At 35.9% G+C, this 138,334-nt stretch overlaps 3 protein-coding genes across 3 annotated transcripts; all 3 read right to left on the reverse strand.

Annotated features, from left to right (window-relative positions):
* Positions 1-29,684: 29,684 nt before the first annotated feature.
* On the reverse strand, positions 29,685-31,085 carry LOC128870114 (uncharacterized). The gene has a single exon (XM_054112719.1). The coding sequence runs from the start codon at positions 31,083-31,085 to the stop codon at positions 29,685-29,687; it is 1,401 nt and encodes a 466-aa protein (XP_053968694.1).
* An 898-nt stretch (positions 31,086-31,983) lies between these two features.
* LOC128870115 (mucin-2-like) lies at positions 31,984-62,924 on the reverse strand. Its single transcript, XM_054112720.1, has 15 exons — positions 62,757-62,924; positions 61,682-61,918; positions 57,220-57,594; positions 56,917-57,090; positions 52,455-52,829; positions 52,152-52,388; positions 47,704-48,078; positions 47,401-47,637; positions 42,949-43,323; positions 42,647-42,883; positions 38,190-38,564; positions 37,887-38,123; positions 36,814-37,050; positions 32,353-32,727; positions 31,984-32,286 (listed from the first exon to the last, which is right to left on the reverse strand). Exons 1-15 carry the CDS (start codon positions 62,922-62,924, stop codon positions 31,984-31,986), a joined length of 4,317 nt encoding a protein of 1,438 aa, XP_053968695.1.
* Positions 62,925-63,244: 320 nt separating this feature from the next.
* LOC128870117 (mucin-5AC-like) lies at positions 63,245-102,544 on the reverse strand. The gene is made up of 20 exons (XM_054112721.1): positions 102,218-102,544; positions 101,893-102,151; positions 100,483-100,937; positions 97,449-97,823; positions 97,146-97,382; positions 91,391-91,765; positions 91,088-91,324; positions 87,838-88,092; positions 87,536-87,772; positions 84,303-84,557; positions 84,001-84,237; positions 79,553-79,927; positions 79,285-79,486; positions 74,785-75,125; positions 74,482-74,718; positions 73,385-73,621; positions 68,922-69,296; positions 68,619-68,855; positions 67,522-67,758; positions 63,245-63,433 (listed from the first exon to the last, which is right to left on the reverse strand). Exons 1-20 carry the CDS (start codon positions 102,542-102,544, stop codon positions 63,245-63,247), a joined length of 5,679 nt encoding a protein of 1,892 aa, XP_053968696.1.
* Positions 102,545-138,334: the final 35,790 nt, after the last annotated feature.

Raw genomic sequence — 138,334 nt, forward strand, 5'->3', positions numbered from 1 at the left:
TATGTTATGTTATGTTATGTTATGTTATGTTATGTTATGTTATGTTATGTTATGTTATGTTATGTTATGTTATGTTATGTTATGTTATGTTATGTTATGTTATGTTATGTTATGTTATGTTATGTTATGTTATGTTATGTTATGTTATGTTATGTTATGTTATGTTATGTTATGTTATGTTATGTTATGTTATGTTATGTTATGTTATGTTATGTTATGTTATGTTATGTTATGTTATGTTATGTTATGTTATGTTATGTTATGTTATGTTATGTTATGTTATGTTATGTTATGTTATGTTATGTTATGTTATGTTATGTTATGTTATGTTATGTTATGTTATGTTATGTTATGTTATGTTATGTTATGTTATGTTATGTTATGTTATGTTATGTTATGTTATGTTATGTTATGTTATGTTATGTTATGTTATGTTATGTTATGTTATGTTATGTTATGTTATGTTATGTTATGTTATGTTATGTTATGTTATGTTATGTTATGTTATGTTATGTTATGTTATGTTATGTTATGTTATGTTATGTTATGTTGTGTTATGTTGTGTTATGTTTTTTTTTTTTGTTTTTTTTTTTTTTTTTATTGAGGTTAAAATCAAAATGTCAGAAACATCATCACAGGTGCCGTCGCACCAGTGGTATGTGGGGCATGCTCCCACTAACACTATAACAACCCTCCTTATCGGCTGAGTTCCACCCTGATACGGTGGTAACATTACGTCAAGGTGGAGCCGCGTGTATGTCTATTGACACAACAGGTACCTGCGTCCAGGTTCCTCTTTCATGGGCGTATGGAGGTTATACGCTATCGATAATATCCATTGCTTTCACATCACAAGTGGTGCTGCAGCAAATGGAACATCGGAAAAGGTGTCGTAAGTATTACCGACATGTCGTAGTCTGATACCGTCTTGAGCACTAAGCTCAGGCGTCTGTGATTTGTCGTCAGTTCGTAGGCAGTCTACCTCCGGTCAAAAGCTGCTGGTGAATTCTTCGCTGCATGTTGCGTTGCCACTCTGCGCGTTGAAGATATAGCCCTATCATTGTTGCAAAATTTGTCACTGCATTCCACCAAGCATTTGATGCGAGCATCTTGGTGATCAGATTTTCCGGGCACAGCTGTCCACCCAGAAATGCTTCAAGCGTTAGGCGCTCCTCTCTGAAACGATCGCAGTAGAAGAATACGTGTTCCGCATTTTCTATCGCGTTGTTGCAGTTTGGGCAGAATGGGGTGTCCTCCAGATTAAACCGATGGAGGTACTCCAAAAAACAACCGTGGCCACTCAGTGTTTGAGTGAGATAATAGTCAACGTCTCCGTGTTTCCTGGTCACCCATTGGCTAATATTTAAGATAAGCCTATGAGTCCAACGTCCGTTAGTTGACGAATCCCATCTGATTTGCCATTCTTCTATTGAATGAAGTCTCTCTTCAGCTTTTTCTTTTAATGACAGCTTAGCCCGTCGCCTGCCATAGAGACGGCTCAATTCCTTTGCCTGAATGTCAGCTGGTAGTTTGCTCGCGATTACGCCTATCGCGTCTCTCGAGACCGTTCTGTAGCCACAAGCTACCCTTATTGCACTTCGGCGAAGTACCTGTGCTGCATAATGTATGCTGGACGATTTAGCTCCTGCCCATATCGGGGCAGCGTAAAAGAGTACGGAGTCTACCACTGTCGATAAGACACGCCTTCTGCTGCCTTGCGGGCCACCAATATTAGGCAACATTCGTGTTAGCGCTCCATTGATGGCATCAGCTCTTGCGCTTACTGCAGATAGGTGCTGCTTGTAGCTAAGTCGCCTGTCTATTATCACGCCAAGATACTTTATCGACGCCTTAGAGGATATTTCATGGGTGCCGATACGTACTTTTATTTCCTCCTTTTTTCTCCGCCCACTGATGAGTACCGCCTCGGTTTTTTGGGCTGCCAATTCCAATCCAGATTTTGCCAACCATAGCCTTACCCTTGCTGCTGCGTCATTGCTTTTTGCTTCCAGGTGGTCTATATTTCTATCCGTAACTACAAGCGCAATATCATCTGCATAGCCTACGATAGTAGCACCGTCTGGTAGTTTTAGTTTGAGGACCCCGTCGTACATGACATTCCATAGTGTTGGACCAAGGACAGATCCTTGGGGGACCCCGCCAGTGATTTGATATGTTTTTTGGCCACCGTCTGTATCGTATTGCAGAATTCTGTTGGTGAAGTAGCTACGGATTATGCACAGTAGATAACCCGGTACTCTTAGTTCTTTGAGAGACATTAAAATATTGCTCCACTTTGCAGAGTTGAACGCGTTTTTGATGTCCAATGTGATGATAGCGCAGTACTTCATATGCAAGTGCCCACCGCTGATTGCTTCGTGCGCAATGTCTGTCACCGTCCTGGTTGCATCTACCGTTGACCTCGCTCTTCGAAAACCATACTGATTGTCCGATAGACCAGATGGGCATTCGAGATAGGCTTGTAGTCGGTCGCATATGATACGTTCGAATACTTTTCCTACCGTATCGAGCATGCACAGCGGTCTGTACGCTGATGGTTCATAAGGTTGCTTTCCTGGTTTGAGGAGCAGCACAAGTCGTTGAATCTTCCATCTATTTGGGAAAGTTCCCTCTCTAAGACAACTTTCGTACAAGCTCGCAAAAAGGTGTGGTTTCGTCTGTACAGCTGTCTTAAAGGCAGCATTAGGTATACCATCTGGTCCTGGGACCTTTCTGTCTTTAATGCGGTTCAGTGTACCTAGCACTTCATCTGTTGTTACTGAAGGTATATTCGGCTCTAACTCGTAGTTGTCCGCTGAGTTATCACTGTCTTTCTGCGGCGGAAAGAGCGTTACAACCACTTGTTGTAATAGCCGTGGGCACGTTGGTTGAGATGATTGCGGTCCCTTCACTTTCCGCATGACAGTTTTATACGCTAAGCCCCATGGATCTACATTTGCCGCGTCTACCATTTCTCTAAAACTTCTGATTTTGCTTTGCTGGATTGCTAACTTCAGATCGCGTTTACGAGCCTTATAGGATGCATAAAGATCTTCATACGATGATCGGCGCCGTGCTCTTTGTGCCTTTCTTCTTGCCATTAGGCATTTCCTCCGGATTGATGCAATTTCATCGGTCCACCAGTAGACTGCTTGTTTGTGCCTACCGACTCCGCACCTGGGCATGGTTGCGTCACAGGAAGCTTCCATTTGAGAGGCAATTTGTTCCGCCAGAATTTCTGCATTAACTCCGTCAATATGAACACTTTCCCAAGCATTTTTAAAAGTTTCAGTGTTGAAAGCTGATTTTTTCCATTTGCGGACACTCGTTTTGTATCTACGTACTATGCTGTACGTTTGTATCATAATAGCCAGATGGTCGCTATGCGAATGGATGGCCTTATCTACCGTCCAGATGGTTGTATTCGCAGTTAGCCGGTCCGCAAAGGCAAGATCAATGATGGAGTTTCCCTTTTTGCAGTCGTACGTATATACGCCAGGAGTGTTCAGAAGAACAAGGTCGAGCGCTGCGACGGTGTTCTCAACCAGCCGACCCCTCTGATTGGTATGTGTACTGCCCCAAGTTCTTGACCAAGCGTTGAAGTCTCCTGCAAGCAGGATCGGCCTCTTTCCCCTTAATTCAAGTTCCAGCTCTAGCATCATTTGCTCGAACTCCTGTATAGACCATCGTGGTGGTGCATAGCAACTGACATAGAACACATCGTCCGTTTTTATCCATGTAAATCCGTTGCGGACTGTCGACATTTTACACTGGGGAGTTTTATTGCCCACCAGCCAAACCGCCGCTCCCATGTTACTATCAGCAAGCCAATTGTGAGTGTCAATGTTTTCAAATGGTTCAGAAAGTAGAACTATGTCAATGCTTTGTTCTGCTACAGTCTGCCATAGCAGGTCCTGAGCTGCTTGGCAATGGTTTGCGTTAAGCTGAAGAACTTTCATGTTTTTCTAAGACGCACCGCCTCTTGGTAGCGCGGGCACTTTGCGCTGCCAGCTGCATGTGCTCCGGTACACAGCGCACATTTTTCATCGTTTTTGCAGCTTGCTGCTTGGTGGCCTTCTTTTCCACATCGTCTGCACAATTTGGTGCGATCGGGTTCTTTACACGCGGTTGCTACGTGATCGTATGCCCAGCATCTGTAGCACCGTCTCGGTGATGTAACTTCTGTTACTCGACATCTTACCCATCCTACTTTGAGATGTCCTAGCTCCAGCACCTTTTTGGCATCATCTGCACGCAACGATAAATACATTGACTGTGTACCTCCTGGAATGGTGCGTGTGCTTCGTATCGCCGACATCTTTAGATTTTTCACCTGCGCCTGCTGAGTAATCGCTTCAAGTAGCTCCTCCTCCGTGTTCAGGTCAGTGATAAGACCTTTACATTGGATTGTGACTGTATGCGTCTTCAGGTTCACCGACGCTACACCGTCCAGCGCTTTTTCAATAGCCATTTGGTAACTACTGGCCTCAACATCCTTGCTCCTTTTAAATTCTATAAGAAGGCCACCTTTTTTTGTAGGTCGCATCGTCTTAACTTTTTCGCTAAGGTCCTTCAGTTCTTCGCTGTGCTTTACTGCTCGCAGCATATCCGCATATGATGTACCGCCCGCCTTTTTCTCGATAATAATGGCGTCCGACATTGGCCTGATGGTGCCTTTTCTGTTTTTCAGCGATTTCTTTTTCTTCTCTACCTTTTTCCACTCTTCCCTCTGCATGGGTTGATTTACAGTTTGTGGCCGGGAAGAATCAGAGTCGCTTTTCCTCTTTTTAGCAACTGGAGACTTTGTTGCAATCTGGGTTGCAGCTCTTGGGCTTTCTTTGGCTCTAGTTCTCTCAGCCGTCTGAGGAGTGTTTTTCCCTGCTGTCGAAACAATTTGCACCTGTTTAGAGGTAGACAATTTTCTTATGCAACGTTCCATTGAATCCGTTTCAATGAGAACGTCTGTGTGAGCTCTTTTGATAATACTGCACACTCTTCTTATGTCACCGTGGACATTACGGCGTGATTCCACGTATTGAATAAGTGCATCAATTTATTTTCCAAGGATGTCGATCAATTCACATTGCCTGCTTTGTTTTGCATCAGTGCTGCAGGAAATAGGGTTTTGCTGCGGCTTGGGAGCGTCAGTGACTTTTTTGATGATATGGGTTGTCGGCGTCCCGGGCGTGCCTTCTCGACCTTTCATCTCCAGTGTTGATACATCTGTCCGCCGCTGGGTAGCCGTTGTTGGCAGGCTGCTCTCCGTTGTGTTGTCTCTTGTTGCTGCTGCTTGTGGAGGGGTCCTTGCAATAACGGAACTCCTCCTGAAAGCCTCCATAGCTTCTCCTGTTGCCATCTTGGCAGTGCTGTTTTCATCGTTGTTTTTGTTTTTATTTATGTTTTTGTTGTCCTTGCTGTATGGGCCCCAACTCACAGCCGCTATCTCAGCGCGTGTACGTAGTTACCGTAAGTCCCATGGTTATCTTTGTAAACAGGGAGGCCATGCGAGGGTTGACACTGGCCCTTATGGGGTCCAGTGTTCAGTGCCAGACTTCAAGCCGGAATTAATGGGGAGTAATCTCAACCCAACCTACGTGGTCATTTAAGACTACGCGCTTTGAGCGCTTTGTGAGACCTGCCAGGTTTTAACGAGGCGGAAGAGGTCATGAACCCTTCTGAAAGCCATTTTTGCAAGATTCCACTCCGCATACTCAGGTAACAGAGGCTCATAGCCCCAGCTATTTCGCATTACGCGATTAGTACAGCCGCTCCTTACATGGAGAACAGACGCTGACCAGGGAGCCGCTCAATCTGAGGCAGACGCTTCTGGGTTTTAGCTTTTGGGTAAGTAGGTTGCTAGCCCTCATACCCTAGCTTGGTGATAGTAGAACTATCCGCACCTCCAAGCCGGTAATTGTCTGTTTTGGTCCGCGAGTGGTATTTTATTTCCCACTTACCCTGCATGATGCCGAGCCTTCCTCGATCCGCCACCTGGGGACGCGTCCGATGGGAGACAGACAGACAACTCCACACGGATGTTGTGTTATGTTATGTTATGTTAAAGTATATTATGTTATGTTAATGTTAACTCATTCTCTATATCCATACAAAATATCTATCAAACAAATAAAATTAAAATTTTCTTTTGAAAAATGCAACCATTCAATCAGTATTTTCTTATGACGTTATCACGTTAAACTATCTCCAGTAAACCGACTTTACAGACAACCTCTTTTTTTTATGTCAAATTTAGTATTTGACATGGAATTTAAAGCATTTGTTAGAGTCCATACATTTTCCACATTTTGTACCTACATATATTGGTGGCGGTTTTTGTGCACGCTGCGTACCTGGATCTTTTTCTATTGGGTTGCTTTCTGGCTTATTGATATTTGGTTCTACATCCAAGAGATCGAACCTATTTGATGAAGCTGGATTGCCTAACCAATACTCTTGTAGAGTTGTTTGTGTAGAGCTTTGCATTTTATTCTTTTGTTTTTTGTTATTATTTTCGAGTTCGAGTTTGTTTGGCGATTGCTTATCGCGGTTTCTCTTTAAATGTGATTGCACAAAGTCTTTTTTTTTCGTTTTGTATTTGCATTTTGTATTGTGCGTTACTGGTGATGACGATGCGATCAGTGTAGATGGTGCGCTACATTCAGCACTACGTGTTGCGGTTTGAATGAGAGTTGAAGGTGTATGGATTGGTTCAGGAGAAGTGGATGAAGTTGTTGTTGAACTTAGAGCTGCTGCTGATGTGGTGACAATGGAGTAGTGAGTACCAGTTGCTGTCGTGCATGATGTTACTGCTGTTTCTTGCGGATAGTTGTAGGGCGCCAAAGCAGTCTTTATTGCCGGACTCTCCAATTGATGATGATTAGCTGTTGGTGTTTTGCATTGATCACTCCACGATAGCGGTATTGTTGTATCTCTTATTTTAACCATAGTTTCTCTTGTTTCTACATGTACATTATTATCAGAGTAAGTTGTGCACTGATTTGATTTTGTTGTTTACACGGTAGATAGCGGTATACTCCGTTCACGCGGTGGAGTGCCCTCCACTGGCATTCTAATTTTCTTTATATCGTTGTTTTTTATTTTTATATTGCATACATATTTCGCATGTTTCGTCCATAAAAGCATATTTCTATTTCAAATGCATGATTGCATATTTTTTGACTAATTTTAAGAAATTTAAATCATTCTTCTAACCAAAGCATAAAGAAAAACAATTCGCAGCTAAACTTTCGTTTAAAGAACAGATCTATAACATTTTATGCGTGAATCTGTTTCAAAATTTATTTATTTGCTTTCTCCAATGAGGCGACAAATTTGTTTATAAAAATGAGACTCAAAAATTTTCACGAAATGAGCTTGGCGCAATTATTGGTTACTATGATTTGTGAAGAGAGCACAACGACAAGTGCTATGTGTCACTTGTGTTAGTATGAAATGTATAGTAAACGCAGTAAGTTACATCATATTCTTCTGAGTTATTGCATGTATTTGAAGTAATCGGTTGATTGAAAATTGGGTTAAGATGCCAAAAGATAGAAAAGAAACGCCTGGTGAATTTATTGTGCATATGAAAAAACCAATTTTCCAATGTTTTTCAGTCGGACAAATCAGTCTTATTTTGTTCACATTGCAATTGTTTGGTTTCTGCAAAAAAAAAAATTCCAGCAAACAGCACATTGATTCAGTCAAACACAAGGATGTTCAAGGAAGAAAAAAACAAAATTCTGAAGGGGAAATGAGCCAATTGTTAATATCAAATTACACTGTGCTACAAAAAAAAAACGAAATACACCTGACAAATTACACACTGTAGGTTGTTTATATGGTCGAATAATGCATAAAAATATTTTTGTTATATTTTTTGTACCCTCCAATTTTTATTTATTTATAAAAAAAACCGTTTTTTCAGACTTTGCGCGGTAATCTACGGATATCTCAGTCATTTTTTCACAGATTTTCAATATTTTATTTGATTAAACCTGGAGAAAGTGCTTTTTTTTATCATTTTTTTAATTTTAACAATTTTTTATTGCATAATTTTACAACAAAATTAAAGATGTTTGTTAATATTCTTTGAGTGCATTTATTAACGAAGAAATTAATGTATTACTTTCAATAATCGGATTTGCGTAAACTACGCTAGTTTTTCGTTAATAGAAAATATGGGCCATCATGTGTATTGCAGTGTGTACAATGTATTGGTCGTACATTTTTTGTCAACTTTGAAAATTGGGATGAAGTTGTTCTGACTTGGAGTAAAAAGAACAATCATACTGTTTTTTATATAAATTTTTTTGTTGATTTTACATACCTAAATTTTTCTAAAAATGTTTACCCGACCTTCGAAGAATCGCTCGTCTCGCGTTTGAGCTACCAACAGTAATCCGCCAACATATGTATTTTGTTTTTTTCGAGGAAACGTTTTTCAATTGACGCAATTTCTTGATGAAACCTTTCCCCTTGTTCATCGCTGAATTTTCCAAGGTTCTCCGGAAAGAAGTCTAAATGTGAATGCAAAAAGTGAATTTTGATGGACATTCTACATCCCATGTCTCCGTAGGCCCGTAAAAATTCATCCACGACTGCAACGTAGTTGTCACTTCTTTTTTTTTCCAAAAAGTTTTCACAAAGAGAAATGAAACTCATCCATGCTCTTCTTTCCACCGGATTCAGTTTCTCAGTGAAATTTCCATCCTTCATGATTTTGCGAATTTGCGGTCCAACGAATATCCCTGCACAATAACGGAAAATTTTTTATATTGTACAATAATACAATAGGTTATATTTCCATGGAATATGCACATCAATTTTCTAATAATTAAAAAATTGTTTTTATTTCAGACGATTACTTGCTACTTTCATTTTATTTGAAATGTAATATCTTCTTTAATTTTGGCATCACTCAGCTTAGGGAAAGTCGTTTTTAAGTGTGAAAAAGCTTCACTGTCTTTATCTAGACGTTTCACAAACTGCTTCATGTAGCCGAGTTTCAAGTGCAATGGCGGTAATATGATTTTATCAGCTTTTACTAATTGAATGTTAACAACATTGTTTTTTCCGATTTTGAAAAACTTTCGCAATGGCCACTCTTTTCGATCATAGTGATTGCTTGCACGACTATCCCATTCACAAAAATAACAGGGATATTTGGTGTAACCTCCTTGCATTCCGAAAAGAAGAGAATAAGGATCTTTGCCAAAGTTTCGTATGTCTCTTTCATATCAGTAGCATATGCCAAAGGCACGGATGGCAACTCGTTGTCGTTGTGTAATAACACAGCTTTTAAACCTGACAAAAAGCATACATCAAATTCAGGACTTATGTTTACAGAGAAATCTTTCTTTTTTAAAGCGTAAAATCGATGAAATACTCACTTTTGCACGATCCATCGATGAATAATCGCCAATTTTTCGATTGATCTTCCGTGTTAAAGCATTGAAACAATTTTTCAACATCTTTTCAATAAGCAAGGTTTTGGTATTCGCCATCAATTTCAAAATTGTTATTGAAAATAGTCTGCTCAGAGTTTTTCCTTGTTAATGTTATTTTGAAATCATTTTCTACAAGATTCCATTGTTTTAATCGTGATGCCAAAACCTCAGCATGTCTGTATGAGAGTTCTAGATCACGTACTAAATCGTTCATATCTGAATTCGAAACAAAATGCCCCTCTTTTGATTCTAACGCAGCTGTGATAAAAGGTTCATCATTATGTGAACTATTAGATGAACTGTTATCACCGCTTCTTGAATCAGCAATTTTTTTTACTTCAGTTAGCTTGTTTTCATTTTCTCTTAAAGATGGTTTCGTAGCAGTTAGCACTTCGGGATACTTTATACTGTTACGTGTTTTGAAGCGCTGACCTTGGAGGTTGGTTTGGCAAAAGTAGCAGGCTTCCCTGTCTGTGAATGACTTGATGATGCCAAACCATTGGGCTCGAAAATGGCAAACGATCTTGAAAACACTGACTAGATTTCCACTTTTTTAGTGATATGGAGCACGTGGAACATATATATATTCTGGTTCATACCAGCGACTTTCACTATAATTGCGCTCAAAGTGAAGATTGTATGCTTCAACCACGATAGTATTTGTTTGAAAAATATGAAATAAGAAAAATAAAAAAATAAATTGCTGAATTGCACTTTAGCTCTTAAGTTTCATTATTGTAAAATTAATTAATAAGATCAGTTCCAATAAAATGTTCAAATGAAGAACAACATCTTCGGACTGAAGATATTTTATTTTTTTAAATAAAAATTAATCATTGGAATTAACTTGCATAAGAAACGCCTGGTATAAGGGTTTGATTTGTATTTGTGCCAAGGTTTTTCTGTTGATGATCATTATTGCTTTGTTCTTGTGCAGCGTGAATTTCTTTTTTGCGTAGTGTCGGATATCTTTGTATTTGGAGTTTTTTGTAGATTTCACAGCCTCTATAATTAGCTGTATGGTTTTTGCCACAATGAGCACATTTAATTTGGTATGTTTCCACTTTGTTCTTAATTTTACACATATTTGTCTTGTGTTTGCCAGCACATTTTACGCGGACTGGATCTACCATACAGTAATTTTTTGTATGTCCGTATCTCTGACAGTTTGCACATTGAGGAATTGTTCTTTTTTGACGCGGTGGCTCAAAACTAATTTTACAGTGGAGTAGATGAGTTCTACTGTATATGTCTTTATTGTTTTCGTTTAATTTTAGTTCAGTTGAAAATAGTGACAGAGGTTGTTTTATTCCTGAAGCGTTTTTAATTTGTATGTTGTGAATATTTGTTGTTTCATGACCTAGATCAAAAAGTTCATTTTTTATGTCTTCGATAGGAGTCGAGTGATGCATCTGTCGTAAAAATACTCTAAACCCTTGTTGCTCTTTTGGCCTAAATGTATAACATTTTTTTTGTTTTTTGTTTTAGTAGGTCTATTATTTTTGTATAATGTGTTGTTTCTTTCGGTTGTATTTTAATTACGTTTCGGCTAAGAACTTTTGACGTGATAACGTCTTATAATTCGATTTAACAGGCTGCACGCACGAAAAAATGTGTCGTTACCTTGCTCATTAGTGTTACCTTGCTCATTAGTGTTACCTTGCTCATTAGTGTTACCTTGCTCTTTAGTGTTACCTTGCTCTTTAGTGTTACCTTGCTCATTAGTGTTACCTTGCTCTTTAGTGTTACCTTGCTCTTTAGTGTTACCTTGCTCATTAGTGTTACCTTGCTCATTAGTGTTACCTTGCTCATATGTAGTTACCTTGCTCATTGCCGTTACCTTGCTCATTTGTCGTTACCTTGCTCATTGCATTGAATAAACTGCAAGCGAAAGCACGGAACGAACGACAAAGCAAGCAAAGCAAACGAACGGCAACGTTCGACATCTTGCTCTCTCCTACTTAAGTGAGCGTATATATGTATGTTGTATATATGTTGAAGCTGTTGGTGAATGCTTTAGTACAGAGTATTTTTCATGCCGCTCCGTGACTGGGGTCTCGAGATATAGGTCAAAACGCGGACCCGGGTAACCTTTGGTTGTGTATGTACAATATGGGTATCAAATGAAAGCTGTTGATAAGTGCTTTAATACGGGGTAAGTTGTTATGTTATGTTATGTTATGTTATGTTATGTTATGTTATGTAATGTTTTTTTTTTCCTTGGGTTCTACGCGCTTACTGCGTTTCGAGTAATTTATTATTTCAATTAGTTTGTTTTCTAGAGCAAATATTTTCATACATATGTGCAGTATAACATTCAGATAGATTACAAGTATTTTCAATTACATAAATATTTTATAGTTTAACAAAACTAACAGAAATAAAATGCCTGCGATTGGATACAAGCAGTTAGATGGTTATTCTACAATATTACTATTATGATTAAGACATTAGGTAGGAATGTTTGAAGCATTGAAGTTTTTTAAATTATCAATTATTTTTTTGACAAATTCATTAAATGATGTTATCAAACTAGGATATTTTGAAATTTGTTTTATGTTGAATGCTGGAATATCATATTGTGCACAGAATGTTTCGTGTCTTTGTCGTGCACTGTGAAAGCGTGGACAGTCGTGCAAAAGATGATGCATACTCTGCACAGTGAGTTGGTCACACGGGCACCAGTCTTCGTCAATGATTTTGAATCGCTTTAAGTATGCCTTGTTGAAACCATGGCCAGTAAAGAGCTGTGTCAATTCAAATGATATCCCAAAGAGTTGTCGGTATAGTTGCGCATCTTCAAGAATTGGAAAGAAAATCTTTGTAATGGAGCCAGTGGTATCGTCGGCATACTCCTGCTGCCATGACTCGAATATTTGAGAACGTATTTGCCGTATAGCATAGCTTAAGGGAAATGCAGTATATACTGGATCGACTCCTTGATTTGCTGCTTCTTTTGCCTGTTCATCTGCACGCTCGTTTCCTTCAATACCGATGTGCGATTTGACCCAGTAAAAGTCAATTCTGTGTCGCTGGCGAAGAAGGTTCAGGTGCTGATGAATTGATGCAATTAAAGGATTGGGGTTGCTCCGATTTTGGATAGCTTCCAAACAAGAGCGACTGTCGCTATATATGACTAGCTTTTCAGTTCAATTCATTCTGAGCCCATTTAAGTGCAGTGTCAATTGCTAGAGCTTCAGCCTGGAAGACAGTGCATGTGTCATGTAATTTAAATTTACGTGTCGTCCAGTCGTCATCTTGTTTATGAACGACAAAAGCTGATCCACAAGCGCCTGTTTCTAACTTGCTTCCATCGGTATAGATGTGGGTCGCATTTGCATCCATAGTATTGTCAGCTTCCTGTTGTGATGCTATACTTTCAAAACGTATAGACTGACGCTCGGAAGGATGTAGTTGATTTTTTGGTGTAGTGCGTTGTTCAAGCATGACGTTTAGTGTTTCATCATATACTCCGGATAATTTGACACTTTCGATTTGCATAGTTTCTTTTATCTTCAGATGCAGCGGTGTGAAACCTGCAAGCGCCAGAGCCGAATTAGCCGAAACTGTGTGAAAGCCTCTGATTGCTCGTATAGCGAAAGTTCTTTGGAACGAGCGAAGAAGACGGCGAATATAATTAAACTGTATAGCTTTGCCCCATATACTTGCAGCGTAAGTTATAGTTGGCTCCACAACATGCTTATAGATTGTGATAACGTTGTCTGCGTGTACACCCCATGTGGGTCTAACATATCGGCATAAGTTTTTATATACTCGCTGAGCTTTATTGACAACGTACTTAGCGTGGTTGGTGAATCTCAGTCGATCATCTATTACTACACCCAGGTACTTAATTTCTTTGACGAAGATTAGTCGATTGCCATTTAAAAATAGTTCAGCTTTTTTAGCATTACTTTTAAATGCCATAGCATATGTCTTGGTGTCGCTAAAAGTCAACTTCACATTCTTTCCCCAATTATATATTAGGCGCAAAGCATCATTAGCGTAAAGTTGCAGTTCTTTTACAGTTTTGGCGCTGACTATTAAGAGGATGTCATCTGCAAAGGCCTGAATTTCACACCCTTCAGGCAGCGGCATAGAAAGAAGCTCATCTATGATAATGTTCCAAAAAATGTTATGTTATGTTATGTAATGTTATGTTATGTTATGTTATGTTATGTTATGTTATGTTATGTTATGTTGTGTTATGTTATGTTATGTTATGTTATGTTATGTTATGTTATGTTATGTTATGTTATGTTGTGTTATGTTATGTTATGTTATGTTATGTTATGTTATGTTATGTTATGTTATGTTATGTTATGTTATGTTATGTTATGTTATGTTATGTTATGTTATGTTATGTTATGTTATGTTATGTTATGTTATGTTATGTTATGTTATGTTATGTTATGTTATGTTATGTTATGTTATGTTATGTTATGTTATGTTATGTTATGTTATGTTATGTTATGTTATGTTATGTTATGTTATGTTATGTTATGTTATGTTATGTTATGTTATGTTATGTTATGTTATGTTATGTTATGTTATGTTATGTTATGTTATGTTATGTTATGTTATGTTATGTTATGTTATGTTATGTTATGTTATGTTATGTTATGTTATGTTATGTTATGTTGTGTTATGTTATGTTATGTTATGTTATGTTATGTTATGTTATGTTATGTTATGTTATGTTATGTTATGTTGTGTTATGTTATGTTATGTTATGTTATGTTATGTTGTGTTATGTTATGTTATGTTATGTTATGTTATGTTATGTTATGTTATGTTATGTTATGTTATGTTATGTTATGTTATGTTATGTTATGTTATGTTATGTTATGTTATGTTATGTTATGTTATGTTATGTTATGTTATGTTATGTTATGTTATGTTATGTTATGTTATGTTATGTTATGTTATGTTATGTTATGTTATGTTATGTTATGTTATGTTATGTTATGTTATGTTATGTTATGTTATGTTATGTTATGTTATGTTATGTTATGTTATGTTATGTTATGTTATGTTATGTTATGTTATGTTATGTTATGTTATGTTATGTTATGTTGTGTTATGTTGTGTTATGTTTTTTTTTTTTGTTTTTTTTGTTTTTTTAGGGAGGTTAAAATCAAAATGTCAGAAACATCATCACAGGTGCCGTCGCACCAGTGGTATGTGGGGCATGCTCCCACTAACACTATAACAACCCTCCTTATCGGCTGAGTTCCACCCGGATACGGTGGTAACATTACGTCAAGGTGGAGCCGCGTGTATGTCTATTGACACAACAGGTACCTGCGTCCAGGTTCCTCTTTCATGGGCGTATGGAGGTTATACGCTATCGATAATATCCATTGCTTTCACATCACAAGTGGTGCTGCAGCAAATGGAACATCGGAAAAGGTGTCGTAAGTATTACCGACATGTCGTAGTCTGATACCGTCTTGAGCACTAAGCTCAGGCGTCTGTGATTTGTCGTCAGTTCGTAGGCAGTCTACCTCCGGTCAAAAGCTGCTGGTGAATTCTTCGCTGCATGTTGCGTTGCCACTCTGCGCGTTGAAGATATAGCCCTATCATTGTTGCAAAATTTGTCACTGCATTCCACCAAGCATTTGATGCGAGCATCTTGGTGATCAGATTTTCCGGGCACAGCTGTCCACCCAGAAATGCTTCAAGCGTTAGGCGCTCCTCTCTGAAACGATCGCAGTAGAAGAATACGTGTTCCGCATTTTCTATCGCGTTGTTGCAGTTTGGGCAGAATGGGGTGTCCTCCAGATTAAACCGATGGAGGTACTCCAAAAAACAACCGTGGCCACTCAGTGTTTGAGTGAGATAATAGTCAACGTCTCCGTGTTTCCTGGTCACCCATTGGCTAATATTTAAGATAAGCCTATGAGTCCAACGTCCGTTAGTTGACGAATCCCATCTGATTTGCCATTCTTCTATCGAATGAAGTCTCTCTTCAGCTTTTTCTTTTAATGACAGCTTAGCCCGTCGCCTGCCATAGAGACGGCTCAATTCCTTTGCCTGAATGTCAGCTGGTAGTTTGCTCGCTATTACGCCTATCGCGTCTCTCGAGACCGTTCTGTAGCCACAAGCTACCCTTATTGCACTTCGGCGAAGTACCTGTGCTGCATAATGTATGCTGGACGATTTAGCTCCTGCCCATATCGGGGCAGCGTAAAAGAGTACGGAGTCTACCACTGTCGATAAGACACGCCTTCTGCTGCCTTGCGGGCCACCAATATTAGGCAACATTCGTGTTAGCGCTCCATTGATGGCATCAGCTCTTGCGCTTACTGCAGATAGGTGCTGCTTGTAGCTAAGTCGCCTGTCTATTATCACGCCAAGATACTTTATCGACGCCTTAGAGGATATTTCATGGGTGCCGATACGTACTTTTATTTCCTCCTTTTTTCTCCGCCCACTGATGAGTACCGCCTCGGTTTTTTGGGCTGCCAATTCCAATCCAGATTTTGCCAACCATAGCCTTACCCTTGCTGCTGCGTCATTGCTTTTTGCTTCCAGGTGGTCTATATTTCTATCCGTAACTACAAGCGCAATATCATCTGCATAGCCTACGATAGTAGCACCGTCTGGTAGTTTTAGTTTGAGGACCCCGTCGTACATGACATTCCATAGTGTTGGACCAAGGACAGATCCTTGGGGGACCCCGCCAGTGATTTGATATGTTTTTTGGCCACCGTCTGTATCGTATTGCAGAATTCTGTTGGTGAAGTAGCTACGGATTATGCACAGTAGATAACCCGGTACTCTTAGTTCTTTGAGAGACATTAAAATATTGCTCCACTTTGAAGAGTTGAACGCGTTTTTGATGTCCAATGTGATGATAGCGCAGTACTTCATATGCAAGTGCCCACCGCTGATTGCTTCGTGCGCAATGTCTGTCACCGTCCTGGTTGCATCTACCGTTGACCTCGCTCTTCGAAAACCATACTGATTGTCCGATAGACCAGATGGGCATTCGAGATAGGCTTGTAGTCGGTCGCATATGATACGTTCGAATACTTTTCCTACCGTATCGAGCATGCACAGCGGTCTGTACGCTGATGGTTCATAAGGTTGCTTTCCTGGTTTGAGGAGCAGCACAAGTCGTTGAATCTTCCATCTATTTGGGAAAGTTCCCTCTCTAAGACAACTTTCGTACAAGCTCGCAAAAAGGTGTGGTTTCGTCTGTACAGCTGTCTTAAAGGCAGCATTAGGTATACCATCTGGTCCTGGGACCTTTCTGTCTTTAATGCGGTTCAGTGTACCTAGCACTTCATCTGTTGTTACTGAAGGTATATTCGGCTCTAACTCGTAGTTGTCCGCTGAGTTATCACTGTCTTTCTGCGGCGGAAAGAGCGTTACAACCACTTGTTGTAATAGCCGTGGGCACGTTGGTTGAGATGATTGCGGTCCCTTCACTTTCCGCATGACAGTTTTATACGCTAAGCCCCATGGATCTACATTTGCCGCGTCTACCATTTCTCTAAAACTTCTGATTTTGCTTTGCTGGATTGCTAACTTCAGATCGCGTTTACGAGCCTTATAGGATGCATAAAGATCTTCATACGATGATCGGCGCCGTGCTCTTTGTGCCTTTCTTCTTGCCATTAGGCATTTCCTCCGGATTGATGCAATTTCATCGGTCCACCAGTAGACTGCTTGTTTGTGCCTACCGACTCCGCACCTGGGCATGGTTGCGTCACAGGAAGCTTCCATTTGAGAGGCAATTTGTTCCGCCAGAATTTCTGCATTAACTCCGTCAATATGAACACTTTCCCAAGCATTTTTAAAAGTTTCAGTGTTGAAAGCTGATTTTTTCCATTTGCGGACACTCGTTTTGTATCTACGTACTATGCTGTACGTTTGTATCATAATAGCCAGATGGTCGCTATGCGAATGGATGGCCTTATCTACCGTCCAGATGGTTGTATTCGCAGTTAGCCGGTCCGCAAAGGCAAGATCAATGATGGAGTTTCCCTTTTTGCAGTCGCACGTATATACGCCAGGAGTGTTCAGAAGAACAAGGTCGAGCGCTGCGACGGTGTTCTCAACCAGCCGACCCCTCTGATTGGTATGTGTACTGCCCCAAGTTCTTGACCAAGCGTTGAAGTCTCCTGCAAGCAGGATCGGCCTCTTTCCCCTTAATTCAAGTTCCAGCTCTAGCATCATTTGCTCGAACTCCTGTATAGACCATCGTGGTGGTGCATAGCAACTGACATAGAACACATCGTCCGTTTTTATCCATGTAAATCCGTTGCGGACTGTCGACATTTTACACTGGGGAGTTTTATTGCCCACCAGCCAAACCGCCGCTCCCATGTTACTATCAGCAAGCCAATTGTGAGTGTCAATGTTTTCAAATGGTTCAGAAAGTAGAACTATGTCAATGCTTTGTTCTGCTACAGTCTGCCATAGCAGGTCCTGAGCTGCTTGGCAATGGTTTGCGTTAAGCTGAAGAACTTTCATGTTTTTCTAAGACGCACCGCCTCTTGGTAGCGCGGGCACTTTGCGCTGCCAGCTGCATGTGCTCCGGTACACAGCGCACATTTTTCATCGTTTTTGCAGCTTGCTGCTTGGTGGCCTTCTTTTCCACATCGTCTGCACAATTTGGTGCGATCGGGTTCTTTACACGCGGTTGCTACGTGATCGTATGCCCAGCATCTGTAGCACCGTCTCGGTGATGTAACTTCTGTTACTCGACATCTTACCCATCCTACTTTGAGATGTCCTAGCTCCAGCACCTTTTTGGCATCATCTGCACGCAACGATAAATACATTGACTGTGTACCTCCTGGAATGGTGCGTGTGCTTCGTATCGCCGACATCTTTAGATTTTTCACCTGCGCCTGCTGAGTAATCGCTTCAAGTAGCTCCTCCTCCGTGTTCAGGTCAGTGATAAGACCTTTACATTGGATTGTGACTGTATGCGTCTTCAGGTTCACCGACGCTACACCGTCCAGCGCTTTTTCAATAGCCATTTGGTAACTACTGGCCTCAACATCCTTGCTCCTTTTAAATTCTATAAGAAGGCCACCTTTTTTTGTAGGTCGCATCGTCTTAACTTTTTCGCTAAGGTCCTTCAGTTCTTCGCTGTGCTTTACTGCTCGCAGCATATCCGCATATGATGTACCGCCCGCCTTTTTCTCGATAATAATGGCGTCCGACATTGGCCTGATGGTGCCTTTTCTGTTTTTCAGCGATTTCTTTTTCTTCTCTACCTTTTTCCACTCTTCCCTCTGCATGGGTTGATTTACAGTTTGTGGCCGGGAAGAATCAGAGTCGCTTTTCCTCTTTTTAGCAACTGGAGACTTTGTTGCAATCTGGGTTGCAGCTCTTGGGCTTTCTTTGGCTCTAGTTCTCTCAGCCGTCTGAGGAGTGTTTTTCCCTGCTGTCGAAACAATTTGCACCTGTTTAGAGGTAGACAATTTTCTTATGCAACGTCCCATTGAATCCGTTTCAATGAGAACGTCTGTGTGAGCTCTTTTGATAATACTGCACACTCTTCTTATGTCACCGTGGACATTACGGCGTGATTCCACGTATTGAATAAGTGCATCAATTTATTTTCCAAGGATGTCGATCAATTCACATTGCCTGCTTTGTTTTGCATCAGTGCTGCAGGAAATAGGGTTTTGCTGCGGCTTGGGAGCGTCAGTGACTTTTTTGATGATATGGGTTGTCGGCGTCCCGGGCGTGCCTTCTCGACCTTTCATCTCCAGTGTTGATACATCTGTCCGCCGCTGGGTAGCCGTTGTTGGCAGGCTGCTCTCCGTTGTGTTGTCTCTTGTTGCTGCTGCTTGTGGAGGGGTCCTTGCAATAACGGAACTCCTCCTGAAAGCCTCCATAGCTTCTCCTGTTGCCATCTTGGCAGTGCTGTTTTCATCGTTGTTTTTGTTTTTATTTATGTTTTTGTTGTCCTTGCTGTATGGGCCCCAACTCACAGCCGCTATCTCAGCGCGTGTACGTAGTTACCGTAAGTCCCATGGTTATCTTTGTAAACAGGGAGGCCATGCGAGGGTTGACACTGGCCCTTATGGGGTCCAGTGTTCAGTGCCAGACTTCAAGCCGGAATTAATGGGGAGTAATCTCAACCCAACCTACGTGGTCATTTAAGACTACGCGCTTTGAGCGCTTTGTGAGACCTGCCAGGTTTTAACGAGGCGGAAGAGGTCATGAACCCTTCTGAAAGCCATTTTTGCAAGATTCCACTCCGCATACTCAGGTAACAGAGGCTCATAGCCCCAGCTATTTCGCATTACGCGATTAGTACAGCCGCTCCTTACATGGAGAACAGACGCTGACCAGGGAGCCGCTCAATCTGAGGCAGACGCTTCTGGGTTTTAGCTTTTGGGTAAGTAGGTTGCTAGCCCTCATACCCTAGCTTGGTGATAGTAGAACTATCCGCACCTCCAAGCCGGTAATTGTCTGTTTTGGTCCGCGAGTGGTATTTTATTTCCCACTTACCCTGCATGATGCCGAGCCTTCCTCGATCCGCCACCTGGGGACGCGTCCGATGGGAGACAGACAGACAACTCCACACGGATGTTGTGTTATGTTATGTTATGTTAAAGTATATTATGTTATGTTAATGTTAACTCATTCTCTATATCCATACAAAATATCTATCAAACAAATAAAATTAAAATTTTCTTTTGAAAAATGCAACCATTCAATCAGTATTTTCTTATGACGTTATCACGTTAAACTATCTCCAGTAAACCGACTTTACAGACAACCTCTTTTTTTTATGTCAAATTTAGTATTTGACATGGAATTTAAAGCATTTGTTAGAGTACATACATTTTCCACATTTTGTACCTACATATATTGGTGGCGGTTTTTGTGCACGCTGCGTACCTGGATCTTTTTCTATTGGGTTGCTTTCTGGCTTATTGATATTTGGTTCTACATCCAAGAGATCGAACCTATTTGATGAAGCTGGATTGCCTAACCAATACTCTTGTAGAGTTGTTTGTGTAGAGCTTTGCATTTTATTCTTTTGTTTTTTGTTATTATTTTCGAGTTCGAGTTTGTTTGGCGATTGCTTATCGCGGTTTCTCTTTAAATGTGATTGCACAAAGTCTTTTTTTTTCGTTTTGTATTTGCATTTTGTATTGTGCGTTACTGGTGATGACGATGCGATCAGTGTAGATGGTGCGCTACATTCAGCACTACGTGTTGCGGTTTGAATGAGAGTTGAAGGTGTATGGATTGGTTCAGGAGAAGTGGATGAAGTTGTTGTTGAACTTAGAGCTGCTGCTGATGTGGTGACAATGGAGTAGTGAGTACCAGTTGCTGTCGTGCATGATGTTACTGCTGTTTCTTGCGGATAGTTGTAGGGCGCCAAAGCAGTCTTTATTGCCGGACTCTCCAATTGATGATGATTAGCTGTTGGTGTTTTGCATTGATCACTCCACGATAGCGGTATTGTTGTATCTCTTATTTTAACCATAGTTTCTCTTGTTTCTACATGTACATTATTATCAGAGTAAGTTGTGCACTGATTTGATTTTGTTGTTTACACGGTAGATAGCGGTATACTCCGTTCACGCGGTGGAGTGCCCTCCACTGGCATTCTAATTTTCTTTATATCGTTGTTTTTTATTTTTATATTGCATACATATTTCGCATGTTTCGTCCATAAAAGCATATTTCTATTTCAAATGCATGATTGCATATTTTTTGACTAATTTTAAGAAATTTAAATCATTCTTCTAACCAAAGCATAAAGAAAAACAATTCGCAGCTAAACTTTCGTTTAAAGAACAGATCTATAACATTTTATGCGTGAATCTGTTTCAAAATTTATTTATTTGCTTTCTCCAATGAGGCGACAAATTTGTTTATAAAAATGAGACTCAAAAATTTTCACGAAATGAGCTTGGCGCAATTATTGGTTACTATGATTTGTGAAGAGAGCACAACGACAAGTGCTATGTGTCACTTGTGTTAGTATGAAATGTATAGTAAACGCAGTAAGTTACATCATATTCTTCTGAGTTATTGCATGTATTTGAAGTAATCGGTTGATTGAAAATTGGGTTAAGATGCCAAAAGATAGAAAAGAAACGCCTGGTGAATTTATTGTGCATATGAAAAAACCAATTTTCCAATGTTTTTCAGTCGGACAAATCAGTCTTATTTTGTTCACATTGCAATTGTTTGGTTTCTGCAAAAAAAAAAATTCCAGCAAACAGCACATTGATTCAGTCAAACACAAGGATGTTCAAGGAAGAAAAAAACAAAATTCTGAAGGGGAAATGAGCCAATTGTTAATATCAAATTACACTGTGCTACAAAAAAAAAACGAAATACACCTGACAAATTACACACTGTAGGTTGTTTATATGGTCGAATAATGCATAAAAATATTTTTGTTATATTTTTTGTACCCTCCAATTTTTATTTATTTATAAAAAAAACCGTTTTTTCAGACTTTGCGCGGTAATCTACGGATATCTCAGTCATTTTTTCACAGATTTTCAATATTTTATTTGATTAAACCTGGAGAAAGTGCTTTTTTTTATCATTTTTTTAATTTTAACAATTTTTTATTGCATAATTTTACAACAAAATTAAAGATGTTTGTTAATATTCTTTGAGTGCATTTATTAACGAAGAAATTAATGTATTACTTTCAATAATCGGATTTGCGTAAACTACGCTAGTTTTTCGTTAATAGAAAATATGGGCCATCATGTGTATTGCAGTGTGTACAATGTATTGGTCGTACATTTTTTGTCAACTTTGAAAATTGGGATGAAGTTGTTCTGACTTGGAGTAAAAAGAACAATCATACTGTTTTTTATATAAATTTTTTTGTTGATTTTACATACCTAAATTTTTCTAAAAATGTTTACCCGACCTTCGAAGAATCGCTCGTCTCGCGTTTGAGCTACCAACAGTAATCCGCCAACATATGTATTTTGTTTTTTTCGAGGAAACGTTTTTCAATTGACGCAATTTCTTGATGAAACCTTTCCCCTTGTTCATCGCTGAATTTTCCAAGGTTCTCCGGAAAGAAGTCTAAATGTGAATGCAAAAAGTGAATTTTGATGGACATTCTACATCCCATGTCTCCGTAGGCCCGTAAAAATTCATCCACGACTGCAACGTAGTTGTCACTTCTTTTTTTTTCCAAAAAGTTTTCACAAAGAGAAATGAAACTCATCCATGCTCTTCTTTCCACCGGATTCAGTTTCTCAGTGAAATTTCCATCCTTCATGATTTTGCGAATTTGCGGTCCAACGAATATCCCTGCACAATAACGGAAAATTTTTTATATTGTACAATAATACAATAGGTTATATTTCCATGGAATATGCACATCAATTTTCTAATAATTAAAAAATTGTTTTTATTTCAGACGATTACTTGCTACTTTCATTTTATTTGAAATGTAATATCTTCTTTAATTTTGGCATCACTCAGCTTAGGGAAAGTCGTTTTTAAGTGTGAAAAAGCTTCACTGTCTTTATCTAGACGTTTCACAAACTGCTTCATGTAGCCGAGTTTCAAGTGCAATGGCGGTAATATGATTTTATCAGCTTTTACTAATTGAATGTTAACAACATTGTTTTTTCCGATTTTGAAAAACTTTCGCAATGGCCACTCTTTTCGATCATAGTGATTGCTTGCACGACTATCCCATTCACAAAAATAACAGGGATATTTGGTGTAACCTCCTTGCATTCCGAAAAGAAGAGAATAAGGATCTTTGCCAAAGTTTCGTATGTCTCTTTCATATCAGTAGCATATGCCAAAGGCACGGATGGCAACTCGTTGTCGTTGTGTAATAACACAGCTTTTAAACCTGACAAAAAGCATACATCAAATTCAGGACTTATGTTTACAGAGAAATCTTTCTTTTTTAAAGCGTAAAATCGATGAAATACTCACTTTTGCACGATCCATCGATGAATAATCGCCAATTTTTCGATTGATCTTCCGTGTTAAAGCATTGAAACAATTTTTCAACATCTTTTCAATAAGCAAGGTTTTGGTATTCGCCATCAATTTCAAAATTGTTATTGAAAATAGTCTGCTCAGAGTTTTTCCTTGTTAATGTTATTTTGAAATCATTTTCTACAAGATTCCATTGTTTTAATCGTGATGCCAAAACCTCAGCATGTCTGTATGAGAGTTCTAGATCACGTACTAAATCGTTCATATCTGAATTCGAAACAAAATGCCCCTCTTTTGATTCTAACGCAGCTGTGATAAAAGGTTCATCATTATGTGAACTATTAGATGAACTGTTATCACCGCTTCTTGAATCAGCAATTTTTTTTACTTCAGTTAGCTTGTTTTCATTTTCTCTTAAAGATGGTTTCGTAGCAGTTAGCACTTCGGGATACTTTATACTGTTACGTGTTTTGAAGCGCTGACCTTGGAGGTTGGTTTGGCAAAAGTAGCAGGCTTCCCTGTCTGTGAATGACTTGATGATGCCAAACCATTGGGCTCGAAAATGGCAAACGATCTTGAAAACACTGACTAGATTTCCACTTTTTTAGTGATATGGAGCACGTGGAACATATATATTCTGGTTCATACCAGCGACTTTCACTATAATTGCGCTCAAAGTGAAGATTGTATGCTTCAACCACGATAGTATTTGTTTGAAAAATATGAAATAAGAAAAATAAAAAAATAAATTGCTGAATTGCACTTTAGCTCTTAAGTTTCATTATTGTAAAATTAATTAATAAGATCAGTTCCAATAAAATGTTCAAATGAAGAACAACACCTTCGGACTGAAGATATTTTATTTTTTTAAATAAAAATTAATCATTGGAATTAACTTGCATAAGAAACGCCTGGTATAAGGGTTTGATTTGTATTTGTGCCAAGGTTTTTCTGTTGATGATCATTATTGCTTTGTTCTTGTGCAGCGTGAATTTCTTTTTTGCGTAGTGTCGGATATCTTTGTATTTGGAGTTTTTTGTAGATTTCACAGCCTCTATAATTAGCTGTATGGTTTTTGCCACAATGAGCACATTTAATTTGGTATGTTTCCACTTTGTTCTTAATTTTACACATATTTGTCTTGTGTTTGCCAGCACATTTTACGCGGACTGGATCTACCATACAGTAATTTTTTGTATGTCCGTATCTCTGACAGTTTGCACATTGAGGAATTGTTCTTTTTTGACGCGGTGGCTCAAAACTAATTTTACAGTGGAGTAGATGAGTTCTACTGTATATGTCTTTATTGTTTTCGATTAATTTTAGTTCAGTTGAAAATAGTGACAGAGGTTGTTTTATTCCTGAAGCGTTTTTAATTTGTATGTTGTGAATATTTGTTGTTTCATGACCTAGATCAAAAAGTTCATTTTTTATGTCTTCGATAGGAGTCGAGTGATGCATCTGTCGTAAAAATACTCTAAACCCTTGTTGCTCTTTTGGCCTAAATGTATAACATTTTTTTTGTTTTTTGTTTTAGTAGGTCTATTATTTTTGTATAATGTGTTGTTTCTTTCGGTTGTATCGTGATAACGTCTTATAATTCGATTTAACAGGCTCCACGCACGAAAAAATGTGTCGTTACCTTGCTCATTAGTGTTACCTTGCTCATATGTAGTTACCTTGCTCATTAGTGTTACCTTGCTCTTTAGTGTTACCTTGCTCTTTAGTGTTACCTTGCTCTTTAGTGTTACCTTGCTCTTTAGTGTTACCTTGCTCATATGTAGTTACCTTGCTCATTGCCGTTACCTTGCTCATTGCCGTTACCTTGCTCATTTGTCGTTACCTTGCTCATTGCATTGAATAAACTGCAAGCGAAAGCACGGAACGAACGACAAAGCAAGCAAAGCAAACGAACGGCAACGTTCGACATCTTGCTCTCTCCTACTTAAGTGAGCGTATATATGTATGTTGTATATATGTTGAAGCTGTTGGTGAATGCTTTAGTACAGAGTATTTTTCATGCCGCTCCGTGACTGGGGTCTCGAGATATAGGTCAAAACGCGGACCCGGGTAACCTTTGGTTGTGTATGTACAATATGGGTATCAAATGAAAGCTGTTGATAAGTGCTTTAATACGGGGTAAGTTGTTATGTTATGTTATGTTATGTTATGTTATGTTATGTTATGTAATGTTATGTTATGTTATGTTATGTTATGTTATGTTATGTTATGTTATGTTATGTTATGTTATGTTATGTTATGTTATGTTATGTTATGTTATGTTATGTTATGTTATGTTATGTTATGTTATGTTATGTTATGTTATGTTATGTTATGTTATGTTATGTTATGTTATGTTATGTTATGTTATGTTATGTTATGTTATGTTATGTTATGTTATGTTATGTTATGTTATGTTATGTTATGTTATGTTATGTTATGTTATGTTATGTTATGTTATGTTATGTTATGTTATGTTATGTTATGTTATGTTATGTTATGTTATGTTATGTTATGTTATGTTATGTTATGTTATGTTATGTTATGTTATGTTATGTTATGTTATGTTATGTTATGTTATGTTATGTTATGTTATGTTATGTTATGTTATGTTATGTTATGTTATGTTATGTTATGTTATGTTATGTTATGTTATGTTATGTTATGTTATGTTATGTTATGTTATGTTATGTTATGTTATGTTATGTTATGTTATGTTATGTTATGTTATGTTATGTTATGTTATGTTATGTTATGTTATGTTATGTTATGTTATGTTATGTTATGTTATGTTATGTTATGTTATGTTATGTTATGTTATGTTATGTTATGTTATGTTATGTTATGTTATGTTATGTTATGTTATGTTATGTTATGTTATGTTATGTTATGTTATGTTATGTTATGTTATGTTATGTTGTGTTATGTTTTTTTTTTTTTGTTTTTTTTTTTTTTTAGGGAGGTTAAAATCAAAATGTCAGAAACATCATCACAGGTGCCGTCGCACCAGTGGTATGTGGGGCATGCTCCCACTAACACTATAACAACCCTCCTTATCGGCTGAGTTCCACCCGGATACGGTGGTAACATTACGTCAAGGTGGAGCCGCGTGTATGTCTATTGACACAACAGGTACCTGCGTCCAGGTTCCTCTTTCATGGGCGTATGGAGGTTATACGCTATCGATAATATCCATTGCTTTCACATCACAAGTGGTGCTGCAGCAAATGGAACATCGGAAAAGGTGTCGTAAGTATTACCGACATGTCGTAGTCTGATACCGTCTTGAGCACTAAGCTCAGGCGTCTGTGATTTGTCGTCAGTTCGTAGGCAGTCTACCTCCGGTCAAAAGCTGCTGGTGAATTCTTCGCTGCATGTTGCGTTGCCACTCTGCGCGTTGAAGATATAGCCCTATCATTGTTGCAAAATTTGTCACTGCATTCCACCAAGCATTTGATGCGAGCATCTTGGTGATCAGATTTTCCGGGCACAGCTGTCCACCCAGAAATGCTTCAAGCGTTAGGCGCTCCTCTCTGAAACGATCGCAGTAGAAGAATACGTGTTCCGCATTTTCTATCGCGTTGTTGCAGTTTGGGCAGAATGGGGTGTCCTCCAGATTAAACCGATGGAGGTACTCCAAAAAACAACCGTGACCACTCAGTGTTTGAGTGAGATAATAGTCAACGTCTCCGTGTTTCCTGGTCACCCATTGGCTAATATTTAAGATAAGCCTATGAGTCCAACGTCCGTTAGTTGACGAATCCCATCTGATTTGCCATTCTTCTATCGAATGAAGTCTCTCTTCAGCTTTTTCTTCTAATGACAGCTTAGCCCGTCGCCTGCCATAGAGACGGCTCAATTCCTTTGCCTGAATGTCAGCTGGTAGTTTGCTCGCGATTACGCCTATCGCGTCTCTCGAGACCGTTCTGTAGCCACAAGCTACCCTTATTGCACTTCGGCGAAGTACCTGTGCTGCATAATGTATGCTGGACGATTTAGCTCCTGCCCATATCGGGGCAGCGTAAAAGAGTACGGAGTCTACCACTGTCGATAAGACACGCCTTCTGCTGCCTTGCGGGCCACCAATATTAGGCAACATTCGTGTTAGCGCTCCATTGATGGCATCAGCTCTTGCGCTTACTGCAGATAGGTGCTGCTTGTAGCTAAGTCGCCTGTCTATTATCACGCCAAGATACTTTATCGACGCCTTAGAGGATATTTCATGGGTGCCGATACGTACTTTTATTTCCTCCTTTTTTCTCCGCCCACTGATGAGTACCGCCTCGGTTTTTTGGGCTGCCAATTCCAATCCGGATTTTGCCAACCATAGCCTTACCCTTGCTGCTGCGTCATTGCTTTTTGCTTCCAGGTGGTCTATATTTCTATCCGTAACTACAAGCGCAATATCATCTGCATAGCCTACGATAGTAGCACCGTCTGGTAGTTTTAGTTTGAGGACCCCGTCGTACATGACATTCCATAGTGTTGGACCAAGGACAGATCCTTGGGGGACCCCGCCAGTGATTTGATATGTTTTTTGGCCACCGTCTGTATCGTATTGCAGAATTCTGTTGGTGAAGTAGCTACGGATTATGCACAGTAGATAACCCGGTACTCTTAGTTCTTTGAGAGACATTAAAATATTGCTCCACTTTGCAGAGTTGAACGCGTTTTTGATGTCCAATGTGATGATAGCGCAGTACTTCATATGCAAGTGCCCACCGCTGATTGCTTCGTGCGCAATGTCTGTCACCGTCCTGGTTGCATCTACCGTTGACCTCGCTCTTCGAAAACCATACTGATTGTCCGATAGACCAGATGGGCATTCGAGATAGGCTTGTAGTCGGTCGCATATGATACGTTCGAATACTTTTCCTACCGTATCGAGCATGCACAGCGGTCTGTACGCTGATGGTTCATCAGGTTGCTTTCCTGGTTTGAGGAGCAGCACAAGTCGTTGAATCTTCCATCTATTTGGGAAAGTTCCCTCTCTAAGACAACTTTCGTACAAGCTCGCAAAAAGGTGTGGTTTCGTCTGTACAGCTGTCTTAAAGGCAGCATTAGGTATACCATCTGGTCCTGGGACCTTTCTGTCTTTAATGCGGTTCAGTGTACCTAGCACTTCATCTGTTGTTACTGAAGGTATATTCGGCTCTAACTCGTAGTTGTCCGCTGAGTTATCACTGTCTTTCTGCGGCGGAAAGAGCGTTACAACCACTTGTTGTAATAGCCGTGGGCACGTTGGTTGAGATGATTGCGGTCCCTTCACTTTCCGCATGACAGTTTTATACGCTAAGCCCCATGGATCTACATTTGCCGCGTCTACCATTTCTCTAAAACTTCTGATTTTGCTTTGCTGGATTGCTAACTTCAGATCGCGTTTACGAGCCTTATAGGATGCATAAAGATCTTCATACGATGATCGGCGCCGTGCTCTTTGTGCCTTTCTTCTTGCCATTAGGCATTTCCTCCGGATTGATGCAATTTCATCGGTCCACCAGTAGACTGCTTGTTTGTGCCTACCGACTCCGCACCTGGGCATGGTTGCGTCACAGGAAGCTTCCATTTGAGAGGCAATTTGTTCCGCCAGAATTTCTGCATTAACTCCGTCAATATGAACACTTTCCCAAGCATTTTTAAAAGTTTCAGTGTTGAAAGCTGATTTTTTCCATTTGCGGACACTCGTTTTGTATCTACGTACTATGCTGTACGTTTGTATCATAATAGCCAGATGGTCGCTATGCGAATGGATGGCCTTATCTACCGTCCAGATGGTTGTATTCGCAGTTAGCCGGTCCGCAAAGGCAAGATCAATGATGGAGTTTCCCTTTTTGCAGTCGCACGTATATACGCCAGGAGTGTTCAGAAGAACAAGGTCGAGCGCTGCGACGGTGTTCTCAACCAGCCGACCCCTCTGATTGGTATGTGTACTGCCCCAAGTTCTTGACCAAGCGTTGAAGTCTCCTGCAAGCAGGATCGGCCTCTTTCCCCTTAATTCAAGTTCCAGCTCTAGCATCATTTGCTCGAACTCCTGTATAGACCATCGTGGTGGTGCATAGCAACTGACATAGAACACATCGTCCGTTTTTATCCATGTAAATCCGTTGCGGACTGTCGACATTTTACACTGGGGAGTTTTATTGCCCACCAGCCAAACCGCCGCTCCCATGTTACTATCAGCAAGCCAATTGTGAGTGTCAATGTTTTCAAATGGTTCAGAAAGTAGAACTATGTCAATGCTTTGTTCTGCTACAGTCTGCCATAGCAGGTCCTGAGCTGCTTGGCAATGGTTTGCGTTAAGCTGAAGAACTTTCATGTTTTTCTAAGACGCACCGCCTCTTGGTAGCGCGGGCACTTTGCGCTGCCAGCTGCATGTGCTCCGGTACACAGCGCACATTTTTCATCGTTTTTGCAGCTTGCTGCTTGGTGGCCTTCTTTTCCACATCGTCTGCACAATTTGGTGCGATCGGGTTCTTTACACGCGGTTGCTACGTGATCGTATGCCCAGCATCTGTAGCACCGTCTCGGTGATGTAACTTCTGTTACTCGACATCTTACCCATCCTACTTTGAGATGTCCTAGCTCCAGCACCTTTTTGGCATCATCTGCACGCAACGATAAATACATTGACTGTGTACCTCCTGGAATGGTGCGTGTTCTTCGTATCGCCGACATCTTTAGATTTTTCACCTGCGCCTGCTGAGTAATCGCTTCAAGTAGCTCCTCCTCCGTGTTCAGGTCAGTGATAAGACCTTTACATTGGATTGTGACTGTATGCGTCTTCAGGTTCACCGACGCTACACCGTCCAGCGCTTTTTCAATAGCCATTTGGTAACTACTGGCCTCAACATCCTTGCTCCTTTTAAATTCTATAAGAAGGCCACCTTTTTTTGTAGGTCGCATCGTCTTAACTTTTTCGCTAAGGTCCTTCAGTTCTTCGCTGTGCTTTACTGCTCGCAGCATATCCGCATATGATGTACCGCCCGCCTTTTTCTCGATAATAATGGCGTCCGACATTGGCCTGATGGTGCCTTTTCTGTTTTTCAGCGATTTCTTTTTCTTCTCTACCTTTTTCCACTCTTCCCTCTGCATGGGTTGATTTACAGTTTGTGGCCGGGAAGAATCAGAGTCGCTTTTCCTCTTTTTAGCAACTGGAGACTTTGTTGCAATCTGGGTTGCAGCTCTTGGGCTTTCTTTGGCTCTAGTTCTCTCAGCCGTCTGAGGAGTGTTTTTCCCTGCTGTCGAAACAATTTGCACCTGTTTAGAGGTAGACAATTTTCTTATGCAACGTCCCATTGAATCCGTTTCAATGAGAACGTCTGTGTGAGCTCTTTTGATAATACTGCACACTCTTCTTATGTCACCGTGGACATTACGGCGTGATTCCACGTATTGAATAAGTGCATCAATTTCTTTTCCAAGGATGTCGATCAATTCACATTGCCTGCTTTGTTTTGCATCAGTGCTGCAGGAAGTAGGGTTTTGCTGCGGCTTGGGAGCGTCAGTGACTTTTTTGATGATATGGGTTGTCGGCGTCCCGGGCGTGCCTTCTCGACCTTTCATCTCCAGTGTTGATACATCTGTCCGCCGCTGGGTAGCCGTTGTTGGCAGGCTGCTCTCCGTTGTGTTGTCTCTTGTTGCTGCTGCTTGTGGAGGGGTCCTTGCAATAACGGAACTCCTCCTGAAAGCCTCCATAGCTTCTCCTGTTGCCATCTTGGCAGTGCTGTTTTCATCGTTGTTTTTGTTTTTATTTATGTTTTTGTTGTCCTTGCTGTATGGGCCCCAACTCACAGCCGCTATCTCAGCGCGTGTACGTAGTTACCGTAAGTCCCATGGTTATCTTTGTAAACAGGGAGGCCATGCGAGGGTTGACACTGGCCCTTATGGGGTCCAGTGTTCAGTGCCAGACTTCAAGCCGGAATTAATGGGGAGTAATCTCAACCCAACCTACGTGGTCATTTAAGACTACGCGCTTTGAGCGCTTTGTGAGACCTGCCAGGTTTTAACGAGGCGGAAGAGGTCATGAACCCTTCTGAAAGCCATTTTTGCAAGATTCCACTCCGCATACTCAGGTAACAGAGGCTCATAGCCCCAGCTATTTCGCATTACGCGATTAGTACAGCCGCTCCTTACATGGAGAACAGACGCTGACCAGGGAGCCGCTCAATCTGAGGCAGACGCTTCTGGGTTTTAGCTTTTGGGTAAGTAGGTTGCTAGCCCTCATACCCTAGCTTGGTGATAGTAGAACTATCCGCACCTCCAAGCCGGTAATTGTCTGTTTTGGTCCGCGAGTGGTATTTTATTTCCCACTTACCCTGCATGATGCCGAGCCTTCCTCGATCCGCCACCTGGGGACGCGTCCGATGGGAGACAGACAGACAACTCCACACGGATGTTGTGTTATGTTATGTTATGTTATGTTAAAGTATATTATGTTATGTTAATGTTAACTCATTCTCTATATCCATACAAAATATCTATCAAACAAATAAAATTAAAATTTTCTTTTGAAAAATGCAACCATTCAATCAGTATTTTCTTATGACGTTATCACGTTAAACTATCGTCAGTAAACCGACTTTACAGACAACCTCTTTTTTTTATGTCAAATTTAGTATTTGACATGGAATTTAAAGCATTTGTTAGAGTCCATACATTTTCCACATTTTGTACCTACATATATTGGTGGCGGTTTTTGTGCACGCTGCGTACCTGGATCTTTTTCTATTGGGTTGCTTTCTGGCTTATTGATATTTGGTTCTACATCCAAGAGATCGAACCTATTTGATGAAGCTGGATTGCCTAACCAATACTCTTGTAGAGTTGTTTGTGTAGAGCTTTGCATTTTATTCTTTTGTTTTTTGTTATTATTTTCGAGTTCGAGTTTGTTTGGCGATTGCTTATCGCGGTTTCTCTTTAAATGTGATTGCACAAAGTCTTTTTTTTTCGTTTTGTATTTGCATTTTGTATTGTGCGTTACTGGTGATGACGATGCGATCAGTGTAGACGGTGCGCTACATTCAGCACTACGTGTTGAGGTTTGAATGAGAGTTGAAGGTGTATGGATTGGTTCAGGAGAAGTGGATGAAGTTGTTGTTGAACTTAGAGCTGCTGCTGATGTGGCGACAATGGAGTAGTGAGTACCAGTTGCTGTCGTGCAAGATGTTACTGCTGTTTCTTGCGGATAGTTGTAGGGCGCCAAAGCAGTTTTTATTGCCGGACTCTCCAATTGATGATGATTAGCTGTTGGTGTTTTGCATTGATCACTCCACGATAGCGGTATTGTTGTATCTCTTATTTTAACCATAGTTTCTCTTGTTTCTACATGTACATTATTATCAGAGTAAGTTGTGCACTGATTTGATTTTGTTGTTTACACGGTAGATAGCGGTATACTCCGTTCACGCGGTGGAGTGCCCTCCACTGGCATTCTAATTTTCTTTATATCGTTGTTTTTTATTTTTATATTGCATGCATATTTCGCATGTTTCGTCCATAAAAGCATATTTCTATTTCAAATGCATGATTGCATATTTTTTGACTAATTTTAAGAAATTTAAATCATTCTTCTAACCAAAGCATAAAGAAAAACAATTCGCAGCTAAACTTTCGTTTAAAGAACAGATCTATAAAATTTTATGCGTGAATCTGTTTCAAAATTTATTTATTTGCTTTCTCCAATGAGGCGACAAATTTGTTTATAAAAATGAGACTCAAAAATTTTCACGAAATGAGCTTGGCGCAATTATTGGTTACTATGATTTGTGAAGAGAGCACAACGACAAGTGCTATGTGTCACTTGTGTTAGTATGAAATGTATAGTAAACGCAGTAAGTTACATCATATTCTTCTGAGTTATTGCATGTATTTGAAGTAATCGGTTGATTGAAAATTGGGTTAAGATGCCAAAAGATAGAAAAGAAACGCCTGGTGAATTTATTGTGCATATGAAAAAACCAATTTTCCAATGTTTTTCAGTCGGACAAATCAGTCTTATTTTGTTCACATTGCAATTGTTTGGTTTCTGCAAAAAAAAAAATTCAAGCAAACAGCACATTGATTCAGTCAAACACAAGGATGTTCAAGGAAGAAAAAAACCAAATTCTGAACGGGAAATGAGCCAATTGTTAATATCAAATTACACTGTGCTACAAAAAAAAACGAAATACACCTGACAAATTACACACTGTATGTTGTTTATATGGTCGAATAATGCATAAAAATATTTTTGTTATATTTTTTGTACCCTCCAATTTTTATTTATTTATAAAAAAACCGTTTTTTCAGACTTTGCGCGGTAATCTACGGATATCTCAGTCATTTTTTCACAGATTTTCAATATTTTATTTGATTAAACCTGGAGAAAGTGCTTTTTTATCATTTTTTTAATTTTAACAATTTTTTATTGCATAATTTTACAACAAAATTAAAGATGTTTGTTAATATTCTTTGAGTGCATTTATTAACGAAGAAATTAATGTATTACTTTCAATAATCGGATTTGCGTAAACTACGCTAGTTTTTCGTTAATAGAAAATATGGGCCATCATGTGTATTGCAGTGTGTACAATGTATTGGTCGTACATTTTTTGTCAACTTTGAAAATTGGGATGAAGTTGTTCTGACTTGGAGTAAAAAGAACAATCATACTGTTTTTTATATACATTTTTTTGTTGATTTTACATACCTAAATTTTTCTAAAAATGTTTACCCGACCTTCGAAGAATCGCTCGTCTCGCGTTTGAGCTACCAACAGTAATCCGCCAACATATGTATTTTGTTTTTTTCGAGGAAACGTTTTTCAATTGACGCAATTTCTTGATGAAACCTTTCCCCTTGTTCATCGCTGAATTTTCCAAGGTTCTCCGGAAAGAAGTCTAAATGTGAATGCAAAAAGTGAATTTTGATGGACATTCTACATCCCATGTCTCCGTAGGCCCGTAAAAATTCATCCACGACTGCAACGTAGTTGTCACTTCTTTTTTTTCCCAAAAAGTTTTCACAAAGAGAAATGAAACTAATCCATGCTCTTCTTTCCACCGGATTCAGTTTCTCAGTGAAATTTCCATCCTTCATGATTTTGCGAATTTGCGGTCCAACGAATATCCCTGCACAATAACGGAAAATTTTGTATATTGTACAATAATACAATAGGTTATATTTCCATGGAATATGCACATCAATTTTCTAATAATTAAAAAATTGTTTTTATTTCAGACGATTACTTGCTACTTTCATTTTATTTGAAATGTAATATCTTCTTTAATTTTGGCATCACTCAGCTTAGGGAAAGTCGTTTTTAAGTGTGAAAAAGCTTCACTGTCTTTATCTAGACGTTTCACAAACTGCTTCATGTAGCCGAGTTTCAAGTGCAATGGCGGTAATATGATTTTATCAGCTTTTACTAATTGAATGTTAACAACATTGTTTTTTCCGATTTTGAAAAACTTTCGCAATGGCCACTCTTTTCGATCATAGTGATTGCTTGCACGACTATCCCATTCACAAAAATAACAGGGATATTTGGTGTAACCTCCTTGCATTCCGAAAAGAAGAGAATAAGGATCTTTGCCAAAGTTTCGTATGTCTCTTTCATATCAGTAGCATATGCCAAAGGCACGGATGGCAATTCGTTGTCGTTGTGTAATAACACAGCTTTTAAACCTGACAAAAACCATACCTCAAATTCAGGACTTATGTTTACAGAGAAATCTTTCTTTTTTAAAGCGTAAAATCGATGAAATACTCACTTCTGCACGATCCATCGATGAATAATCGCCAATTTTTCGATTGATGTTCCGTGTTAAAGCATTGAAACAATTTTTCAACATCTTTACAATAAGCAAGGTTTTGGTATTCGCCATCAATTTCAAAATTGTTATTGAAAATAGTCCGCTCAGAGTTTTTCCTTGTTAATGTTATTTTGAAATCATTTTCTACAAGATTCCATTGTTTTAATCGTGATGCCAAAACCTCAGCATGTCTGTATGAGAGTTCTAGATCACGTACTAAATCGTTCATATCTGAATTCGAAACAAAATGCCCCTCTTTTGATTCTAGAGCAGCTGTGATAAAAGGTTCATCATTATGTGAACTATTAGATGAACTGTTATCACCGCTTCTTGAATCAGCTATTTTTTTTACTTCAGTTAGCTTGTTTTCATTTTCTCTTAAAGATGGTTTCGTAGCAGTTAGCACTTCGGGATACTTTATACTGTTACGTGTTTTGAAGCGCTGACCTTGGAGGTTGGTTTGGCAAAAGTAGCAGGCTTCCCTGTCTGTGAATGACTTGATGATGCCAAACCATTGGGCTCGAAAATGGCAAACGATCTTGAAAACACTGACTAGATTTCCACTTTTTTAGTGATATGGAGCACGTGGAACATATATATTCTGGTTCATACCAGCGACTTTCACTATAATTGCGCTCAAAGTGAAGATTGTATGCTTCAACCACGATAGTATTTGTTTGAAAAATATGAAATAAGAAAAATAAAAAAATAAATTGCTGAATTGCACTTTAGCTCTTAAGTTTCATTATTGTAAAATTAATTAATAAGATCAGTTCCAATAAAATGTTCAAATGAAGAACAACATCTTCGGACTGAAGATATTTTATTTTTTTAAATAAAAATTAATCATTGGAATTAACTTGCATAAGAAACGCCTGGTATAAGGGTTTGATTTGTATTTGTGCCAAGGTTTTTCTGTTGATGATCATTATTGCTTTGTTCTTGTGCAGCGTGAATTTCTTTTTTGCGTAGTGTCGGATATCTTTGTATTTGGAGTTTTTTGTAGATTTCACAGCCTCTATAATTAGCTGTATGGTTTTTGCCACAATGAGCACATTTAATTTGGTATGTTTCCACTTTGTTCTTAATTTTACACATATTTGTCTTGTGTTTGCCAGCACATTTTACGCGGACTGGATCTACCATACAGTAATTTTTTGTATGTCCGTATCTCTGACAGTTTGCACATTGAGGAATTGTTCTTTTTTGACGCGGTGGCTCAAAACTAATTTTACAGTGGAGTAGATGAGTTCTACTGTATATGTCTTTATTGTTTTCGTTTAATTTTAGTTCAGTTGAAAATAGTGACAGAGGTTGTTTTATTCCTGAAGCGTTTTTAATTTGTATGTTGTGAATATTTGTTGTTTCATGACCTAGATCAAAAAGTTCATTTTTTATGTCTTCGATAGGAGTCGAGTGATGCATCTGTCGTAAAAATACTCTAAACCCTTGTTGCTCTTTTGGTCTAAATGTATAAAATTTTTTTTTTTTTTTGTTTTAGTAGGTCTATTATTTTTGTATAATGTGTTGTTTCTTTCGGTTGTATTTTAATTACGTTTCGGCTAAGAACTTTTATGTCAAATTTAGTATTTGACATGGAATTTAAAGCATTTGTTAGAGTACATACATTTTCCACATTTTGTACCTACATATATTGGTGGCGGTTTTTGTGCACGCTGCGTACCTGGATCTTTTTCTATTGGGTTGCTTTCTGGCTTATTGATATTTGGTTCTACATCCAAGAGATCGAACCTATTTGATGAAGCTGGATTGTCTAACCAATACTCTTGTAGAGTTCTTTGTGTAGAGCTTTGCATTTTATTCTTTTGTTTTTTGTTATTATTTTCGAGTTCGAGTTTGTTTGGCGATTGCTTATCGCGGTTTCTCTTTAAATGTGATTGCACAAAGTCTTTTTTTTCGTTTTGTATTTGCATTTTGTATTGTGCGTTACTGGTGATGACGATGCGATCAGTGTAGATGGTGCGCTACATTCAGCACTACGTGTTGCGGTTTGAATGAGAGTTGAAGGTGAATGGATTGGTTCAGGAGAAGTGGATGAAGTTGTTGTTGAACTTAGAGCTGCTGCTGATGTGGTGACAATGGAGTATGGTTTTTGCCACAATGAGCACATTTAATTTGGTATGTTTCCACTTTGTTCTTAATTTTACACATATTTGTCTTGTGTTTGCCAGCACATTTTACGCGGACTGGATCTACCATACAGTAATTTTTTGTATGTCCGTATCTCTGACAGTTTGCACATTGAGGAATTGTTCTTTTTTGACGCGGTGGCTCAAAACTAATTTTACAGTGGAGTAGATGAGTTCTACTGTATATGTCTTTAGTGTTTTCGTTTAATTTTAGTTCAGTTGAAAATAGTGACAGAGGTTGTTTTATTCCTGAAGCGTTTTTAATTTGTATGTTGTGAATATTTGTTGTTTCATGACCTAGATCAAAAAGTTCATTTTTTATGTCTTCGATAGGAGTCGAGTGATGCATCTGTCGTAAAAATACTCTAAACCCTTGTTGCTCTTTTGGTCTAAATGTATAAAATTTTTTTTTTTTTTGTTTTAGTAGGTCTATTATTTTTGTATAATGTGTTGTTTCTTTCGGTTGTATTTTAATTACGTTTCGGCTAAGAACTTTTATGTCAAATTTAGTATTTGACATGGAATTTAAAGCATTTGTTAGAGTACATACATTTTCCACATTTTGTACCTACATATATTGGTGGCGGTTTTTGTGCACGCTGCGTACCTGGATCTTTTTCTATTGGGTTGCTTTCTGGCTTATTGATATTTGGTTCTACATCCAAGAGATCGAACCTATTTGATGAAGCTGGATTGCCTAACCAATACTCTTGTAGAGTTGTTTGTGTAGAGCTTTGCATTTTATTCTTTTGTTTTTTGTTATTATTTTCGAGTTCGAGTTTGTTTGGCGATTGCTTATCGCGGTTTCTCTTTAAATGTGATTGCACAAAGTCTTTTTTTTTCGTTTTGTATTTGCATTTTGTATTGTGCGTTACTGGTGATGACGATGCGATCAGTGTAGATGGTGCGCTACATTCAGCACTACGTGTTGCGGTTTGAATGAGAGTTGAAGGTGTATGGATTGGTTCAGGAGAAGTGGATGAAGTTGTTGTTGAACTTAGAGCTGCTGCTGATGTGGTGACAATGGAGTAGTGAGTACCAGTTGCTGTCGTGCATGATGTTACTGCTGTTTCTTGCGGATAGTTGTAGGGCGCCAAAGCAGTCTTTATTGCCGGACTCTCCAATTGATGATGATTAGCTGTTGGTGTTTTGCATTGATCACTCCACGATAGCGGTATTGTTGTATCTCTTATTTTAACCATAGTTTCTCTTGTTTCTACATGTACATTATTATCAGAGTAAGTTGAGCACTGATTTGATTTTGTTGTTTACACGGTAGATAGCGGTATACTCCGTTCACGCGGTGGAGTGCGCTCCACTGGCATTCTAATTTTCTTTATATCGTTGTTTTTTTATCTTTATATTGCATGCATATTTCGCATGTTTCGTCCATAAAAGCATATTTCTATTTTAAATGCATGATTGCATATTTTTTGACTAATTTTAAGAAATTTAAATCATTCTTCTAACCAAAGCATAAAGAAAAACAATTCGCAGCTAAACTTTCGTTTAAAGAACAGATCTATAACATTTTATGCGTGAATCTGTTTCAAAATTTATTTATTTGCTTTCTCCAATGAGGCGACAAATTTGTTTATAAAAATGAGACTCAAAAATTTTCACGAAATGAGCTTGGCGCAATTATTGGTTACTATGATTTGTGAAGAGAGCACAACGACAAGTGCTATGTGTCACTTGTGTTAGTATGAAATGTATAGTAAACGCAGTAAGTTACATCATATTCTTCTGAGTTATTGCATGTATTTGAAGTAATCGGTTGATTGAAAATTGGGTTAAGATGCCAAAAGATAGAAAAGAAACGCCGGGTGAATTTATTGTGCATATGAAAAAACCAATTTTCCAATGTTTTTCAGTCGGACAAATCAGTCTTATTTTGTTCACATTGCAATTGTTTGGTTTCTGCAAAAAAAAAAAATTCAAGCAAACAGCACATTGATTCAGTGAAACACAAGGATGTTCAAGGAAGAAAAAAACAAAATTCTGAAGGGGAAATGAGCCAATTGTTAATATCAAATTACACTGTGCTACAAAAAAAAAACGAAATACACCTGACAAATTACACACTGTAGGTTGTTTATATGGTCGAATAATGCATAAAAATATTTTTGTTATATTTTTTGTACCCTCCAATTTTTATTTATTTATAAAAAAACCGTTTTTTCAGACTTTGCGCGGTAATCTACGGATATCTCAGTCATTTTTTCACAGATTTTCAATATTTTATTTGATTAAACCTGGAGAAAGTGCTTTTTTTATCATTTAATTTTAACAATTTTTTATTGCATAATTTTACAACAAAATTAAAGATGTTTGTTAATATTCTTTGAGTGCATTTATTAACGAAGAAATTAATGTATTACTTTCAATAATCGGATTTGCGTAAACTACGCTAGTTTTTCGTTAATAGAAAATATGGGCCATCATGTGTATTGCAGTGTGTACAATGTATTGGTCGTACATTTTTTGTCAACTTTGAAAATTGGGATGAAGTTGTTCTGACTTGGAGTAAAAAGAACAATCATACTGTTTTTTATATACATTTTTTTGTTGATTTTACATACCTAAATTTTTCTAAAAATGTTTACCCGACCTTCGAAGAATCGCTCGTCTCGCGTTTGAGCTACCAACAGTAATCCGCCAACATATGTATTTTGTTTTTTTCGAGGAAACGTTTTTCAATTGACGCAATTTCTTGATGAAACCTTTCCCCTTGTTCATCGCTGAATTTTCCAAGGTTCTCCGGAAAGAAGTCTAAATGTGAATGCAAAAAGTGAATTTTGATGGACATTCTACATCCCATGTCTCCGTAGGCCCGTAAAAATTCATCCACGACTGCAACGTAGTTGTCACTTCTTTTTTTTTCCAAAAAGTTTTCACAAAGAGAAATGAAACTCATCCATGCTCTTCTTTCCACCGGATTCAGTTTCTCAGTGAAATTTCCATCCTTCATGATTTTGCGAATTTGCGGTCCAACGAATATCCCTGCACAATAACGGAAAATTTTTTATATTGTACAATAATACAATAGGTTATATTTAAATGGAATATGCACATCAATTTTCTAATAATTAAAAAATTGTTTTTATTTCAGACGATTACTTGCTACTTTCATTTTATTTGAAATGTAATATCTTCTTTAATTTTGGCATCACTCAGCTTAGGGAAAGTCGTTTTTAAGTGTGAAAAAGCTTCACTGTCTTTATCTAGACGTTTCACAAACTGCTTCATGAAGCCGAGTTTCAAGTGCAATGGCGGTAATATGATTTTATCAGCTTTTACTAATTGAATGTTAACAACATTGTTTTTTCCGATTTTGAAAAACTTTCGCAATGGCCACTCTTTTCGATCATAGTGATTGCTTGCACGACTATCCCATTCACAAAAATAACAGGGATATTTGGTGTAACCTCCTTGCATTCCGAAAAGAAGAGAATAAGGATCTTTGCCAAAGTTTCGTATGTCTCTTTCATATCAGTAGCATATGCCGAAGGCACGGATGGCAACTCGTTGTCGTTGTGTAATAACACAGCTTTTAAACCTGACAAAAAGCATACATCAAATTCAGGACTTATGTTTACAGAGAAATCTTTCTTTTTTAAAGCGTAAAATCGATGAAATACTCACTTTTGCACGATCAATCGATGAATAATCGCCAATTTTTCGATTGATGTTCCGTGTTAAAGCATTGAAACAATTTTTTAACATCTTTACAATAAGCAAGGTTTTGGTATTCGCCATCAATTTCAAAATTGTTATTGAAAATAGTCCGCTCAGAGTTTTTCCTTGTTAATGTTATTTTGAAATCATTTTCTACAAGATTCCATTGTTTTAATCGTGATGCCAAAACCTCAGCATGTCTGTATGAGAGTTCTAGATCACGTACTAAATCGTTCATATCTGAATTCGAAACAAAATGCCCCTCTTTTGATTCTAACGCAGCTGTGATAAAAGGTTCATCATTATGTGAACTATTAGATGAACTGTTATCACCGCTTCTTGAATCAGCTATTTTTTTTACTTCAGTTAGCTTGTTTTCATTTTCTCTTAAAGATGGTTTCGTAGCAGTTAGCACTTCGGGATACTTTATACTGTTACGTGTTTTGAAGCGCTGACCTTGGAGGTTGGTTTGGCAAAAGTAGCAGTCTTCTGGTCTGTGAATGACTTGATGATGCCAAACCATTGGGCTCGAAAATGGCAAACGATCTTGAAAACACGGACTAGATTTCCACTTTTTTAGTGATATGGAGCACGTGGAACATATATATTCTGGTTCATACCAGCGACTTTCACTATAATTGCGCTCAAAGTGAAGATTGTATGCTTCAACCACGATAGTATTTGTTTGAAAAATATGAAATAAGAAAAATAAAAAAATAAATTGCTGAATTGCACTTTAGCTCTTAAGTTTCATTATTGTAAAATTAATTAATAAGATCAGTTCCAATAAAATGTTCAAATGAAGAACAACATCTTCGGACTGAAGATATTTTATTTTTTTAAATAAAAATTAATCATTGGAATTAACTTGCATAAGAAACGCCTGGTATAAGGGTTTGATTTGTATTTGTGCCAAGGTTTTTCTGTTGATGATCATTCTTGCTTTGTTCTTGTGCAGCGTGAATTTCTTTTTTGCGTAGTGTCGGATATCTTTGTATTTGGAGTTTTTTGTGGATTTCACAGCCTCTATAATTAGCTGTATGGTTTTTGCCACAATGAGCACATTTAATTTGGTATGTTTCCACTTTGTTCTTAATTTTACACATATTTGTCTTGTGTTTGCCAGCACATTTTACGCGGACTGGATCTACCATACAGTAATTTTTTGTATGTCCGTATCTCTGACAGTCTGCACATTGAGGAATTGTTCTTTTTTGACGCGGTGGCTCAAAACTAATTTTACAGTGGAGTAGATGAGTTCTACTGTATATGTCTTTATTGTTTTCGTTTAATTTTAGTTCAGTTGAAAATAGTGACAGAGGTTGTTTTATTCCTGAAGCGTTTTTAATTTGTATGTTGTGAATATTTGTTGTTTCATGACCTAGATCAAAAAGTTCATTTTTTATGTCTTCGATAGGAGTCGAGTGATGCATCTGTCGTAAAAATACTCTAAACCCTTGTTGCTCTTTTGTAAATGTATAAACTTTTTTTTTTTTTTTGTTTTAGTAGGTCTATTATTTTTGTATAATGTGTTGTTTCTTTCGGTTGTATTTTAATTACGTTTCGGCTAAGAACTTTTATGTCAAATTTAGTATTTGACATGGAATTTAAAGCATTTGTTAGAGTACATACATTCTCCACATTTTGTACCTACATATATTGGTGGCGGTTTTTGTGCACGCTGCGTACCTGGATCTTTTTCTATTGGGTTGCTTTCTGGCTTATTGATATTTGGTTCTACATCCAAGAGATCGAACCCATTTGATGAAGCTGGATTGCCTAACCAATACTCTTGTAGAGTTGTTTGTGTAGAGCTTTGCATTTTATTCTTTTGTTTTTTGTTATTATTTTCGAGTTCGAGTTTGTTTGGCGATTGCTTATCGCGGTTTCTCTTTAAATGTGATTGCACAAAGTCTTTTTTTTCGTTTTGTATTTGCATTTTGTATTGTGCGTTACTGGTGATGACGATGCGATCAGTGTAGATGGTGCGCTACATTCAGCACTACGTGTTGCGGTTTGAATGAGAGTTGAAGGTGTATGGATTGGTTCAGGAGAAGTGGATGAAGTTGTTGTTGAACTTAGAGCTGCTGCTGATGTGGTGACAATGGAGTAGTGAGTACCAGTTGCTGTCGTGCATGATGTTACTGCTGTTTCTTGCGGATAGTTGTAGGGCGCCAAAGCAGTCTTTATTGCCGGACTCTCCAATTGATGATGATTAGCTGTTGGTGTTTTGCATTGATCACTCCACGATAGCGGTATTGTTGTATCTCTTATTTTAACCATAGTTTCTCTTGTTTCTACATGTACATTATTATCAGAGTAAGTTGAGCACTGATTTGATTTTGTTGTTTACACGGTAGATAGCGGTATACTCCGTTCACGCGGTGGAGTGCGCTCCACTGGCATTCTAATTTTCTTTATATCGTTGTTTTTTTATCTTTATATTGCATGCATATTTCGCATGTTTCGTCCATAAAAGCATATTTCTATTTTAAATGCATGATTGCATATTTTTTGACTAATTTTAAGAAATTTAAATCATTCTTCTAACCAAAGCATAAAGAAAAACAATTCGCAGCTAAACTTTCGTTTAAAGAACAGATCTATAACATTTTATGCGTGAATCTGTTTCAAAATTTATTTATTTGCTTTCTCCAATGAGGCGACAAATTTGTTTATAAAAATGAGACTCAAAAATTTTCACGAAATGAGCTTGGCGCAATTATTGGTTACTATGATTTGTGAAGAGAGCACAACGACAAGTGCTATGTGTCACTTGTGTTAGTATGAAATGTATAGTAAACGCAGTAAGTTACATCATATTCTTCTGAGTTATTGCATGTATGTATTTGAAGTAATCGGTTGATTGAAAATTGGGTTAAGATGCCAAAAGATAGAAAAGAAACGCCGGGTGAATTTATTGTGCATATGAAAAAACCAATTTTCCAATGTTTTTCAGTCGGACAAATCAGTCTTATTTTGTTCACATTGCAATTGTTTGGTTTCTGCAAAAAAAAAAATTCAAGCAAACAGCACATTGATTCAGTGAAACACAAGGATGTTCAAGGAAGAAAAAAACAAAATTCTGAACGGGAAATGAGCCAATTGTTAATATCAAATTACACTGTGCTACAAAAAAAAAACGAAATACACCTGACAAATTACACACTGTAGGTTGTTTATATGGTCGAATAATGCATAAAAATATTTTTGTTATATTTTTTGTACCCTCCAATTTTTATTTATTTATAAAAAAACCATTTTTTCAGACTTTGCGCGGTAATCTACGGATATCTCAGTCATTTTTTCACAGATTTTTAATATTTTATTTGATTAAACCTGGAGAAAGTGCTTTTTTTATCATTTAATTTTAACAATTTTTTATTGCATAATTTTACAACAAAATTAAAGATGTTTGTAAATATTCTTTGAGTGCATTTATTAACGAAGAAATTAATGTATTACTTTCAATAATCGGATTTGCGTAAACTACGCTAGTTTTTCGTTAATAGAAAATATGGGCCATCATGTGTATTGCAGTGTGTACAATGTATTGGTCGTACATTTTTTGTCAACTTTGAAAATTGGGATGAAGTTGTTCTGACTTGGAGTAAAAAGAACAATCATACTGTTTTTTATATACATTTTTTTGTTGATTTTACATACCTAAATTTTTCTAAAAATGTTTACCCGACCTTCGAAGAATCGCTCGTCTCGCGTTTGAGCTACCAACAGTAATCCGCCAACATATGTATTTTGTTTTTTTCGAGGAAACGTTTTTCAATTGACGCAATTTCTTGATGAAACCTTTCCCCTTGTTCATCGCTGAATTTTCCAAGGTTCTCCGGAAAGAAGTCTAAATGTGAATGCAAAAAGTGAATTTTGATGGACATTCTACATCCCATGTCTCCGTAGGCCCGTAAAAATTCATCCACGACTGCAACGTAGTTGTCACTTCTTTTTTTTCCCAAAAAGTTTTCACAAAGAGAAATGAAACTCATCCATGCTCTTCTTTCCACCGGATTCAGTTTCTCAGTGAAATTTCCATCCTTCATGATTTTGCGAATTTGCGGTCCAACGAATATCCCTGCACAATAACGGAAAATTTTTTATATTGTACAATAATACAATAGGTTATATTTCCATGGAATATGCACATCAATTTTCTAATAATTAAAAAATTGTTTTTATTTCAGACGATTACTTGCTACTTTCATTTTATTTGAAATGTAATATCTTCTTTAATTTTGGCATCACTCAGCTTAGGGAAAGTCGTTTTTAAGTGTGAAAAAGCTTCACTGTCTTTATCTAGACGTTTCACAAACTGCTTCATGTAGCCGAGTTTCAAGTGCAATGGCGGTAATATGATTTTATCAGCTTTTACTAATTGAATGTTAACAACATTGTTTTTTCCGATTTTGAAAAACTTTCGCAACTTTTCGATCATAGTGATTGCTTGCACGACTATCCCATTCACAAAAATAACAGGGATATTTGGTGTAACCTCCTTGCATTCCGAAAAGAAGAGAATAAGGATCTTTGCCAAAGTTTCGTATGTCTCTTTCATATCAGTAGCATATGCCGAAGGCACGGATGGCAACTCGTTGTCGTTGTGTAATAACACAGCTTTTAAACCTGACAAAAAGCATACATCAAATTCAGGACTTATGTTTACAGAGAAATCTTTCTTTTTTAAAGCGTAAAATCGATGAAATACTCACTTTTGCACGATCAATCGATGAATAATCGCCAATTTTTCGATTGATGTTCCGTGTTAAAGCATTGAAACAATTTTTCAACATCTTTACAATAAGCAAGGTTTTGGTATTCGCCATCAATTTCAAAATTGTTATTGAAAATAGTCCGCTCAGAGTTTTTCCTTGTTAATGTTATTTTGAAATCATTTTCTACAAGATTCCATTGTTTTAATCGTGATGCCAAAACCTCAGCATGTCTGTATGAGAGTTCTAGATCACGTACTAAATCGTTCATATCTGAATTCGAAACAAAATGCCCCTCTTTTGATTCTAACGCAGCTGTGATAAAAGGTTCATCACTATGTGAACTATTAGATGAACTGTTATCACCGCTTCTTGAATCAGCTATTTTTTGTACTTCAGTTAGCTTGTTTTCATTTTCTCTTAAAGATGGTTTCGTAGCAGTTAGCACTTCGGGATACTTTATACTGTTACGTGTTTTGAAGCGCTGACCTTGGAGGTTGGTTTGGCAAAAGTAGCAGTCTTCTGGTCTGTGAATGACTTGATGATGCCAAACCATTGGGCTCGAAAATGGCAAACGATCTTGAAAACACTGACTAGATTTCCACTTTTTTAGTGATATGGAGCACGTGGAACATATATATTCTGGTTCATACCAGCGACTTTCACTATAATTGCGCTCAAAGTGAAGATTGTATGCTTCAACCACGATAGTATTTGTTTGAAAAATATGAAATAAGAAAAATAAAAAAATAAATTGCTGAATTGCACTTTAGCTCTTAAGTTTCATTATTGTAAAATTAATTAATAAGATCAGTTCCAATAAAATGTTCAAATGAAGAACAACATCTTCGGACTGAAGATATTTTATTTTTTTAAATAAAAATTAATCATTGGAATTAACTTGCATAAGAAACGCCTGGTATAAGGGTTTGATTTGTATTTGTGCCAAGGTTTTTCTGTTGATGATCATTATTGCTTTGTTCTTGTGCAGCGTGAATTTCTTTTTTGCGTAGTGTCGGATATCTTTGTATTTGGAGTTTTTTGTAGATTTCACAGCCTCTATAATTAGCTGTATGGTTTTTGCCACAATGAGCACATTTAATTTATGTTTCCACTTTGTTCTTAATTTTACACATATTTGTCTTGTGTTTGCCAGCACATTTTACGCGGACTGGATCTACCATACAGTAATTTTTTGTATGTCCGTATCTCTGACAGTTTGCACATTGAGGAATTGTTCTTTTTTGACGCGGTGGCTCAAAACTAATTTTACAGTGGAGTAGATGAGTTCTACTGTATATGTCTTTATTGTTTTCGTTTAATTTTAGTTCAGTTGAAAATAGTGACAGAGGTTGTTTTATTCCTGAAGCGTTTTTAATTTGTATGTTGTGAATATTTGTTGTTTCATGACCTAGATCAAAAAGTTCATTTTTTATGTCTTCGATAGGAGTCGAGTGATGCATCTGTCGTAAAAATACTCTAAACCCTTGTTGCTCTTTTGGTCTAAATGTATAAAATTTTTTTTTTTTTTTGTTTTAGTAGGTCTATTATTTTTGTATAATGTGTTGTTTCTTTCGGTTGTATTTTAATTACGTTTCGGCTAAGAACTTTTATGTCAAATTTAGTATTTGACATGGAATTTAAAGCATTTGTTAGAGTACATAAATTTTCCACATTTTGTACCTACATATATTGGTGGCGGTTTTTGTGCACGCTGCGTACCTGGATCTTTTTCTATTGGGTTGCTTTCTGGCTTATTGATATTTGGTTCTACATCCAAGAGATCGAACCCATTTGATGAAGCTGGATTGCCTAACCAATACTCTTGTAGAGTTGTTTGTGTAGAGCTTTGCATTTTATTCTTTTGTTTTTTGTTATTATTTTCGAGTTCGAGTTTGTTTGGCGATTGCTTATCGCGGTTTCTCTTTAAATGTGATTGCACAAAGTCTTTTTTTTTCGTTTTGTATTTGCATTTTGTATTGTGCGTTACTGGTGATGACGATGCGATCAGTGTAGATGGTGCGCTACATTCAGCACTACGTGTTGCGGTTTGAATGAGAGTTGAAGGTGTATGGATTGGTTCAGGAGAAGTGGATGAAGTTGTTGTTGAACTTAGAGCTGCTGCTGATGTGGTGACAATGGAGTAGTGAGTACCAGTTGCTGTCGTGCATGATGTTACTGCTGTTTCTTGCGGATAGTTGTAGGGCGCCAAAGCAGTCTTTATTGCCGGACTCTCCAATTGATGATGATTAGCTGTTGGTGTTTTGCATTGATCACTCCACGATAGCGGTATTGTTGTATCTCTTATTTTAACCATAGTTTCTCTTGTTTCTACATGTACATTATTATCAGAGTAAGTTGAGCACTGATTTGATTTTGTTGTTTACACGGTAGATAGCGGTATACTCCGTTCACGCGGTGGAGTGCGCTCCACTGGCATTCTAATTTTCTTTATATCGTTGTTTTTTTATCTTTATATTGCATGCATATTTCGCATGTTTCGTCCATAAAAGCATATTTCTATTTTAAATGCATGATTGCATATTTTTTGACTAATTTTAAGAAATTTAAATCATTCTTCTAACCAAAGCATAAAGAAAAACAATTCGCAGCTAAACTTTCGTTTAAAGAACAGATCTATAACATTTTATGCGTGAATCTGTTTCAAAATTTATTTATTTGCTTTCTCCAATGAGGCGACAAATTTGTTTATAAAAATGAGACTCAAAAATTTTCACGAAATGAGCTTGGCGCAATTATTGGTTACTATGATTTGTGAAGAGAGCACAACGACAAGTGCTATGTGTCACTTGTGTTAGTATGAAATGTATAGTAAACGCAGTAAGTTACATCATATTCTTCTGAGTTATTGCATGTATGTATTTGAAGTAATCGGTTGATTGAAAATTGGGTTAAGATGCCAAAAGATAGAAAAGAAACGCCGGGTGAATTTATTGTGCATATGAAAAAACCAATTTTCCAATGTTTTTCAGTCGGACAAATCAGTCTTATTTTGTTCACATTGCAATTGTTTGGTTTCTGCAAAAAAAAAAATTCAAGCAAACAGCACATTGATTCAGTGAAACACAAGGATGTTCAAGGAAGAAAAAAACAAAATTCTGAACGGGAAATGAGCCAATTGTTAATATCAAATTACACTGTGCTACAAAAAAAAAACGAAATACACCTGACAAATTACACACTGTAGGTTGTTTATATGGTCGAATAATGCATAAAAATATTTTTGTTATATTTTTTGTACCCTCCAATTTTTATTTATTTATAAAAAAACCATTTTTTCAGACTTTGCGCGGTAATCTACGGATATCTCAGTCATTTTTTCACAGATTTTTAATATTTTATTTGATTAAACCTGGAGAAAGTGCTTTTTTTATCATTTAATTTTAACAATTTTTTATTGCATAATTTTACAACAAAATTAAAGATGTTTGTAAATATTCTTTGAGTGCATTTATTAACGAAGAAATTAATGTATTACTTTCAATAATCGGATTTGCGTAAACTACGCTAGTTTTTCGTTAATAGAAAATATGGGCCATCATGTGTATTGCAGTGTGTACAATGTATTGGTCGTACATTTTTTGTCAACTTTGAAAATTGGGATGAAGTTGTTCTGACTTGGAGTAAAAAGAACAATCATACTGTTTTTTATATACATTTTTTTGTTGATAAATTTTTTAAAAATGTTTACCCGACCTTCGAAGAATCGCTCGTCTCGCGTTTGAGCTACCAACAGTAATCCGCCAACATATGTATTTTGTTTTTTTCGAGGAAACGTTTTTCAATTGACGCAATTTCTTGATGAAACCTTTCCCCTTGTTCATCGCTGAATTTTCCAAGGTTCTCCGGAAAGAAGTCTAAATGTGAATGCAAAAAGTGAATTTTGATGGACATTCTACATCCCATGTCTCCGTAGGCCCGTAAAAATTCATCCACGACTGCAGCGTAGTTGTCACTTCTTTTTTTTCCCAAAAAGTTTTCACAAAGAGAAATGAAACTCATCCATGCTCTTCTTTCCACCGGATTCAGTTTCTCAGTGAAATTTCCATCCTTCATGATTTTGCGAATTTGCGGTCCAACGAATATCCCTGCACAATAACGGAAAATTTTTTATATTGTACAATAATACAATAGGTTATATTTCCATGGAATATGCACATCAATTTTCTAATAATTAAAAAATTGTTTTTATTTCAGACGATTACTTGCTACTTTCATTTTATTTGAAATGTAATATCTTCTTTAATTTTGGCATCACTCAGCTTAGGGAAAGTCGTTTTTAAGTGTGAAAAAGCTTCACTGTCTTTATCTAGACGTTTCACAAACTGCTTCATGTAGCCGAGTTTCAAGTGCAATGGCGGTAATATGATTTTATCAGCTTTTACTAATTGAATGTTAACAACATTGTTTTTTCCGATTTTGAAAAACTTTCGCAATGGCCACTCTTTTCGATCATAGTGATTGCTTGCACGACTATCCCATTCACAAAAATAACAGGGATATTTGGTGTAACCTCCTTGCATTCCGAAAAGAAGAGAATAAGGATCTTTGCCAAAGTTTCGTATGTCTCTTTCATATCAGTAGCATATGCCGAAGGCACGGATGGCAACTCGTTGTCGTTGTGTAATAACACAGCTTTTAAACCTGACAAAAAGCATACATCAAATTCAGGACTTATGTTTACAGAGAAATCTTTCTTTTTTAAAGCGTAAAATCGATGAAATACTCACTTTTGCACGATCAATCGATGAATAATCGCCAATTTTTCGATTGATGTTCCGTGTTAAAGCATTGAAACAATTTTTCAACATCTTTACAATAAGCAAGGTTTTGGTATTCGCCATCAATTTCAAAATTGTTATTGAAAATAGTCCGCTCAGAGTTTTTCCTTGTTAATGTTATTTTGAAATCATTTTCTACAAGATTCCATTGTTTTAATCGTGATGCCAAAACCTCAGCATGTCTGTATGAGAGTTCTAGATCACGTACTAAATCGTTCATATCTGAATTCGAAACAAAATGCCCCTCTTTTGATTCTAACGCAGCTGTGATAAAAGGTTCATCACTATGTGAACTATTAGATGAACTGTTATCACCGCTTCTTGAATCAGCTATTTTTTGTACTTCAGTTAGCTTGTTTTCATTTTCTCTTAAAGATGGTTTCGTAGCAGTTAGCACTTCGGGATACTTTATACTGTTACGTGTTTTGAAGCGCTGACCTTGGAGGTTGGTTTGGCAAAAGTAGCAGTCTTCTGGTCTGTGAATGACTTGATGATGCCAAACCATTGGGCTCGAAAATGGCAAACGATCTTGAAAACACTGACTAGATTTCCACTTTTTTAGTGATATGGAGCACGTGGAACATATATATTCTGGTTCATACCAGCGACTTTCACTATAATTGCGCTCAAAGTGAAGATTGTATGCTTCAACCACGATAGTATTTGTTTGAAAAATATGAAATAAGAAAAATAAAAAAATAAATTGCTGAATTGCACTTTAGCTCTTAAGTTTCATTATTGTAAAATTAATTAATAAGATCAGTTCCAATAAAATGTTCAAATGAAGAACAACATCTTCGGACTGAAGATATTTTATTTTTTTAAATAAAAATTAATCATTGGAATTAACTTGCATAAGAAACGCCTGGTATAAGGGTTTGATTTGTATTTGTGCCAAGGTTTTTCTGTTGATGATCATTATTGCTTTGTTCTTGTGCAGCGTGAATTTCTTTTTTGCGTAGTGTCGGATATCTTTGTATTTGGAGTTTTTTGTAGATTTCACAGCCTCTATAATTAGCTGTATGGTTTTTGCCACAATGAGCACATTTAATTTATGTTTCCACTTTGTTCTTAATTTTACACATATTTGTCTTGTGTTTGCCAGCACATTTTACGCGGACTGGATCTACCATACAGTAATTTTTTGTATGTCCGTATCTCTGACAGTTTGCACATTGAGGAATTGTTCTTTTTTGACGCGGTGGCTCAAAACTAATTTTACAGTGGAGTAGATGAGTTCTACTGTATATGTCTTTATTGTTTTCGTTTAATTTTAGTTCAGTTGAAAATAGTGACAGAGGTTGTTTTATTCCTGAAGCGTTTTTAATTTGTATGTTGTGAATATTTGTTGTTTCATGACCTAGATCAAAAAGTTCATTTTTTATGTCTTCGATAGGAGTCGAGTGATGCATCTGTCGTAAAAATACTCTAAACCCTTGTTGCTCTTTTGGTCTAAATGTATAAAATTTTTTTTTTTTTTTGTTTTAGTAGGTCTATTATTTTTGTATAATGTGTTGTTTCTTTCGGTTGTATTTTAATTACGTTTCGGCTAAGAACTTTTATGTCAAATTTAGTATTTGACATGGAATTTAAAGCATTTGTTAGAGTACATAAATTTTCCACATTTTGTACCTACATATATTGGTGGCGGTTTTTGTGCACGCTGCGTACCTGGATCTTTTTCTATTGGGTTGCTTTCTGGCTTATTGATATTTGGTTCTACATCCAAGAGATCGAACCTATTTGATGAAGCTGGATTGCCTAACCAATACTCTTGTAGAGTTGTTTGTGTAGAGCTTTGCATTTTATTCTTTTGTTTTTTGTTATTATTTTCGAGTTCGAGTTTGTTTGGCGATTGCTTATCGCGGTTTCTCTTTAAATGTGATTGCACAAAGTCTTTTTTTTTCGTTTTGTATTTGCATTTTGTATTGTGCGTTACTGGTGATGACGATGCGATCAGTGTAGATGGTGCGCTACATTCAGCACTACGTGTTGCGGTTTGAATGAGAGTTGAAGGTGTATGGATTGGTTCAGGAGAAGTGGATGAAGTTGTTGTTGAACTTAGAGCTGCTGCTGATGTGGTGACAATGGAGTAGTGAGTACCAGTTGCTGTCGTGCATGATGTTACTGCTGTTTCTTGCGGATAGTTGTAGGGCGCCAAAGCAGTCTTTATTGCCGGACTCTCCAATTGATGATGATTAGCTGTTGGTGTTTTGCATTGATCACTCCACGATAGCGGTATTGTTGTATCTCTTATTTTAACCATAGTTTCTCTTGTTTCTACATGTACATTATTATCAGAGTAAGTTGAGCACTGATTTGATTTTGTTGTTTACACGGTAGATAGCGGTATACTCCGTTCACGCGGTGGAGTGCGCTCCACTGGCATTCTAATTTTCTTTATATCGTTGTTTTTTTATCTTTATATTGCATGCATATTTCGCATGTTTCGTCCATAAAAGCATATTTCTATTTCAAATGCATGATTGCATATTTTTTGACTAATTTTAAGAAATTTAAATCATTCTTCTAACCAAAGCATAAAGAAAAACAATTCGCAGCTAAACTTTCGTTTAAAGAACAGATCTATAACATTTTACGCGTGAATCTGTTTCAAAATTTATTTATTTGCTTTCTCCAATGAGGCGACAAATTTGTTTATAAAAATGAGACTCAAAAATTTTCACGAAATGAGCTTGGCGCAATTATTGGTTACTATGATTTGTGAAGAGAGCACAACGACAAGTGCTATGTGTCACTTGTGTTAGTATGAAATGTATAGTAAACGCAGTAAGTTACATCATATTCTTCTGAGTTATTGCATGTATGTATTTGAAGTAATCGGTTGATTGAAAATTGGGTTAAGATGCCAAAAGATAGAAAAGAAACGCCTGGTGAATTTATTGTGCATATGAAAAAACCAATTTTCCAATGTTTTTCAGTCGGACAAATCAGTCTTATTTTGTTCACATTGCAATTGTTTGGTTTCTGCAAAAAAAAAAATTCAAGCAAACAGCACATTGATTCAGTGAAACACAAGGATGTTCAAGGAAGAAAAAAACAAAATTCTGAACGGGAAGTGAGCCAATTGTTAATATCAAATTACACTGTGCTACAAAAAAAAAACGAAATACACCTGACAAATTACACACTGTAGGTTGTTTATATGGTCGAATAATGCATAAAAATATTTTTGTTATATTTTTTGTACCCTCCAATTTTTATTTATTTATAAAAAAACCGTTTTTTCAGACTTTGCGCGGTAATCTACGGATATCTCAGTCATTTTTTCACAGATTTTCAATATTTTATTTGATTAAACCTGGAGAAAGTGCTTTTTTTATCATTTAATTTTAACAATTTTTTATTGCATAATTTTACAACAAAATTAAAGATGTTTGTTAATATTCTTTGAGTGCATTTATTAACGAAGAAATTAATGTATTACTTTCAATAATCGGATTTGCGTAAACTACGCTAGTTTTTCGTTAATAGAAAATATGGGCCATCATGTGTATTGCAGTGTGTACAATGTATTGGTCGTACATTTTTTGTCAACTTTGAAAATTGGGATGAAGTTGTTCTGACTTGGAGTAAAAAGAACAATCATACTGTTTTTTATATAAATTTTTTTGTTGATTTTACATACCTAAATTTTTCTAAAAATGTTTACCCGACCTTCGAAGAATCGCTCGTCTCGCGTTTGAGCTACCAACAGTAATCCGCCAACATATGTATTTTGTTTTTTTCGAGGAAACGTTTTTCAATTGACGCAATTTCTTGATGAAACCTTTCCCCTTGTTCATCGCTGAATTTTCCAAGGTTCTCCGGAAAGAAGTCTAAATGTGAATGCAAAAAGTGAATTTTGATGGACATTCTACATCCCATGTCTCCGTAGGCCCGTAAAAATTCATCCACGACTGCAACGTAGTTGTCACTTCTTTTTTTTCCAAAAAGTTTTCACAAAGAGAAATGAAACTCATCCATGCTCTTCTTTCCACCGGATTCAGTTTCTCAGTGAAATTTCCATCCTTCATGATTTTGCGAATTTGCGGTCCAACGAATATCCCTGCACAATAACGGAAAATTTTTTATATTGTACAATAATACAATAGGTTATATTTAAATGGAATATGCACATCAATTTTCTAATAATTAAAAAATTGTTTTTATTTCAGACGATTACTTGCTACTTTCATTTTATTTGAAATGTAATATCTTCTTTAATTTTGGCATCACTCAGCTTAGGGAAAGTCGTTTTTAAGTGTGAAAAAGCTTCACTGTCTTTATCTAGACGTTTCACAAACTGCTTCATGTAGCCGAGTTTCAAGTGCAATGGCGGTAATATGATTTTATCAGCTTTTACTAATTGAATGTTAACAACATTGTTTTTTCCGATTTTGAAAAACTTTCGCAATGGCCACTCTTTTCGATCATAGTGATTGCTTGCACGACTATCCCATTCACAAAAATAACAGGGATATTTGGTGTAACCTCCTTGCATTCCGAAAAGAAGAGAATAAGGATCTTTGCCAAAGTTTCGTATGTCTCTTTCATATCAGTAGCATATGCCAAAGGCACGGATGGCAACTCGTTGTCGATGTGTAATAACACAGCTTTTAAACCTGACAAAAAGCATACATCAAATTCAGGACTTATGTTTACAGAGAAATCTTTCTTTTTTAAAGCGTAAAATCGATGAAATACTCACTTTTGCACGATCAATCGATGAATAATCGCCAATTTTTCGATTGATGTTCCGTGTTAAAGCATTGAAACAATTTTTCAACATCTTTACAATAAGCAAGGTTTTGGTATTCGCCATCAATTTCAAAATTGTTATTGAAAATAGTCCGCTCAGAGTTTTTCCTTGTTAATGTTATTTTGAAATCATTTTCTACAAGATTCCATTGTTTTAATCGTGATGCCAAAACCTCAGCATGTCTGTATGAGAGTTCTAGATCACGTACTAAATCGTTCATATCTGAATTCGAAACAAAATGCCCCTCTTTTGATTCTAACGCAGCTGTGATAAAAGGTTCATCATTATGTGAACTATTAGATGAACTGTTATCACCGCTTCTTGAATCAGCTATTTTTTTTACTTCAGTTAGCTTGTTTTCATTTTCTCTTAAAGATGGTTTCGTAGCAGTTAGCACTTCGGGATACTTTATACTGTTACGTGTTTTGAAGCGCTGACCTTGGAGGTTGGTTTGGCAAAAGTAGCAGTCTTCTGGTCTGTGAATGACTTGATGATGCCAAACCATTGGGCTCGAAAATGGCAAACGATCTTGAAAACACTGACTAGATTTCCACTTTTTTAGTGATATGGAGCACGTGGAACATATATATTCTGGTTCATACCAGCGACTTTCACTATAATTGCGCTCAAAGTGAAGATTGTATGCTTCAACCACGATAGTATTTGTTTGAAAAATATGAAATAAGAAAAATAAAAAAATAAATTGCTGAATTGCACTTTAGCTCTTAAGTTTCATTATTGTAAAATTAATTAATAAGATCAGTTCCAATAAAATGTTCAAATGAAGAACAACATCTTCGGACTGAAGATATTTTATTTTTTTAAATAAAAATTAATCATTGGAATTAACTTGCATAAGAAACGCCTGGTATAAGGGTTTGATTTGTATTTGCGCCAAGGTTTTTCTGTTGATGATCATTATTGCTTTGTTCTTGTGCAGCGTGAATTTCTTTTTTGCGTAGTGTCGGATATCTTTGTATTTGGAGTTTTTTGTGGATTTCACAGCCTCTATAATTAGCTGTATGGTTTTTGCCACAATGAGCACATTTAATTTGGTATGTTTCCACTTTGTTCTTAATTTTACACATATTTGTCTTGTGTTTGCCAGCACATTTTACGCGGACTGGATCTACCATACAGTAATTTTTTGTATGTCCGTATCTCTGACAGTTTGCACATTGAGGAATTGTTCTTTTTTGACGCGGTGGCTCAAAACTAATTTTACAGTGGAGTAGATGAGTTCTACTGTATATGTCTTTATTGTTTTCGTTTAATTTTAGTTCAGTTGAAAATAGTGACAGAGGTTGTTTTATTCCTGAAGCGTTTTTAATTTGTATGTTGTGAATATTTGTTGTTTCATGACCTAGATCAAAAAGTTCATTTTTTATGTCTTCGATAGGAGTCGAGTGATGCATCTGTCGTAGAAATACTCTAAACCCTTGTTGCTCTTTTGGTCTAAATGTATAAAATTTTTTTTTTTTTTTGTTTTAGTAGGTCTATTATTTTTGTATAATGTGTTGTTTCTTTCGGTTGTATTTTAATTACGTTTCGGCTAAGAACTTTTATGTCAAATTTAGTATTTGACATGGAATTTAAAGCATTTGTTAGAGTACATACATTCTCCACATTTTGTACCTACATATATTGGTGGCGGTTTTTGTGCACGCTGCGTACCTGGATCTTTTTCTATTGGGTTGCTTTCTGGCTTATTGATATTTGGTTCTACATCCAAGAGATCGAACCCATTTGATGAAGCTGGATTGCCTAACCAATACTCTTGTAGAGTTGTTTGTGTAGAGCTTTGCATTTTATTCTTTTGTTATTTGTTATTATTTTCGAGTTCGAGTTTGTTTGGCGATTGCTTATCGCGGTTTCTCTTTAAATGTGATTGCACAAAGTCTTTTTTTTTCGTTTTGTATTTGCATTTTGTATTGTGCGTTACTGGTGATGACGATGCGATCAGTGTAGATGGTGCGCTACATTCAGCACTACGTGTTGCGGTTTGAATGAGAGTTGAAGGTGTATGGATTGGTTCAGGAGAAGTGGATGAAGTTGTTGTGGAACTTAGAGCTGCTGCTGATGTGGTGACAATGGAGTAGTGAGTACCAGTTGCTGTCGTGCATGATGTTACTGCTGTTTCTTGCGGATAGTTGTAGGGCGCCAAAGCAGTCTTTAATGCCGGACTCTCCAATTGATGATGATTAGCTGTTGGTGTTTTGCATTGATCACTCCACGATAGCGGTATTGTTGTATCTCTTATTTTAACCATAGTTTCTCTTGTTTCTACATGTACATTATTATCAGAGTAAGTTGAGCACTGATTTGATTTTGTTGTTTACACGGTAGATAGCGGTATACTCCGTTCACGCGGTGGAGTGCGCTCCACTGGCATTCTAATTTTCTTTATATCGTTGTTTTTTTATCTTTATATTGCATGCATATTTCGCATGTTTCGTCCATAAAAGCATATTTCTATTTCAAATGCATGATTGCATATTTTTTGACTAATTTTAAGAAATTTAAATCATTCTTCTAACCAAAGCATAAAGAAAAACAATTCGCAGCTAAACTTTCGTTTAAAGAACAGATCTATAACATTTTATGCGTGAATCTGTTTCAAAATTTATTTATTTGCTTTCTCCAATGAGGCGACAAATTTGTTTATAAAAATGAGACTCAAAAATTTTTACGAAATGAGCTTGGCGCAATTATTGGTTACTATGATTTGTGAAGAGAGCACAACGACAAGTGCTATGTGTCACTTGTGTTAGTATGAAATGTATAGTAAACGCAGTAAGTTACATCATATTCTTCTGAGTTATTGCATGTATTTGAAGTAATCGGTTGATTGAAAATTGGGTTAAGATGCCAAAAGATAGAAAAGAAACGCCGGGTGAATTTATTGTGCATATGAAAAAACCAATTTTCCAATGTTTTTCAGTCGGACAAATCAGTCTTATTTTGTTCACATTGCAATTGTTTGGTTTCTGCAAAAAAGAAAATTCAAGCAAACAGCACATTGATTCAGTGAAACACAAGGATGTTCAAGGAAGAAAAAAACAAAATTCTGAACGGGAAATGAGCCAATTGTTAATATCAAATTACACTGTGCTACAAAAAAAAACGAAATACACCTGACAAATTACACACTGTAGGTTGTTTATATGGTCGAATAATGCATAAAAATATTTTTGTTATATTTTTTGTACCCTCCAATTTTTATTTATTTATAAAAAAACCATTTTTTCAGACTTTGCGCGGTAATCTACGGATATCTCAGTCATTTTTTCACAGATTTTTAATATTTTATTTGATTAAACCTGGAGAAAGTGCTTTTTTTATCATTTTTTTAATTTTAACAATTTTTTATTGCATAATTTTACAACAAAATTAAAGATGTTTGTAAATATTCTTTGAGTGCATTTATTAACGAAGAAATTAATGTATTACTTTCAATAATCGGATTTGCGTAAACTACGCTAGTTTTTCGTTAATAGAAAATATGGGCCATCATGTGTATTGCAGTGTGTACAATGTATTGGTCGTACATTTTTTGTCAACTTTGAAAATTGGGATGAAGTTGTTCTGACTTGGAGTAAAAAGAACAATCATACTGTTTTTTATATACATTTTTTTGTTGATTTTACATACCTAAATTTTTCTAAAAATGTTTACCCGACCTTCGAAGAATCGCTCGTCTCGCGTTTGAGCTACCAACAGTAATCCGCCAACATATGTATTTTGTTTTTTTCGAGGAAACGTTTTTCAATTGACGCAATTTCTTGATGAAACCTTTCCTCTTGTTCATCGCTGAATTTTCCAAGGTTCTCCGGAAAGAAGTCTAAATGTGAATGCAAAAAGTGAATTTTGATGGACATTCTACATCCCATGTCTCCGTAGGCCCGTAAAAATTCATCCACGACTGCAACGTAGTTGTCACTTCTTTTTTTTCCCAAAAAGTTTTCACAAAGAGAAATGAAACTCATCCATGCTCTTCTTTCCACCGGATTCAGTTTCTCAGTGAAATTTCCATCCTTCATGATTTTGCGAATTTGCGGTCCAACGAATATCCCTGCACAATAACGGAAAATTTTTTATATTGTACAATAATACAATAGGTTATATTTCCATGGAATATGCACATCAATTTTCTAATAATTAAAAAATTGTTTTTATTTCAGACGATTACTTGCTACTTTCATTTTATTTGAAATGTAATATCTTCTTTAATTTTGGCATCACTCAGCTTAGGGAAAGTCGTTTTTAAGTGTGAAAAAGCTTCACTGTCTTTATCTAGACGTTTCACAAACTGCTTCATGAAGCCGAGTTTCAAGTGCAATGGCGGTAATATGATTTTATCAGCTTTTACTAATTGAATGTTAACAACATTGTTTTTTCCGATTTTGAAAAACTTTCGCAATGGCCACTCTTTTCGATCATAGTGATTGCTTGCACGACTATCCCATTCACAAAAATAACAGGGATATTTGGTGTAACCTCCTTGCATTCCGAAAAGAAGAGAATAAGGATCTTTGCCAAAGTTTCGTATGTCTCTTTCATATCAGTAGCATATGCCGAAGGCACGGATGGCAACTCGTTGTCGTTGTGTAATAACACAGCTTTTAAACCTGACAAAAAGCATACATCAAATTCAGGACTTATGTTTACAGAGAAATCTTTCTTTTTTAAAGCGTAAAATCGATGAAATAATCACTTTTGCACGATCAATCGATGAATAATCGCCAATTTTTCGATTGATGTTCCGTGTTAAAGCATTGAAACAATTTTTCAACATCTTTACAATAAGCAAGGTTTTGGTATTCGCCATCAATTTCAAAAATGTTATTGAAAATAGTCCGCTCAGAGTTTTTCCTTGTTAATGTTATTTTGAAATCATTTTCTACAAGATTCCATTGTTTTAATCGTGATGCCAAAACCTCAGCATGTCTGTATGAGAGTTCTAGATCACGTACTAAATCGTTCATATCTGAATTCGAAACAAAATGCCCCTCTTTTGATTCTAACGCAGCTGTGATAAAAGGTTCATCACTATGTGAACTATTAGATGAACTGTTATCACCGCTTCTTGAATCAGCTATTTTTTGTACTTCAGTTAGCTTGTTTTCATTTTCTCTTAAAGATGGTTTCGTAGCAGTTAGCACTTCGGGATACTTTATACTGTTACGTGTTTTGAAGCGCTGACCTTGGAGGTTGGTTTGGCAAAAGTAGCAGTCTTCTGGTCTGTGAATGACTTGATGATGCCAAACCATTGGGCTCGAAAATGGCAAACGATCTTGAAAACACTGACTAGATTTCCACTTTTTTAGTGATATGGAGCACGTGGAACATATATATTCTGGTTCATACCAGCGACTTTCACTATAATTGCGCTCAAAGTGAAGATTGTATGCTTCAACCACGATAGTATTTGTTTGAAAAATATGAAATAAGAAAAATAAAAAAATAAATTGCTGAATTGCACTTTAGCTCTTAAGTTTCATTATTGTAAAATTAATTAATAAGATCAGTTCCAATAAAATGTTCAAATGAAGAACAACATCTTCGGACTGAAGATATTTTATTTTTTTAAATAAAAATTAATCATTGGAATTAACTTGCATAAGAAACGCCTGGTATAAGGGTTTGATTTGTATTTGTGCCAAGGTTTTTCTGTTGATGATCATTATTGCTTTGTTCTTGTGCAGCGTGAATTTCTTTTTTGCGTAGTGTCGGATATCTTTGTATTTGGAGTTTTTTGTAGATTTCACAGCCTCTATAATTAGCTGTATGGTTTTTGCCACAATGAGCACATTTAATTTGGTATCTTTCCACTTTGTTCTTAATTTTACACATATTTGTCTTGTGTTTGCCAGCACATTTTACGCGGACTGGATCTACCATACAGTAATTTTTTGTATGTCCGTATCTCTGACAGTTTGCACATTGAGGAATTGTTCTTTTTTGACGCGGTGGCTCAAAACTAATTTTACAGTGGAGTAGATGAGTTCTACTGTATATGTCTTTATTGTTTTCGTTTAATTTTAGTTCAGTTGAAAATAGTGACAGAGGTTGTTTTATTCCTGAAGCGTTTTTAATTTGTATGTTGTGAATATTTGTTGTTTCATGACCTAGATCAAAAAGTTCATTTTTTATGTCTTCGATAGGAGTCGAGTGATGCATCTGTCGTAGAAATACTCTAAACCCTTGTTGCTCTTTTGGTCTAAATGTATAAAATTTTTTTTTTTTTTTGTTTTAGTAGGTCTATTATTTTTGTATAATGTGTTGTTTCTTTCGGTTGTATTTTAATTACGTTTCGGCTAAGAACTTTTATGTCAAATTTAGTATTTGACATGGAATTTAAAGCATTTGTTAGAGTACATACATTCTCCACATTTTGTACCTACATATATTGGTGGCGGTTTTTGTGCACGCTGCGTACCTGGATCTTTTTCTATTGGGTTGCTTTCTGGCTTATTGATATTTGGTTCTACATCCAAGAGATCGAACCCATTTGATGAAGCTGGATTGCCTAACCAATACTCTTGTAGAGTTGTTTGTGTAGAGCTTTGCATTTTATTCTTTTGTTTTTTGTTATTATTTTCGAGTTCGAGTTTGTTTGGCGATTGCTTATCGCGGTTTCTCTTTAAATGTGATTGCACAAAGTCTTTTTTTTTCGTTTTGTATTTGCATTTTGTATTGTGCGTTACTGGTGATGACGATGCGATCAGTGTAGATGGTGCGCTACATTCAGCACTACGTGTTGCGGTTTGAATGAGAGTTGAAGGTATATGGATTGGTTCAGGAGAAGTGGATGAAGTTGTTGTTGAACTTAGAGCTGCTGCTGATGTGGTGACAATGGAGTATGGTTTTTGCCACAATGAGCACATTTAATTTGGTATGTTTCCACTTTGTTCTTAATTTTACACATATTTGTCTTGTGTTTGCCAGCACATTTTACGCGGACTGGATCTACCATACAGTAATTTTTTGTATGTCCGTATCTCTGACAGTTTGCACATTGAGGAATTGTTCTTTTTTGACGCGGTGGCTCAAAACTAATTTTATAGTGGAGTAGATGAGTTCTACTGTATATGTCTTTATTGTTTTCGTTTAATTTTAGTTCAGTTGAAAATAGTGACAGAGGTTGTTTTATTCCTGAAGCGTTTTTAATTTGTATGTTGTGAATATTTGTTGTTTCATGACCTAGATCAAAAAGTTCATTTTTTATGTCTTCGATAGGAGTCGAGTGATGCATCTGTCGTAGAAATACTCTAAACCCTTGTTGCTCTTTTGGTCTAAATGTATAAAATTTTTTATTTTTTTTGTTTTAGTAGGTCTATTATTTTTGTATAATGTGTTGTTTCTTTCGGTTGTATTTTAATTACGTTTCGGCTAAGAACTTTTATGTCAAATTTAGTATTTGACATGGAATTTAAAGCATTTGTTAGAGTACATACATTCTCCACATTTTGTACCTACATATATTGGTGGCGGTTTTTGTGCACGCTGCGTACCTGGATCTTTTTCTATTGGGTTGCTTTCTGGCTTATTGATATTTGGTTCTACATCCAAGAGATCGAACCCATTTGATGAAGCTGGATTGCCTAACCAATACTCTTGTAGAGTTGTTTGTGTAGAGCTTTGCATTTTATTCTTTTGTTTTTTGTTATTATTTTCGAGTTCGAGTTTGTTTGGCGATTGCTTATCGCGGTTTCTCTTTAAATGTGATTGCACAAAGTCTTTTTTTTTCGTTTTGTATTTGCATTTTGTATTGTGCGTTACTGGTGATGACGATGCGATCAGTGTAGATGGTGCGCTACATTCAGCACTACGTGTTGCGGTTTGAATGAGAGTTGAAGGTGTATGGATTGGTTCAGGAGAAGTGGATGAAGTTGTTGTGGAACTTAGAGCTGCTGCTGATGTGGTGACAATGGAGTAGTGAGTACCAGTTGCTGTCGTGCATGATGTTACTGCTGTTTCTTGCGGATGTTGTAGGGCGCCAAAGCAGTCTTTAATGCCGGACTCTCCAATTGATGATGATTAGCTGTTGGTGTTTTGCATTGATCACTCCACGATAGCGGTATTGTTGTATCTCTTATTTTAACCATAGTTTCTCTTGTTTCTACATGTACATTATTATCAGAGTAAGTTGGGCACTGATTTGATTTTGTTGTTTACACGGTAGATAGCGGTATACTCCGTTCACGCGGTGGAGTGCGCTCCACTGGCATTCTAATTTTCTTTATATCGTTGTTTTTTTATCTTTATATTGCATGCATATTTCGCATGTTTCGTCCATAAAAGCATATTTCTATTTCAAATGCATGATTGCATATTTTTTGACTAATTTTAAGAAATTTAAATCATTCTTCTAAACAAAGCATAAAGAAAAACAATTCGCAGCTAAACTTTCGTTTAAAGAACAGATCTATAACATTTTATGCGTGAATCTGTTTCAAAATTTATTTATTTGCTTTCTCCAATGAGGCGACAAATTTGTTTATAAAAATGAGACTCAAAAATTTTCACGAAATGAGCTTGGCGCAATTATTGGTTACTATGATTTGTGAAGAGAGCACAACGACAAGTGCTATGCGTCACTTGTGTTAGTATGAAATGTATAGTAAACGCAGTAAGTTACATCATATTCTTCTGAGTTATTGCATGTATTTGAAGTAATCGGTTGATTGAAAATTGGGTTAAGATGCCAAAAGATAGAAAAGAAACGCCGGGTGAATTTATTGTGCATATGAAAAAACCAATTTTCCAATGTTTTTCAGTCGGACAAATCAGTCTTATTTTGTTCACATTGCAATTGTTTGGTTTCTGCAAAAAAAAAAATTCAAGCAAACAGCACATTGATTCAGTGAAACACAAGGATGTTCAAGGAAGAAAAAAACAAAATTCTGAACGGGAAATGAGCCAATTGTTAATATCAAATTACACTGTGCTACAAAAAAAAAACGAAATACACCTGACAAATTACACACTGTAGGTTGTTTATATGGTCGAATAATGCATAAAAATATTTTTGTTATATTTTTTGTACCCTCCAATTTTTATTTATTTATAAAAAAACCGTTTTTTCAGACTTTGCGCGGTAATCTACGGATATCTCAGTCATTTTTTCACAGATTTTTAATATTTTATTTGATTAAACCTGGAGAAAGTGCTTTTTTTATCAGTTTTTTAATTTTAACAATTTTTTATTGCATAATTTTACAACAAAATTAAAGATGTTTGTAAATATTCTTTGAGTGCATTTATTAACGAAGAAATTAATGTATTACTTTCAATAATCGGATTTGCGTAAACTACGCTAGTTTTTCGTTAATAGAAAATATGGGCCATCATGTGTATTGCAGTGTGTACAATGTATTGGTCGTACATTTTTTGTCAACTTTGAAAATTGGGATGAAGTTGTTCTGACTTGGAGTAAAAAGAACAATCATACTGTTTTTTATATAAATTTTTTTGTTGATTTTACATACCTAAATTTTTCTAAAAATGTTTACCCGACCTTCGAAGAATCGCTCGTCTCGCGTTTGAGCTACCAACAGTAATCCGCCAACATATGTATTTTGTTTTTTTCGAGGAAACGTTTTTCAATTGACGCAATTTCTTGATGAAACCTTTCCCCTTGTTCATCGCTGAATTTTCCAAGGTTCTCCGGAAAGAAGTCTAAATGTGAATGCAAAAAGTGAATTTTGATGGACATTCTACATCCCATGTCTCCGTAGGCCCGTAAAAATTCATCCACGACTGCAACGTAGTTGTCACTTCTTTTTTTTCCCAAAAAGTTTTCACAAAGAGAAATGAAACTCATCCATGCTCTTCTTTCCACCGGATTCAGTTTCTCAGTGAAATTTCCATCCTTCATGATTTTGCGAATTTGCGGTCCAACGAATATCCCTGCACAATAACGGAACATTTTTTATATTGTACAATAATACAATAGGTTATATTTCCATGGAATATGCACATCAATTTTCTAATAATTAAAAAATTGTTTTTATTTCAGACGATTACTTGCTACTTTCATTTTATTTGAAATGTAATATCTTCTTTAATTTTGGCATCACTCAGCTTAGGGAAAGTCGTTTTTAAATGTGAAAAAGCTTCACTGTCTTTATCTAGACGTTTCACAAACTGCTTCATGTAGCCGAGTTTCAAGGGCAATGGCGGTAATATGATTTTATCAGCTTTTACTAATTGAATGTTAACAACATTGTTTTTTCCGATTTTGAAAAACTTTCGCAATGGCCACTCTTTTCGATCATAGTGATTGCTTGCACGACTATCCCATTCACAAAAATAACAGGGATATTTGGTGTAACCTCCTTGCATTCCGAAAAGAAGAGAATAAGGATCTTTGCCAAAGTTTCGTATGTCTCTTTCATATCAGTAGCATATGCCGAAGGCACGGATGGCAACTCGTTGTCGTTGTGTAATAACACAGCTTTTAAACCTGACAAAAAGCATACATCAAATTCAGGACTTATGTTTACAGAGAAATCTTTCTTTTTTAAAGCGTAAAATCGATGAAATACTCACTTTTGCACGATCAATCGATGAATAATCGCCAATTTTTCGATTGATGTTCCGTGTTAAAGCATTGAAACAATTTTTCAACATCTTTACAATAAGCAAGGTTTTGGTATTCGCCATCAATTTCAAAATTGTTATTGAAAATAGTCCGCTCAGAGTTTTTCCTTGTTAATGTTATTTTGAAATCATTTTCTACAAGATTCCATTGTTTTAATCGTGATGCCAAAACCTCAGCATGTCTGTATGAGAGTTCTAGATCACGTACTAAATCGTTCATATCTGAATTCGAAACAAAATGCCCCTCTTTTGATTCTAACGCAGCTGTGATAAAAGGTTCATCACTATGTGAACTATTAGATGAACTGTTATCACCGCTTCTTGAATCAGCTATTTTTTGTACTTCAGTTAGCTTGTTTTCATTTTCTCTTAAAGATGGTTTCGTAGCAGTTAGCACTTCGGGATACTTTATACTGTTACGTGTTTTGAAGCGCTGACCTTGGAGGTTGGTTTGGCAAAAGTAGCAGTCTTCTGGTCTGTGAATGACTTGATGATGCCAAACCATTGGGCTCGAAAATGGCAAACGATCTTGAAAACACTGACTAGATTTCCACTTTTTTAGTGATATGGAGCACGTGGAACATATATATTCTGGTTCATACCAGCGACTTTCACTATAATTGCGCTCAAAGTGAAGATTGTATGCTTCAACCACGATAGTATTTGTTTGAAAAATATGAAATAAGAAAAATAAAAAAATAAATTGCTGAATTGCACTTTAGCTCTTAAGTTTCATTATTGTAAAATTAATTAATAAGATCAGTTCCAATAAAATGTTCAAATGAAGAACAACATCTTCGGACTGAAGATATTTTATTTTTTTAAATAAAAATTAATCATTGGAATTAACTTGCATAAGAAACGCCTGGTATAAGGGTTTGATTTGTATTTGTGCCAAGGTTTTTCTGTTGATGATCATTATTGCTTTGTTCTTGTGCAGCGTGAATTTCTTTTTTGCGTAGTGTCGGATATCTTTGTATTTGGAGTTTTTTGTAGATTTCACAGCCTCTATAATTAGCTGTATGGTTTTTGCCACAATGAGCACATTTAATTTGGTATGTTTCCACTTTGTTCTTAATTTTACACATATTTGTCTTGTGTTTGCCAGCACATTTTACGCGGACTGGATCTACCATACAGTAATTTTTTGTATGTCCGTATCTCTGACAGTTTGCACATTGAGGAATTGTTCTTTTTTGACGCGGTGGCTCAAAACTAATTTTACAGTGGAGTAGATGAGTTCTACTGTATATGTCTTTATTGTTTTCGTTTAATTTTAGTTCAGTTGAAAATAGTGACAGAGGTTGTTTTATTCCTGAAGCGTTTTTAATTTGTATGTTGTGAATATTTGTTGTTTCATGACCTAGATCAAAAAGTTCATTTTTTATGTCTTCGATAGGAGTCGAGTGATGCATCTGTCGTAGAAATACTCTAAACCCTTGTTGCTCTTTTGGTCTAAATGTATAAAATTTTTTTTTTTTTTTGTTTTAGTAGGTCTATTATTTTTGTATAATGTGTTGTTTCTTTCGGTTGTATTTTAATTACGTTTCGGCTAAGAACTTTTATGTCAAATTTAGTATTTGACATGGAATTTAAAGCATTTGTTAGAGTACATACATTCTCCACATTTTGTACCTACATATATTGGTGGCGGTTTTTGTGCACGCTGCGTACCTGGATCTTTTTCTATTGGGTTGCTTTCTGGCTTATTGATATTTGGTTCTACATCCAAGAGATCGAACCCATTTGATGAAGCTGGATTGCCTAACCAATACTCTTGTAGAGTTGTTTGTGTAGAGCTTTGCATTTTATTCTTTTGTTTTTTGTTATTATTTTCGAGTTCGAGTTTGTTTGGCGATTGCTTATCGCGGTTTCTCTTTAAATGTGATTGCACAAAGTCTTTTTTTTTCGTTTTGTATTTGCATTTTGTATTGTGCGTTACTGGTGATGACGATGCGATCAGTGTAGATGGTGCGCTACATTCAGCACTACGTGTTGCGGTTTGAATGAGAGTTGAAGGTATATGGATTGGTTCAGGAGAAGTGGATGAAGTTGTTGTTGAACTTAGAGCTGCTGCTGATGTGGTGACAATGGAGTAGTGATGTGGTGACAATGGAGTATGGTTTTTGCCACAATGAGCACATTTAATTTGGTATGTTTCCACTTTGTTCTTAATTTTACACATATTTGTCTTGTGTTTGCCAGCACATTTTACGCGGACTGGATCTACCATACAGTAATTTTTTGTATGTCCGTATCTCTGACAGTTTGCACATTGAGGAATTGTTCTTTTTTGACGCGGTGGCTCAAAACTAATTTTATAGTGGAGTAGATGAGTTCTACTGTATATGTCTTTATTGTTTTCGTTTAATTTTAGTTCAGTTGAAAATAGTGACAGAGGTTGTTTTATTCCTGAAGCGTTTTTAATTTGTATGTTGTGAATATTTGTTGTTTCATGACCTAGATAAAAAAGTTCATTTTTTATGTCTTCGATAGGAGTCGAGTGATGCATCTGTCGTAGAAATACTCTAAACCCTTGTTGCTCTTTTGGTCTAAATGTATAAAATTTTTTATTTTTTTTGTTTTAGTAGGTCTATTATTTTTGTATAATGTGTTGTTTCTTTCGGTTGTATTTTAATTACGTTTCGGCTAAGAACTTTTATGTCAAATTTAGTATTTGACATGGAATTTAAAGCATTTGTTAGAGTACATACATTCTCCACATTTTGTACCTACATATATTGGTGGCGGTTTTTGTGCACGCTGCGTACCTGGATCTTTTTCTATTGGGTTGCTTTCTGGCTTATTGATATTTGGTTCTACATCCAAGAGATCGAACCCATTTGATGAAGCTGGATTGCCTAACCAATACTCTTGTAGAGTTGTTTGTGTAGAGCTTTGCATTTTATTCTTTTGTTTTTTGTTATTATTTTCGAGTTCGAGTTTGTTTGGCGATTGCTTATCGCGGTTTCTCTTTAAATGTGATTGCACAAAGTCTTTTTTTTTCGTTTTGTATTTGCATTTTGTATTGTGCGTTACTGGTGATGACGATGCGATCAGTGTAGATGGTGCGCTACATTCAGCACTACGTGTTGCGGTTTGAATGAGAGTTGAAGGTGTATGGATTGGTTCAGGAGAAGTGGATGAAGTTGTTGTGGAACTTAGAGCTGCTGCTGATGTGGTGACAATGGAGTAGTGAGTACCAGTTGCTGTCGTGCATGATGTTACTGCTGTTTCTTGCGGATAGTTGTAGGGCGCCAAAGCAGTCTTTAATGCCGGACTCTCCAATTGATGATGATTAGCTGTTGGTGTTTTGCATTGATCACTCCACGATAGCGGTATTGTTGTATCTCTTATTTTAACCATAGTTTCTCTTGTTTCTACATGTACATTATTATCAGAGTAAGTTGAGCACTGATTTGATTTTGTTGTTTACACGGTAGATAGCGGTATACTCCGTTCACGCGGTGGAGTGCGCTCCACTGGCATTCTAATTTTCTTTATATCGTTGTTTTTTTATCTTTATATTGCATGCATATTTCGCATGTTTCGTCCATAAAAGCATATTTCTATTTCAAATGCATGATTGCATATTTTTTGACTAATTTTAAGAAATTTAAATCATTCTTCTAACCAAAGCATAAAGAAAAACAATTCGCAGCTAAACTTTCGTTTAAAGAACAGATCTATAACATTTTATGCGTGAATCTGTTTCAAAATTTATTTATTTGCTTTCTCCAATGAGGCGACAAATTTGTTTATAAAAATGAGACTCAAAAATTTTCACGAAATGAGCTTGGCGCAATTATTGGTTACTATGATTTGTGAAGAGAGCACAACGACAAGTGCTATGTGTCACTTGTGTTAGTATGAAATGTATAGTAAACGCAGTAAGTTACATCATATTCTTCTGAGTTATTGCATGTATTTGAAGTAATCGGTTGATTGAAAATTGGGTTAAGATGCCAAAAGATAGAAAAGAAACGCCGGGTGAATTTATTGTGCATATGAAAAAACCAATTTTCCAATGTTTTTCAGTCGGACAAATCAGTCTTATTTTGTTCACATTGCAATTGTTTGGTTTCTGCAAAAAAAAAAATTCAAGCAAACAGCACATTGATTCAGTGAAACACAAGGATGTTCAAGGAAGAAAAAAACAAAATTCTGAACGGGAAATGAGCCAATTGTTAATATCAAATTACACTGTGCTACAAAAAAAAAACGAAATACACCTGACAAATTACACACTGTAGGTTGTTTATATGGTCGAATAATGCATAAAAATATTTTTGTTATATTTTTTGTACCCTCCAATTTTTATTTATTTATAAAAAAACCGTTTTTTCAGACTTTGCGCGGTAATCTACGGATATCTCAGTCATTTTTTCACAGATTTTTAATATTTTATTTGATTAAACCTGGAGAAAGTGCTTTTTTTATCATTTTTTTAATTTTAACAATTTTTTATTGCATAATTTTACAACATAATTAAAGATGTTTGTAAATATTCTTTGAGTGCATTTATTAACGAAGAAATTAATGTATTACTTTCAATAATCGGATTTGCGTAAACTACGCTAGTTTTTCGTTAATAGAAAATATGGGCCATCATGTGTATTGCAGTGTGTACAATGTATTGGTCGTACATTTTTTGTCAACTTTGAAAATTGGGATGAAGTTGTTCTGACTTGGAGTAAAAAGAACAATCATACTGTTTTTTATATAAATTTTTTTGTTGATTTTACATACCTAAATTTTTCTAAAAATGTTTACCCGACCTTCGAAGAATCGCTCGTCTCGCGTTTGAGCTACCAACAGTAATCCGCCAACATATGTATTTTGTTTTTTTCGAGGAAACGTTTTTCAATTGACGCAATTTCTTGATGAAACCTTTCCCCTTGTTCATCGCTGAATTTTCCAAGGTTCTCCGGAAAGAAGTCTAAATGTGAATGCAAAAAGTGAATTTTGATGGACATTCTACATCCCATGTCTCCGTAGGCCCGTAAAAATTCATCCACGACTGCAACGTAGTTGTCACTTCTTTTTTTTCCCAAAAAGTTTTCACAAAGAGAAATGAAACTCATCCATGCTCTTCTTTCCACCGGATTCAGTTTCTCAGTGAAATTTCCATCCTTCATGATTTTGCGAATTTGCGGTCCAACGAATATCCCTGCACAATAACGGAACATTTTTTATATTGTACAATAATACAATAGGTTATATTTCCATGGAATATGCACATCAATTTTCTAATAATTAAAAAATTGTTTTTATTTCAGACGATTACTTGCTACTTTCATTTTATTTGAAATGTAATATCTTCTTTAATTTTGGCATCACTCAGCTTAGGGAAAGTCGTTTTTAAATGTGAAAAAGCTTCACTGTCTTTATCTAGACGTTTCACAAACTGCTTCATGTAGCCGAGTTTCAAGGGCAATGGCGGTAATATGATTTTATCAGCTTTTACTAATTGAATGTTAACAACATTGTTTTTTCCGATTTTGAAAAACTTTCGCAATGGCCACTCTTTTCGATCATAGTGATTGCTTGCACGACTATTCCATTCACAAAAATAACAGGGATATTTGGTGTAACCTCCTTGCATTCCGAAAAGAAGAGAATAAGGATCTTTGCCAAAGTTTCGTATGTCTCTTTCATATCAGTAGCATATGCCGAAGGCACGGATGGCAACTCGTTGTCGTTGTGTAATAACACAGCTTTTAAACCTGACAAAAAGCATACATCAAATTCAGGACTTATGTTTACAGAGAAATCTTTCTTTTTTAAAGCGTAAAATCGATGAAATACTCACTTTTGCACGATCAATCGATGAATAATCGCCAATTTTTCGATTGATGTTCCGTGTTAAAGCATTGAAACAATTTTTCAACATCTTTACAATAAGCAAGGTTTTGGTATTCGCCATCAATTTCAAAATTGTTATTGAAAATAGTCCGCTCAGAGTTTTTCCTTGTTAATGTTATTTTGAAATCATTTTCTACAAGATTCCATTGTTTTAATCGTGATGCCAAAACCTCAGCATGTCTGTATGAGAGTTCTAGATCACGTACTAAATCGTTCATATCTGAATTCGAAACAAAATGCCCCTCTTTTGATTCTAACGCAGCTGTGATAAAAGGTTCATCACTATGTGAACTATTAGATGAACTGTTATCACCGCTTCTTGAATCAGCTATTTTTTGTACTTCAGTTAGCTTGTTTTCATTTTCTCTTAAAGATGGTTTCGTAGCAGTTAGCACTTCGGGATACTTTATACTGTTACGTGTTTTGAAGCGCTGACCTTGGAGGTTGGTTTGGCAAAAGTAGCAGTCTTCTGGTCTGTGAATGACTTGATGATGCCAAACCATTGGGCTCGAAAATGGCAAACGATCTTGAAAACACTGACTAGATTTCCACTTTTTTAGTGATATGGAGCACGTGGAACATATATATTCTGGTTCATACCAGCGACTTTCACTATAATTGCGCTCAAAGTGAAGATTGTATGCTTCAACCACGATAGTATTTGTTTGAAAAATATGAAATAAGAAAAATAAAAAAATAAATTGCTGAATTGCACTTTAGCTCTTAAGTTTCATTATTGTAAAATTAATTAATAAGATCAGTTCCAATAAAATGTTCAAATGAAGAACAACATCTTCGGACTGAAGATATTTTATTTTTTTAAATAAAAATTAATCATTGGAATTAACTTGCATAAGAAACGCCTGGTATAAGGGTTTGATTTGTATTTGTGCCAAGGTTTTTCTGTTGATGATCATTATTGCTTTGTTCTTGTGCAGCGTGAATTTCTTTTTTGCGTAGTGTCGGATATCTTTGTATTTGGAGTTTTTTGTAGATTTCACAGCCTCTATAATTAGCTGTATGGTTTTTGCCACAATGAGCACATTTAATTTGGTATGTTTCCACTTTGTTCTTAATTTTACACATATTTGTCTTGTGTTTGCCAGCACATTTTACGCGGACTGGATCTACCATACAGTAATTTTTTGTATGTCCGTATCTCTGACAGTTTGCACATTGAGGAATTGTTCTTTTTTGACGCGGTGGCTCAAAACTAATTTTACAGTGGAGTAGATGAGTTCTACTGTATATGTCTTTATTGTTTTCGTTTAATTTTAGTTCAGTTGAAAATAGTGACAGAGGTTGTTTTATTCCTGAAGCGTTTTTAATTTGTATGTTGTGAATATTTGTTGTTTCATGACCTAGATCAAAAAGTTCATTTTTTATGTCTTCGATAGGAGTCGAGTGATGCATCTGTCGTAAAAATACTCTAAACCCTTGTTGCTCTTTTGGTCTAAATGTATAAAATTTTTTTTTTTTTTTGTTTTAGTAGGTCTATTATTTTTGTATAATGTGTTGTTTCTTTCGGTTGTATTTTAATTACGTTTCGGCTAAGATCTTTTATGTCAAATTTAGTATTTGACATGGAATTTAAAGCATTTGTTAGAGTACATACATTTTCCACATTTTGTACCTACATATATTGGTGGCGGTTTTTGTGCACGCTGCGTACCTGGATCTTTTTCTATTGGGTTGCTTTCTGGCTTATTGATATTTGGTTCTACATCCAAGAGATCGAACCCATTTGATGAAGCTGGATTGCCTAACCAATACTCTTGTAGAGTTGTTTGTGTAGAGCTTTGCATTTTATTCTTTTGTTTTTTGTTATTATTTTCGAGTTCGAGTTTGTTTGGCGATTGCTTATCGCGGTTTCTCTTTAAATGTGATTGCACAAAGTCTTTTTTTTTCGTTTTGTATTTGCATTTTGTATTGTGCGTTACTGGTGATGACGATGCGATCAGTGTAGATGGTGCGCTACATTCAGCACTACGTGTTGCGGTTTGAATGAGAGTTGAAGGTGTATGGATTGGTTCAGGAGAAGTGGATGAAGTTGTTGTTGAACTTAGAGCTGCTGCTGATGTGGTGACAATGGAGTAGTGATGTGGTGACAATGGAGTATGGTTTTTGCCACAATGAGCACATTTAATTTGGTATGTTTCCACTTTGTTCTTAATTTTACACATATTTGTCTTGTGTTTGCCAGCACATTTTACGCGGACTGGATCTACCATACAGTAATTTTTTGTATGTCCGTATCTCTGACAGTTTGCACATTGAGGAATTGTTCTTTTTTGACGCGGTGGCTCAAAACTAATTTTACAGTGGAGTAGATGAGTTCTACTGTATATGTCTTTATTGTTTTCGTTTAATTTTAGTTCAGTTGAAAATAGTGACAGAGGTTGTTTTATTCTTGAAGCGTTTTTAATTTGTATGTTGTGAATATTTGTTGTTTCATGACCTAGATCAAAAAGTTCATTTTTTATGTCTTCGATAGGAGTCGAGTGATGCGTCTGTCGTAAAAATACTCTAAACCCTTGTTGCTCTTTTGGTCTAAATGTATAAAATTTTTTTTTTTTTTTGTTTTAGTAGGTCTATTATTTTTGTATAATGTGTTGTTTCTTTCGGTTGTATTTTAATTACGTTTCGGCTAAGAACTTTTATGTCAAATTTAGTATTTGACATGGAATTTAAAGCATTTGTTAGAGTACATACATTCTCCACATTTTGTACCTACATATATTGGTGGCGGTTTTTGTGCACGCTGCGTACCTGGATCTTTTTCTATTGGGTTGCTTTCTGGCTTATTGATATTTGGTTCTACATCCAAGAGATCGAACCCATTTGATGAAGCTGGATTGCCTAACCAATACTCTTGTAGAGTTGTTTGTGTAGAGCTTTGCATTTTATTCTTTTGTTTTTTGTTATTATTTTCGAGTTCGAGTTTGTTTGGCGATTGCTTATCGCGGTTTCTCTTTAAATGTGATTGCACAAAGTCTTTTTTTTTCGTTTTGTATTTGCATTTTGTATTGTGCGTTACTGGTGATGACGATGCGATCAGTGTAGATGGTGCGCTACATTCAGCACTACGTGTTGCGGTTTGAATGAGAGTTGAAGGTGTATGGATTGGTTCAGGAGAAGTGGATGAAGTTGTTGTGGAACTTAGAGCTGCTGCTGATGTGGTGACAATGGAGTAGTGAGTACCAGTTGCTGTCGTGCATGATGTTACTGCTGTTTCTTGCGGATAGTTGTAGGGCGCCAAAGCAGTCTTTAATGCCGGACTCTCCAATTGATGATGATTAGCTGTTGGTGTTTTGCATTGATCACTCCACGATAGCGGTATTGTTGTATCTCTTATTTTAACCATAGTTTCTCTTGTTTCTACATGTACATTATTATCAGAGTAAGTTGAGCACTGATTTGATTTTGTTGTTTACACGGTAGATAGCGGTATACTCCGTTCACGCGGTGGAGTGCGCTCCACTGGCATTCTAATTTTCTTTATATCGTTGTTTTTTTATCTTTATATTGCATGCATATTTCGCATGTTTCGTCCATAAAAGCATATTTCTATTTCAAATGCATGATTGCATATTTTTTGACTAATTTTAAGAAATTTAAATCATTCTTCTAACCAAAGCATAAAGAAAAACAATTCGCAGCTAAACTTTCGTTTAAAGAACAGATCTATAACATTTTATGCGTGAATCTGTTTCAAAATTTATTTATTTGCTTTCTCCAATGAGGCGACAAATTTGTTTATAAAAATGAGACTCAAAAATTTTCACGAAATGAGCTTGGCGCAATTATTGGTTACTATGATTTGTGAAGAGAGCACAACGACAAGTGCTATGTGTCACTTGTGTTAGTATGAAATGTATAGTAAACGCAGTAAGTTACATCATATTCTTCTGAGTTATTGCATGTATTTGAAGTAATCGGTTGATTGAAAATTGGGTTAAGATGCCAAAAGATAGAAAAGAAACGCCGGGTGAATTTATTGTGCATATGAAAAAACCAATTTTCCAATGTTTTTCAGTCGGACAAATCAGTCTTATTTTGTTCACATTGCAATTGTTTGGTTTCTGCAAAAAAAAAAATTCAAGCAAACAGCACATTGATTCAGTGAAACACAAGGATGTTCAAGGAAGAAAAAAACAAAATTCTGAACGGGAAATGAGCCAATTGTTAATATCAAATTACACTGTGCTACAAAAAAAAAACGAAATACACCTGACAAATTACACACTGTAGGTTGTTTATATGGTCGAATAATGCATAAAAATATTTTTGTTATATTTTTTGTACCCTCCAATTTTTATTTATTTATAAAAAAACCGTTTTTTCAGACTTTGCGCGGTAATCTACGGATATCTCAGTCATTTTTTCACAGATTTTTAATATTTTATTTGATTAAACCTGGAGAAAGTGCTTTTTTTATCATTTTTTTAATTTTAACAATTTTTTATTGCATAATTTTACAACAAAATTAAAGATGTTTGTAAATATTCTTTGAGTGCATTTATTAACGAAGAAATTAATGTATTACTTTCAATAATCGGATTTGCGTAAACTACGCTAGTTTTTCGTTAATAGAAAATATGGGCCATCATGTGTATTGCAGTGTGTACAATGTATTGGTCGTACATTTTTTGTCAACTTTGAAAATTGGGATGAAGTTGTTCTGACTTGGAGTAAAAAGAACAATCATACTGTTTTTTATATAAATTTTTTTGTTGATTTTACATACCTAAATTTTTCTAAAAATGTTTACCCGACCTTCGAAGAATCGCTCGTCTCGCGTTTGAGCTACCAACAGTAATCCGCCAACATATGTATTTTGTTTTTTTCGAGGAAACGTTTTTCAATTGACGCAATTTCTTGATGAAACCTTTCCCCTTGTTCATCGCTGAATTTTCCAAGGTTCTCCGGAAAGAAGTCTAAATGTGAATGCAAAAAGTGAATTTTGATGGACATTCTACATCCCATGTCTCCGTAGGCCCGTAAAAATTCATCCACGACTGCAACGTAGTTGTCACTTCTTTTTTTTCCCAAAAAGTTTTCACAAAGAGAAATGAAACTCATCCATGCTCTTCTTTCCACCGGATTCAGTTTCTCAGTGAAATTTCCATCCTTCATGATTTTGCGAATTTGCGGTCCAACGAATATCCCTGCACAATAACGGAAAATTTTTTATATTGTACAATAATACAATAGGTTATATTTCCATGGAATATGCACATCAATTTTCTAATAATTAAAAAATTGTTTTTATTTCAGACGATTACTTGCTACTTTCATTTTATTTGAAATGTAATATCTTCTTTAATTTTGGCATCACTCAGCTTAGGGAAAGTCGTTTTTAAATGTGAAAAAGCTTCACTGTCTTTATCTAGACGTTTCACAAACTGCTTCATGTAGCCGAGTTTCAAGTGCAATGGCGGTAATATGATTTTATCAGCTTTTACTAATTGAATGTTAACAACATTGTTTTTTCCGATTTTGAAAAACTTTCGCAATGGCCACTCTTTTCGATTATAGTGATTGCTTGCACGACTATCCCATTCACAAAAATAACAGGGATATTTGGTGTAACCTCCTTGCATTCCGAAAAGAAGAGAATAAGGATCTTTGCCAAAGTTTCGTATGTCTCTTTCATATCAGTAGCATATGCCGAAGGCACGGATGGCAACTCGTTGTCGTTGTGTAATAACACAGCTTTTAAACCTGACAAAAAGCATACATCAAATTCAGGACTTATGTTTACAGAGAAATCTTTCTTTTTTAAAGCGTAAAATCGATGAAATACTCACTTTTGCACGATCAATCGATGAATAATCGCCAATTTTTCGATTGATGTTCCGTGTTAAAGCATTGAAACAATTTTTCAACATCTTTACAATAAGCAAGGTTTTGGTATTCGCCATCAATTTCAAAATTGTTATTGAAAATAGTCCGCTCAGAGTTTTTCCTTGTTAATGTTATTTTGAAATCACTTTCTACAAGATTCCATTGTTTTAATCGTGATGCCAAAACCTCAGCATGTCTGTATGAGAGTTCTAGATCACGTACTAAATCGTTCATATCTGAATTCGAAACAAAATGCCCCTCTTTTGATTCTAACGCAGCTGTGATAAAAGGTTCATCATTATGTGAACTATTAGATGAACTGTTATCACCGCTTCTTGAATCAGCTATTTTTTTTACTTCAGTTAGCTTGTTTTCATTTTCTCTTAAAGATGGTTTCGTAGCAGTTAGCACTTCGGGATACTTTATACTGTTACTTGTTTTGAAGCGCTGACCTTGGAGATTGGTTTGGCAAAAGTAGTAGTCTTCTGGTCTGTGAATGACTTGATGATGCCAAACCATTGGGCTCGAAAATGGCAAACGATCTTGAAAACACTGACTAGATTTCCACTTTTTTAGTGATATGGAGCACGTGGAACATATATATTCTGGTTCATACCAGCGACTTTCACTATAATTGCGCTCAAAGTGAAGATTGTATACTTCAACCACGATAGTATTTGTTTGAAAAATATGAAATAAGAAAAATAAAAAAATAAATTGCTGAATTGCACTTTAGCTCTTAAGTTTCATTATTGTAAAATTAATTAATAAGATCAGTTCCAATAAAATGTTCAAATGAAGAACAACATCTTCGGACTGAAGATATTTTATTTTTTTAAATAAAAATTAATCATTGGAATTAACTTGCATAAGAAACGCCTGGTATAAGGGTTTGATTTGTATTTGTGCCAAGGTTTTTCTGTTGATGATCATTATTGCTTTGTTCTTGTGCAGCGTGAATTTCTTTTTTGCGTAGTGTCGGATATCTTTGTATTTGGAGTTTTTTGTAGATTTCACAGCCTCTATAATTAGCTGTATGGTTTTTGCCACAATGAGCACATTTAATTTGGTATGTTTCCACTTTGTTCTTAATTTTACACATATTTGTCTTGTGTTTGCCAGCACATTTTACGCGGACTGGATCTACCATACAGTAATTTTTTGTATGTCCGTATCTCTGACAGTTTGCACATTGAGGAATTGTTCTTTTTTGACGCGGTGGCTCAAAACTAATTTTACAGTGGAGTAGATGAGTTCTACTGTATATGTCTTTATTGTTTTCGTTTAATTTTAGTTCAGTTGAAAATAGTGACAGAGGTTGTTTTATTCCTGAAGCGTTTTTAATTTGTATGTTGTGAATATTTGTTGTTTCATGACCTAGATCAAAAAGTTCATTTTTTATGTCTTCGATAGGAGCCGAGTGATGCATCTGTCGTAAAAATACTCTAAACCCTTGTTGCTCTTTTGGTCTAAATGTATAAAAGTTTTTTTTGTTTTTTTGTTTTAGTAGGTCTATTATTTTTGTATAATGTGTTGTTTCTTTCGGTTGTATTTTAATTACGTTTCGGCTAAGAACTTTTATGTCAAATTTAGTATTTGACATGGAATTTAAAGCATTTGTTAGAGTACATACATTTTCCACATTTTGTATCTACATATATTGGTGGCGGTTTTTGTGCACGCTGCGTACCTGGATCTTTTTCTATTGGGTTGCTTTCTGGCTTATTGATATTTGGTTCTACATCCAAGAGATCGAACCTATTTGATGAAGTTGGATTGCCTAACCAATACTCTTGTAGAATTGTTTGTGTAGAGCTTTGCATTTTATTCTTTTGTTTTTTGTTATTATTTTCGAGTTCGAGTTTGTTTGGCGATTGCTTATCGCGGTTTCTCTTTAAATGTGATTGCACAAAGTCTTTTTTTTTCGTTTTGTATTTGCATTTTGTATTGTGCGTTACTGGTGATGACGATGCGATCAGTGTAGATGGTGCGCTACATTCAGCACTACGTGTTGCGGTTTGAATGAGAGTTGAAGGTGTATGGATTGGTTCAGGAGAAGTGGATGAAGTTGTTGTTGAACTTAGAGCTGCTGCTGATGTGGTGACAATGGAGTAGTGAGTACCAGTTGCTGTCGTGCATGATGTTACTGCTGTTTCTTGCGGATAGTTGTAGGGCGCCAAAGCAGTCTTTATTGCCGGACTCTCCAATTGATGATGATTAGCTGTTGGTGTTTTGCATTGATCACTCCACGATAGCGGTATTGTTGTATCTCTTATTTTAACCATAGTTTCTCTTGTTTCTACATGTACATTATTATCAGAGTAAGTTGAGCACTGATTTGATTTTGTTGTTTACACGGTAGATAGCGGTATACTCCGTTCACGCGGTGGAGTGCGCTCCACTGGCATTCTAATTTTCTTTATATCGTTGTTTTTTTATCTTTATATTGCATGCATATTTCGCATGTTTCGTCCATAAAAGCATATTTCTATTTCAAATGCATGATTGCATATTTTTTGACTAATTTTAAGAAATTTAAATCATTCTTCTAACCAAAGCATAAAGAAAAACAATTCGCAGCTAAACTTTCGTTTAAAGAACAGATCTATAACATTTTATGCGTGAATCTGTTTCAAAATTTATTTATTTGCTTTCTCCAATGAGGCGACAAATTTGTTTATAAAAATGAGACTCAAAAATTTTCACGAAATGAGCTTGGCGCAATTATTGGTTACTATGATTTGTGAAGAGAGCACAACGACAAGTGCTATGTGTCACTTGTGTTAGTATGAAATGTATAGTAAACGCAGTAAGTTACATCATATTCTTCTGAGTTATTGCATGTATTTGAAGTAATCGGTTGATTGAAAATTGGGTTAAGATGCCAAAAGATAGAAAAGAAACGCCGGGTGAATTTATTGTGCATATGAAAAAACCAATTTTCCAATGTTTTTCAGTCGGACAAATCAGTCTCATTTTGTTCACATTGCAATTGTTTGGTTTCTGCAAAAAAAAAAAATTCAAGCAAACAGCACATTGATTCAGTGAAACACAAGGATGTTCAAGGAAGAAAAAAACAAAATTCTGAACGGGAAATGAGCCAATTGTTAATATCAAATTACACTGTGCTACAAAAAAAAAAACGAAATACACCTGACAAATTACACACTGTAGGTTGTTTATATGGTCGAATAATGCATAAAAATATTTTTGTTATATTTTTGTACCCTCCAATTTTTATTTATTTATAAAAAAAACCGTTTTTTCAGACTTTGCGCGGTAATCTACGGATATCTCAGTCATTTTTTCACAGATTTTCAATATTTTATTTGATTAAACCTAGAGAAAGTGCTTTTTTCATCATTTTTTTAATTTTAACAATTTTTTATTGCATAATTTTACAACAAAATTAAAGATGTTTGTTAATATTCTTTGAGTGCATTTATTAACGAAGAAATTAATGTATTACTTTCAATAATCGGATTTGCGTAAACTACGCTAGTTTTTCGTTAATAGAAAATATGGGCCATCATGTGTATTGCAGTGTGTACAATGTATTGGTCGTACTTTTTTTGTCAACTTTGAAAATTGGGATGAAGTTGTTCTGACTTGGAGTAAAAAGAACAATCATACTGTTTTTTATATAAATTTTTTTGTTGATTTTACATACCTAAATTTTTCTAAAAATGTTTACCCGACCTTCGAAGAATCGCTCGTCTCGCGTTTGAGCTACCAACAGTAATCCGCCAACATATGTATTTTGTTTTTTTCGAGGAAACGTTTTTCAATTGACGCAATTTCTTGATGAAACCTTTCCCCTTGTTCATCGCTGAATTTTCCAAGGTTCTCCGGAAAGAAGTCTAAATGTGAATGCAAAAAGTGAATTTTGATGGACATTCTACATCCCATGTCTCCGTAGGCCCGTAAAAATTCATCCACGACTGCAACGTAGTTGTCACTTCTTTTTTTTCCCAAAAAGTTTTCACAAAGAGAAATGAAACTCATCCATGCTCTTCTTTCCACCGGATTCAGTTTCTCAGTGAAATTTCCATCCTTCATGATTTTGCGAATTTGCGGTCCAACGAATATCCCTGCACAATAACGGAAAATTTTTTATATTGTACAATAATACAATAGGTTATATTTCCATGGAATATGCACATCAATTTTCTAATAATTAAAAAATTGTTTTTATTTCAGACGATTACTTGCTACTTTCATTTTATTTGAAATGTAATATCTTCTTTAATTTTGGCATCACTCAGCTTAGGGAAAGTCGTTTTTAAATGTGAAAAAGCTTCACTGTCTTTATCTAGACGTTTCACAAACTGCTTCATGTAGCCGAGTTTCAAGTGCAATGGCGGTAATATGATTTTATCAGCTTTTACTAATTGAATGTTAACAACATTGTTTTTTCCGATTTTGAAAAACTTTCGCAATGGCCACTCTTTTCGATTATAGTGATTGCTTGCACGACTATCCCATTCACAAAAATAACAGGGATATTTGGTGTAACCTCCTTGCATTCCGAAAAGAAGAGAATAAGGATCTTTGCCAAAGTTTCGTATGTCTCTTTCATATCAGTAGCATATGCCGAAGGCACGGATGGCAACTCGTTGTCGTTGTGTAATAACACAGCTTTTAAACCTGACAAAAAGCATACATCAAATTCAGGACTTATGTTTACAGAGAAATCTTTCTTTTTTAAAGCGTAAAATCGATGAAATACTCACTTTTGCACGATCCATCGATGAATAATCGCCAATTTTTCGATTGATGTTCCGTGTTAAAGCATTGAAACAATTTTTCAACATCTTTACAATAAGCAAGGTTTTGGTATTCGCCATCAATTTCAAAATTGTTATTGAAAATAGTCCGCTCAGAGTTTTTCCTTGTTAATGTTATTTTGAAATCACTTTCTACAAGATTCCATTGTTTTAATCGTGATGCCAAAACCTCAGCATGTCTGTATGAGAGTTCTAGATCACGTACTAAATCGTTCATATCTGAATTCGAAACAAAATGCCCCTCTTTTGATTCTAACGCAGCTGTGATAAAAGGTTCATCATTATGTGAACTATTAGATGAACTGTTATCACCGCTTCTTGAATCAGCTATTTTTTTTACTTCAGTTAGCTTGTTTTCATTTTCTCTTAAAGATGGTTTCGTAGCAGTTAGCACTTCGGGATACTTTATACTGTTACGTGTTTTGAAGGGCTGACCTTGGAGGTTGGTTTGGCAAAAGTAGCAGTCTTCTGGTCTGTGAATGACTTGATGATGCCAAACCATTGGGCTCGAAAATGGCAAACGATCTTGAAAACACTGACTAGATTTCCACTTTTTTAGTGATATGGAGCACGTGGAACATATATATTCTGGTTCATACCAGCGACTTTCACTATAATTGCGCTCAAAGTGCCACGATAGTATTTGTTTGAAAAATATGAAATAAGAAAAATAAAAAAATAAATTGCTGAATTGCACTTTAGCTCTTAAGTTTCATTATTGTAAAATTAATTAATAAGATCAGTTCCAATAAAATGTTCAAATGAAGAACAACATCTTCGGACTGAAGATATTTTATTTTTTTAAATAAAAATTAATCATTGGAATTAACTTGCATAAGAAACGCCTGGTATAAGGGTTTGATTTGTATTTGTGCCAAGGTTTTTCTGTTGATGATCATTATTGCTTTGTTCTTGTGCAGCGTGAATTTCTTTTTTGCGTAGTGTCGGATATCTTTGTATTTGGAGTTTTTTGTAGATTTCACAGCCTCTATAATTAGCTGTATGGGTTTTGACACAATGAGCACATTTAATTTGGTATGTTTCCACTTTGTTCTTAATTTTACACATATTTGTCTTGTGTTTGCCAGCACATTTTACGCGGACTGGATCTACCATACAGTAATTTTTTGTATGTCCGTATCTCTGACAGTTTGCACATTGAGGAATTGTTCTTTTTTGACGCGGTGGCTCAAAACTAATTTTACAGTGGAGTAGATGAGTTCTACTGTATATGTCTTTATTGTTTTCGTTTAATTTTAGTTCAGTTGAAAATAGTGACAGAGGTTGTTTTATTCCTGAAGCGTTTTTAATTTGTATGTTGTGAATATTTGTTGTTTCATGACCTAGATCAAAAAGTTCACTTTTTATGTCTTCGATAGGAGTCGAGTGATGCATCTGTCGTAAAAATACTCTAAACCCTTGTTGCTCTTTTGGTCTAAATGTACAAAATTTTTTTTTTTTTTTGTTTTAGTTGGTCTATTATTTTTGTATAATGTGTTGTTTCTTTCGGTTGTATTTTAATTACGTTTCGGCTAAGAACTTTTATGTCAAATTTAGTATTTGACATGGAATTTAAAGCATTTGTTAGAGTACATACATTTTCCACATTTTGTACCTACATATATTGGTGGCGGTTTTTGTGCACGCTGCGTACCTGGATCTTTTTCTATTGGGTTGCTTTCTGGCTTATTGATATTTGGTTCTACATCCAAGAGATCGAACCTATTTGATGAAGCTGGATTGTCTAACCAATACTCTTGTAGAGTTCTTTGTGTAGAGCTTTGCATTTTATTCTTTTGTTTTTTGTTATTATTTTCGAGTTCGAGTTTGTTTGGCGATTGCTTATCGCGGTTTCTCTTTAAATGTGATTGCACAAAGTCTTTTTTTTCGTTTTGTATTTGCATTTTGTATTGTGCGTTACTGGTGATGACGATGCGATCAGTGTAGATGGTGCGCTACATTCAGCACTACGTGTTGCGGTTTGAATGAGAGTTGAAGGTGTATGGATTGGTTCAGGAGAAGTGGATGAAGTTGTTGTTGAACTTAGAGCTGCTGCTGATGTGGTGACAATGGAGTAGTGAGTACCAGTTGCTGTCGTGCATGATGTTACTGCTGTTTCTTGCGGATAGTTGTAGGGCGCCAAAGCAGTCTTTATTGCCGGATGTTTGTTAATATTCTTTGAGTGCATTTATTAACGAAGAAATTAATGTATTACTTTCAATAATCGGATTTGCGTAAACTACGCTAGTTTTTCGTTAATAGAAAATATGGGCCATCATGTGTATTGCAGTGTGTACAATGTATTGGTCGTACTTTTTTTGTCAACTTTGAAAATTGGGATGAAGTTGTTCTGACTTGGAGTAAAAAGAACAATCATACTGTTTTTTATATACATTTTTTTGTTGATTTTACAAACCTAAATTTTTCTAAAAATGTTTACCCGACCTTCGAAGAATCGCTCGTCTCGCGTTTGAGCTACCAACAGTAATCCGCCAACATATGTATTTTGTTTTTTTCGAGGAAACGTTTTTCAATTGACGCAATTTCTTGATGAAACCTTTCCCCTTGTTCATCGCTGAATTTTCCAAGGTTCTCCGGAAAGAAGTCTAAATGTGAATGCAAAAAGTGAATTTTGATGGACATTCTACATCCCATGTCTCCGTAGGCCCGCAAAAATTCATCCACGACTGCAACGTAGTTGTCACTTCTTTTTTTTCCCAAAAAGTTTTCACAAAGAGAAATGAAACTCATCCATGCTCTTCTTTCCACCGGATTCAGTTTCTCAGTGAAATTTCCATCCTTCATGATTTTGCGAATTTGCGGTCCAACGAATATCCCTGCACAATAACGGAAAATTTTTTATATTGTACAATAATACAATAGGTTATATTTCCATGGAATATGCACATCAATTTTCTAATAATTAAAAAATTGTTTTTATTTCAGACGATTACTTGCTACTTTCATTTTATTTGAAATGTAATATCTTCTTTAATTTTGGCATCACTCAGCTTAGGGAAAGTCGTTTTTAAGTGTGAAAAAGCTTCACTGTCTTTATCTAGACGTTTCACAAACTGCTTCATGTAGCCGAGTTTCAAGTGCAATGGCGGTAATATGATTTTATCAGCTTTTACTAATTGAATGTTAACAACATTGTTTTTTCCGATTTTGAAAAACTTTCGCAATGGCCACTCTTTTCGATCATAGTGATTGCTTGCACGACTATCCCATTCACAAAAATAACAGGGATATTTGGTGTAACCTCCTTGCATTCCGAAAAGAAGAGAATAAGGATCTTTGCCAAAGTTTCGTATGTCTCTTTCATATCAGTAGCATATGCCAAAGGCACGGATGGCAACTCGTTGTCGTTGTGTAATAACACAGCTTTTAAACCTGACAAAAAGCATACATCAAATTCAGGACTTATGTTTACAGAGAAATCTTTCTTTTTTAAAGCGTAAAATCGATGAAATACTCACTTTTGCACGATCCATCGATGAATAATCGCCAATTTTTCGATTGATGTTCCGTGTTAAAGCATTGAAACAATTTTTCAACATCTTTACAATAAGCAAGGTTTTGGTATTCGCCATCAATTTCAAAATTGTTATTGAAAATAGTCCGCTCAGAGTTTTTCCTTGTTAATGTTATTTTGAAATCATTTTCTACAAGATTCCATTGTTTTAATCGTGATGCCAAAACCTCAGCATGTCTGTATGAGAGTTCTAGATCACGTACTAAATCGTTCATATCTGAATTCGAAACAAAATGCCCCTCTTTTGATTCTAACGCAGCTGTGATAAAAGGTTCATCATTATGTGAACTATTAGATGAACTGTTATCACCGCTTCTTGAATCAGCTATTTTTTGTACTTCAGTTAGCTTGTTTTCATTTTCTCTTAAAGATGGTTTCGTAGCAGTTAGCACTTCGGGATACTTTATACTGTTACGTGTTTTGAAGCGCTGACCTTGGAGGTTGGTTTGGCAAAAGTAGCAGTCTTCTGGTCTGTGAATGACTTGATGATGCCAAACCATTGGGCTCGAAAATGGCAAACGATCTTGAAAACACTGACTAGATTTCCACTTTTTTAGTGATATGGAGCACGTGGAACATATATATTCTGGTTCATACCAGCGACTTTCACTATAATTGCGCTCAAAGTGCCACGATAGTATTTGTTTGAAAAATATGAAATAAGAAAAATAAAAAAATAAATTGCTGAATTGCACTTTAGCTCTTAAGTTTCATTATTGTAAAATTAATTAATAAGATCAGTTCCAATAAAATGTTCAAATGAAGAACAACATCTTCGGACTGAAGATATTTTATTTTTTTAAATAAAAATTAATCATTGGAATTAACTTGCATAAGAAACGCCTGGTATAAGGGTTTGATTTGTATTTGTGCCAAGGTTTTTCTGTTGATGATCATTATTGCTTTGTTCTTGTGCAGCGTGAATTTCTTTTTTGCGTAGTGTCGGATATCTTTGTATTTGGAGTTTTTTGTAGATTTCACAGCCTCTATAATTAGCTGTATGGGTTTTGACACAATGAGCACATTTAATTTGGTATGTTTCCACTTTGTTCTTAATTTTACACATATTTGTCTTGTGTTTGCCAGCACATTTTACGCGGACTGGATCTACCATACAGTAATTTTTTGTATGTCCGTATCTCTGACAGTTTGCACATTGAGGAATTGTTCTTTTTTGACGCGGTGGCTCAAAACTAATTTTACAGTGGAGTAGATGAGTTCTACTGTATATGTCTTTATTGTTTTCGTTTAATTTTAGTTCAGTTGAAAATAGTGACAGAGGTTGTTTTATTCCTGAAGCGTTTTTAATTTGTATGTTGTGAATATTTGTTGTTTCATGACCTAGATCAAAAAGTTCACTTTTTATGTCTTCGATAGGAGTCGAGTGATGCATCTGTCGTAAAAATACTCTAAACCCTTGTTGCTCTTTTGGTCTAAATGTACAAAATTTTTTTTTTTTTTTTTGTTTTAGTAGGTCTATTATTTTTGTATAATGTGTTGTTTCTTTCGGTTGTATTTTAATTACGTTTCGGCTAAGAACTTTTATGTCAAATTTAGTATTTGACATGGAATTTAAAGCATTTGTTAGAGTACATACATTTTCCACATTTTGTACCTACATATATTGGTGGCGGTTTTTGTGCACGCTGCGTACCTGGATCTTTTTCTATTGGGTTGCTTTCTGGCTTATTGATATTTGGTTCTACATCCAAGAGATCGAACCTATTTGATGAAGCTGGATTGTCTAACCAATACTCTTGTAGAGTTCTTTGTGTAGAGCTTTGCATTTTATTCTTTTGTTTTTTGTTATTATTTTCGAGTTCGAGTTTGTTTGGCGATTGCTTATCGCGGTTTCTCTTTAAATGTGATTGCACAAAGTCTTTTTTTTCGTTTTGTATTTGCATTTTGTATTGTGCGTTACTGGTGATGACGATGCGATCAGTGTAGATGGTGCGCTACATTCAGCACTACGTGTTGCGGTTTGAATGAGAGTTGAAGGTGTATGGATTGGTTCAGGAGAAGTGGATGAAGTTGTTGTTGAACTTAGAGCTGCTGCTGATGTGGTGACAATGGAGTAGTGAGTACCAGTTGCTGTCGTGCATGATGTTACTGCTGTTTCTTGCGGATAGTTGTAGGGCGCCAAAGCAGTCTTTATTGCCGGATGTTTGTTAATATTCTTTGAGTGCATTTATTAACGAAGAAATTAATGTATTACTTTCAATAATCGGATTTGCGTAAACTACGCTAGTTTTTCGTTAATAGAAAATATGGGCCATCATGTGTATTGCAGTCTGTACAATGTATTGGTCGTACTTTTTTTGTCAACTTTGAAAATTGGGATGAAGTTGTTCTGACTTGGAGTAAAAAGAACAATCATACTGTTTTTTATATACATTTTTTTGTTGATTTTACAAACCTAAATTTTTCTAAAAATGTTTACCCGACCTTCGAAGAATCGCTCGTCTCGCGTTTGAGCTACCAACAGTAATCCGCCAACATATGTATTTTGTTTTTTTCGAGGAAACGTTTTTCAATTGACGCAATTTCTTGATGAAACCTTTCCCCTTGTTCATCGCTGAATTTTCCAAGGTTCTCCGGAAAGAAGTCTAAATGTGAATGCAAAAAGTGAATTTTGATGGACATTCTACATCCCATGTCTCCGTAGGCCCGCAAAAATTCATCCACGACTGCAACGTAGTTGTCACTTCTTTTTTTTCCCAAAAAGTTTTCACAAAGAGAAATGAAACTCATCCATGCTCTTCTTTCCACCGGATTCAGTTTCTCAGTGAAATTTCCATCCTTCATGATTTTGCGAATTTGCGGTCCAACGAATATCCCTGCACAATAACGGAAAATTTTTTATATTGTACAATAATACAATAGGTTATATTTCCATGGAATATGCACATCAATTTTCTAATAATTAAAAAATTGTTTTTATTTCAGACGATTACTTGCTACTTTCATTTTATTTGAAATGTAATATCTTCTTTAATTTTGGCATCACTCAGCTTAGGGAAAGTCGTTTTTAAGTGTGAAAAAGCTTCACTGTCTTTATCTAGACGTTTCACAAACTGCTTCATGTAGCCGAGTTTCAAGTGCAATGGCGGTAATATGATTTTATCAGCTTTTACTAATTGAATGTTAACAACATTGTTTTTTCCGATTTTGAAAAACTTTCGCAATGGCCACTCTTTTCGATCATAGTGATTGCTTGCACGACTATCCCATTCACAAAAATAACAGGGATATTTGGTGTAACCTCCTTGCATTCCGAAAAGAAGAGAATAAGGATCTTTGCCAAAGTTTCGTATGTCTCTTTCATATCAGTAGCATATGCCAAAGGCACGGATGGCAACTCGTTGTCGTTGTGTAATAACACAGCTTTTAAACCTGACAAAAAGCATACATCAAATTCAGGACTTATGTTTACAGAGAAATCTTTCTTTTTTAAAGCGTAAAATCGATGAAATACTCACTTTTGCACGATCCATCGATGAATAATCGCCAATTTTTCGATTGATGTTCCGTGTTAAAGCATTGAAACAATTTTTCAACATCTTTACAATAAGCAAGGTTTTGGTATTCGCCATCAATTTCAAAATTGTTATTGAAAATAGTCCGCTCAGAGTTTTTCCTTGTTAATGTTATTTTGAAATCATTTTCTACAAGATTCCATTGTTTTAATCGTGATGCCAAAACCTCAGCATGTCTGTATGAGAGTTCTAGATCACGTACTAAATCGTTCATATCTGAATTCGAAACAAAATGCCCCTCTTTTGATTCTAACGCAGCTGTGATAAAAGGTTCATCATTATGTGAACTATTAGATGAACTGTTATCACCGCTTCTTGAATCAGCTATTTTTTGTACTTCAGTTAGCTTGTTTTCATTTTCTCTTAAAGATGGTTTCGTAGCAGTTAGCACTTCGGGATACTTTATACTGTTACGTGTTTTGAAGCGCTGACCTTGGAGGTTGGTTTGGCAAAAGTAGCAGTCTTCTGGTCTGTGAATGACTTGATGATGCCAAACCATTGGGCTCGAAAATGGCAAACGATCTTGAAAACACTGACTAGATTTCCACTTTTTTAGTGATATGGAGCACGTGGAACATATATATTCTGGTTCATACCAGCGACTTTCACTATAATTGCGCTCAAAGTGAAGATTGTATGCTTCAACCACGATAGTATTTGTTTGAAAAATATGAAATAAGAAAAATAAAAAAATAAATTGCTGAATTGCACTTTAGCTCTTAAGTTTCATTATTGTAAAATTAATTAATAAGATCAGTTCCAATAAAATGTTCAAATGAAGAACAACATCTTCGGACTGAAGATATTTTATTTTTTTAAATAAAAATTAATCATTGGAATTAACTTGCATAAGAAACGCCTGGTATAAGGGTTTGATTTGTATTTGTGCCAAGGTTTTTCTGTTGATGATCATTATTGCTTTGTTCTTGTGCAGCGTGAATTTCTTTTTTGCGTAGTGTCGGATATCTTTGTATTTGGAGTTTTTTGTAGATTTCACAGCCTCTATAATTAGCTGTATGGTTTTTGCCACAATGAGCACATTTAATTTGGTATGTTTCCACTTTGTTCTTAATTTTACACATATTTGTCTTGTGTTTGTCAGCACATTTTACGCGGACTGGATCTACCATACAGTAATTTTTTGTATGTCCGTATCTCTGACAGTTTGCACATTGAGGAATTGTTCTTTTTTGACGCGGTGGCTCAAAACTAATTTTACAGTGGAGTAGATGAGTTCTACTGTATATGTCTTTATTGTTTTCGTTTAATTTTAGTTCAGTTGAAAATAGTGACAGAGGTTGTTTTATTCCTGAAGCGTTTTTAATTTGTATGTTGTGAATATTTGTTGTTTCATGACCTAGATCAAAAAGTTCATTTTTTATGTCTTCGATAGGAGTCGAGTGATGCATCTGTCGTAAAAATACTCTAAACCCTTGTTGCTCTTTTGGTCTAAATGTATAAAATTTTTTTTTGTTTTTTTGTTTTAGTAGGTCTATTATTTTTGTATAATGTGTTGTTTCTTTCGGTTGTATTTTAATTACGTTTCGGCTAAGAACTTTTATGTCAAATTTAGTATTTGACATGGAATTTAAAGCATTTGTTAGAGTACATACATTTTCCACATTTTGTACCTACATATATTGGTGGCGGTTTTTGTGCACGCTGCGTACCTGGATCTTTTTCTATTGGGTTGCTTTCTGGCTTATTGATATTTGGTTCTACATCCAAGAGATCGAACCTATTTGATGAAGCTGGATTGCCTAACCAATACTCTTGTAGAGTTGTTTGTGTAGAGCTTTGCATTTTATTCTTTTGTTTTTTGTTATTATTTTCGAGTTCGAGTTTGTTTGGCGATTGCTTATCGCGGTTTCTCTTTAAATGTGATTGCACAAAGTCTTTTTTTTTCGTTTTGTATTTGCATTTTGTATTGTGCGTTACTGGTGATGACGATGCGATCAGTGTAGATGGTGCGCTACATTCAGCACTACGTGTTGCGGTTTGAATGAGAGTTGAAGGTATATGGATTGGTTCAGGAGAAGTGGATGAAGTTGTTGTTGAACTTAGAGCTGCTGCTGATGTGGTGACAATGGAGTAGTGAGTACCAGTTGCTGTCGTGCATGATGTTACTGCTGTTTCTTGCGGATAGTTGTAGGGCGCCAAAGCAGTCTTTATTGCCGGACTCTCCAATTGATGATGATTAGCTGTTGGTGTTTTGCATTGATCACTCCACGATAGCGGTATTGTTGTATCTCTTATTTTAACCATAGTTTCTCTTGTTTCTACATGTACATTATTATCAGAGTAAGTTGAGCACTGATTTGATTTTGTTGTTTACACGGTAGATAGCGGTATACTCCGTTCACGCGGTGGAGTGCGCTCCACTGGCATTCTAATTTTCTTTATATCGTTGTTTTTTTATTTTTATATTGCATGCATATTTCGCATGTTTCGTCCATAAAAGCATATTTCTATTTCAAATGCATGATTGCATATTTTTTGACAAATTTTAAGAAATTTAAATCATTCTTCTAACCAAAGCATAAAGAAAAACAATTCGCAGCTAAACTTTCGTTTAAAGAACAGATCTATAACATTTTATGCGTGAATCTGTTTCAAAATTTATTTATTTGCTTGATCCAATGAGGCGACAAATTTGTTTATAAAAATGAGACTCAAAAATTTTCACGAAATGAGCTTGGCGCAATTATTGGTTACTATGATTTGTGAAGAGAGCACAACGACAAGTGCTATGTGTCACTTGTGTTAGTATGAAATGTATAGTAAACGCAGTAAGTTACATCATATTCTTCTGAGTTATTGCATGTATTTGAAGTAATCGGTTGATTGAAAATTGGGTTAAGATGCCAAAAGATAGAAAAGAAACGCCTGGTGAATTTATTGTGCATATGAAAAAACCAATTTTCCAATGTTTTTCAGTCGGACAAATCAGTCTTATTTTGTTCACATTGCAATTGTTTGGTTTCTGCAAAAAAAAAAATTCAAGCAAACAGCACATTGATTCAGTGAAACACAAGGATGTTCAAGGAAGAAAAAAACAAAATTCTGAACGGGAAATGAGCCAATTGTTAATATCAAATTACACTGTGCTACAAAAAAAAAACGAAATACACCTGACAAATTACACACTGTAGGTTGTTTATATGGTCGAATAATGCATGAAAATATTTTTGTTATATTTTTTGTACCCTCCAATTTTTATTTATTTATAAAAAAAACCGTTTTTTCAGACTTTGCGCGGTAATCTACGGATATCTCAGTCATTTTTTCACAGATTTTCAATATTTTATTTGATTAAACCTGGAGAAAGTGCTTTTTTTTATCATTTTTTTAATTTTAACAATTTTTTATTGCATAATTTTACAACAAAATTAAAGATGTTTGTTAATATTCTTTGAGTGCATTTATTAACGAAGAAATTAATGTAATAGGACTATGAATAAGTTCGTGCGGTTTTTTTTCGAAATTTGAAACTTTATTGACGTAAAATGGTTACAAATTTAATATTCAAAATATTGTCCATCGCTTACTACTACTTTTTCCCATCTTTCTGGCAATTCACGGATTCCCTTTGTGAAAAATTCGGTCGGTTTTGCCGCAATCCACGAATCGATCCATTTTTTGACTTCATCGTAATTACGGAAGTGCTGGTCAGCCAGGCCATGTTGCATCGATCGGAAGAGATAGTAATCGGATGGCGCAAGGTCTGGACTATACAGCGGGTGGGGTAGGACATCCCATTTGAGCGTTTCTAAGTATGTTTTGACCACTTGTGCAACATGTGGCCGAGCATTGTCATGTTGCAAAATAACTTTGTCGTGTCTATCGGCGTATTGCGGCCGTTTTTCTCGCAGTGCTCGGCTCAAACGCATCAATTGTCGTCGGTAGACATCCCCCGTAATCGTTTCATTCGGTTTCAGTAGCTCATAATACACAACACCCAGCTGGTCCCACCAGATACACAGCATAACCTTCAGGCCATGAATATTCTGCGCCGACGTCGATGTTGAAGCATGGCCAGGGTATCCATACGTTGCCCGACGTTTTGGATTGTCGTAATGGACCCACTTTTCATCGCCAGTCACAATTCGATGCAAAAAACCCTTTCTTTTGTGCCGTTGAAGCAGTTGTTCGCATGCCATAAAACGGCGTTCAACGTCTCTTGGCTTCAATTCATACGGCACCCAATGGCCTACCTTTCGGATCATTCCCATGGCTTTTAAACGTTTGGAAATGGTTGATTGATCAACTCCCAAAGTTTTTGCAACCTCTTCTTGCGTTTGAGCCGGATCTTGATCGAGCAATTCCTCCAATTCGGTATCCATGAACTTTGGCGGCGCACCCTCGTGTTCTTCGTCTTCCAAGCCAAAATCACCACTTTTAAAGCGTTCAAACCACTTCTGGCACGTTCGCTCAGATAGAGCATGCTCACCATAAACTTCCACCAAGATACGATGACTTTCGGCTGCTTTTTTCTTCATATTAAAATAATGAAGAAGAATTCCCCGCAAAAACACATTATTTGGCACGAAATTCGACATTTTCAAGTGTGGTAAAAATATTGTTGTTTACGCTTCAAATAAAAAACTTATACTGACGTTTGTGCCTTACGACAGTAGCTCTCCAATGAATGTTTGGAAATGTGGATCGATGGAATAATAATCAAGTTACGCCATCTGTTGTAAAACCGCACGAACTTATAAATAGACCTATTATTACTTTCAATAATCGGATTTGCGTAAACTACGCTAGTTTTTCGTTAATAGAAAATATGGGCCATCATGTGTATTGCAGTGTGTACAATGTATTGGTCGTACTTTTTTTGTCAACTTTGAAAATTGGGATGAAGTTGTTCTGACTTGGAGTAAAAAGAACAATCATACTGTTTTTTATATACATTTTTTTGTTGATTTTACATACCTAAATTTTTCTAAAAATGTTTACCCGACCTTCGAAGAATCGCTCGTCTCGCGTTTGAGCTACCAACAGTAATCCGCCAACATATGTATTTTGTTTTTTTCGAGGAAACGTTTTTCAATTGACGCAATTTCTTGATGAAACCTTTCCCCTTGTTCATCGCTGAATTTTCCAAGGTTCTCCGGAAAGAAGTCTAAATGTGAATGCAAAAAGTGAATTTTGATGGACATTCTACATCCCATGTCTCCGTAGGCCCGTAAAAATTCATCCACGACTGCAACGTAGTTGTCACTTCTTTTTTTCCCCAAAAAGTTTTCACAAAGAGAAATGAAACTCATCCATGCTCTTCTTTCCACCGGATTCAGTTTCTCAGTGAAATTTCCATCCTTCATGATTTTGCGAATTTGCGGTCCAACGAATATCCCTGCACAATAACGGAACATTTTTTATATTGTACAATAATACAATAGGTTATATTTCCATGGAATATGCACATCAATTTTCTAATAATTAAAAAATTGTTTTTATTTCAGACGATTACTTGCTACTTTCATTTTATTTGAAATGTAATATCTTCTTTAATTTTGGCATCACTCAGCTTAGGGAAAGTCGTTTTTAAGTGTGAAAAAGTTTCACTGTCTTTATCTAGACGTTTCACAAACTGCTTCATGTAGCCGAGTTTCAAGTGCAATGGCGGTAATATGATTTTATCAGCTTTTACTAATTGAATGTTAACAACATTGTTTTTTCCGATTTTGAAAAACTTTCGCAATGGCCACTCTTTTCGATCATAGTGATTGCTTGCACGACTATCCCATTCACAAAAATAACAGGGATATTTGGTGTAACCTCCTTGCATTCCGAAAAGAAGAGAATAAGGATCTTTGCCAAAGTTTCGTATGTCTCTTTCATATCAGTAGCATATGCCAAAGGCACGGATGGCAACTCGTTGTCGTTGTGTAATAACACAGCTTTTAAACCTGACAAAAAGCATACATCAAATTCAGGACTTATGTTTACAGAGAAATCTTTCTTTTTTAAAGCGTAAAATCGATGAAATACTCACTTTTGCACGATCCATCGATGAATAATCGCCAATTTTTCGATTGATGTTCCGTGTTAAAGCATTGAAACAATTTTTCAACATCTTTACAATAAGCAAGGTTTTGGTATTCGCCATCAATTTCAAAATTGTTATTGAAAATAGTCCGCTCAGAGTTTTTCCTTGTTAATGTTATTTTGAAATCATTTTCTACAAGATTCCATTGTTTTAATCGTGATGCCAAAACCTCAGCATGTCTGTATGAGAGTTCTAGATCACGTACTAAATCGTTCATATCTGAATTCGAAACAAAATGCCCCTCTTTTGATTCTAACGCAGCTGTGATAAAAGGTTCATCATTATGTGAACTATTAGATGAACTGTTATCACCGCTTCTTGAATCAGCTATTTTTTGTACTTCAGTTAGCTTGTTTTCATTTTCTCTTAAAGATGGTTTCGTAGCAGTTAGCACTTCGGGATACTTTATACTGTTACGTGTTTTGAAGCGCTGACCTTGGAGGTTGGTTTGGCAAAAGTAGCAGTCTTCTGGTCTGTGAATGACTTGATGATGCCAAACCATTGGGCTCGAAAATGGCAAACGATCTTGAAAACACTGACTAGATTTCCACTTTTTTAGTGATATGGAGCACGTGGAACATATATATTCTGGTTCATACCAGCGACTTTCACTATAATTGCGCTCAAAGTGAAGATTGTATGCTTCAACCACGATAGTATTTGTTTGAAAAATATGAAATAAGAAAAATAAAAAAATAAATTGCTGAATTGCACTTTAGCTCTTAAGTTTCATTATTGTAAAATTAATTAATAAGATCAGTTCCAATAAAATGTTCAAATGAAGAACAACATCTTCGGACTGAAGATATTTTATTTTTTTAAATAAAAATTAATCATTGGAATTAACTTGCATAAGAAACGCCTGGTATAAGGGTTTGATTTGTATTTGTGCCAAGGTTTTTCTGTTGATGATCATTATTGCTTTGTTCTTGTGCAGCGTGAATTTCTTTTTTGCGTAGTGTCGGATATCTTTGTATTTGGAGTTTTTTGTAGATTTCACAGCCTCTATAATTAGCTGTATGGTTTTTGCCACAATGAGCACATTTAATTTGGTATGTTTCCACTTTGTTCTTAATTTTACACATATTTGTCTTGTGTTTGTCAGCACATTTTACGCGGACTGGATCTACCATACAGTAATTTTTTGTATGTCCGTATCTCTGACAGTTTGCACATTGAGGAATTGTTCTTTTTTGACGCGGTGGCTCAAAACTAATTTTACAGTGGAGTAGATGAGTTCTACTGTATATGTCTTTATTGTTTTCGTTTAATTTTAGTTCAGTTGAAAATAGTGACAGAGGTTGTTTTATTCCTGAAGCGTTTTTAATTTGTATGTTGTGAATATTTGTTGTTTCATGACCTAGATCAAAAAGTTCATTTTTTATGTCTTCGATAGGAGTCGAGTGATGCATCTGTCGTAAAAATACTCTAAACCCTTGTTGCTCTTTTGGTCTAAATGTATAAAATTTTTTTTTGTTTTTTTGTTTTAGTAGGTCTATTATTTTTGTATAATGTGTTGTTTCTTTCGGTTGTATTTTAATTACGTTTCGGCTAAGAACTTTTATGTCAAATTTAGTATTTGACATGGAATTTAAAGCATTTGTTAGAGTACATACATTTTCCACATTTTGTACCTACATATATTGGTGGCGGTTTTTGTGCACGCTGCGTACCTGGATCTTTTTCTATTGGGTTGCTTTCTGGCTTATTGATATTTGGTTCTACATCCAAGAGATCGAACCTATTTGATGAAGCTGGATTGCCTAACCAATACTCTTGTAGAGTTGTTTGTGTAGAGCTTTGCATTTTATTCTTTTGTTTTTTGTTATTATTTTCGAGTTCGAGTTTGTTTGACGATTGCTTATCGCGGTTTCTCTTTAAATGTGATTGCACAAAGTCTTTTTTTTTCGTTTTGTATTTGCATTTTGTATTGTGCGTTACTGGTGATGACGATGCGATCAGTGTAGATGGTGCGCTACATTCAGCACTACGTGTTGCGGTTTGAATGAGAGTTGAAGGTATATGGATTGGTTCAGGAGAAGTGGATGAAGTTGTTGTTGAACTTAGAGCTGCTGCTGATGTGGTGACAATGGAGTAGTGAGTACCAGTTGCTGTCGTGCATGATGTTACTGCTGTTTCTTGCGGATAGTTGTAGGGCGCCAAAGCAGTCTTTATTGCCGGACTCTCCAATTGATGATGATTAGCTGTTGGTGTTTTGCATTGATCACTCCACGATAGCGGTATTGTTGTATCTCTTATTTTAACCATAGTTTCTCTTGTTTCTACATGTACATTATTATCAGAGTAAGTTGAGCACTGATTTGATTTTGTTGTTTACACGGTAGATAGCGGTATACTCCGTTCACGCGGTGGAGTGCGCTCCACTGGCATTCTAATTTTCTTTATATCGTTGTTTTTTTATTTTTATATTGCATGCATATTTCGCATGTTTCGTCCATAAAAGCATATTTCTATTTCAAATGCATGATTGCATATTTTTTGACAAATTTTAAGAAATTTAAATCATTCTTCTAACCAAAGCATAAAGAAAAACAATTCGCAGCTAAACTTTCGTTTAAAGAACAGATCTATAACATTTTATGCGTGAATCTGTTTCAAAATTTATTTATTTGCTTGATCCAATGAGGCGACAAATTTGTTTATAAAAATGAGACTCAAAAATTTTCACGAAATGAGCTTGGCGCAATTATTGGTTACTATGATTTGTGAAGAGAGCACAACGACAAGTGCTATGTGTCACTTGTGTTAGTATGAAATGTATAGTAAACGCAGTAAGTTACATCATATTCTTCTGAGTTATTGCATGTATTTGAAGTAATCGGTTGATTGAAAATTGGGTTAAGATGCCAAAAGATAGAAAAGAAACGCCTGGTGAATTTATTGTGCATATGAAAAAACCAATTTTCCAATGTTTTTCAGTCGGACAAATCAGTCTTATTTTGTTCACATTGCAATTGTTTGGTTTCTGCAAAAAAAAAAATTCAAGCAAACAGCACATTGATTCAGTGAAACACAAGGATGTTCAAGGAAGAAAAAAACAAAATTCTGAACGGGAAATGAGCCAATTGTTAATATCAAATTACACTGTGCTACAAAAAAAAAACGAAATACACCTGACAAATTACACACTGTAGGTTGTTTATATGGTCGAATAATGCATGAAAATATTTTTGTTATATTTTTTGTACCCTCCAATTTTTATTTATTTATAAAAAAAACCGTTTTTTCAGACTTTGCGCGGTAATCTACGGATATCTCAGTCATTTTTTCACAGATTTTCAATATTTTATTTGATTAAACCTGGAGAAAGTGCTTTTTTTTATCATTTTTTTAATTTTAACAATTTTTTATTGCATAATTTTACAACAAAATTAAAGATGTTTGTTAATATTCTTTGAGTGCATTTATTAACGAAGAAATTAATGTATTACTTTCAATAATCGGATTTGCGTAAACTACGCTAGTTTTTCGTTAATAGAAAATATGGGCCATCATGTGTATTGCAGTGTGTACAATGTATTGGTCGTACTTTTTTTGTCAACTTTGAAAATTGGGATGAAGTTGTTCTGACTTGGAGTAAAAAGAACAATCATACTGTTTTTTATATACATTTTTTTGTTGATTTTACATACCTAAATTTTTCTAAAAATGTTTACCCGACCTTCGAAGAATCGCTCGTCTCGCGTTTGAGCTACCAACAGTAATCCGCCAACATATGTATTTTGTTTTTTTCGAGGAAACGTTTTTCAATTGACGCAATTTCTTGATGAAACCTTTCCCCTTGTTCATCGCTGAATTTTCCAAGGTTCTCCGGAAAGAAGTCTAAATGTGAATGCAAAAAGTGAATTTTGATGGACATTCTACATCCCATGTCTCCGTAGGCCCGCAAAAATTCATCCACGACTGCAACGTAGTTGTCACTTCTTTTTTTTCCCAAAAAGTTTTCACAAAGAGAAATGAAACTAATCCATGCTCTTCTTTCCACCGGATTCAGTTTCTCAGTGAAATTTCCATCCTTCATGATTTTGCGAATTTGCGGTCCAACGAATATCCCTGCACAATAACGGAACATTTTTTATATTGTACAATAATACAATAGGTTATATTTCCATGGAATATGCACATCAATTTTCTAATAATTAAAAAATTGTTTTTATTTCAGACGATTACTTGCTACTTTCATTTTATTTGAAATGTAATATCTTCTTTAATTTTGGCATCACTCAGCTTAGGGAAAGTCGTTTTTAAGTGTGAAAAAGTTTCACTGTCTTTATCTAGACGTTTCACAAACTGCTTCATGTAGCCGAGTTTCAAGTGCAATGGCGGTAATATGATTTTATCAGCTTTTACTAATTGAATGTTAACAACATTGTTTTTTCCGATTTTGAAAAACTTTCGCAATGGCCACTCTTTTCGATCATAGTGATTGCTTGCACGACTATCCCATTCACAAAAATAACAGGGATATTTGGTGTAACCTCCTTGCATTCCGAAAAGAAGAGAATAAGGATCTTTGCCAAAGTTTCGTATGTCTCTTTCATATCAGTAGCATATGCCAAAGGCACGGATGGCAACTCGTTGTCGTTGTGTAATAACACAGCTTTTAAACCTGACAAAAAGCATACATCAAATTCAGGACTTATGTTTACAGAGAAATCTTTCTTTTTTAAAGCGTAAAATCGATGAAATACTCACTTTTGCACGATCCATCGATGAATAATCGCCAATTTTTCGATTGATGTTCCGTGTTAAAGCATTGAAACAATTTTTCAACATCTTTACAATAAGCAAGGTTTTGGTATTCGCCATCAATTTCAAAATTGTTATTGAAAATAGTCCGCTCAGAGTTTTTCCTTGTTAATGTTATTTTGAAATCATTTTCTACAAGATTCCATTGTTTTAATCGTGATGCCAAAACCTCAGCATGTCTGTATGAGAGTTCTAGATCACGTACTAAATCGTTCATATCTGAATTCGAAACAAAATGCCCCTCTTTTGATTCTAACGCAGCTGTGATAAAAGGTTCATCATTATGTGAACTATTAGATGAACTGTTATCACCGCTTCTTGAATCAGCTATTTTTTGTACTTCAGTTAGCTTGTTTTCATTTTCTCTTAAAGATGGTTTCGTAGCAGTTAGCACTTCGGGATACTTTATACTGTTACGTGTTTTGAAGCGCTGACCTTGGAGGTTGGTTTGGCAAAAGTAGCAGTCTTCTGGTCTGTGAATGACTTGATGATGCCAAACCATTGGGCTCGAAAATGGCAAACGATCTTGAAAACACTGACTAGATTTCCACTTTTTTAGTGATATGGAGCACGTGGAACATATATATTCTGGTTCATACCAGCGACTTTCACTATAATTGCGCTCAAAGTGAAGATTGTATGCTTCAACCACGATAGTATCTGTTTGAAAAATATGAAATAAGAAAAATAAAAAAATAAATTGCTGAATTGCACTTTAGCTCTTAAGTTTCATTATTGTAAAATTAATTAATAAGATCAGTTCCAATAAAATGTTCAAATGAAGAACAACATCTTCGGACTGAAGATATTTTATTTTTTTAAATAAAAATTAATCATTGGAATTAACTTGCATAAGAAACGCCTGGTATAAGGGTTTGATTTGTATTTGTGCCAAGGTTTTTCTGTTGATGATCATTATTGCTTTGTTCTTGTGCAGCGTGAATTTCTTTTTTGCGTAGTGTCGGATATCTTTGTATTTGGAGTTTTTTGTAGATTTCACAGCCTCTATAATTAGCTGTATGGTTTTTGCCACAATGAGCACATTTAATTTGGTATGTTTCCACTTTGTTCTTAATTTTACACATATTTGTCTTGTGTTTGCCAGCACATTTTACGCGGACTGGATCTACCATACAGTAATTTTTTGTATGTCCGTATCTCTGACAGTTTGCATTTTGAGGAATTGTTCTTTTTTGACGCGGTGGCTCAAAACTAATTTTACAGTGGAGTAGATGAGTTCTACTGTATATGTCTTTATTGTTTTCGTTTAATTTTAGTTCAGTTGAAAATAGTGACAGAGGTTGTTTTATTCCTGAAGCGTTTTTAATTTGTATGTTGTGAATATTTGTTGTTTCATGACCTAGATCAAAAAGTTCATTTTTTATGTCTTCGATAGGAGTCGAGTGATGCATCTGTCGTAAAAATACTCTAAACCCTTGTTGCTCTTTTGGTCTAAATGTACAAAATTTTTTTTTTTGTTTTGTTTTAGTAGGTCTATTATTTTTGTATAATGTGTTGTTTCTTTCGGTTGTATTTTAATTACGTTTCGGCTAAGAACTTTTATGTCAAATTTAGTATTTGACATGGAATTTAAAGCATTTGTTAGAGTACATACATTCTCCACATTTTGTACCTACATATATTGGTGGCGGTTTTTGTGCACGCTGCGTACCTGGATCTTTTTCTATTGGGTTGCTTTCTGGCTTATTGATATTTGGTTCTACATCCAAGAGATCGAACCTATTTGATGAAGCTGGATTGCCTAACCAATACTCTTGTAGAGTTGTTTGTGTAGAGCTTTGCATTTTATTCTTTTGTTTTTTGTTATTATTTTCGAGTTCGAGTTTGTTTGGCGATTGCTTATCGCGGTTTCTCTTTAAATGTGATTGCACAAAGTCTTTTTTTTTCGTTTTGTATTTGCATTTTGTATTGTGCGTTACTGGTGATGACGATGCGATCAGTGTAGACGGTGCGCTACATTCAGCACTACGTGTTGCGGTTTGAATGAGAGTTGAAGGTGTATGGATTGGTTCAGGAGAAGTGGATGAAGTTGTTGTTGAACTTAGAGCTGCTGCTGATGTGGTGACAATGGAGTAGTGAGTACCAGTTGCTGTCGTGCATGATGTTACTGCTGTTTCTTGCGGATAGTTGTAGGGCGCCAAAGCAGTCTTTATTGCCGGACTCTCCAATTGATGATGATTAGCTGTTGGTGTTTTGCATTGATCACTCCACGATAGCGGTATTGTTGTATCTCTTATTTTAACCATAGTTTCTCTTGTTTCTACATGTACATTATTATCAGAGTAAGTTGAGCACTGATTTGATTTTGTTGTTTACACGGTAGATAGCGGTATACTCCGTTCACGCGGTGGAGTGCGCTCCACTGGCATTCTAATTTTCTTTATATCGTTGTTTTTTTATTTTTATATTGCATGCATATTTCGCATGTTTCGTCCATAAAAGCATATTTCTATTTCAAATGCATGATTGCATATTTTTTGACTAATTTTAAGAAATTTAAATCATTCTTCTAACCAAAGCATAAAGAAAAACAATTCGCAGCTAAACTTTCGTTTAAAGAACAGATCTATAACATTTTATGCGTGAATCTGTTTCAAAATTTTTTTATTTGCTTTCTCCAATGAGGCGACAAATTTGTTTATAAAAATGAGACTCAAAAATTTTCACGAAATGAGCTTGGCGCAATTATTGGTTACTATGATTTGTGAAGAGAGCACAACGACAAGTGCTATGCGTCACTTGTGTTAGTATGAAATGTATAGTAAACGCAGTAAGTTACATCATATTCTTCTGAGTTATTGCATGTATTTGAAGTAATCGGTTGATTGAAAATTGGGTTAAGATGCCAAAAGATAGAAAAGAATTTATTGTGCATATGAAAAAACCAATTTTCCAATGTTTTTCAGTCGGACAAATCAGTCTTATTTTGTTCACATTGCAATTGTTTGGTTTCTGCAAAAAAAAAAAAAATTCAAGCAAACAGGACATTGATTCAGTGAAACACAAGGATGTTCAAGGAAGAAAGAAACAAAATTCTGAACGGGAAATGAGCCAATTTTTAATATCAAATTACACTGTGCTACAAAAAAAAAACGAAATACACCTGACAAATTACACACTGTAGGTTGTTTATATGGTCGAATAATGCATAAAAATATTTTTGTTATATTTTTTGTACCCTCCAATTTTTATTTATTTATAAAAAAAAACCGTTTTTTCAGACTTTACGCGGTAATCTATGGATATCTCAGTCATTTTTTCACAGATTTTCAATATTTTATTTGATTAAACCTGGAGAAAGTGCTTTTTTATCATTTTTTTAATTTTAACAATTTTTTATTGCATACTTTTACAACAAAATTAAAGATGTTTGTTAATATTCTTTGAGTGCATTTATTAACGAAGAAATTAATGTATTACTTTCAATAATCGGATTTGCGTAAACTACGCTAGTTTTTCGTTAATAGAAAATATGGGCCATCATGTGTATTGCAGTGTGTACAATGTATTGGTCGTACTTTTTTTGTCAACTTTGAAAATTGGGATGAAGTTGTTCTGACTTGGAGTAAAAAGAACAATCATACTGTTTTTTATATACATTTTTTTGTTGATTTTACATACCTAAATATTTCTAAAAATGTTTACCCGACCTTCGAAGAATCGCTCGTCTCGCGTTTGAGCTACCAACAGTAATCCGCCAACATATGTATTTTGTTTTTTTCGAGGAAACGTTTTTCAATTGACGCAATTTCTTGATGAAACCTTTCCCCTTGTTCATCGCTGAATTTTCCAAGGTTCTCCGGAAAGAAGTCTAAATGTGAATGCAAAAAGTGAATTTTGATGGACATTCTACATCCCATGTCTCCGTAGGCCCGTAAAAATTCATCCACGACTGCAACGTAGTTGTCACTTCTTTTTTTTCCCAAAAAGTTTTCACAAAGAGAAATGAAACTCATCCATGCTCTTCTTTCCACCGGATTCAGTTTCTCAGTGAAATTTCCATCCTTCATGATTTTGCGAATTTGCGGTCCAACGAATATCCCTGCACAATAACGGAAAATTTTTTATATTGTACAATAATACAATAAGTTATATTTCCATGGAATATGCACATCAATTTTCTAATAATTAAAAAATTGTTTTTATTTCAGACGATTACTTGCTACTTTCATTTTATTTGAAATGTAATATCTTCTTTAATTTTGGCATCACTCAGCTTAGGGAAAGTCGTTTTTAAGTGTGAAAAAGCTTCACTGTCTTTATCTAGACGTTTCACAAACTGCTTCATGTAGCCGAGTTTCAAGTGCAATGGCGGTAATATGATTTTATCAGCTTTTACTAATTGAATGTTAACAACATTGTTTTTTCCGATTTTGAAAAACTTTCGCAATGGCCACTCTTTTCGATCATAGTGATTGCTTGCACGACTATCCCATTCACAAAAATAACAGGGATATTTGGTGTAACCTCCTTGCATTCCGAAAAGAAGAGAACAAGGATCTTTGCCAAAGTTTCGTATGTCTCTTTCATATCAGTAGCATATGCCAAAGGCACGGATGGCAACTCGTTGTCGTTGTGTAATAACACAGCTTTTAAACCTGACAAAAAGCATACATCAAATTCAGGACTTATGTTTACAGAGAAATCTTTCTTTTTTAAAGCGTAAAATCGATGAAATACTCACTTCTGCACGATCCATCGATGAATAATCGCCAATTTTTCGATTGATGTTCCGTGTTAAAGCATTGAAACAATTTTTCAACATCTTTACAATAAGCAAGGTTTTGGTATTCGCCATCAATTTCAAAATTGTTATTGAAAATAGTCCGCTCAGAGTTTTTCCTTGTTAATGTTATTTTGAAATCATTTTCTACAAGATTCCATTGTTTTAATCGGGATGCCAAAACCTCAGCATGTCTGTATGAGAGTTCTGGATCACGTACTAAATCGTTCATATCTGAATTCGAAACAAAATGCCACTCTTTTGATTCTAACGCAGCTGTGATAAAAGGTTCATCACTATGTGAACTATTAGATGAACTGTTATCACCGCTTCTTGAATCAGCTATTTTTTGTACTTCAGTTAGCTTGTTTTCATTTTCTCTTAAAGATGGTTTCGTAGCAGTTAGCACTTCGGGATACTTTATACTGTTACGTGTTTTGAAGCGCTGACCTTGGAGGTTGGTTTGGCAAAAGTAGCAGTCTTCTGGTCTGTGAATGACTTGATGATGCCAAACCATTGGGCTCGAAAATGGCAAACGATCTTGAAAACACTGACTAGATTTCCACTTTTTTAGTGATATGGAGCACGTGGAACATATATATTCTGGTTCATACCAGCGACTTTCACTATAATTGCGCTCAAAGTGAAGATTGTATGCTTCAACCACGATAGTATTTGTTTTTAATTCACGGCGATGTTGTTTATCAACAAATAAACCGCAAACGTAGCAGAAATTATTGCGTTTGTCACACATCTTTAACTAACTTGTAAACAATTTTAACAAAAAAACACACTTGAGAAAAACCTGATTTTGGAAGGAGATAAAAAGGCACTGCCAACCAAAGACTGGTCTAATAGCTGTTTCAGACTAAGGTGCGTAACATGAATATTTAATCTTTACTCCAAAAATATGTAGGTACTCTGTAAAAATAAATGAATATATGGAATAATACCGTTATTCTTCTTAGTATCAATAAACAACAACTTTTCATCGTGGTGTTTTTGTGTTTGTTTGTACCGTTACTTTGAGCACGAGTCACAGCAATTCGTTACTACTTTTGCCGTTTCATAACTATAGAACGCATTACGAATTGAAGCTTTAAAGTGCATTTATGTGTTCGCTGAGTACAACTTTTAATTTAAATCGTTTTTTAAGTAAATAAATATCAATATGCCACGCGGTTCAAAACTTACCGAATTAGAGAGAGGTAAAATTACTGCGTGGGAGGAGGAGGGTCTCTGCGCCTCAGAAATCGCGCGAAAATTATGTCGCAAAATTATGTAGAAACACGTAAACCTTTCATTTGTAATTTATGATAAATTGTCATTGTCAAACATTTATTGTCAATACATAAAGAATGCTGTGATTTTTCCAAATAAATAATCATTAAAGACAAAAACTAAAATTATGCAATAAAAAATTGTAAAAGTTAAAAAAATTATAAAAAAAGCACTTTCTCCAGGTTTAATCAAATAAAATATTGAAAATCGGTGAAAAAATGACTGAGATATCCGTAGATTACCGCGCAAAGTCTGATAAACGGTTTTTTATAAATAAATAAAAATTGGAGGGTACAAAAAATATAACAAAAATATTTTTATGCATTATTCGACCATATAAACAACCTACAGTGTGTAATTTATCAGGTGTATTTTCAGTGTTGCACGGTGTTATCAACAGAACTCAAGACCTCATTGAATTCTCTTAAAGCGCCGGCAATAGGAGCATTACGCGCATAATTCCTGTTAAGAAATTTAAGATGAAATTGATAAGTATTGCGTAACGATCTACTAAGAATATGAAAATAAATGCAACGTCATAGGGATGAACAGTTCACTTCTCCTTTAATTACACTAAAAACAAAAGACAGTGAGAGTAGAGACCTTCTACTCTCTAGAGACTTTAAGCTAATTAAAATCAAACGGGAATGATAGGAAGGGATAGGATTTGAGAATTTTAACGACCTGAGAGCATATTTAAGGAACACCTTCTGTACACGTTCATTTCTCTCAATAGCAAACGGTGGCGAGGCCTCCAGATAAAGGTTTCATATTCTAATCTAGAGCGAACAAAGGAAGTAAAAATAATTTGTGAGTGTAAGGGTCTGAGAACATCGAGCTGTTACACCGTATAAAACCTAAGACTGAGTAAGAAGTGGACACAATAAAGTAAATGTGACTGTTGAAAAAAAAAAGTGAGTCAAAGATCAATATTTTCAAATCATCGGCATACAAAAGAAAGCTGGCAAATGAAAAACAGGTACAAATATCATTAATAAAAAGAACGAAGAGAAAAGGCCCTCAAAATCTGCCTTGTGGCACCCCTGAAGATGCAAGTAAAGGTTCCGAACATTCACCCTCAATCGTTATCACACATCGTATATCGGATAAATAAGATTTCAACCATTGAAAGAAAACATAATGGAAACCAAGCGAGGCTAATTTACGTAATAGAATCGTATGAGAAACTCTATCAAATGCTTTAGAAAAGTCCGTGTAAACACAATCGACTTGAAAACCTTCAGCAAAAGTTCCAAAGCAGTATTCACCAAAAGCAGCCAGGTTGGAAACTGTAGACCTACCCGAGATAAATCCATGCTGATTGGGCGAGATTAAGCTCTTAGATGCAAAGTACATTTTTTCTTTTACAATTCTTTCGAAAAGTTTAGAAATAATAGAAAGCTTCGAGATCGCCTATAGTTGCACACATCATTATTTTTGCCACTCTTGAAAGTACGGGTGAAAGTTGGGATTTTCCAATCGTTGACAAAAACTCCCGTAGATAAAGATTTATTAAAAACGAATTTGAGAGGAAGGACAATAGCCGGTTTTTAAGAAAAATTACGGACAGCCCATCCTTATCAGTTTGCGAAGAAGATTCCCAATGTCCCAAAATCCCATTCCCAATGTCCAGAGAAACAAGGTTTAAATAGCCAAAGTTCAAAGATGAAAGTGGATTATCATGGCAAGGAGAAAACGAGAACGTATCATCACTAGAGAAATTAGATTTGAAAAAATCGGCAAACAGGAGTAGACGCTGATTCGTCATTAAAACGAACCGCAGAAGGGACTCCAGCGCTTGACTTTTTAGATTTAACAAATCGCCAAAAGGCGTTAGGATTAGAATTAATATCCTCTTCAATCAGAAGAATATAGTTCCTGTATACAAATTTATTGAAACAGTTAAATTTTTTTAAGGAAAACTTGTAATTTATAAAGACATATTCATTCTTAGATTCTAAAAATTGCTTGTTCCGCTTATTTTTAAGTTTTTTAAGTTGATAAGTGTACCATGCAAGTTTAAAAGGTTGTTTTTTACATTGTGGTGCATCTATAATATAAAAATGAATCGAAAAATGTGTTGGTAAGCTCATAACTCAACAATGATTGGACCAATCTTAACAATTCTTTTTTCGAAATGTTCCATGAAGTCCAAGAATGGTTTGTACCCCGAGAAAAATTCGAATAATTTCCGGGATAACCCTAAAACAGCCCTTTTCCTTTTTCCATACAAATATTGCGCGTTCGTGTGTGTGTGTTCGCGTTAGAGGATCTAATATTAATTAATGCAAGAATATTATGCATTTGTTTTAGTTTCAGAACGATTTAAGGAATGAAATAGTTAAGTAAATTCTAAGAATAATCATGCAGGGCTGAACAAATCCAAACATATTTTAAGAATACCAAAAGATAAACATATGTATATATTTGAAGAATAACAAAAAACAAACATTATTAATTAATCTAGAAAGCCCTTGTTTCTCACATGGTCAATTGTATGTTGCCTGTTCCAGTGTTGGGATACCATCAGATTTGTATATTCACCAGGTAATCAATATTATTGATTCACTCAATTGACGAAGTTGTGTTCAGAGAGGTGTCCGGAAAAAAAACCAAAATATATAGGATATATAAAGCCCTTAGTTGGGATTCCATAAGTAACCTACCCGGGAAGTGCGATATAAAGTCTGTACGTAGTCGCGAGTGTCGGCGTAGTTCTACTGTGCATTGCCAGGAATCTTAAAACAAAATTCAATTTGGCTGTGAAAGTTTTCACAAAATTAACAATTTGAGTGAGTGCTTTCGCACGTGAACGAGATAGCAAAGACATCAAAACGCTTTGGTAAACTGTCAAATACAGCTGAGCTCGTCACCCAAAAGTGGAACAGGTCTAGGCGTACAGGTGTTAGCTAAGATCGAAACCACAAGTGCAGTATAGTGCAGTCATGCAGTATAACGCAGGGCGCAGGTAGTGAAGTGTGATTTGTGGATTAGGGAGGTTCTAAGTCTGATAAAAAAAATAAAAAAAAAAATAAAAAATTTATTAATATATAAGAAAAATTTATAATAAATACATTAAGACTACATTAATTATCGATAATAATAATTTATAATAAATAATAATAATAAACAATAATAATAATTATTAATAATAAATAAATTATAATGTTAACTGCTCGCACTCCGCCGCCAGGCGGTGTAATAACGTCTAAAAACACTAAAACCTTCGATATAACAGTCTTAATACAAAAACTAAACGATTTAGAAGCGACAAAGTGAACTAAAAGACGAAAATGAGAAACTTAAGCTTGAAAATAGAAATTTTAGTAGTGCTTATGCTTCCAAACAAGCAAATAACGAGGTCAAAGTAACATATGAAACTGATGAAGAGGAATTAGCTTTAGAAACCGATTGGATTTTAAAGAAAAATAAAAGACCCAATAAGAAACGGAAAGCTGAAGGATCTCCTGTATATCTAGTATCCGATAAGCACACTGTAAACGATCCCCCCGTGTTTGAAATCTCCGCCGCGAAAAATGGCAACCAAAAATATGAACCTCGTCCTCCGCCTATCATGGTATCAAATATCACTAACTATCAAAAACTAAGTATCGCAATAGAAAATTTGATTAAAAACCCATTCACTCTAAAATTATTAAACAATGATATATACAAAATAAATGTTACACACAGTGACGACTATAGATCAGTAACTAAAATGCTAACAGAATCAGAAATATCCTGGTTTTCGTACCAAAATAAGCAAACGCGACCAATTAAAGTGATGATAAAAAACCTGCATCACACTTGTGAACCTGAAGCAATTATAGCTGACCTAAATGATCAAGGCTTTAACGTTTTAAATGCTGTGAACAAGCTAAAATGGAAAAGTAAAGAACCTTTAAATATGTTTATGGTTACTTTTGATCCCAGTGAAGATATCAACAAGATTTACAAAATAAACCATGTCCTCCACTCAATCGTTGTTATTGAACCTGTCAAAGCATCAAATCTGATTCCCCAATGCAAAAGTTGTCAAGCATTTGGTCATACCAAGAACTACTGTAACAAAACTCCAAGATGTGTAAAGTGCAGTGGAAAACATAGTACATTTGAATGTAAAAAACCGTCAGACCAAAACCCAAAGTGTTGCAACTGCGGGGAAAACCATCCCGCTAATTACAGGGGATGTATAGTCGCGAAAGAATTGCAAAAAATCCGTGATAAGAACAGGAATAAACAACAAATGCCAAATCATAGTAATAAAGTTATCGATACTATAAATAAAGTTACTAAAATAAATGCTGTGAAAACAAAAAAACCATCTTTTGCTGAAATTCTCAAAGAAGATAAGAAGATTGCGATATCAAACAAAATAACAAACAATGACCAGATTCTTGCCCAAATACTTCTCAAATTGAATAATCAAGAAGATTTCAACAAAAGCCTCCATAAACGGTTAAATGATCTTGAAAAACAAATACTGTCCAAAGGTAACAAACACAATGACTGATATGCTGAGAATTATGGCATGGAATGCGAACGGCTTAAAAAATCACAAAAATGAATTACAAATTTTATTAGAATTAGAACATATTGACGTCTGTCTTATTTCTGAAACGCACTTTACCAAACAATCGCACATTGAATTCAAGCATGATAATATCTACCACACTACACACCCAAGCAACTGTCCAAGGGGTGGTAGTGCCGTAATTATTAAGAAAAATATTGAGCAGTACGAAGATTTCAATTTAAGTACAGAAATATTCCAAGCCACAACTGTAACAATCCAAACAAAAAACCAACCACTTTCAATCACTGCCATATATTGTCTACCAAGATACAATATATCTTCAGAAGAATACAAGAAACTCATCAACATGCACAAATTTAAGTTCGTAATTGGTGGAGATTTTAACGCAAAAAATGTTTATTGGGGATCACGTTTAACCACAGTGAAAGGACGTGAGTTGTACAAAGCAGCGCGAGAAACTGGATGTGACTTCATTTCTACGGCGAAACCAACATATTGGCCAACTGATGTCAATAAAACTCCGGACCTGGTCGACTTTTTCATTGTAAAAAAACTGTCAACGAATTTTATTCAAATAGCCGAAGGTTCTGATCTCAATTCTGATCATTCACCAATATTCTTAACTATCAGTGAAACAATAATCGAGAAAGAAAGTAAACCGACGCTCAATAATAAAAATACTGACTGGAAATCCTTTGCAAAAATTCTTCAAAACTTTCAACAAAATGACTTCTTAGTAACCACCAAAGATCAACTAGAAGAAGAAGTTCAAAGGTTTGTCCAAGAAATCCAGAAAGCTGCCTGGATGAGTACACCCAATTTCAAAAGGGTAACAAATGGAGCTAACTACCCCAAAGAAATTAAGCAGCTCATCACAAACAAAAGAAAATTACGGCGAAAATGGCCACATACTCGTTCCCCTAGTGACAAAACCAAGCTCAACAAAGCATCACAAGAATTAAATAATGAAATAAATTGTATTAAAAATGAATCAATAAATCAATACCTTTCAAGCTTGAGATCTGATAAAAAAGGTGACTACTCACTTTGGAAGTGTACTAAATATTTGAAAAGACCAAATTGTCATGTTCCTCCAATCAAAAGAGATAATAATACATGGGCAAAAAGTGACAAAGACAAGGCAGTAGCTTTTGCAAAACACTTAACAGAAACTTTCCAACCCAACGAAAATCAATCTGACAATTTGTATACTCATACTGTAGATGAAAACACTCCTATTTCATTCATTACTATAAAAGAACTCAAAAGGGAAATAAAACAACTAAAAGATAAAAAAGCGCCCGGATTCGATTTAATTACAGCTGAGGTGTTAAAAAAGTTACCCTACATAAGTTTGGTTAAATTAGTAAAGTTATTTAATCATTCAATTCAGCTTCACTATGTTCCAACCCTGTGGAAAGTTGCGGAAATGATAATGATTCCGAAACCGGGAAAAGATCTACATCTTGTTTCCTCGTACAGACCAATCTCGTTGCTGCCTCAAATTGGTAAGCTATTTGAAAAGCTCATCCTCAATCGGTTGACGCCAATTATCGACTCTAAAGATTTGTTACCTTCGCATCAATTTGGCTTTCGGTGTAAGCACTCAACCATCGATCAGGTGCATAGAATCACAGCCGAAATTGAAAACTCTTTTGAACAGAATAACGTGTGTTCAGCAGTATTCTTGGACGTCGCACAAGCTTTCGACAAGGTTTGGCATGACGGTTTAAATAACAAACTAAATACCTGCCTTCCAAGCGGTTTTTGCGCCCTCCTAAAGTCGTATCTGAGTGAACGCTACTTTCGCGTTAAACAAGGAAATGAATACTCTGACCTTGAAGAAATAAATGCTGGTGTGCCGCAAGGAAGCATTCTTGGTCCGCTCTTATACCTTTTATACACCAGAGACTTGGCGATACCCTCGAATAGCTTGATCGCCACTTTCGCCGACGACACTGCCATCCTAGCAATTGGAAAAAGTGCTGAAGAAGCTGCAACCAAACTTCAAATTGCAACAAACGCTATTGAAGAATGGACGAAAACTTGGCGCATAAAATTGAACAATACCAAGTCAATACATGTAAACTTCACCAACAAAAAAGTGAATCATTATCCAATAATGCTGCTAGGTGCCGCAATACCACATGCAAACACTGCAAAATACCTTGGCATGACGCTTGATGCTAAGCTTCGATGGAAGGAGCATATAAAACTCAAACGGCATGAAATCCATCTGAAGGTAATACAAATTAAATGGCTAATTGGACGAAGATCAAAGCTATCCATATATAACAAAATAGCGATATATAAACAAATTATAAAACCAGTGTGGTCCTATGGCGCGCAATTATGGGGTTGCGCCAGTCAAAGTAATATAAATATACTTCAACGACTCCAGAATAAAATCCTTCGAGATATTCTCAACGCACCTTGGTTCGTTCGCAATAAGGATATTCATCGTGACCTTAATATCCCTACGGTCGCTGAAGAAATTAAAAAACAAGCAGAAGCCCACTCCCATAGGCTTCAAAGGCACGTGAACGAGGAAGCTAGCAATCTGCTCAACACCTCAGGCCTAACTCGACGACTGCATCGAATTAAACCACATGATCTGGCATGATGGCTGTTAACTTAAGGAAGGGACTATGAAAATCTCTTCACAAAATTTTATTTATGTTACCAAAATTGTACTGCTCGTTAGTTTATCTGTAACTAGTTGCAGTGCCAACAACCATTGTTATGTATTTTATATTGTATCTATGTTTGTAATAAAAAAAAAAAAACAAAAAACAAAAAAAAAAAAAAAACCAGGTAATCAAACAAAAACCATTGTATATAATAAAGCATTACAATAAAAATTAAACAGATCTTTGTTAATAATTATGATTCACTTGACTTACAATAAAGCGATTAGTGTAAATACTTATATACGTTTTATTTCATTATTCTTTCGGTTATTAACCCAATGTTAATAATAATAATAATAAATAAATAATTATCTCTATGTTTTGTCATTGAAGCACCCACTTTATAAGTATTTGTCTCCTTTAGGTTCCCACTATCTCTTTAGATTAATTTTCAATCAGATTTGATCCTTAAGTTCGCCTCTTAGTTTGAAGCCCCCTGGCAAACATCCCAGTCGGGGTTTTTAGTGGGTCACAAATGGGTGGCCAAAGTTCGTGGAAGCGAAGATACTTAGGTCCCCCGAGCTGACCCTTTTCTTCAATTCTCCTGAGCAGAACCGTCACCATGATGATAGACGGGTGTGTGAGGGTCAGCAGAGTAAAAACGTCTTAACGTCGAAATATAAACTGCCACATTCAAAATCTATTTGACAGAACGAAGTCTATCGGTCCGCTAGTATTTCATAAAAATTTTGAGCAACTGCGCTTTAAAGGTAGAATAGCACTCAAAAATATCTAGAAAGCAAATATTCCCAATTCTTCTTCTTAATTGGCGCTATAACCGCTTACGCGATTTTGGCCGAGTTTAACAAACCGCGCCAGTCGTTTCTTTCTCGTGCTAACCGGCGCCAGTTGGACACACCAAGTGAAGCCAAGTCCTTCTCCACCTGATCTTTCCAACGCAGAGGAGGCCGCCCTCTTCCTCTGCTGCCACCAGCTGGTACCGCATCGAATACTTTCAAAGCCGGAGCGTTTGTATCCATTCGGACGACATGACCCAGCCAACGTAGCCGCTGGATCTTTATTCGCTGCGCTACGTCTATGTCGTCGTAAAGCTCATACAGCTCATCATTCCATTGCCTGCGATATTCGCCGTTGCCAACGTGCAAAGGTCCAAAAATTTTACGCAGAATCTTTCTCTCAAACACTCCAAGCGTCGCTTCATCGGATGTTGTCATCGTCCAAGCTTCTGCGCCATACGTTAAGACGGGCATGATGAGAGTCTTGTAGAGTGTTAGTTTTGTTCGTCGAGAGAGGACTTTACTACTCAATTGCCTTCTTAGGCCAAAGTAGCACTTGTTGGCAAGAGAGATTCTACGTTGGATTTCAAGGCTGACATTGTTATCGGTGTTAATGCTGGTTCCTAAATAGATGAAGTCTTTTACAACCTCGAAATTATAACTGTCTGCAGTGACGTGGGTTCCGATACGCGAGTGCGCCGACTGTTTGTTTGAAGACAGGAGGTACTTCGTTTTATCCTCGTTCACCACCAGACCCATTCGCTTTGCCTCTTTATCCAGTTTGGAGAAGGCAGAACTAGCAGCGCGGTTGTTAAGGCCGATGATGTCAATATCATCGGCATACGCCAACAATTGTACGCTCTTATAAAATATTGTACCTGAGTGATTAAGTTCTGCGGCTCGTACGATGCTCTCCAACATCAGGTTAAAGAAGTCACACGACAGCGAGTCACTATGTCTGAAACCTCGTTTGGTATCAAACGGCTCGGAAAGGTCCTTCCCAATTCTGACGGCGCTGCTGGTGTTGAGCAACGTCATCTTACATAGCCGTATTAGTTTTGCGGGGATACCAAATTCAGACATAGCGGCAAATAGGTAACTCCTTTCCGTACTGTCGAATGCAGCTTTGAAGTCGACGAAAAGATGGTGTGTGTCGATTCTCCTTTCATGGGTCTTTTCCAAGATTTGGCGTATTGAGAATATTTGGTCGATGGTGCACTTTCCAGGTCTGAAGCCACACTGATAAGGTCCAATCAGTTGGTTGACGGTGGGCTTCAGCCTTTCACACAATACGCTCGCTAGAACCTTATAGGCGATATTTAGAAGACAAATCCCGCGGTAATTGGCACAAATTTCAGGATCGCCCTTCTTATGGATTCGGCAGAGCACACTTAAATTCCAATCGGCAGGTATGCTTTCATCCGACCATATTTTGCATAGGAGCTGATGCATGCACCTTACCAGCTCCTCATCGCCATGTTTGAATAGCTCAGCCGGCAGTCCGTCGGCGCCCGCGGCTTTGTTGTTCTTTAGCCGCGTTATCGCTATTCACACCTCGTCATGATCGGGTAGCGGAACGACAATTCCGTCGTCAACGATTGGGGTATCGGGATCTTCACTTTCTCGGTGACATGCGCAGCTGTCACTGTTTAATAGGTTCCTCCATAATTTAAGATTGCTCCGTACGTCAGTCACCAGTTCGCCGTCTTTGTTCTTACAGGAAAACGCCCCGGTCTTAAAACCTACTGTAAGCCGCCGAACTTTCTGGTAGAATTTTCGGGCGTTGTTCCTGTTGGCCAGCATCTCAAGCTCTTCGCACTCACGTATTTCGGCCTCTCGTTTCTTTTTTCGGATAATACGTCTCTCTTCCTTTTTCAGCTCTCTGTAGCGATCCCACATGGCTCGCGTTGCGCCCGATCGCAGCGTGGCTCTATAGGCGGCATCCTTTCTTTCTGCGGCAGCATGACATTCCTCGTCGTACCAATTGTTTTTTCGGGCTCGCCGGAATCCGATTTCTTCTTCGGCGGCGGTACGTAGGGAACGAGAAATGTTGCTCCATTGCTCGCGCATGCCGATTTGTTGGGCAGTGCTTTCGGAGAGCAGGAGTGAGAGTCGAGTGGCGAATCTTCTGGCTGTCTGTTGTGATTGCAGCTTTTCGATGTCGAACATTCTTTGCGTAGGTAGATGCACGTTTTTTGCTGCACAGAGGCGTGTGCGCAGTTTGGCTGCAACAAGGTAGAGATCCGAGTCGATGTTGGGTCCTCGGATCGTACGTACATCTAATACACTAGAAGCGTGTCTTCCATCTATCACAACATGATCGATCTGGTTTCGTGTTTTTCGATCAGGAGACAGCCAGGTAGCTTGGTGTATCTTTTTATGCTGGAATCTGGTGCTACAGACTACCATGTTTCGGGCCCCGGCGAAGTCGATCAGCCTCTGTCCGTTGCCTGAAGTTTCGTTGTGCAGGCTGAATTTTCCGACTGTGGGACCAAAAATTCCCTCCTTGCCCACCCTGGCGTTGAAGTCGCCAAGCACGATTTTTATGTCGTGGCGGGGGCAGCGCTCATAGGAACGTTCCAGGCTCTCATAGAAGGAGTCTTTGGTCGCATCGTCCTTCTCTTCCGTCGGGGCGTGGGTGCAAATTAGCGATATGATGAAAAAACGGGCTTTGATGCGGATTGTTGCGAGACGCTCGTCCACCGGAGTGAACGACAGTACTTGGCGACGAAGTCTCTCTCCCACAACAAATCCGACACCGAATTTGCGCTCCTTTACATGGCAGCTGTAGTAGACGTCGCAAGGTCCTATGGTTTTCTTTCCTTGCCCCGTCCATCGCATCTCTTGGATGGCAGTAATGTCAGCCTTTACTCTCACGAGGGCATCAACCAGCCGGGCAGAGGCACCTTCCCCATTAAGGGACCGGACATTCCAGGTGCATGCCCTCAAATCATAATCCTTAGTTCGTTTGCAGGGGTCGTCATCAGTATAGGGAGGTCTTATCCGAGGCTTTTTACACTTTTCATTGGGGGCGATTTTTAAGTGGCGGGTCTCAAACCCAACGCACAACCAGCTATCCTGGAATGTTTCGCCTTCTCACGTTAGCTACCCAGAGGATACGTGGGCTAATCCCGGCCGTTGTGAGCTGCTTGAACCATATGCAGAAGAATTGTCCTGGCCATTCCCAAGTGAATGGCGATCAGTAACTTTCCTTATTGCGTGGAACCACATGGAACCATCCTTCTACACATGGAACCGTCCTCCCAATTGATGTCATGTAAATCGCTGTTTAACCTAGAAAAGTCACAAGAGGAGAAACTGAAAGCTATTGTCTCGTCTTGTTTACTACTCGCAAACTCGTAAAACTCAACGTTAAGCATTAAAGTGACATGATGTATATCAGCAGGCGAGAAGGATGAGAAGCATTCAGAGATAGAACTATTAATATTAGCGCTGACGAATATGAGATCAAGAAATCCATTAAGCTCGTTTTCAAAAGAACTAATTAATTTGTACTAAATCAAGGCTCAAAAGATTATCAATTACATATGATTCTAGTGATGATGTGACATTAGTTGGGATTAGACTGTGCTCACAGAAATTAATAGACCAAGAAACTTCGGAAAATTAAAATCCCCAAAAACACTAATATGGTTATCATCCACCTTATTTAGAACTAGGGAAACAATGTTGTCCGTATGCGACTTGTAAAGATCAAAATTACTATTAGGCGGTATGTAAGATACAAGTAAGTATAAGTAAGGTCAAGAATGGGATCCTCATTTAAAAGCGAGACATGAAATGCTTGCAGCTAACGCTGCACTGCAATGAGAATTCCACCCCCTAAAAGCAACCCGTACTTTCTACATTTCCGCCTTTTCGAAAAACATTATATAAGTTTGAGTCGAAGTATTCATCGTCAAAAAAGTTAGCATTGTGCCAGGTTTCAACAAAAATGATGACGTCAAAATCTAAATGAGAACCACGGGTGCGAATTGTCTCCGACTTAGTACGAATGCCACCCATATTCTGAAAATAAATGTTTAAATGATTTAGTGATGCACAAGTACTATCGCAATTAGCTTAATTATTTTGGCTGGACGATCTTGCTTTTTGAAAAAAATTCAAAGGATGGACCTTGACGTCAGCAGGCCAAACGGACGGTTATAGAACTTGGTCAAACAATGATGGCGGAACCCCTAGCTTAAAATTAATTTTCCTTAAACTTTGGATATCAGTATCCTTTTTTATCAGCTTTAAACATAGAATATGGTTTTTATCGATATTTGCATTTTTAGCAACATAAGAAATTATATTATCCTCAGTTACAGAAGGTTTAAAGGACGCAAGATGATACCTCTTATTCGTAGCTACTATATCAATCTCAGTACTTGAATTAAGACCAATAACTACATCCCGAGACCTTTTATTAGCTTTACGCATTCGCCCTTGAATAGTTGTCCACGAAGTTTGAGTATGCATTTGTTCGCTAGGTACGGGAACAATGCTTTGTTTGGCTCCCGCAGTCGACATGTTGATGTGAGCACCCACAGCATCAGCATTAGTTGAAGAAGCAGAGAGAGTAGGCGGCGTTGAAATGTTGATATTAGCAGCGGCAGCAGCAGAATAACTGAGTGAAGCAGTGGGTGCAGAAGTCGGCGTCAATACACTAACAGTAGGTGCAGAAGCAGTGGGCGCAGAAGTCGGCGTCAATACACGAACAGAGGCTGATGGTCCTCTTAATGGCTCTGCCGTTATCTTGGCCTCTCTTAACACACCAGCGGCAGCATAAGTATTACTGTCATTTAAACCACTTGTTGCCTGAGAGGGCAAGATAGCATTCGCTTTTACAGCAGATGTAAGAGAGTTAGTTTGATGTTTTGTTTTAATTTTGGCCCTTTTAGCTTTCTTCACCTAACAATCACATGCATGCAACTCCGTGTGAAGTTACCTGTCTCCCATCGGACGTGTCCCCAGGGGGCGGATAGGGGAACGCTCAGCAGATATGCAGGGTAGGTGGGAAATAAAATACCACTCGCGGACCAAAACAGGCAATTCAAAAATTCTAGAAGTGTCTGACTCATATTGAGCGGCTCTCTGGTCAGCCTCTGTTCACCACGTAAGGAGCGGCTGTACTAATCGCTAAACGCGAAAAACGGTTGGGGCTTTGAATCTCTGTTACGTGAGTATGCGGAATGAAATCTTGCAAAAATGGCTTTCAGAAGGGTTCATAGCCTCCTCCGCCCCTTTCAAACATGGCAGGTCTCACAAAGCGCTCAAAGCGCGTAGTCTTCAGTGACCACGTAGGTTGGGTTGAGATGGCTCCCCATTAATTCCGGCTTGAAGTCTGACTCTGAACTCTGGACCCCATAAGGGCCAAAGTCAACCCTCGCATGGACTCCCTGTTTACATAGATAACTATGAGACTTACGGTAACTACGTACACGCGCGGAGATAGCGGTTGTGAGTTGGCATATAGCATGAACAAATTTATTACAAACAAAAACTCAAAAACCATCAATGATGGGACGCATGTACCTGATATAAACAGAAATGTTCACTCGCCGACAGGTGAAGCTGCAAACGCATTTAAGAGGAGCTCTGTGATTAGACGGTTTCCTCCATACAATGGAGAATGAAACACCCATGCCCACCGGTAGCCAGAGTCGCGGAAACAGAATAGCAGCGCAATCAAGTAGTATCATCGGTGTCTTGGTCGGGACGCCAAAATCACATCTCGGCAAAAATGATTCTACAGAATAGCCACAATAACATGCGTATTACTGCCATAATATTTTCAAACTCAGTAAACGTCGCATACGATTTCCTCCAACTGTTAATATTAACCGCCAATTGCGGAATTAAATTAGCTATTCCTTCTCCTAGTATTTTCTTCATATCATTAATAATAATTAAAGAAACACCGAAACACCGGAGTATTCCACCAAAATAATTTCTATGAAGAAAAACCTCTCAAAGCAGTATTGACAGCTGATTGTCAATTTTGCAGGTAATCTGCCACATGTGAACGGGTAGATTAATTTGGTGGATTTATTGGTGATTAGTGCATATGTGAAAGTATTACTAAGCTTCTAGGTGAGCTCCTTTACGTGATTATTTATTTACGCTTTATAGCTCATAAAGTTTGTTATCACTCTTCAGTGTGGTATAGTTCAACACTTTTGGATAAGTTTACTGAGTCGTGTGGATCGCAATATTTGACGTTTGTGTGATGTCCCAAGTGAAGATAAGATTCGTTCATGGGTGCGGAAATTCGGGAAGGTGTCCCGCCGGACATCGAGAACAAAAAAAATTTACCCCTGCGCCAAACGTTTGCAGGATAATCAACCTCAGAGAGGAAGGGAAGTGAGTTTTTAGCTTCCCAAAAGCGTATTAAGACCTATCCAAATAAAGTTGATAATGCTCTAAATAATAAACTTCCAACAACATTACGTGCGTTGCGAACAATTCTTGACCTTTCGGGCTATTATCGCCGCTTTGAAAAAAAAAATACAACAATATGGTAAAACCATTAACCCAATACCTCCGTGGTAGGAATGGACAAATGAGCAAAAAAATCTAACAATGTTAATATTACACTTGATTGTGAGCCATTACTTTGGAACTGAACGGATGCTTCCTTCAGCACTTATCTCTTACTAAGCAAAATTACGCCACAAATGAATTAAAATTCCTCGTCATTTTATTGACTTTAAAAACGGTGTCATACTACTTTCATGCGGGCCTCAGTAGTCTAGCGTAGATGCACTAGCCTGCCATCCCAGAGGCTGCGGGCTCGAGTCCCCCGTAAAGCACGGTCCTCGCATTTTTCCAAACTTACCTACTGTCCTAGTTTCTAGAAAATCCCAATCCAATCCTAACTTCCGCACAAAAAGTCAGCGCATTACTTGCATTGGGGCTGCTAAAACAAGCAAAAAAAAATAAAGAAAAAGACACAGTTACACATTGCATCAGTGGCGCCAGCAAGAGGAAGCGGGCAACCGATATAATAGCGCAGACATACCAAATTTAGCGAAGTCCTCAACCATCTGTGTGACTCTTCTGCCAGAAAAATTTGACACCTAGATGAGGCTTCAAGCAGTACTGACTGAGTCTTGTCGAGGCCCTATGCTCCCGAGTGGAGTGAACAAGGGAAAAAAATACTACTTTTATGGGATAAAAACTATTGATATTTTTACCGAACACCCACGTTTATCTTTTCCATTCCACGCTGTAGAAATAAGGAAGCCAATGGGCTTTCAAGGCAATTGTTTGAATTTTGAACAATCTGTAACACACAAAATAGTTCACAGTATAGAGTCAATGGTTAAGACTATACAAATTATAGGAACCTATCAATCAATTTAAGGTACCAACGCTGGCCAACTCGAAACAGTAGCCACGGAGCATAATCAAGCATACTGTTGCTTATCTGAAAATGTTCACCAAATTCCCAGAAAATATTATTTTCTTTGATCACTCCGCTCGGAAGCACAGCGCCTCGACAATACTCTTCCATCGTACATGGAGTCCATTGGAGTCTGGTGTGTATGATCATGGCTAGAATTGTGTAAATGGCGTTGAGCAGGGTTATTCTTCACTAGTTGCTCAGTCACGCAAATCGCCTTTTGGGCAGCTTCACGATGATGCATTTTGCCCAGAACGGAGGCAAGTTTTCATTGTTGCACATGGCGGTGATGTGGGCATGAAGACTTTCCGCAGAAATTTGCGGGTCGGCGGACAAAAGTTGTGGCAGTATGCTATTTGACTGACACAAATAATTACCTTTGTTCGAAATAATCAAAAAAAAAAAAAATACCAGTCTAACGGTTAGACGCGATAGAAGTGAAACCTTCCGTAAAACAAACTGAGAGAGAACGAGACGAAAGCAGCATTAGGAGCGGAATAATTATAGGTTCATTATAATATTGCTATAAAGTTCATATTTTATTTTCTTCATTTTATTATTATTCATCCTCAATATTTTCAATTTCAACAAATGATACGAGGGGCTTATGATAGCTAAAATATGATACAAATGCTTTGGTTTCGATGTTGTCAACATATCTTTGAAATACCGCGTCAATTGTTGTTTTTGATCGTGTTGTCGATTCAGTGCGATTGTTACACATTTTTAAATTGAATGTTGTATTGAGAAAGTCAATTAAAGGAACCGCTTTGTCCAATGCAAAATGTACGTTAAAATCGCCACTTAAAATCATTGGAACTTTATCGTAATCTTTTCTAAGTATCCACGATACTTCTGGTTATACTTTATTAAATTTTCGTGAATGAATTCCGTGATGCTATTTAGTTTTATTTTTTGTTTGTTTTTTTTTCTGTCGATATTCACGACACTTTTCTGCATTATTTTTCGGCATAATTGCGGTAAATATTTAAAAATGAAAATATTTACGAATGTAAAAATACGGGCGCAATACAGCACACGCGGTTGCTATTATGAGCGTCGTAACGCGTATAATACACAGACGTACTAACATACACGCAAACATTCGTAGGACGCTTGGTTTGAATTTTTTATACATATGTATGTATGCTATACTATGGCCTAGCCTATGTACGTACATACATATTTGTGTTCTGAACTTCCAGCAAAACAATGCTTATTAATATACACATATGCATCTACATACAACCGCACACACAGGCCACTCACTTTATTCCTGTAAATGCGTATGTCATCCAAAGCTAAAATTCTATGCCTAGCGACTACAAGAACAAAATGCATTAATAGGCGCAGGCGTAGCGGCCATCATCCTAGTTGCCATAGCGCTGAACAGTCGCGGCGGCGCCGAACAGTTTCAACTATTGTACTGTGCAACAAAAACTCATCATCAAAAAATTGAATTATAAATTCGAGCTCATAGTTCTAAGAGCAAGTACTTTCATTCATAAAACGAGCCGCCCCATATGCTAATTTTCTCGACAATTCGAAAATAGTCAATATTGGAATATTTCGCGTAGAATTATTTGCCAATATTCAATTTTTGTCAAGTCGAGTGCCCGCGGCTCCGTAAATATGTTTGCACCCATATATGTATGTAAATATATGTTTCTAAATGCTCGACAACCGCAGCTGCCTGTTCAAGGTTACTGTACATTAGGCCGGGTCGATTTGTGGGAAGGCAAAAAAATCGCCCATTGCTCTGTGAAAATCATATTCTAGGGATTAGAATAAGAAATTTTGCCGAAGGAACCATACCTCTAAAACGATTTCTGATGTCCCCCAATATGGGTCGAACTTTTTAGTTTCTTTTCTATAACTCACATTCATTCATTTACATATGTTCTGACTAAATAAATTTCTTAAGAGAAAAAATAGATAATATTATAAATAAATAAAAATAAAGAAAAAAAAATAGCCATTTAGCTGATTTTTTCATGTAAAGGCCAAATATGGTGATATTTTGAAATTGGGGGACATCAGAATTCGCTTTAGAGGTATGGTTCCTTCGGCAAAGTTTCTTATTTTGATCCCTAGAATACGATTTTCATAGAGCAATGAGCGATTTTTAAATCGACCCGCCCTACTGTACATGCAATGCTGTGCCTATGAATGTGCGCTGTGCCTATGAATGCGCACTGGATTACTTGAGAAATTTTACCGTATGTTTTGCTGTGGCGAGGCACATATGTACATACACACAACATATATACATATATCCGCATATATACATACATATATAAATTCACAAATTTAAATTTGCTTATGCCATCCTTCTGTGTGCCTGGTAATGAAGCATTTTCTATACATACATATATATACGTATATCTTTTTTCTTCTTCTTTTTGGTGTCGCTTTTTCGTTTCATCGAGTCTCAAATCACTCCCAACGATTCTAAGGAAGTTTTCACTTCAAAAACAATAGTTTTGTTATTTTAAAGATCTCACATTAAATGTCAAAAACTTTAGTTTTGTTGTTTGAAACTTTATTAATAATCAGAAACTTTAGTTTTGTTATTTTAATCTTTATTTTTGTAGATCACCAAACTTCGTTCGGCTGATTCCATGCTTATTCTTAAACTTACCAAAAATATGTTTTGCGCTTGCTCGATATTCACTACTCTTCGTATCTATAAATGCTGTCAAAAGATTCCAAAATCACTATTTGTCGTGAGCTTGTCAAAGGTCGATTTCCACGAATTTAATCACGGTTAGCTACATAGGTAAGATTTATTCAAATATCTTATTTTGTGTCAGAGCAAAAGGCGTTTTGTTGAAGTCTTACTATTTTTAATTTATATCAAATTCTTTGGTTTACTTGTTTTCCAAAGAAAAAAAAAAGAGAAATAACAAGAACAACGAAAGTCAAAGCAAAAATTGCAAAACCGTATATACCTTCTCAAGTCTAAGGGAAAGGGAGTTTGTGGCGAAGATGTAGCTCCTCCCCCTTTTGTTTAAAGATTCTCTTGAATTCTCTATCGCACATTTATTCTTATTTTGCTACTTTTCTTGTTTTAAATATAATGAAAACTTGCAATTATGACTACAATAAGAGAGATAAGAGTTAAGTCTATTCCAAAACCCACATTTTTGTGAAACTTTAGCTCTTTTATAGCTTTTAAATTTTCCAAATATTTAATTTGTATATCTTCGAATGTAATATCTGTTGAAAATGTTTGATTATAACTATTGCTTGGATAGAAATATATATCAGTGAATGTGTGTTAATTCATTATAAAGAGTGACTTTCAACAATTTCATTTCACACTTATTATAAATAATTTAATATTTTGAATCCGTAAAATACAGCATATTTTCAAATTGTTTATTTCGGTATTTTCTTCGAATTTGTAAGTTACATTTTTAATTTTTACAACGTATTTATTCTTCTCTAGCATCTCTAAGTTATTTTTTTTATAAATACAAATAATTGTTTGGTATTTTATATCGCTATTATATTTTACTCGTCGTCGTATTTTATTACGCCCTTTTTAATGAGTTTAAGCTTATAAAAGTCTATGTTGCACGTTGAAATTCCTTAATGGTATTTGTTCTCAGCTATCCGTGTTACCTTTAGACGTCCTAGTGCCATTTTGGTCAGTGTTAGTAGGGTGATCGTTATATGTAGAGCTGTGATAGTCATGCAAATGCAAGTTTTTTTTTTTTTTATTTCGCTTGTTAAATTACAATATGTTAAATTTAAACAATAAGTTATTATTTTTAAAGTAGTATTGGAATTCTTTGTTCTCTAAACAATGCTAGATAAACATTCAATTTTGCTTCAAATTATGCTACGTTATATTATTTTCTATCGTCTAAATCCAAATTGGTGGCTTGGTATTATATTTTTTTCTATCAGAATTTTGTCTAATCTGGCAAAGAATATTTTTTCAAATACTTTTGAAAGAATGGGCAAGAGACTGATGGGGCGATATGATGTCGTTTCTGATGCATTTTTACCTGGTTTGGGGATTGCCGTTATTTATGCAACTTTCCAGAGGCGTGGGAAGCATTGTGTCCTTAATATGCTGTTGAATATTTGTCGTATATATGTGATTGCTACATCAGGTAGTTCTTTTAGTATTTTACCATTTATTAGATCGTAGCCCGGGGCTTTTTTACTGTTCAGATTTTTCAAATGATATTTGATTTTTCCTGAGGTTGTCATTTTCATTTTCTTTTCTGGGTTACTCGTATTTACATTTTGTTCAATGTGCTGATTGTCTTTTTCGTTTGAGAATATTGTTTTAAAGTGTTCAGCTAGTGTGTTTGCCTTCTCTTTATTGGTCTTTGCCCAAGTTCCGTGTTGTGTTTTGATTGGAGGTTTATGTGGAACTGCTTTGACTAAGTTTTTAGTTGCTTTCCATAGAGAATAATTGTTAACTGCCGTCGCCCCCAAGTTAGGAATGTAATTCTGAAGCTTTTTATCTTGGTGTTGTTTTAATAATGCTTTTAATTCAGTTGTTGATTTGTTACGTTTTGCCTTATCTTCGGGATGTTTAGTAGTTTGCCACTTTTTACGGAGTTTCCTTTTTTGTTTGATATGCATTGGAATAGACTCTTTTTGTAGAATTTTTATAGTTGGTGTCGAAAGGGTGAGGGCTTTGATGATGGAATCGTTGAAAAAAGCTATTGCTGAGTCAATTTTAAATCTGGTTGTTTTCTGAAATCTGTAGGCCAGTATGTCGGCCTTTAGAAGTTGTTAACCTTGATCCCCAAATAGAATTTTTCGCATTGTAGTCACCTCCAGCGATATATCGACTTCCTAGACTGTTTAAATAGTCCAGGTATTGATCTTTTGTGTTATTGAATTTACAGTAGACAGTATACTGCTGATATTGTTATTGGTCCATTTGAGCTATTTATTGAAACTGTCGTTGCTTGTATGTTATTGTTTCTATAACCATCAAGTTCGTGTTATTTAATTGTTTGATGATTATTGCAGTTCCTCCGTGATCCTTGTTATCTGGGTGATTTGTGTAGTGTATGTTGTAATTAGGTATATTTACAAAAGTTTTGTGAATTGCATGAGTCTCAGATATTAGCATAATATCAATTGCTTTATCCAGAATAAAAGCCTTGAGTTCTAATTCGTGGCGCGTAAGTCCGTTTGGGTTCCAAATTGCAATTTTTTTTTACTTAGTGCGTCCATCTAGCTTCGATACTAGTATGGTTACAATGTTCATCATGGTGGCCATTTGTGTCATCAATTGTTTCATCATAGTTTTAAGTTCAGTTAAATCATCGTTACTTGATGTCGGGATTGGAGAACAAAAACAAATTTTAATCATCGAAAATCACTTTATTGTTTTTCAAAATATTCTCCATGAAGATCATACACTTTTGCATGCGTTTGAACCAATTGTCGAAGCACTTTTGCCACTCTGAATGAGGTACCTCCAAAACATGCATTCTGAATACCGCAACCGCTTCTTCAGGTGTCGAAGAACGTTGACCTCTCAGTTTGTTTTTTACGTACGGGAATAAAAAGATATACGGCGGATGACCCATTAATTCGATGTTTTGGGTGCTCAAAAATGCAGTTGTTTGAGCCGATGTGTGAGAGCTCGCATTGTCCTGGTGAAGATTGATCCGTCTTTGGCGATTGGTTTTTCTAATTTCTTGGAGACAACTGGCAAACAAATGGTTGTGTACCACTCAGAATTTACTGTTCTGCGTTGTTCTAGTGGTACGGTTGCGACATGCCCAGTTTTTCCGAAAAAACAGGCGACTATTTGCTTGGAAGTGCTTCGTGCGCGAACAACTTTTGTTGGATTTGACTCATCTTGAAACACCCATACAGTTGACTGCTGTTTACTTTCGGGCTCATACGCGTAAATCCATGATTCACACCTGTCACGATGTCATAGACGTGTTTCGAAGCCCCGCGATCGTAGTTTTTGAGCATTTCCTTCGACCAATCGACACGAGCCTTTTTTTGAGCGATTGACAAATTGTGTGGGATCCGCCGAACAGTTTCAACTATTGTACTGTGCAACAAAAACTCATCATCAAAAAATTGAATTATAAATTCGAGCTCATAGTTCTAAGAGCAAGTACTTTCATTCATAAAACGAGCCGCCCATATGCTAATTTTCTCGACAATTCGAAAATAGTCAATATTGGAATATTTCGCGTAGAATTATTTGCCAATATTCAATTTTTGTCAAGTCGAGTGCCCGCGGCTCCGTAAATATGTTTGCACCCATATATGTATGTAAATATATGTTTCTAAATGCTCGACAACCGCAGCTGCCTGTTCAAGGTTACTGTACATTAGGCCGGGTCGATTTGTGGGAAGGCAAAAAAATCGCCCATTGCTCTGTGAAAATCATATTCTAGGGATCAGAATAAGAAATTTTGCCGAAGGAACCATACCTCTAAAACGATTTCTGATGTCCCCCAATATGGGTCGAACTTTTTAGTTTCTTTTCTATAACTCACATTCATTCATTTACATATGTTCTGACTAAATAAATTTCTTAAGAGAAAAAATAGATAATATTATAATAAATAAAAATAAAGAAAAAACATAGCCATTTAGCTGATTTTTTCATGTAAAAGCCAAAAATGGTGATATTTTGAAATTGGGGGACATCAGAATTCGTTTTAGAGGTATGGTTCCTTCGGCAAAGTTTCTTATTTTGATCCCTAGAATACGATTTTCATAGAGCAATGAGCGATTTTTAAATCGACCCGCCCTACTGTACATGCAATGCTGTGCCTATGAATGTGCGCTGGATTTCTTGAGAAATTTTACCGTATGTTTTGCTGTGGCGAGGCACATATGTACATACACACAACATATATACATATATCCGCATATATACATACATATATAAATTCACAAATTTAAATTTGCTTATGCCATCCTTCTGTGTGCCTGGTAATGAAGCATTTTCTATACATACATATATATACGTATATCTTTTTTCTTCTTCTTTTTGGTGTCGCTTTTTCGTTTCATCGAGTCTCAAATCACTCCCAACGATTCTAAGGAAGTTTTCACTTCAAAAACAATAGTTTTGTTATTTTAAAGATCTCACATTAAATGTCAAAAACTTTAGTTTTGTTGTTTGAAACTTTATTAATAATCAGAAACTTTAGTTTTGTTATTTTAATCTTTATTTTTGTAGATAACCAAACTTCGTTCGGTTGATTCCATGCTTATTCTTAAACTTACCAAAAATATGTTTTGCGCTTGCTCGATATTCACTACTCTTCGTATCTATAAATGCTGTCAAAAGATTCCAAAATCACTATTTGTCGTGAGCTTGTCAAAGGTCGATTTCCACGAATTTAATCAGGGTTAGCTACATAGGTAAGATTTATTCAAATATCTTATTTTGTGTCAGAGCAAAAGGCGTTTTGTTGAAGTCTTACTATTTTTAATTTATATCAAATTCTTTGGTTTACTTGTTTTCCAAAGAAAAAAAAAAGAGAAATAACAAGAACAACGAAAGTCAAAGCAAAAATTGCAAAACCGTATATACCTTCTCAAGTCTAAGGGAAAGGGAGTTTGTGGCGAAGATGTAGCTCCTCCCCCTTTTGTTTAAAGATTCTCTTGAATTCTGTATCGCACATTTATTCTTATTTTGCTACTTTTCTTGCTTTAAATATAATGAAAACTTGCAATTATGACTACAATAAGAGAGATAAGAGTTAAGTCTATTCCAAAACCCACATTTTTGTGAAACTTTAGCTATTTTATAGCTTTTAAATTTTCCAAATATTTAATTTTTATATCTTCGAATGTAATATCTGTTGAAAATGTTTGATTATAACTATTGCTTGGATAGAAATATATATCAGTGAATGTGTGTTAATTCATTATAAAGAGTGACTTTCAACAATTTCATTTCACACTTATTATAAATAATTTAATATTTTGAATCCGTAAAATACAGCATATTTTCAAATTGTTTATTTCGGTATTTTCTTCGAATTTGTAAGTTACATTTTTAATTTTTACAACGTATTTATTCTTCTCTAGCATCTCTAAGTTATTTTTTTTATAAATACAAATAATTGTTTGGTATTTTATATCGCTATTATATTTTACTCGTCGTCGTATTTTATTACGCCCTTTTTAATGAGTTTAAGCTTATAAAAGTCTATGTTGCACGTTGAAATTCCTTAATGGTATTTGTTCTCAGCTATCCGTGTTACCTTTAGACGTCCTAGTGCCATTTTGGTCAGTGTTAGTAGGGTGATCGTTATATGTAGAGCTGTGATAGTCATGCAAATGCAGGTTTTTTTTTTTTATTTCGCTTGTTAAATTACAATATGTTAAATTTAAACAATAAGTTATTATTTTTAATGTAGTATTGGAATTCTTTGTTCTCTAAATAATGCTAGATAAACATTCAATTTTGCTTCAAATTATGCTACGTTATATTATTTTTTAAGTGTAATAATTATTATTATTATATTATTATTAATTATTTTTTTATTTCTTTATTGTTTTGTTAAATTGTGAGTTCTGTTGGAGTTAATCGTTTTAATCTTCGTTTTCCCGCTTTCTCCGATTGTGGTAGTTTGCGCATTTGTTCATTTTAATGATTTGTTAGTCGTTGTATATGCTTGATGCTGTATTTTCGAATTGTGTCATCTATTATGTCGATATTGAGGTCGCTGTGGATCACGTCGTTTGGTATATACCACCAGCCTGCTTTTGTTATTGCTCGAAGTATTTTAGATTGGGTCCTTTGAATTATTTTGATATTGGATTTTTTGCTGTGCCCCATATTTCCAAATGGGTGAGATTAAGATTTATATATCACTACTTTGTTGTTAAGGCTTAGTTTTGAATTTTTAGCCAACAGCCAGTTGTCTGAACTTGTTTTTGATTTCATTTCGCTTGTTTTCTATATGTCGTTTCCAATTTAGTTTTTCATCTATAGTTATGCCAAGGTACTTTGCACTAGGGTGGATTTTTATTTCATTGCTTTTTATTGTTAGTTTGTGTTTCTTAGGCTTTCTATTTATATAAATTACTTGTACCGTTTTATCTTTGTCCCCATTTATCGAGCCATGATACAGTGTCATTTATTGTTTGTTGAAGAATGTCAGTAGCTTTTTTTCTTTTTTGTCTGATGCCATTAAAACCGTGTCATCCGCGAATGTGGCTATCATGCAATTTTTTGTTGTTGGGATCGGTATATCTGCTGTAAATATCAGGTACAATAGAGGGCCTAGGACACTACCTTGGGGCACACCTGCTGTCATTTGCATCATGCTTGAGCATTCGCCTTCAACCTTTATAAAAAATGTCGGTTTTCCAGATAACTTTTGAGAATGATGAAGTGATTCCGTGGCAATATTTCGCTTAGCTTGTGCAGTAGTCCTTTATGCCACACCCTGTCAAAAGCTTTTGCAATATCTAGGTAGACAGCTATGCAGAACCTTTTATTATCCATATCATCTAGTATTTTGTTTATAACTCTGTGGACTTGTTGCAGAGTTGAATGCTGTCGTCTAAATCCAAATTGGTGGCTTGGTATTATATTTTTTTCTATCAGAATTTTGTCTAATCTGGCAAAGAATATTTTTTCAAATACTTTTGAAAGAATGGGCAAGAGACTGATGGGGCGATATGATGTCGTTTCTGATGCATTTTTACCTGGTTTGGGGATTGCCGTTATTTATGCAACTTTCCAGAGGCGTGGGAAGCATTGTGTCCTTAATATGCTGTTGAATATTTGTCGTATATATGTGATTGCTACATCAGGTAGTTCTTTTAGTATTTTACCATTTATTAGATCGTAGCCCTTTTTTACTGTTCAGATTTTTCAAATGATATTTGATTTTTCCTGAGGTTGTCATTTTCATTTTCTTTTCTGGGTTACTCGTATTTACATTTTGTTCAATGTGCTTATTGTCTTTTTCGTTTGAGAATATTGTTTTAAAGTGTTCAGCTAGTGTGTTTGCCTTCTCTTTATTGGTCTTTGCCCAAGTTCCGTGTTGTGTTTTGATTGAAGGTTTATGTGGAACTGCTTTGACTAAGTTTTTAGTTGCTTTCCATAGAGAATAATTGTTAACTGCCGTCGCCCCCAAGTTAGGAATGTAATTCTGAAGCTTTTTATATTGGTGTTGTTTTAATAATGCTTTTAATTCAGTTGTTGATTTGTTACGTTTTGCCTTATCTTCGGGATGTTTAGTAGTTTGCCACTTTTTACGGAGTTTCCTTTTTTGTTTGATATGCATTGGAATAGACTCTTTTTGTAGAATTTTTATAGTTGGTGTCGAAAGGGTGAGGGCTTTGATGATGGAATCGTTGAAAAAAGCTATTGCTGAGTCAATTTTAAATCTGGTTGTTTTCTGAAATCTGTAGGCCAGTATGTCGGCCTTTAGAAGTTGTTAACCTTGATCCCCAAATAGAATTTTTCGCATTGTAGTCACCTCCAGCGATATATCGACTTCCTAGACTGTTTAAATAGTCCAGGTATTGATCTTTTGTGTTATTGAATTTACAGTAGACAGTATACTGCTGATATTGTTATTGGTCCATTTGAGCTATTTATTGAAACTGTCGTTGCTTGTATGTTATTGTTTCTATAACCATCAAGTTCGTGTTATTTAATTGTTTGATGATTATTGCAGTTCCTCCGTGATCCTTGTTATCTGGGTGATTTGTGTAGTGTATGTTGTAATTAGGTATATTTACAAAAGTTTTGTGAATTGCATGAGTCTCAGATATTAGCATAATATCAATTGCTTTATCCAGAATAAAAGCCTTGAGTTCTAATTCGTGGCGCGTAAGTCCGTTTGGGTTCCAAATTGCAATTTTTTTTTACTTAGTGCGTCCATCTAGCTTCGATACTAGTATGGTTACAATGTTCATCATGGTGGCCATTTGTGTCATCAATTGTTTCATCATAGTTTTAAGTTCAGTTAAATCATCGTTACTTGATGTCGGGATTGGAGAACAAAAACAAATTTTAATCATCGAAAATCACTTTATTGTTTTTCAAAATATTCTCCATGAAGATCATACACTTTTGCATGCGTTTGAACCAATTGTCGAAGCACTTTTGCCACTCTGAATGAGGTACCTCCAAAACATGCATTCTGAATACCGCAACCGCTTCTTCAGGTGTCGAAGAACGTTGACCTCTCAGTTTGTTTTTTACGTACGGGAATAAAAAGATATACGGCGGATGACCCATTAATTCGATGTTTTGGGTGCTCAAAAATGCAGTTGTTTGAGCCGATGTGTGAGAGCTCGCATTGTCCTGGTGAAGATTGATCCGTCTTTGGCGATTGGTTTTTCTAATTTCTTGGAAGACAACTGGCAAACAAATGGTTGTGTACCACTCAGAATTTACTGTTCTGCGTTGTTCTAGTGGTACGGTTGCGACATGCCCAGTTTTTCCGAAAAAACAGGCGACTATTTGCTTGGAAGTGCTTCGTGCGCGAACAACTTTTGTCGGATTTGACTCATCTTGAAACACCCATACAGTTGACTGCTGTTTACTTTCGGGCTCATACGCGTAAATCCATGATTCACACCTGTCACGATGTCATAGACGTGTTTCGAAGCCCCGCGATCGTAGTTTTTGAGCATTTCCTTCGCCCAATCGACACGAGCCTTTTTTTGAGCGATTGACAAATTGTGTGGGATCCAACGCGAACAAATTTTTTTGACAGTCAAATGTTTATGCAATATTGAATGTATGCTGGTCCCACTAATGCCTAAGATTGTCTCAATCTCACGATAGGTCACATGACGATCTTGCAATATCAGTTCGCGCACAGCATAAATGGTTTTCGGAACAACAACTGATTTTGGACGACCTTCACGAAATTCGTCTTGGAGTGAAACAGGACCACGATTGAATTCACCATACCATCGATAAACACTGGTCCTTGATGGAGTTTCGTCGCCAAAAAATGAATTAAGTTCATCCATGCAATGTTGCTGAGTTAATTCACGTCGAAAGTTGTAAAAAATAATCGCACGAAAATGTTCACGATTTAATTCCATTTTTGGACCGAGATGAATCTTTTAAGTTACTGTAAACAACACAAATAGCGCTGGTATTTCAAAACGTTCTGAGTACGTAAAAGCCAAAAAATGTCAAACTTTGCGATACAGCTGTCAGTTGCCAGATTGCAACACCAGGGTTGCCAAATCCCGACATATAAAAGGCCCCCCTCGTAGTATTAGGTTTGTTTAATTTATTTGTTAATGTTTTCGTTGATGTTGCTTGTGCAAGTTAACGGGAGTTATTGCTAAATTAATACTACTTATTTTTTACAAGCTCAACAAACAAATTGTGTCAATTCTGAAGAAATGCTTGCCAGTTCACGGAAGTTGTGTCGATTCTGGGGAATTGTTTACCAGTCGACGGAAGTTATTATTGAATTAATAATAATTAATTCTGACACGCTTAACAATACAAATTGTGCCAATTCTAAGGAATTGGTATTAAAAGCTGGTTGTAGCAAAATAGTTGAAAAGTATGAAATAAGAAAACTAAAAAAATAAATTGCTGAATTGCACTTTAGCTCTTAAGTTTCATTATTGTAAAATAAATTAATAAGATCAGTTCCAATAAAATGTTCAAATGAAGAACAACATCTTCGGACTGAAGATATTTTATTTTTTTAAATAAAAATTAATCATTAATTAACCAGCAGGATAATCATATTAAAAAATAGTAATTTTTTAAAAAAGAAATTAAAAAGTGAGTGAGTAAAATAAAAACCTTCATAGGAGCCATTACATCCGACTACACTTAAAAATTTTTTCCTGACTGGGTTCCAAAGAACAACACCGAAGGCCTGAGTCAACCGTTCGTGGGATAAAAAGGAACAACTAGAGTCACCAACCAATCACCAATTAGGAGAACGCGATGCTGATGTTATTGTAAGTTAAGAGTTAAGTATATTTAAAAAAAAAAGAAGAAAAAGGAAATTATTAGGTATAAAAAGTTTTTTTTTTTTTTAAAAAGAAATTGAATTAAAATATTGTATTATTATTGAAGAAATTAATTAAAACAAGGAAAAAGATAAGTTCAAAAACTTTTTTTTGATAAAAGTGAATATAAATTAAATAATAAATACAAATAAAATATATAAAGTTACTTTTTTTTAAAAGAGAAAGTAATTGAAGGTAAAGAATATTATAAAATTAAAAAAATTAATTAACGAAAGATTAATATTATATAAAGTAAATTTTTTTTATTATTCCAAAATAAAGAAATTTAAATTTATAACTGAAATTTACAAGAAGATTACAATCAATAGCATACAAATTTATTTTCATTGATGTTCTTGTGTGTTTGTTTGCCTCCTTTGTTTCGTTGTTTTGTTTATTTGTGCCTGTTCGAGAAACCTTTTAACTCATTTGCATACAAATTACAAAATAAGTTCTGCAAAAACATTTTTTTTAGGGAAATATTTGTTTTGATGAACATAGTGAGGTCCTTGTTAAATTTAATAATGTCAAACCCAAACAACCTTGTTAGGCCATCTGTCTTGAATGCGCCACAGAATCAGGGAGTTAATATGGCAGAGTTACAACAAGAAATTGGGAGGATAATAACTGAGACTCTTCAGGAGCAGGCTAGGATGTCTACTGCTCAAATTAATCAGCATCAAGGTGCTATTCCTAAATATTACCAATATCAAAATTATATACCACCAAGACCTTTTGCACCGAAACCACCACCAAGGCCTGAGCCCATGGACGTGGACCAAAGTATTAGGACGAAAAATATTAATTACATGAACAGACCTTCAAACAATGGATTCCTTGGCAAACGACCACCACCACTACAGAATACAGAAGCCCGGAAACAAAGCAGAAACTTTCACTTAAGATCCGAGATTGACCATACTACGGAAAAGCAGGACACGGACGAAGTTTACCAGGAACCAACCGAAAACATTTCTCACGAACAAACATTACATGATACGACTATGACAACGTTGACGAGACTCATTTTTTAGATTAAATTCGTCCGCTCTTCCATATTTTGAGTGTAAGAGGGACAACGGACAAATCCTTAAAATTCTAATCGATACGGGCTCGAATAAAAATTATATACGACCAGATCTTGTAAAAAATCCCATTCCAAACAAAAAAAACTTTTATGCAAATTCAATTGCAGGTAAAGTAGACATTAAATTTCACACGAACGCCGCATTATTCGGTAGAACGGACGTACCAATTAAGTTTTTTTTACTTCCAGAACTAAGGACTTTTCATGGCATCCTTGGTAATGGCACTCTTAAAATCTTTGACGCCATAATTTATACCAAACATAACTATATGAAATTAGGAAACGATAAGAAAATTTTTTTGAAACAATTTCCAACAGATAGCATTAATATGACTTCGATTCGGACTAACTACATGACACAACGACAAAAAACCATGCTTAATAAAGCTGTATCGACTTACGCTAATGTTTTTTCTACTCCGGACGAAAAACTAACATATACCACAAAAATAATAGGAGAAATTCGGACGAAGACTGAAGACCCGATTTACTCTAAGACATACCCTTATCCTATGGGCTTGAAAGACGAAATAGAAGATCAGGTGAGAGCTTTATTGGAAGATGGAATTATTAGGCCATCAAAATCCCCATACAATTCACCGGTGTGGATTGTTCCAAAAAAAATAGACGCTAGTGGGGAAAAGAAATTTCGTATGGTCATCGACTATCGTAAGTTAAATGCAATTACCATATCGGATAAATACCCTTTACCAGAAATTAATGAGGTACTAGCACAATTGGGAAGAAGTAAATATTTTACAGTGTTAGATTTGAAAAGTGGCTTTCACCAAATACCATTACGGCCAAAGGATATAGAGAAAACAGCATTCTCCATTAAGAATGGCAAATACGAGTTCACTCGGCTACCATTTGGACTCAAGAATGCACCGGCAATATTTCAGCGTGCACTGGATGAAATTCTGCGCCCTCATATTGGAGTTAGGTGTTATGTCTACATTGATGACATAATCATTTTCAGCCCTAGTGAGGATCAACATAGCAGTGATATCAATAAGATTTTTCAAACCTTACATCAAGCTAACATGAAAGTTCAGCTTGACAAATGCGAGTTTTTTAAAACCAAGGTAGAATTTCTAGGAATTGTCGTTTCCCAGGAAGGGGTACAGTCAAACCCGAAAAAAGTAGAAGCCATAGTAAATTTTCCCTATCCCAATACATTGAAAGACCTTCCATGTTTTCTTGGTTTATGCGGTTATTACCGCCGTTTTGTCAAGGATTATGCTAAAATAGCAAAACCTCTGACAAACCTGTTAAGAGGGGAAGAGGGTCGTGTGTCCCGAAACCAATCCAGCAAAAAATAGATAGAACTCGATATGTCTGCAAGAGAAGCTTTTGATAAACTGAAGGCTATACTGTCATCCAGGGATGTGATCTTGACATTCCCAGATTTTAATAAAACTTTTGAACTTACAACTGATGCATCTAGCTACGCTATAGGAGCCGTTCTTAGCCAGGAAAATAGGCAAATCGCTTTTGGCTTTTTGCATTGCTGTAGTCAATGCTGAGGGCAGAGGTTCAAATACATAACTACACTCCTACGTTGTAACTATAGCCAACGGCTACGGGAAAATTCAGGACGGAAGTTTTAAATTCATACATCCAATTAATCTTGAATCATATTATGACTGTTTGTATAACACAAAAAAATACGTTGATAAAAATATTTTAAAGACAAATCCATTATATCCAACCATGTATCTTGAACTAAATCAAAGCTTGGATCTGTTGGCGACTCTTAGGTTCATGACACCACAAAGAAATGTCAGATCAATAGATACTTTAGGAAAAACTGAAAACTCACTGCAGGATCACCCGACCATGATCACGCTAAACTTATTTATAAGACACTAAACGAAATAGCTGACAATACTGAGAAGCAAATGATAATAAATACGGATTTCACTAACAGACTGAACAACATTACAGGCTTGGTAAATGATTTTTCAAATGCAATAAGAAAGGACGAAGCATTTATTAATGAAGAAATAGAAATTTTAAGAAATAAAGTAAGATTGATAAAAGAAACAATTGTTAATATAAAGTATGCCATACAATGGGCTAAAAATAACATTATAAATTAATTCCTATTAAATAAAGAAGAGATGACTATTGCTATAGAAAAATGGAAAAAAGAGGACATGCCCTTTAACAATATAGAGGAAGCTTTAGAATTGGCAAATGTTAATATATTAAGTAATAACACAAACCTCTTATACATAATTAAAATTCCTTTGACAAATCCTATTTTATATAATAATATTATTGTAAAGCCAATTATTAAAAATGATTCTATTATAAATTTAACTTTTAAACAAATGTTTGTAAGTGAAAACGAAATATATGCAATAAATAATAATTGCTTAAAATATAATAAAATTGAAATTTGTAAAAGAAATCAAATTATAGATCTAAGTAAAGATAAATGTATTAAGAATATCATGAATAATCAAAGACCAACTTGTACAACCAGTAATATTCAGCATGTTCAACGCATTGAAGAAATATCAGAGGGACTTATTCTTCTCAATAATGTAAACGAAACTATATGAACAGAATCAATGAGATATGAGCTAA

Source organism: Anastrepha ludens, chromosome X (genome assembly GCF_028408465.1).
Source record: "Anastrepha ludens isolate Willacy chromosome X, idAnaLude1.1, whole genome shotgun sequence".
NCBI lineage: Eukaryota > Metazoa > Arthropoda > Insecta > Diptera > Tephritidae > Anastrepha > Anastrepha ludens.

Coding starts and splice junctions, on each gene's coding strand:
- LOC128870114 (XM_054112719.1), bottom strand. CDS start 31,085: ATGGCAACAGGAGAAGCTATGGAGGCTTTCAGGAGGAGTTCCGTTATT.
- LOC128870115 (XM_054112720.1), bottom strand. CDS start 62,924: ATGCAAAGCTCTACACAAACAACTCTACAAGAGTATTGGTTAGGCAAT. Junction 42,884..42,948: donor TGATCGCATCGTCATCACCA/GTAACGCACAAT, acceptor TCACATTTAAAG/AGAAACCGCGATAAGCAATC. Junction 38,124..38,189: donor TGATCGCATCGTCATCACCA/GTAACGCACAAT, acceptor TCACATTTAAAG/AGAAACCGCGATAAGCAATC.
- LOC128870117 (XM_054112721.1), bottom strand. CDS start 102,544: ATGGTTAAAATAAGAGATACAACAATACCGCTATCGTGGAGTGATCAA. Junction 84,558..87,535: donor AAAAACCGCCACCAATATAT/GTAGGTACAAAA, acceptor ATGCACTCAAAG/AATATTAACAAACATCCGGC. Junction 75,126..79,284: donor CCCAATAGAAAAAGATCCAG/GTACGCAGCGTG, acceptor ATGTACATGTAG/AAACAAGAGAAACTATGGTT.